General features: G+C 40.1%; 1 protein-coding gene across 1 annotated transcript; it reads left to right on the top strand.

The window, feature by feature from the left end:
• Positions 1-39,007: 39,007 nt before the first annotated feature.
• Positions 39,008-142,718, top strand: galnt9 (polypeptide N-acetylgalactosaminyltransferase 9). The gene is made up of 11 exons (XM_061037597.1): positions 39,008-40,113; positions 54,944-55,124; positions 66,816-66,982; positions 77,006-77,180; positions 93,925-94,122; positions 103,329-103,446; positions 130,454-130,639; positions 132,242-132,379; positions 135,164-135,259; positions 141,330-141,497; positions 141,698-142,718. Exons 1-11 carry the CDS (start codon positions 39,873-39,875, stop codon positions 141,842-141,844), a joined length of 1,815 nt encoding a protein of 604 aa, XP_060893580.1. The 5' UTR covers positions 39,008-39,872; the 3' UTR covers positions 141,845-142,718.
• Positions 142,719-144,179: the final 1,461 nt, after the last annotated feature.

The following is a 144,179-nucleotide window of genomic DNA, read 5'->3' as shown; positions in this document are numbered from 1 at the left end:
ATGTATATGTTTTAAAAGTTATACTAACCAGGGTAATGGAGCTAAAACAGCAGTAATGTGAGGGTCATGTTTTTTTGTTAAAACAAGTCTGGCTATGGAGTTTTGTACAATCTGAATTTGGGCTGTTAATGCAGGTTAGTAGGGCGCTGAAAAAAATCCAGGCTTTGTTTTCTTCTCGCAAATAATTTTTAAAACATTGCAGTTGGACATAAAGCTGAATCAGGAGTTGTCAAATATTCATTGTTTAATCATAGGACTGGAATATCACAACCTTTGTTTTCTATTTAGAATAGAAACGTTAACAGTATTACCCTACCCAAAATAATATGTTCTACTAAGCAGTTACAAAACTGGCCACAAAAAGGTTCCTCTTTCTTCTAGGACTAAATTGTTTTTGTAAAAAAAACTTCATAAAACCTTTTTGAGAACATCTGGAACAAAACGACAAAAGACAGTTTTCCTACACAAAATGACTTCATTTTTGGGGGGTTTTATAAGAACAGGCACCAACTCTTTATTCACTCTGAGGCAGTAAAATACAAGCTCTAAAAAACTGTAAACATGGCTCATATCCATATTAGGGCTCTCAGCATTAACTAGTTAATAATTTTTCATTAGAAAGAATAGAACGTTTAGCTATTCATTAAATGTTTCATTTTTTAAATCATGTTTAATCACATGCTATTCTGTCCCTCTAGGCGCAGTGTCTCCCTGTAGTCACAGTGGTGAAAAAATACGACACTGATTCATCTTTGAATGTCTCATTTCACTTTAAAGAACTGTCACACAGCTCAGTGGATGAGTCCAAAGTAATGTCCAGCTTATGACATCAAACAGTTACTTTTGTTCCTTTGAGCTGTTTTTGTATCCTTAACAAGTTCCTTTTTCTGTGGTTAAGTCTTGACTTTCGATCTACTAGAAGGAACTTTTACCTTTATTTCAAAATAAAAGCAGGGTTGAATTCAAACAGAAAGTAAAGCACTCTCACCTTAAGAAAGTACAAACATTCAAAATAATAGCCCAACAATGTCAATTCTTAAGTGCAAAATGTTGTAATATATACATATAAATGTCCTGGAGATTTGTTTGTCCTCTTATTTCTTAACGCACATATTATACTGTGTAATACTATAGTATCAGAACCAAATAGAAACAGGGACTCAAAAGCAGACTCACACGAGGCTGAGTTCAGAAAAATAGTTTAATATCGGTCCAGGTCGGTACACAGTAAGGCAAACCACGAAGCAAGCAAATCCAAAGGGAGTAGGCAATAGGCAAAAAGCAAAAACGATAAGGCAGGCACGGTCAAAATCAGTATAAAGGCTTACTAGGAAAAAATGCCTCAACTAAGTGACACAAAGGAACACACTACGAATTGGCAACAGAAGGGAGGAAACACGGGGTGCCTTCGAATTGTCCCTGCTATCTCCTTTCACGATTCACTTTACCTTAACCCCGGGGAAAACGTCATGAGGTTAAGGAAAGAAGGACTTAGGGAAAGGCGATTTGCGTTGCTCTGACAATCCGACCACATTTCCACTAGGCGACGTAATGAAATGCGACGGGCCGGCGGAGGTTAATGACGTGGGTCTGCCGTGGTGAAACTACAATGTTCCGAAAATGGACTACAAAAAAACCCCTGTGCCTTCTTACCGGTGAAATAATCCTAATTACCACAGGGTTGGGATTGAAATAAAAGAAATATAGACTACCAGGCTACAAGTAACAAAAGTGAAACCATCACCTTCCTGTCCACTCAGAAATCAACATCAAAATAAGTATGAAATTAATTGTTACATTTATGCAAGACAAGAATGTACAACTGAAGAAATGCACAAACCATTCTGAATTGAATGAAATATATTGAATAATCTGGCTCAAAATGTCTCTGATCCCTTTTTACCTGAAAGACAGGGTGATGTTTTTTATGGTGATTATGATCTGATTAAATGGCTTTGCATAATATCTCAAGAACCTTAATCAAGGCAAGGGTTTCAGCATCTGTGACTGAAGGAAAGTTTAACGTTATTTATGATATTGCTTACGGCTGCCACGTAGCCCTACGGGTTAAAGATTGTTGAAAGTTGTTTAAGGCATATTATTGCAATGGTAACTTACATGATCTCTGTCCCCTTTCTGTCATCGTTAATGTTCGTGAACGGTCGGATGCGCGAGTCGCTTTAAATGTTGCGGCCGCAAGAAATTGTGGGGCGTCATATCTCATCTCCTTTGGTAAAGGATGGTCCAGTGTATCCTAAGCTAAAGGAGGTTATAAAGGAAGCACTGACCCACATTTCCTTAACATTTAGAGAATTCGAACGGCTCTTTTCATGGTAAGATAAAATGCTTCCAGGGTTAAGGTAAAGTGGATAGTGAAAGGAGATAGGAGGGACAATTCGAACGCACCCAGGGATTAAATACACAGACAATCAGGGGAAAAGGAGACACAGGTGAGCACAATCAGGGCAGGGAGAAACAAGACAGGAAATCATGAGGAGCAGATCTAAAGACAGAGAAGAGGGTACAAAATAAAACAGGAAGAGACAATAATACTACATAAATGAGTAGAAACAAAACATGAAAAACAACTTTACGGCTCGTGTCAGTATATAAATAATTCACACTGATTCATTGTCAATGCTATATGTTCACATTTTTCAAACACTTGTGGCGAATGAACACTGTTCATATGATACATGATGTGCACAGAATAAATGAGTCGAACTGTTGCAATGATTTATTGTGTTCAGATGAAAGCTATATGTTTTCAGAAAATTACAATGAAAAACAGTTTCTTTGCAGGGACCAAACACGTTTAAAAGGATGGTGGTGAAATATTGCTTTGTCTGAGCAAATATGTCTTTCAAATGATTTTTAAAAAATGTACCCTATGTGCGGAAAACAGCCAAATGAATTTAAGATTTGTAATTGTCACATCTTTGAAACCCCTGGGCCCTGAGTCATGAAAATGAAGGGTCACAGAGAGTGTAAAATACTCATAAACACCTTAAATATCTCAAATACTAAAATCAACAGATTTTAGTATTTGTCAAATGTGTAGAACTCTAAATCGGTCTTGATTTTTGAAGGTCTCAGTCTCGTTTCGGAATCGAAAGCATTTTTACTCAGTCTGTCTCAGTCTCGGATTTGGCGGACTCCGGGATTTAAATCAAGACCAGTCAGGACCACCACTGGTATTTCTTCTCTTCATTTCTGTAATAAGAAGGAAAACGCCCCTTATTAAAAGAACAAATAACTTCAATTCATTCATAATTAGATTTTTATCCCCCGGTTACGGCTACATACAAGATGATGATTATATATGATATTTATGGTCTTGGTCTTGTTTCGGTCTCGCCCTGCCTTGGTCTTGGTCTTGGTTTTGACTCGGTCTCAATCCCTAAATCTCTGTCTTGTTTTGGTCTTAGTCTTGGTCTTGGTCTTGACTCGGTCTCAATCCCTAAATCTCTTGATCTCGGTCTCGGTCTTGGTCTTGACTCGGTCTCAATCCCTAAATCTCTTGGTCTTGGTCTTGGTTATGACTCGGTCTCAATCTCTAAATCTCTTGGTCTTGTGTTGGTCTTGGAGCACTCTGGTCTCGGGTATGTCTTGGCCTCGGTTAGTTTGTTCTTGACTACAACACTACTTTTTCGCCTGCTTTGAGATTGGAGCCACCAGAGGCATCCACATTGCATCCACCAGCCCACAGCAGTCACATCCTCACAGCGGAGGAGCAGGAGGTGAGGCGCAAACTGAGGGCGGTGAACCAGAGGAAAGAAAGCTGCGGGACCTGATGGCGTCTCTGGACGGTTGCTGAAGGACTGCGCGAACCAACTGGCGGGGGTTTTCACCAGAATCTTCAACCAGTCCTTATCCAAGAGTCCACAATCCCACCCTGTCTAAAGTCCTCAACCATAGTTCCACTGCCAAAAAAGTCCACCATCAGCAGCATGAGCCTGAATGACTACCGTCCAGTGGCACTTACCCCTGTCATTATGAAGTACTTTGAGAAACTGGTCCGTTCCTACATCTTTTCCAGCCTCCGACCCATGCTCGACACACCAGTTTGCTTACAGAGCTTACAGGTCTACAGAGGATGCTAAAGCCACAACTCTCGACTTTGCCCTGACCCACCTGGAGCAGCAGGGGAGCTCCGCTAGGCTACTCTTTGTAGACTTTAGCTCTACATTTAACACCATACTCCCTCACAGACTGGTGATTAAACTGACAGACCTGGGACTGACCCAATTCATCTGTCACACCGCAGCGCTGGTGAAGAAGGCACAGCAGAGACTTTACCTCCTGAGGATCCTCAGAAAGAACCACCTCACCCAAAGACGGCTTATGTCTTTTTATTGCTGCTCCATAGAGAGCATCTTGACATACTGCATGTGTGTGTGGATCACCAACTGCACAGCAGCAGAAAGGAAAGCGTTCCAGAGGGTCGTCACCAAAGATCATCGACTGCCCCCTCCCAAACCATTCAGAAAGATCAATCTAACCCCGGGCACTCTCTGTTTGAACTGCTGCCCTCAGGTGGGCGTTTCAGGACAATTAAAACTCAGACAAAAAGACTGAAAAACAGTTTCTTACCAAGAGCTGTAACTGCACGTTACACTGCAAAATGATTGTGTAATCTGTAAATTGAAATCTGTACCCCAGCAGAATACGAATGTGTGTGAAAGTGTGATGTGATGTGTTTTTTTTTAATCCTCTTATCTTAGCTTATCTTTATTTTATTTTATTATTTTAGAAGCCCTTTCAAAACAGGCACTTTACTGAAACTGGCACTTTTTGAAGGTTTTTGCACTGACCAAATTTGATTGTACAAGTACAATGACAAATAAAGATATTCTGATTCCGATACTTTCTTCACTCTCACTTTCTTGTTGTGTGAAAATATTAGGCAAATACATGAATTGATGATTTAAAATATGCTGTAGTCGGTATTCTGTTTTTGTTGGAGGCCTGTTTACAAAGAACTGGCTTTGCATGACCGACACACAAAGTGATGGGATTAAATGAGGGATGATAAATGTCAAACAGATTTGATCAGCAAGTTGAGACTCCTCTTGTTTACAATCGCACCTTGCAGAAAAGATTTTCACTCAATAAGAGATGTGCAAAAGATAAGCCATGAAGCTGTTATCGACCACAGAGTTGCTGAGCTTATGTAGGACCAACAAAATGTGATGTCCCTTCCTGCGAATCTTCTGTCTTGTGGTCAAAGCTCAATTTGTCATCAATAAGCATGTCCAGGTATTTGTATTTGTCAAGCAGCTTCACGGCTTGGCCCCTCAACAACATTGGCATCTGAAATCGATCAACATGTCCCGGTGCTAAGCTGCAAAAATGAATTCTCACACCACTGAACAAAGTCCACCAGTGGCTCCAAGGCTGCCCATTTATCCTGGGGGGGGGGGGGGGGGGGGGGGGGGGTTATTTGGAGAGAGAAATTGATGGTCAGCTGTCTATCATCTGCATGGCTGCTGTGGAGAGATGCAAAAGTAAACGCATCATAATCACATTTCTTAAAGGCTCATAAAAAAATCTTTAAGATGTAAACATGGGGTATGCTGCAAAAATATAGGCATATAAATGTGGGAATGGGGCGCCGGTAGCCTAGTGGTTATGTTGCACACCCCATGTACAGATTTCATAATTGTTATCGCAGTGGCCATGGGTTCGAATCTAACCTCGGCCCTATGCATGTCATCCCCCTCTTTCGCCTCCCAAAGTTTCCTGTCTTCAGCTGCTAAATTCCCAAGAAATTGTGAAAGAAAGAAAAATAAATTTGGGAATCACAAAAGAACAAGACTTGAAAGGTGCTAAGATAAATTAGAATTTACAATCTAAGTGACTCAAAAAAAAAAAGATTTCATTTAGAGCAGTCAGCCTTTTGCTCATCCTCTGACTCACCAACATCACTGATATTATTACTTTATTTGCTCCATTTGCTTTTGAGGTCATTGCGTTTCTGTGTGTGTGTGTGCGTGTGTGTGTGTGTGTGTGTGTGTGTGTGTGTGTGTGTGTGTGTGTGTGTGTGTGTGTGTGTGTGTGTGTGTGTGTGTGTGTGTGTGTGTGTGTGTGTGTTATTAAGTGTTTTTGTGCCAGGATCACCAAGACAAGGATAGGTGCAAATATAAAAAAATCATTGAAGAGTAAATAAGGATAATGAACATGCTGACTGTTAAATCAAATCAAAGAAATATTTTCTTTTTGGGCTTTGTATGCCTTTATTTCAGAGATAAAGGAGTGGAAAGAAGCCTGGGAGAGAGAGAGAGGGAGAGAGTGGGGAAGCCACAGGTTGGGTGCACAAACCGCTAGACTACCGGCACCCCCAATAAAGGAAATGTTTGAAGCTCAGGATAAGGAGATGTATGAACAAATGAACAATTGGCCTAAATAAAGATGACTGGTCATCCATTCTTCACAGGTCTAATCAAAATAATATGCTTAATGGGAAGGCATAAGTCCTGGAATGTAAGTCGAAAGAAAATCTCACATTTTTTGGGGTACATAAACAAAAATATTTGCATAGCTTAGCATTGAGAGAGGAAACAAAAACAACTATCCAAGTTCAATACAGTTAAAAAAAAAATCAAAATATTGCACCTAAAAAAAGATCACACATGAGTTATGTAAAAAATGACATGTTAAACTGTATACAGGTTTATATGTGTATGTATGTTGCATATTTTTTTAACTTAGTTTGGAAATACTGGGTTTATACTTAAAGAGCCCATATTATGCCCTTTTTGGGGTTCGTATATTTAATCTATGTACCTACTTTTGTACGTTCACAACAGCTAAAGTCTGAAAAAAGTGTCTGTTTTCATGTACTGCTCCTCCTTGCTCCCTCTACGCTCTGAGTCCGTCAGCTACTCTCTGTTGAGCCCACACTGTTAGACCCCACGTGGGCCAAGTCTGCTCTGATTGGTCTGCCGATCCGCTCTGTCATTATTGGTCAGTTGCTCAGCACGCGTCTCGGAAATGTCCCGCCTCTTTTACCATATTGGGAATGCAGCCACTGGCTCCGTCCAAGGGGAGCATAAACATTAGCACCTTAGCACTAATGTGCTACCGCAGGCTACGGCATATAGTGGGCGTGCTACAGAAGTTAACGGGCGTGCAACATGAGCTGCAGGGCTTGCCACAACGAGCCAATGGACTTAGATCAGTGATCTCACGCTGACAATGACGTTGGACTGACAAATTTTTATCGAGGGGGGCTAGAACAGAGCGTTACATGCGGCTAATGCTACAGCTAACAGGAGGAGGTAGGAGAAGCCGCGTTTCCACAGACTTTGAATTTTTGCACATAGATGTGCCTAAACATGCACAGGACACTTGGAAGACACACTAAAGAGCATATAAAACCAGAAAAAGCAGAATATGGGACCTTTAAAACAAGCATTAGTCTGTATCTCTACAGGTAGCTGTTCATTTAATGGATTGTGTTCACAATCATTAAGAAATGTTTTTTTTCCCGTGGCCTTGCTTTGGATTCTGACTATTTAACCTTCACTCAAAGTTAAGAGCTGCACTCAGCCGATGCTTCACTGTGACCTGGCCTTTTTAGCTTCCTGTTAGTCTATTTGTTTTTAGGATATAAGCTCTAGTGCAGCTTAGGGAAGATAAAGTAGTTTACATGATGCATTTTTTTCTGACAACTTTTTAAGACATGCTTCATAATATACACACAAACAATTAAAAACATGAATGATACTTTGAAAATGAAAGTAATATTTGTTACGTTTCTGCTGCTTGAAATATCACATATATCACACTTGTTAGGATTTCTGAATCCTGCTCTCACAGCAAAAATACAATAGAAAACTGGAGTACTTGAAACCTGCAATGTCAAAGCACTGTGCTTATGAAAAGCTGATGTGTTGGATTATATATGCTTTTCACAGGACACCAGATTGAAACATTACTCTTTGACAAAGTTAAAGCTCCTGCTCCTGCGTTTTTCACTGGTTATGAAACAGACTGAAATTATTGTAGATGTGTCTTTATGATTTAAATAAGCAAGCAAGGCTCTCAGTCATAACACTGATCTACTTTCTACTGTTATTATTAATGCCTAAAGCTGCTGAAGCAGGGTCGCAGATATAGTGATAAAGAACAAACTGCAGGAGTTCTGGGAAGAGGTAATATCACAGGTTTGCTGTTGTTCTATTGAATATCGCTAAAGGTTAATCCAGTACAAGGTGATACATAGACTGTATTACTCAAAAACAAAACTGACCTGAAACATTCCATCAGTGTCTTCTCAATGCGACAGGTAGTGCTCTGCTGAACGTTCACTGGCAGATGTTTTCTGGTTTTGTCCTGTCCTATGCAACTTTTGGACATCCTTTTTATAAGTTTTTCCTCAAAAGCCTATTCCAAAGATATTCCACCCAACCTCAACCTGGGCATTTTTGGATGCTCTGCAGATACTTTTAAGCTGATGCACGATATGGAGATTGCAGATCTACATTTTGGAATTTTGTTTGCTAAAAAACATGAAGTCTGCACCCTGCTTCTTACTTTAGCTTAAGGATTTGTTTTCTGTGGAAAGACTGTGTCTGCACAAACCTAACACAGAGAACATTTCAGAGTCTTTGCACGGTCTCATTTTAACTTACATCTAAAGAGACCATATCTTCCTGACTACAGGAGTAAGAGTAGTGTTTAGCTTGAAACTTTTTGCAACCATGTATTCATGTCACCCCGCCTTGCTACTGAGACACTACTACTGTGACAACATTTTGGAAATACTTTTGATGCAACCTGAAGCCTGTTGTTGAAAAGAAGAATGTCAGAGATTTTCAAGTCATGTAATTATTATTAAATACAGGTTCTACAAATGTTTACAAATGTGTAACACAGGCGTTCTTTGTTGTATATGAGGGACATTAAACATCATTTGAATGGTGAGGGATAAGAAGAAGGAGACAGTCATCAATAACATGAAAAACAACCCTTTCCCCATCTTTAAAGCAAATGGTTTCATTTTCAAACAACCGCAGTCATTCTACAAATCAACCGAAGGCAACAACCTTGACTGCTTTTATGTATAAGAGAACACTTACTCGTATTGTTCATGCAGTAAATATTATTTTTTCCTTTTAGTTCTCATGTTTCCAAGGATTTACTTTTACTGTCTTGGAATTGCTGCTGATGGCGTCCATTTCTTCCATCCATGACCGACACTATCAACCCCCCCGGTGTGCTGAGTGGACACCTGCCATCCACAGCTGAATCTGCACTCTGGAGCTTTAACACTTCTTTATCTCTGCCTTTCCCTGTAATATTTAGCACCTTGGAGCTTTTAGTTTACAACCCCTCATCCAGCTAAACCCATAAACAAACCAATCAAAAGCCCTGCACAACACTGGGGCTTAGAGAAATCCTATGGCTTTCTTGGGCTATTGATCTCACCCTCCAGAGCGAAGCCTTTCTATCACTAGGAGGCTTTACGAGAGAGATAGAGACGCGTATATGCTGGTAAAAAAAATGACATTGATTCGAATGGAGCTGCTTACCTCTTTAAGAGGCATAAATTACCTGGTGATTATTAGCCCATGAAGGGTCATGCAGCTCTCTGCAGCCTGTGGCATTCTTGAATTGGGCAGCCTTAGACTTCTTAAATCTATGGGAAATGAAACCTGGCTGGCTGTCAACACACGTCGTTGGCAGAGGTTGGAATTTAGTCAGCCTGCAGAAGAAGCTGCAAGAATCAACTGGCTGTCCATCTTCAGCTTTCTGCCTCCTGGGTATGCAGCGCTGCATGCCAAGTGACATATGGACAGGCAATAAACACGCTCCGGATGTTTCCATGTGATAACAGCAAATTGGAAATCGTAGAAAGCATGTTGTGCTCTTACTCACAGGGGCCTCTGCGGCGAACGCCCATTTGCATGAAATTAATATATGGACGGGGAGGAAAATGGCTGAGCACTGAAGTTAAAGTCATTAGCAAGCCCAGCAGGGGCATTTGTTCCACAGCCATCAAGAGGTACTAGACTGCTTTTCATTATGCATTCTCCCCTAATGCGAACACTCTCTGTTTGGTTGGATGTGGAGTGTTTAACTACAAGGGATGGGGAGGGAAAAAAACACTGCCTTCCAGCTACACGCTTCAAGTGTGGTTCATTTTGAAAATCTCTGCAATATAGCTTTGTGTTCTTAACAGTAGTATTAATTAAAAACTGTATATTGTGAGTATTTGGAATTTATAAGACTTGTTTGGGATATAATATTTCTTTGTTTAAATATGTGCAATTAGCGCTTCATTGTTATCCCAAACATGTGCTTTTAAATTGCTCAGTTGAATTAAGGGCCACCAAATCCCATTTCTATTGTTGTTGTTTGTTCATTCTTTGTCATGTGTCTCTGTGCTTCACTGATTGAAACTCTAGTGTCGGATCAAAAACATTTCAAATCTTAATTATTTTCCACAGTGCTCCTTTAGTGATGCAGGAAATAAAGTCTGCATTCAGACATCTTAATTTCTTCTTCCTGCTTCGAATGATGATTCCTGAATTTTACAGCAACTTGAGCTGCCTCTCTTTTTCATCCTGAGCCCTGCATGGGTTTGTCTGCATCAAAGTGTAAATTGATCTTTGATTCACTTTGACAAATGCCTTGGCAGGCAGCACCCACATGTTCCCTGAACATTCATGTAAGGACAATGTCACAGTGAGAAAAGGCAAAGGCATCAGCCTCTTTGCACACTGTGTGACTGTGGAAATCGATCAAGGGCAACAACATCCAAATTTTATTTAGACAACACTCTGGTCCAAGAATCAATATTTATCTGTTTATGACGCTATGAATAACGTTCCAGCTTAGTGGTTCCTGTAGCCAAGGACACAGTTCATCCCCTTAAACAGTTATATTCACCAATACAAATCAATTACTGATGTACTGTCTCCTTGATGTCCATTCTCTATCTTATTCTATTGTAAGGACAAGGATTGAATTCAGAGTGTCCTTCCAGCTCTTTTCCTCCCCTGAGTTTGAAATGTGTTCATACTCGAAAGGTAAAAAGGGCTGGAATTCATCCTGATGCCTTTATGTATTCACACAGAGATTCTGCTTCCAACAGGCTTGAAGGACCATCAATTCACCTTATAAAACGTCGGTTTATTTCAATGGAATTGCTGTGATCAGTGGATTCCCTCACAGGCACATCCGTCAAGTCGATTTCAACTTTAGCGAACTTTGACATGCAAATTTGCAGAGATGTCAGTGGGTGACGGAGACTCAGGGAGCTGGAAACTTTATCATAGTTCCTTAGCTGTGTTACACCATCCATTTTCATAAGCCATTCTTTTATCAAATAAAAAGGGGCCTGCTTTTCATATAGCTATACAACGTGTATCCAGAAACTAAACTACATGGAATGAAAAGTATACATTGTCTGCGTTTGAAACTGCATTCTATCACACTCAATGTGACATCACATAAAGTATGAAGAGTGAACCAAAATCATAATATGCAATTTTTTGTTTGCAAGAAATACTTGGATGTATACTAGATCGGCCAGAATTTTAAAGTATGAAACGGCAGCATACTGGTCATACTCAACCACCCCACAATGCACTGCAGCTCTCAGACTTTCTGCAGAGCTGGTCAACCAGCCAACAAGTGGCTTAAAATAAAAGTGCCGTGCTTAAATACATTTTACATGTTGCCAAATAATATTTAAAACACTACGTAGTTGTATTAGTAAAAATAAATCTTTAAAAAAAAGAAAAAGAAATGAACGGTTGCATAATAGTTGTTGAATTATATTTACGCCTCGACGGTCGCACTAGATTGATGCTAGCTCAATTAACGAAGCTCGGACGAGAAGTAAGATGTTTGACCCATATTGTACTATGTTTCTAACAGTATACTAACGGTCGGGTTAGTATGCAGTACGGAGAACAACCTTGTATAATTTTGGAGTATGTTGTGGGCAGTATGTAGTATTTGGTTTTGGAAACAGCCAGTGTTATGTCATCATCTTGACTGTTTCTCGTCCTCATTCCAGATGTTTTCCCCTGTCTTTTGAGTATTGCTTCCCTGTTTGTTCCTCTCTGTCTGTTGGTTTGAGTGTGCCTGGGTGAGGCACTCATTTACACTACCGATCCACTTTCCAGCAGAGGACCCATCCGCTCATCAAGCTCATACATTATTAAAGGGATTGGTTCAAGCTGTCACATACACACCCATTCAAAAATGCCCATTTTGACGGCAGAAATAAACTTGGTTGTCTGTTATAAGGCTGAACGAAAGTTAGTCTGAGTCAGCATTTCCAAGATGGCGACCGCCATCGTTGGGCTTCAAAAGTGCGCTTCAGAAACAAATGGCTGATGTCACCGTCATCTATGTTTTACCCTGCCTATGGTTTCAGGTCCAGTCAGTCAGTCTGTTTCACTCATCACAACTCTCAACCCCTGCTGCTGCCAAACTTCTCCATAACTCTTAATAAAACATTTTATTTCCAACAAAAACTCATGAACTAAACTATATTCAACCGATATCTACTGTCGTCTGCATTTGGTTCCTAGAATTACAGTACTCATCTCTGGCTATGTATTGCTCAAGTGGCGCCTCAGCTATGCTAGCTAATCACCTCCATGTACCCCACACTTCCTCGTGACCCTACTATCACTTTTGAGAAAACCTGTGGATACATTTTTTTTGTGTGTGATCGGGTTCTTCCTCTGTGCATAAATTGTGGCTGTTACATTCACTCAACGTGGCTAGTGGAAGAGGGGAGTAACAATAGAATATAACCTCGGGAAAAGAAGGAGCAACTAAGTATAAGCAAATTTAAAAAGAGATTCATTTACAAAGTAAGGAAAAGGGTACAACTGAAAACAAGCTCCTTTTAGAAAACACAACAAAAGAGAAGCTGATCAATCTCAAACAAAGAAAAACGCACACTAAGGCCTCAATGAAAAACACACTTCATTACAGGAGTACTCTAAAGTTACTTGACGTCAAGACACCCAATGACACAGCCGATTGGCCCACTGGCAACTGGCTGCCTCTTCTCTCCTGCTCTTTATACTTCAGCCCTGATTGCTGAATTGACCAGTTGGTGTGGCTGGCTGCGCTGAGGCTGAGAAGCAACACCCGGAGAGCACACATAAGAGAAAGAGAAAACACTAAAACACACACACAACACTAAGGCACGTAACAGTGGCTTACCCCATGGTAATGCTGGGACTGAAAGGTACCTTTTCCAACCTGTAACTATGTCTACACTGAGGTGAGTGAGGCTTATTTTCACGCATTACAAAAATGATGGACAAGACTGAAAATCATCCAATTTGGGAGAGTATGGGTCACAACACAAAAGCATTTCCTCAAACATTAAAGATAGAGGACACTCTGTGTGTCGGTCTTAAACTCAAAACTATTGAACTGTTAGAACCAATGGGAGTTTAGAGGTCTGGCCATACAGAACTAAAAGATGCAGAATGATTACTTTTGGTGGATGAACAACAAAATAAAATAAAAAATCCATCAGGAGGCTGCCATCTTGAAAGTGAAAGAGGGGGCTGAGAGTCGAGAGGGCAGAGAAGAGGAGAACAAAAATGGGTGAGAGCCCACCAGCTGGTCTCTGAATGCACTTCAGTTGTACGCACACGAGGAAGTTCTGGCTTCATCAACATTTTACTCCTTAAGTGTGAGGCCTCGTGCCAAATGTAAAGCAGCTGCTGGGAGTGTCAGCACTTTGAATAAGAGGCATAATAACAATTGAGGAGAACTTTTGGGCACATCAAATTTGGAGGAGACCCCGGGGAAAACCCAGAACACACTGGAGACTTCATATGAAAGAGACATCATAAGAGAGGGATGAAAAGGACACGTGTCAGCACAACTTTAGGAGGGAGGGATGTCACTTTCAGGCACAAAGACACTGCACAAGAGTCTGAATAGTGTTTCACAGAGAATGTAGGACATTAGCAATCACAGTGGTTTTATGTGCCTCTCTATGTAAGCACAAGATAAGTCCTTGATTTCATAGCTTCTGCCTAGTGTGATGTTAGCTTGTATTGTAAAATTATCCCTTTTAAAGGTCACTTTTATTGATGTTATTGTTGTTATTTACTTTATACAGTCAGATCATCAACAGCAGGGACCACATTACACTTTTCATGAGAACGTTAAGTTAATCTGCTTAAAGGAGAAGCGGCGGCATCAAGGTTGTCAGCGATAAAAAAAGGACCCGGGTGAAATTCAATTGGATGAGATGAGTTGAGACAGTTGATATAAAGCGTGTGTGTGTGCTGATGAAATGGATTCTTTTTGACAGCTCAAGATAATGAGCTTTACTCAATCAGCTTGAGAGGGCGTCCAGCTGCTGCCTTAGTGAGTGTCCGGGTTCTGTCAGTGGCAGACATTACAGACGTGCAGAGTGCTGCTGTCCAGCCGGGGGTTCATACGGAGGTCTGTGAGGATTTCTCCCCTAGAAACACAAATCACACAGATTAGCATCTCATGGGGATTTTTTTCGATTCTCCAGTGGAGTCGCTTTTATAGATTAACACTTGTGGGGGTACCATCGGTGAAGTTAAGCTCCACTTATCATTCCATTGACATCTTTGGATGCTGCGAGGCATTCACAACATATGTTCTTACTGCAATTTGTATTTACACATCAGCCATGGGATTTCTATAACTTCACACATTTTGTTGTGCAATTATAAAATGACAACAAAGGCTTTCTATTACTAGAATGGCCATGGTGGTTAATGTCATGATTTGGACTTCTTGTATTTTGTATATTTTCAGAGTTTATAATTCCTTTGTTGTTGTTTTATTTTTCATTCTTCCCTGGTGTTGCTTGTTTCCCTTGTGTGTTTCTTTATTTTACTATTTCCTAGTTTAGTCTTTAGTGTTTCCTGTTTTATTTTCTCTTTTATTATCCTTGTGTTTCTTTTGTACTTTTTTAATTTAACCTTTATTGAACCAGGTTGGTCCCTTTGAGATTAAGAACCTCTTTTCTGGTGAGCCGGTAGCCTAGTAGTGGTTGATGCGCGCCCCATGTGCGGAGGCTGTAATCCTCCAAGCGGGCGGCCAGGTTCAAAGCCAACCTGTGGCTCTTTTCTTGCATGTTGTTCCCTGCTCTCTCTCTCTCTCTCTCTCCCTTATTTCTGACTCTATCCACTGTCCTTTCTCTAAAATAAATGCATTAAAAGCCCAAAAATAAACCTATGAAAAAAAGCACCTCATTTCCAAAGGAGAAGTGGCCAAGACAACCAGCAGCAAAAACACAAAGTTACAGACAAAGTAATTTGCATTAAAAGAGAACCATGTAGGAGTCAAATCTGGGATTCAGTGGTTCAAGCAGTCAAGCTACAAGCATTGACATGCTATAGAATCTGCTTTCTCTATGTCAAGTGTTACTGGTACATTCTTGAGTTCTCTGCGTGTCTTTAGTGTTCCCTGTTTTACTTGTCCCCAATGTTTCTTGTCTGGTCTTACTTCCTCCCTTTGTCTGGTTTCCCTCCATTTTGTTTGCCCTCATTGTCCTCACCTGTGTCTGATTACCCCTGTGTCTTTTTAGTCTCATTGTTCCCTCCCTCTTGAAGTCAGTTAGTCATATGTCATCCCTGAAACTTTTTGTGTTTTCACAGCTGAACTTTTCTTTGTATCGTGAATGATACCTGGACATTTACAGCGTTTGTGAAATGAGTTGTTTAGTTTCTGCATTTGGGTCCTCCTCTATGTTTATGATGAACTGTGACAGTTATTCTGATTGTACACATTATTTTCATTCAACAATCAATGCAGCAGCAGAAAGAGTAACAAACTAAACTTTCAAATTAAATTCAGATTGCAAGTAATGTAGAAAGGAGTAAGTTCAATTAAGACCACATACTGCAGAGATGATGATGAGGAACAACAGGAAATATGAAAAAAAAGTATTCTCTCTTGGATCATGGGATACAATTTTTTTAACAACATCCACAATATGTATGCCAAAAGACTCAAACCTGTTAATCTGACAAAACAGGAGGATAATGAAATCCACTCATCTGCAAACAGCTGATTTAGAGAGCAATATATTTTCTATTTGGGACCCAAAATAATGACAATATTATGCTTAAACGTATAATCACAATACATTTCTTCTCTTCCTAGGTGGAGCTACATTTGCTCATTACCTTTGTGTTTGGGTACACAACCGACTGTGCCATAAAACTAATTGTTCACTTACGTGGCTATGCAAGGTGTTACCCGAGGGTACCTCTAGAGGGCACACCAGAGAGCTCGGGCTGTATGCAACTTCCTGAAATGTGGGCTATAAACTACAAACATGGTGACCCTCAAATAGATAACTATTGTGTGAACTCTGACATCTGTGACTGACAAAATGCTGTAGCCAACTTTCTGTCATTGCTGTCCCTGCTGCCATGTTGACCCCTGTACCTCTGCCCCTACAGTTCATGTACATACCACATCTTTCTACCTTTAGGGTTTCATTTTGAGGACATGCACCAGAGTCCTTCAATGAGTCGGGTGACCCACAAAAAGGTTTTGTTACAAGTAAACATATAAAAAATTCACGGGTAGGAGAACGGTTAAAAATAAAACTTGGGCGGGCAGCAGGTGAGAACGACACACTTAAAAAAAAAAGAAGGAAAATCACAAATGAAAATGTTTTTATATAGAATAAGTGAGACAGTGTGTGTGAGAGAGGAAGCATAGGGTATCTGTGACAGTTTATCCTTGTAAGCGCACTGGAATGTGTGAATGTGCCCGTCTTGTAGAGACAGATTGCACGACAACACAAAAGTTAAGCTTTGTAAAATGAGTGACTGTGTTGCCATTCTGTTCAAACATGGGTCCCGTCTGGATTTGAAGTGGGGATAATTGCGGGTGCTGGGTCAGGTTTTGGTCATTTTTAATATTCATACGATAACAAATAAATACTTAAGTAGGAGAAGTGCTTTCTTTTGTTTTTTCCCCTACATTTACTGTATAACATCACAATGTTAAAATTGGTCAAAATTACCCCATTGAAGTTGATCAATTAAAAATGGATGACTTTTGTGCCAGGAGTTGTTTTTTTCAAATCGAGCCAAACCTTCAGAGAATTATAACCCCACTCTACATTTCCCCTCAGCTGTCTGTGATCTTTAAGCATCTTTCTAATTAATGTTTTAGCAACTTTCCAGTTTTTAATTACTGAAACTGTAGTTAGTTTTGGTAAAAATATGTTAGGGGGAAAAAAAAATCAGTCAATATTTCTGCAAATACATTTGTTCCATAACACATCTATAATCTGGCCAAATAATTCAGTGTCACATAATTCAATGTTTCTTTTTTTAATCATGCATTTTTATTTGAGGTGTAAAAAAAATGTTTCCAGATTTAGCAAATCACATTTGAAGGTCAATCTTGTAAGCCTTGTCTGTTTTGAGCCCATTTGATTCATTGGTTGTAGGATTATTTGTCACAGCCACTGCAAGCTGGAATACTGACCTTTGCACCATGTCTTTTGTGACAACAGAATTATGAGTAATCTCCCTTTGGTAACACTTTAGCAGAAAAAATACAAATCTTCAATCAGCAAACATATACACCCACAGAAATGTACACTACAAAGGATTTTAAAAGCAGTTGGCTCAGCAATAGTCGATTTAGTATGACTTATTCTGATTTTAGAAACACAGTAGCGCTTGAGGGTAATTCGTTTTAGTTCCACATGCACTGCTATTTTTGTCTCAAGTGTGTTCGAGCAGTTTGCTGTGCTAAATACATTCATGAGATACATTTTAAACATTAGGATTGGCTTTCAAGTATTGGAGCAAATCTCAGCTGTGTATAGCTGTGTGGGAACACAGGATTAGCAGATACAAAACCCATCAAAATGTCCCTGCATCCCAGTGTTCAGACAATTTCTTTAAGAGAAGACAGTTCAGAGCAGAATGTGTCACTAAAGCTCCTCAAAAAGAAACCAATGTCCTTGTGTGGGAGGTGCTGCATCACCAAAAGCACATACAGTAAACAACACCTAATCTTAGCTAAGGACGAAATAACACATGGTAACCTTTTTTTATGTGGCCACTGTCCAAAGAGAGAAAAGCTTCAATGATATTTAGTGATGAGCTAACTGGTTGCACTGCACAGGCACAGATTTTGAAGAGCAAGGAAACATTCGCCATCCCTGACATTTATAGACATCCCCATTATTGTACACACTCACATTTACATGTAAATATTAAGCATTCAAAATGTGTTCAGGCTCGGCAGGTCTTCGGCTTGAGGGGCTGATATAAAAGTATATAAATGAAGCAGAAGAAGTGAATAACATCGATCACCTGTCCCCTCAGAGGCCCACCTGTCCCCTCAGATCCTGGCAAACTTTTACCGCAGCACCATCGAGAGCATACTTACTAACTGTGTCACTGTATGATATGGCAACTGCTCCGCCTCTGACCGGAAGGCACTGCAGAAGGTGGTGAAAACTGCCCAACGCATAATCGGTTCCCCACTCCCCTCCATCGAGTCTGTCCATAAAAAGCGGTGCCTGCGCAAGGCACGCTGCTTTGCTAAGGACAATTCCCATCCCAACCGTAGACTGTTCACCTACCTCCCCTCCGGAAAGCGCTACAGGTCTCTTGGCACCTGGACCAGTAGGTTCAGAAGAAGTTTTTTCCCTCAGGCTGTCACCCTACTGAACTCCATACCCAAGTGTACTTTCAACCCACTCAAGTGGTCCGAGGAAAGAAAATGGTGAACTGATGACAGGTCAGGGTCATGGGTGGCCAAGGGTCATCGATGGACATGGAAACAAAGTCTGGCCCGTGTGGTGTGTCTCAACAGAAGGGATACTGGAGCTACAAGGTGCTGAAGGGGTTTAATGCTGGTTCTTGAAGACTTTTTTTTTAGATCACACAGTGCCTCACAGTTTGTTGTGTAATTGGCTGTGTAGCTGCAGTCTGATCAGGTTGATCTTGCTGACCCATCTCCACTGTAGAAAACACTCTACAATGGGCGTGTGAATGTAAGAACTGAACCCCGGAGCGATGGAAGAAGTGGCCTTGAGGAAGTCGACAAAGAGTTCAAGGTGTCGACTTGGCCCTCAAATACCACCAGACCTCAATCAATCAAACCAATCGAGCATCTGTGGGATGTGCCGGATTGATCAATGGACGTCCCACCTTACATCTCACAGGACTTGGAATAACTGCTGCTGTCATCTTGGTGCAAGATACAACAACACATCCTCAAACGTCAAATGTCCTGTCAGTCCCAGCACCACCAATCAGCTCCATTGTGTTTGTTGAGAGATTATGAACATTATGACTCCATGTGATACATTTAACCACCAGCTGCAAGGTTTGTGACCCCAACAGATTGGTTTGTCTGTTAAGAGTGATGAGACATATAGGGAGGAGAGAGTGAGGTTGATATGCCACAAAGAGTCAAGGACTGGAGTTGAACATGCAGCCAATGCTTCAGGGACTGTGGCCTCTGTATACAGGATTCCTGCTGACTGACCTAATCCAGCGCCCTGATAATGGATATGGGGATTATCCATTACTTATACATCCTCTTTGTTTCCATGAAGGTTAGGAAGCTGAAAAAATTACTTACATGAGTCATTAGTTTAAATTTCAAACTCTTTCTTGGAGATAATAAACATACGTAGTTAAACTATTTGATTGCTTGTAAATAGTGCAGAATAATTATTGCAATAATGAGGCGCAGGTAGCCTAGTAGTTAGTCTCTTCATGTACAGAGGCTGAAGAGTCCTCGAAAGTGGGCGACGAGGATTTGAATCCGACCTGTGGCTCCTTTCCCCCACACTCTCTCTCTCTTCCTGATTTCTGACTCTATCCACTGCTGCCCTGTCTCCAAATAAAAGGCATACAATTGAAGCCCAAAAATAAATACAAATATTGCAATGATATCAATGAAAGAGCTACTAATTCCAGTTCCATGGCTCACAGCCAGACAATACACTTCTGCACACAGACATGTAAAAGGCTAACCATTCCTCCTACACCCAGACAGAGAGTGAGAGATGCGGCTGCATTGTTGGTAGTCATTTTGTGTCTCACCTCTGGCCCTGCTTCTGCTTACTCATGTGAGCAATCATTCTGAGAGTACATCCAATTCTTTTCAAACGGCTGTTATCTCCCTATGATACATGAAACTCTTATCCAGAGTGCTACGCGCCAAAACTAATCAAGCTTTAACTCTAGAGATTCATTTAAAGGTAATCTAATTCTTACTTAGCTATTCATGCTGAGATAAATGCTACATTTTCTAAACGGGGAGGAGAAAGTAACACAGATTAAGAGGCATCTCTTTCGGTTTGGGAAGCGTACATTATTTACCGCTCTGCTTTAAAGTATTCTGTTTGCACGCAGCAGCAAACAATTACCCTCTAAACATGCAGCTCTCTTCAACAGAGAGGTAGCAGGCCAGGATCCATCCTTCATTCTATAAGGTCATTTTAGGTTTTTCACAGCTGTGCAGCATGTGCACAGTATAATAAAACATGAAAGAGTGAGCATATGCATAAAATATAGACCACGCTGCTAATAAATCCCCTTGATGCCATGTTGAAAACATGCATCACAGTAATCCATATTACTTTACTATGGGAAAGTGAGCATAATATGCATGTGTTTTTGATGCATTTGTGTCCTGGTGTGCAAACTACAGTATGAGCTTTATTAACACACGCTGCAGCACCATTGAGAGGGTAACAACTCAAGGAAATTGAGTACGTAGCAAGCTGTAAACGCATTTATGTATGTTTTTGCCATATGGTTAATGAACTCTCATAATGTCTGTGGCAACTTGAAAACCTTATTTTATCAGGTTTATTACATGATATATTCTTACACTCTGTATTGAAGCCTTTGTTTTGTCCACTCAAGTGCGGGCAGTGGGCTTAAAGAAAAGACCCAGGAACTACAATGGAGTTTAAAAGGTAATGGCAGTGTAACTAGGTTTTTGGAGACATTTTTGGAGGGTCAAAACCAAAGCTAGTCTGAGGGAAGGAGTAGAAGGAGTACATTTTTGTGATACCAAATTTGGGATAGAAAAAAAATCTGGATAGAATCCAGGTCACATACTCGGATGACCATCCAGCTGGTGCAGCCCTCCACACATAATTCTTCAGGAGGCTCATGAACACACGGATCAACACGCTGCTCAAATCAGTGTTGGCCAGAAGTGTGTTCTTTGCAGTGGAGTGCTGGGGTGGAAACATCAAGGGCAGGGATGCAGACAGGATTAGAAAACTGGTGAAAAAGACATGGCTCAGTAGGAGAGCTGAGCCAGGACACCCTGGAGGATGTGAACTGAGCTGACCTCCATCTTTTACAACAGAAGATTCTCATTTGCACACCAGGCACAGCTCGAAATCCACAGATCAGCTTCTTCAGTTTAAACATCATCAACTCATTAATAGAACATATACAGCATATCTCTTATTTTGGCTTGTGTTAATTGAGTTCATTCTCCTCGTGCAATTTAGCTGTCATGCAGAAAGGGAAATCTCCTAAAAGTCACAAATTCAAGTCGTCAGTTGAAAGACCCTGAGTTGGTTTACATTTTGTATGTCAAATATTTGTACTTTAACTTTTGTCAGTGCACAAAAATCAAAGCAGAATAAACTTTACCCCTCATACATCAGTGTTCACTGTTAACATGTGTGACGACTCCTCCCACTTGCTCCCATTCTGCCTGTGGCCCTATCTCAATGTCCACCCTCACACACTCACTGACTTTGACTGCTAAGTCTGTGAGGGCTCAGGGCTGTCCCACAGTTGAATCGCTAAGTGCATGACGGATCTCTCGCTGACTTTTGGAGCCCTTTATGCACCCTGCCCTTAAGTTAGTATATCTGCAGACTTAGCATGAGGGAATTACCTAAAATTCATAGCATTGTGATGTGAAATATACTGTATGATTCCCAGGGGAAGCTGCCTGAATGGAAAGGTAAATGAACACCAAAAAATGGGGGAAAAAAAGGGAGAGACAGTAAATAACATGATTTCTACCTAAGCCCTATTTCCACACAAGTCTCCTTCCCTCCAATAGAAGAAGATCTGTTGATTAAAATAAGTTTATAGCTAGTAGGCTACAGCTGTTGTTTTTATTTGTTGATTTTTTTTTTCCAGGGGCTGTTCAGTGTTCATTATTCACAAGGTTTTAACCCAGAGCCGAATTTCTGGAGAGGTCTTTACCTCTTTATATTTCTTTTCCTGAATTCTAACATCTCTCATTTCAGTTGCCTGCCCTAATGTGTCTCCCAGCTCCTTAATTACCCACACCTGCCCTCATTACTCACCTGCCTCTGAATATGTCGTTAGCCAGCAACTTAATATACTCCTCTGTTTGCCCTCCTCTGTTTCTAGAATGTCTTTGTTTTCCTTTGTGTTCTCATCGCTTTCCGGCATTTTCTATAGTCCTGTATTTATGGTTTGACTCTGTCTGGTAGTTGGATTATTTAAAATGTGGCCGGTTCCCTGTTTCATTTGTTTGTTTTCTCCGACTGACTTCCTGTGTATGACCTTAGGCTTCAATGTGTCAGTGAAGACCCAGATTGCTTTTTAAAACTCTACCTGTGTGCTACTCGTCTCTACATCTCTGGCTTTAAGTGTCTGGGACTTTTACACTGAACTACATTTGGATTGGTCATAGTTTGTTAGCAGCTCTTCAATCAAAACATGTCTATGGTTTTCCACGCCTATAATACTGCAGTTGTAGGTGCTCATGCTTATTCTAAGTGTCATACCAATGTTTGAATGTTTCCAATCCTCTACTACCTTACGCCACAGTGGTATGTCACTTGTGTTTTAACAACCAAATAGCTTCCAATGCCGCCCATAAGAGGGGGAAAGCTTTGTGAAGCGAGGTTAGCAAAAATATGTTCCATCCTAAATTTCAGAAATCAATTTTATTTTAAGGCTACAGTAACTCATTATTGCTTATTAAAGCAACACGAGAACACATTTCATGTATTGCCTTTATTAAAATTGTAACTCCCTCTTCTTAAAATGGTATGAGCCTTTTTTTCTGTAATGGGCCTGTTAAACTAAGGCCAATAATATTGAACTGTATAGCCATGCAAATACCTTTGGACAGCCTGATAGCTTCTAGCTTAAACTGATTGTTATTAACATGTGTCATTGTTGATTATGGTCTGACCCTGCTTTAGGCAACATTAGCAGTCTGTCACTTGTGTTCCACCTTGATATAACACTGCCTACAGGCAGCTGTGTGTTACTATTGGTCGAAGACTAGTTGTATTTCACTCCTGTTTCAGTGGTACCTGGCGCTTTAAAACTTAATACCACATGTTATGCCACTGTGTATTTATAAAGCACTTTCTATGCACAAGGACAACCCAAAGTGCTTTACAAAAAAAATGGGATCAGACACAAGCAAAGAACATTTAAAAAAAGAAGAAACACACAGAAATCAAGAAAAATAAATAGGTAAAGGTAGGGTAAAGGTAAAAATAATACAACAAAGTATCACAAAAAAATTCTGAGGATTGGAGTTATGTGCTGAGCTCTTTTTGTCCGTGTTAGAGCCCTGGTAACAGACTTCTTTATCTGCTGGGGCTGTCTGATTGCTGTCTTGGACAGACCAGTGAACTACTCATTACAGTAGTCTAGCCTGCTAGAGATAAAAGAGTGTACTATTTTGAGATCATGTTGTTAGATCATGTCTCTTATCCTTGCAATGTTTTTGAGGTGCTAAAAAGCCATTTTTATTGTTTAATGTGACTATTAAAGTTACAGACAGATTGACAGATTGTTTAAGTAAGAGCAGATCATGTCTCTGGCCCCAAAAATGATAAGGTTTTTTCCTCATTCAGCTGTAGAAAGTTTTGGGTCATCCAGCTACCAATCTGTTTAGTGCAATGTCCCATTGTGTCAATTGAACTGCAATCACTCAGTGACATGTAGAATTGTGTGTCATCTGCACACGTGATACAATATATTTAACATTTGTGATAACCTCTGCTTAAGGCAACATGGATAGGCTATATAACAGAGGTCCAAGAATTGGTGAGAAGCCACACATAACTGGGAGACAATCTGACATATGGTTACCAACTGAGTAGAAATAACCTCTGCTTTGAAGGCAGGTTGGTGCCAATTGAGAACAACGCCAGAAAGACCAAACCAGTGTGTTAATCTATGAATTAGTATGCTGTGATCAACTGTATCAAAAGCAGTGGTGAGGTCAAACAAACCAAGGACTGACACTTTACCGGAATCGATTGTAAGATGAATATCATCAAGAACCTTAATAATAGAGGTCTCTGTGCTGTGGTTTGTCCTAAATCCAGGTTGAAAAACATCATCAAAAAGTTTGAGTTGTCTATAGACAGCTTTCTCAATAATTTTGCCAATGAATGGCAAATTTGAAATGGGCCTGTAGTTATTCAAACAAATGCATCCAGATTCCACTTTTTTATTTTAAGTGGCTAAATTACTGCAGTCTTCAAGGATTAAGGAAAGATACCTGAAAAACATGAGCTATTGGCAAAATGTAACACATCTGTTGCCAGGCAACTAAAGCCTTTTTTCAAAACTCAGAAGATATCAAATCAAGGCAAAACGTGGAGGTTTTGAGATTTAAAAAACCATATCTGTGAGAGTTGAGATTTCTACAACATCAATTTTTATTTTTTTTTGCCAAATTAGTTCTTGTTGATGTGTATGATTAAACTTGCCTTCATGTTTTTTATTAAATTCCGACGGCAGTGATAATCATGACTTGGTGAGTTTCTCCACAGTGGTAAACAGAGTTCTAGGGTTGTTGCTTTCCAGATTGATAAATTGGGAAAATAATACTGAATTTTTCAATTCCAAGTGATACATGTGGACATTGTCCTATAATGGATATTTGATGTGAATAAATAAAAGTGTTCATCTTTCGACAAAGGTTTTTTTAAAGGCATAAACCACCAGCAACAATAACAATTAATGCAAAGGTAGAATTGTGAACTGTTTGCAAGTTCTCAGTCTACATGAGATAAAGCCGACATAATGCTGGTTGTATTAGGATATCGTTCCCTTATCCTCCACACAGGCCTATCCCCAGCAGGCCATACTGCCACACAACAAACTGCCAGTAAGCAGTATAGCGAAACTGTTTATTGTCTTTGCCTGGATGTGGAAGAGTCCTCCCGAGCCCGATCATCATTCTAGATTCTCCTGGCCTACATGGGGTATCGGAATGCATTCTTATGAAGGCTGGCCACAACACTTCTTTTCCATGTAGGTGGGCATTTCCCTGCACTTCCTGCCGATGCATCAGTCAAGTTGGTTGGGGTTATGGTGAAGGAGTGTCCATTACATCAAAAATGACTTCCCTCAACAGACACCTCCAGAGAATCTCCTGACACTGTTGGTGACTCAGAGATTGACTTCTGGTCTGAAAGACTGAGGGTCAGGGAAAACTTTTTTACAATATGAATAAACATTCTTTACTAACTTCATGATATGGAAATAGAGTAATGTCTGTATTGAGATACCTTTTCAAACGCAATCCTGCAAGCTTTTATTCTTGGAAGGGTTGAGGTCGTCTTCACCCAGAGGCTCTAGCCCCGATACTGTCCTCTACCCAGCTACACCCTCTACCATGGCCAGGGCTGCGTCTACGGCCATTGGCTCGACCTCGGTCTGTGGCTCTGCCCAGTCCTCTCCTTACCGACAGTTCCAGGACATATTCAGTTTCTGAGTCCGTGGAGCACTGTCAGTGAAATGTAACACAGTTTAAATTTACGCATTTGTCCTTATTTGTAATATTTGTATTTTTTCCTTCTTACGCTGAGAAAATTAGTACTATTTGTATTATCAAAATGAATACTGAAATGTATTGAAAGAGTATTTTGGCCTATACTATAAATAGTTAAAAGGCATATATTTGGCACCACAGTTTAATAAAACAGGAGGGATTCAAAGGAGCTGTAAGTTCCAAACATTAGTTGAATCATATCTTTAAATACAACAGCTACCCCATCTCATCTCCTTCCTGCTCTGATAACATCCAAAAATTTACAATTATTACATGAGGACTCAACAAGAGCTGCAGCCCTGTTTTCATCCAAGCAAGTTTCAGCTTGTGGGCAGAGTTGGGGCATTGTTTCAAGGATGAAGTGTGGAAGCTGTGCAGCTGCAGACTCTTTGACGGTGCCATTATATTGGATTTTTTTTCAGATCCATTTGAATGAGAGGCTCTTTCCACATAAACTGCAAACGGATTTCAAAATTGCATTGTTGAGTGACAGGTCGGAAAACAGCCTTGTGAACTCGGCGCCAATGTTTGACCAGTTTAACTGCACAGAACGCAGTTGAGAGCACAGCATTGAAGACCTTGTTTGTCATTGTTTGGCAACACGAAAATTGCACAAAGTTAACTTCCTGCTTCTGAATCTCCTATAGGCACAGGTTGGCTTGGAAAGTTCTCACTGCATGATACACGTCCCAGATCACACAGTCCATCTCTGATGCTGCAGCTTTAGCCCTGAGGTACTCCGTTAAAGATGGAGTCTGTAGCTTTTCCCTTAAAAAAATTACATTCAGACTGTTAACCCTAACTATCAGATGACTACTTACCCAACATCCTTTCTGAGAACAGATGGAAACAAGGCACCCACAGTCAGTGGAGGGGATCGGTGCAACGAAAACATTTACTTCAGGAGAAAGTGGGGAACTATTACCGGCGTGTGACTTGAAATGGAAGAGTTGAACAGTGCACAGATTGGAGTGCATCCTCCAGCGCCCATTAATCAAACACATTGGAATTAACTTTCAATTGACTCCGTTAGCCCTCTGAATGAAATAGATGCAACTGCAGAAAAATGGAGTAAGCAGGCAATCTGTAGTTCAAACATGCTTTGTCATGCCGGTCGTAAAATGTAACAACAGAGGGACTTTAGATTTCATTTGGATTTCAAAGTAATAAGACTTAATCTGAAGCCCCAGGAGTCTTTTCATTTTATTAGGATTCTCTATAACAAAGGACAGCATATTAAATGACTCAATTCCAGGGAACATGATCTGTGATTTCTCTGCGTACTGAAGATCCATAACCCCCTTTGTCTTTTCCTTGTATTTAAGCCCATGTAGTCCTGTCTCAGAAGAATTCCTTTTAATTATATTTGAAACCAAGGAAGACTGTGAAGAGGCTTCAAACGACAATGGCATTGATTTTAATGGGGCCATCAGTGACAGGAACATTTTTTATTCAGGTGTTCACATGATGATTGTGTTATTGATTCTGTCAGATTACGTGTGTCCTTCTTTGATTGCCTTCAGCGACCATTTTATTCTAATTGTTGCCCAGGGAGGCATTCAAGTGCTGGTTAGACATTTGGGAAAAATAAACTCAATTGCTTTCTTACTCGGGCTTAATAACAAGATCAATAACACTCTTGTGTCTGTTCAGTAAGTATATGGCTGGTTTGGCTCGGTTGATGAAGCGGGCGCTCATTGTACAGACGCTTAGTCCTTGATGTATAGCTTCAACTCCCAGCAGGACCCTTTGATTCATGTCTACCCCACTCTCTTCACCACATTTCCTGTTCATCTATAGCTGTCCTATTACTAAAGGCAAAAACTATATGATTACAGCCCACAGCCAGTTAGCATTAGCTTAGCATTAAAAAGTGGAACAGGGTTAAACCCTATTGACATTGCACTGTCATTCCTAAAATCTTGTTTGAAACTGGTATTAGGCATTGTTTTAGGTTTTGTAACACAAGAAAAGGGCAAAGTGAAAATGTTTTCCTGCACCTGTACAAAAAAATGTTGGGCATGCTAAATTTATTCAGGCACATTGGTTCCCAAAAAAATAATGAGAACTTTATTTGTATAGCACTTTTAAAAACAAGGGAACCCAATCAACAACAAAAAAACAAGACAACAAAGCAACTCATGGATGAACCACCCGACCAACAACAACAAAACCCCAACATTTAAAGAACCGAAACAAAACCCAACCAACATCAGAGCCCAAACCTCATAAGAATCCAAACATCAACTCTGCAGAAGGTAAATTTTGTTTTCTTAATTCATTCCATCACTGGAGGACTGCAGAGGAGAAGAATCTAGCTGAGGGAGTTCAGGGAGGAGCTGTTTTTACTGTTTCTTAAGAGAGCGACAGGGTTTTTAAAATGGATGCAAGTGCAAACTGGGAGCCAGTGATGTGCTGTTTTTGGTTGGTTGAAGACCAGTTGCGCTGATGCATTGTGCACCTGGAGAGGTTTGAATGAACATTCAGGGGGACCAAACACTGAGAAGTCGCAGTCGCGGAGTGAGGAGCAAATCCTCTTATTTGCTGAAATGGATTGATTTTGAAATGTCTCTGTTTATATGGTATGGCTTGGACCTTACTTCAGAGTTTTATGGCTTAAACTAACAAGATAGACATGTTAGTCCGCTTTAGAGGAGGCAGACAGATGTTGCTACCTCTCAACACTGCTGCAGTTGTTTCATCCTGTTTTTTAAGCTAACTGCATGCTAGCTTCTTGCTTCCTTTTATCACACAAACGTGTATGGGTTACTAACCTGCTCATCAAAGTATTTATAGAGAATGAATAAGCATATTTCCAAAAATATTGAATAATTCTTTAACTGTAAGACCCACGTGACATGAAGAGCTGCACATGCAGATTATTTACCGGGAGCACAAATAAACCCTTAAGAGTGTGCAGTCATCTCACCTATATCAAAATATTACATTTAATCTCACACCACAGTACCCAATTCCCTAATGCGTCTGTGAACAACAACAGATTAGTAGCAGAGGTATAGGCGAGAATTTGTTTTGCAATTCCTGTTTTTTTCTGTGTGTTTAAAACGTCTTATTTTCATTTGCAGTATGCAACATGAAATGCACGGGCTCTAATCTCTGTTGATCCTGCCTGGATGATGTCTGTTTGATGGATCACCGTCCTGCTCCGCTGCCTCACTGGTTCCCATCATGGATCAGTTTGTGGCTGCGTTCTCATTATGGATACTGTCATGGACCACTATCTTGTTATGCTGCAAAAACATCAATGACAAATCAAAGCCACAAACACATGAAATTAGCTGCCGCACGGGTTGTGATTCCACAGGATGCCGTTGTAGCGTTGGTGCAATGCCAAATAGATCATTTCCTGCTGTCTGGTATCGCTTTTGGAAAATAAAAATTGAGTCTGATTCACATCTGCAGTAGGCCTATGTGCCATTAAAATACAGCTCCAATTGGTGGGCCATATTTTCATCCCACCTCTTCTTCAAACACTTCACTCTGACTGGCCTCTAGGGGGAGAGTTGTTTAAGAGACACACTCCCAACTCCCAACCCCCAACCTCTTTCTTTATCTCTTTCTCCCTTTCTGCCCTTTAATCAGTCATAAGGGAGTGTGTGTGTGTGCGTGTGTTAAGGGATTTTGAATGGAAAGCTCTGCAAAGACGAGCAATGACCCACACTCTTCTGCACCAGCTTCGACCTCAGCCGCTGCAATCCCCCTGTGGCTTCTTCCCCGGCCTCCGCACAGACACCTCAGCCACTGCATCGGCCTTACATCTATCCACCACCGTCTCATCCAGCCTCCTCTCTACACCCACCCACATGGCCTCTTCACTGGCAGAGCCACATAATTATTTTCTCTGGGAGCCATACCGCTTGCCTTCTCTTCTATCTTTAATTACAATTGAGCAAACGCAGGCTGTAAGAGGAGGGACCAGGAGTGCGGCTTTGATGTCTGTCCCCGGCCCTTCACTCTTATTTTCCCAGTAAAAGGCAGAATGCTAACATGCCCCCCACGCCCCCCCTTCCACCCCCTTCCCTTTTGACCTCACAGCTTCATATTCTCCACGGGAGTGATGGGATGTATGCTGTCTTTGTCCAAAGCAGATTGCAACAAGCTTGCATGCGGGGCTGGTTTTCAGGCGGTGACGTTAGCTTTACAATGGTCAGCGTGCTGTTCTGCACTGAAAGTACAATCCAGTCTGGCCATCTGCACGCTTTGATCTCTGCTGCCAAGCACCACTTTGTTCTTTTGGAGGAAACACTGGCAGCGGGGTTCATTATGTGTGCAACGACAGTGTGGGCATTGTACTTACGTAATGCATGCATGCTGTAGACCTATGTGGAAAAATCACATTATTGTGAGATTGTGGGCTTTTATAATCTGATGCATTTTTTTATAATCAATCTTTAGTATGAAAAAGTCTTCTGGTTTCCATTTGTAGTCCGAGTAGCAAGAACAAATCATGGAGAGCAAAAGTAGGCTGAACATGTTCACACACAATGGTGATGTGACAACGGTTTATCTCCTAATCAGATATCTGCATGCAAATGGACTTAGAATCCGTCATAGATCACATTTTATTTTTATTGAAGCGACAAAATCAGCGTTTAGATTTCCCGACTGCCAATTGAGGCATAAGAAATGTATCGTTCCAAACTGCGTTCAACAACAACTTCTCTTTCTAAAGACGTTCCTGACAAAGCGTGTGATATTACTTTTTACAAATCTGCATCATGATGATTTTATTTCATCAAACCTAAGACCCCTTCATAGCAAGTAAATCACAAGAAATTGGGTTTAATCTTTGGGTTAAGCCGATGTGTAACTTACTATTTACCATTAAACTGAGACTCACCGGAAACAGTTGAATGGAGGCTCATCTGGGGGAAAGAAATTATGGCGTTTATATTGGATACATATCTGGAGGGTTGAAATTTGCTGTGCTTTTGATGTGAACACACAGTCGCTTGTCAAGTTGCTAATTGGATTGTAATCAATGCATGGCACAGAAAGGGAAGTCTTGGTTGGAAGCCACCATTGCTGACCACTGGCTACACCTGAATTAGAAGTCGACCATCATTCCCAGAGGCACGCATTGATGTCAATAGTTAGCAGATGTGTTCCAGGATTGTCTTTTAGGTCTGAGCTTTCATAAAGGAGAAAAATACTTTTATGTGGAAAGCTACTGTGAGGATCTTCATTTTGTGTCTATTTTGGCTGCCCCTGTGGACAAAGCGATATTTTTTTCACCCATTGTGATCTTGTCCTGCTCATGCATCAGTCGTGTTTAGTGACAAAAGATCTACTTTTCCCGATATTAGATGTGGCTGTGGCTGTGTTATACTGTTAATTGTTGTTTCTTCTGACACTGACCCAGAGGCAGCATGGACTGAATATGAAGTTTGATGATATGACAGCTTCACAACCGTAAAGATCCCTTCGACCCCATACATCCCCCTGGTGACTGGCAGCTGAAAAGGTCATAAACCGCACCTCCTGCATGTTAACTGATGGGGCATAGGTCAATCTTTAAATCCAAATACAAGTCAATTTTAATTGGTTATTTAATTCTTTAAAAAGGGGGTGTAACTTCAGGATTGACAGCTGTGTTGACAAATACAGCTCCTGCAGATTTACACACCGTCACAGCAGGACCAAGGATGGACAGTGGTAGAAGAAGTAACTAACCTGATCACCACTGTGATTCTTACTCTCTGAAGTGTCTTCGTCACAACAACGCATGGAGCATTTCTGCTCTAGACTGTGCCAACCTGACAGATCTTTGTCATTTAAGTTAAATGTGTGTTTTGGTTAACAGAAGGGGCAGAAGTCACTAGGTCCACTAGACGCTTCAGATTGTGCAGACTCATGCTTAAAATGGCATTGCTAGCCAGCATGTCAGCAATTTTTGGTTTCACTTTAAAAACTGAGAGGAGACACTTCAGGGATCTGGTCTATAACTTGTCACTGGGTAGCATCTGTAACAATCTGTAGCAATCTGCATTAAATATAATCATATCAAAATAATCCCTATTATTATCCCCTGTTTGTGTTTTGTGGGTCATAAAGAAGCAGTATCAGTATTAAGTGCAGAGTGTTTCATAGCCATTTAAAAGCTCCTGACAGGAGCTTTAAATCTGAGCACTTTCATGCAAAACACTAACAAATATTCAGTGTCTCCCCTTGAATGTTTTCCTGCTAGCATTTGAGACAGCAATTAGACAACATTTCTGAAAAACAGACTGTTAAATGAGTCACCACACATATTCATTCTGTGTGTGTTTGCTGGACTATGAGCGTGCACACTTGTTTGTATGCACACGCATGCACACTTGTTTGTGTGTGCGTGTTTGTGTTGACTGATTAGCGTCTCGGTCTGATTGCTGCTGTGAGTCTGTGATTAGAGCTGAGATGTTGGCTGCAGCTTCTTTTTGGACACAAAAGGACAAGAAACTGAATTGAATCATGCAGCAGCTCTGACTCTGTTACCTTGTGGTGAGGGAGGCTGGCCCGCTGTTTGTACCTGAATCCCTGAGCTCATTCTAGAAAACACTTTGTTGTGTAAATAAATGAGAAAAAGTTAAAGCTGGAACAGTGTTTATTGTCGTCTTTAGCCATTAGGGGAGTCATTCTGTGAAAATGGGACTCTAACGTCCTCACCAGTGCTTTTACAAATGTGTTTCGGGAGAATTGAAAGTACAGTTGTTCTTTTAAATGTATATTTTGAACTATACACACGGCTTTACACGTGTTTTAAAATTCCAAGAATATGTATTTCTGTTCCTGGAGCAGAAGAAATGGAGATGCTAAGACCTAAGCAGACATTTTGTTTGTTATTGTGGCTGATTCCTTTCAAAGGAGTTCAGCATGACAGCATGGATGTGCTAACAGCAGTTCCATCAATGCTTTTTAATGCACCAATGGAATTAGCCAACACATAGAGCAGCACATACTTTTTTAAGCGTGTATATAAGTGCTTCGTGCTGATCTAAATGGATGCCCCAGGTGCATTTGAATACCATTTTTGTGAATCCATCAATAGCTGTTTTTCTCAGCATGAAATAGCCCTACCTATTGTCTCCCGAAATTGAAAACGCAAACTGGAGGACTGCTTACAAGCCATAGAATATCAATCAGTGTGCAAACAAGTCGGAGGTGTCAGCAGAGTAATGGCTTTTGTTTGAGGAAGAGTCTGTAGCTGGGTCACACAGGGATTTAAAACAATAATGTTTCCGGCATAATGACTAGGTAATATGGATAGTCCATTTATCTTTGATTAGATTTTTTGATGCAGGGATTCAGTCCCTGGGCTCCCTGTTTCATTATTCTTTCTAATTACCTTGGCCGATTCGCCCATCAAGCATCGGTACATTGGCAAGATGTAATTGCTTCTGCCATAAATCAGGAAACATTTGGGGGTGTCTCAGGAGCGTCTCATCCATTAATACAAACACATTGAGAGGCCAGACTTATGTTCACAATGATATATCCAATCATTCATTTTGACATTTTGATATTTGATGTGCTCAGTCTGCTGATTAATGTGTCCAAATGTCTAACACAGATAATCACAGTCATTCTGTTGTTTGGAATAATGTGTTCAGAATCAATGCTTGCCTCTTGCTCGAGTTAAAAACGAGATACACGATCGAAAACTTCAGAAAAACTTGTTTGTTTGTTATTTTTATTGGAGTTGATCCAGTCCTGATACTAGTATCAATAATGCCACCTTCTATTTGTGACGTCTGTATTGCAAGTATGTCTGTCTATGCATGATACAATACCAAACTTTTTTTAACTTATTATTTCACTAGAAATGAATTTCCTTCATTGCAATAAAATTGTTGCTGTTCTGGATGCATTTGGGCTGCAACTAGCAACTTCAGTTTATCAAAGCAGCAAAGAAGAACTATTTGTTTTAGAAAGGTTTTCATGTGACACCTGCAAACAACTACATTGTGGTACTAGAAGACAGTGTTACATAAGTCAGAGTTAACGAAACTTTGTACAATTAGAAATATCTGACAAAGGCAGTGACATGTACAGTTAGTTAACTGGTAGCAATAGCTTTGCAACACAGGGTTAAAAGTATCGGCTTAAAGCGTTTAATTGATGTTGTATATATTTTTGTAAAACACTAAAATAAGATAATTACTATTTTTCAGCCCAAAAACAAGTTCAGGTAGGTATCGGAATCTGTATCAGGAAGGAAAAGTGGTATTGTTAAATCTTTAATTTTGATGCCATGAGTGATGCATTATGGGTACACTACAGTTGTGTGCCAAGGTCAATGAGCGCATTGTGTCCTAATGAGGCTACAGTTCTGATAAACACTCAGCTGCTTGCTGTCAGTTTTGTCTCATCAAAGTTGTAAAAAAAAAAAACAAATGTAAAAATTTGCTCGGAGCAGAGCAGTCCATATTCCAGTCCGCAGGGTTATTATTCTAATTGAGTTAAGGCATTAGGCAAATCAACAGCTCCTGCAGCAGCAGCGCAGAAGGGAGAAGTGGCTGGAGGTGGAATGTGAATGAGCTAAGTTGAGGCAGACAGAACTGGGGCTTAGCTGTTAGCCTGAGGGTCAAAGTGATAATGTATGAACTTAGCTGTGGCAGGCGAGCAGACAGCACTACATTAGTGACCAATGAGTGTCTCGGAGTGGGTGCTTTATTCTGAAAGTGACACAGCAAGTCTGCGTGTCAGCTGATCAGGGAAAAACATGGATTATTTGCTCGGTTACATCAGCGTACCCCTGTTCCTGCTGCTTTAGATCTGTCTGTTTCCTTGTTTTTCTCTTCAGAATAGTCACACTGACCTTGATGTACTCGTGCTGAATTAGATCATTTGTGTTTTTGCCAGAATGTTATGCATATTAGTCACTTTGAATACAAATGGAGGACACATTTTTCTCCAAGGGTCAAACAACCTTGCATTTTTTTTAAATGTAAGTTGCCATGTCCAAAGGTTAGCCACGCTTTAATAAGTAATATTTTTTGAATATTGCATACCTTAACTCAATGCAACCTACTCACAGGACACGGTGTTGGCGAGTGTTTGGGAGAAACCTGGATGCAATTTTAAAGAAACACATAACAAACAAAGAAGAAAAAAGCTGATGAGAAGTTATTTTGATCCACCGCTCTGCTGCCAAATCGAGTTCTGCAGTGGAGAAGATGTGTTTGATCTTTCCACTGGCTGTCCTTGCTTCGTGGCATCTTGTCGGAACACATTTACTCCACACGGCCTTGTCAGCCTCTTGTGAACCAGACAGTGAGGAGCAGTTCCTGCTGGAGAGTATAGGCCCAGTGTGAGCAAATAACTGAAGTTTAGAAAAGTAAATGTTCACAAATAAAGCCCTTTATAGCTCAGGTTTTAAAGAAGTAGTCTTTGGTGCCATGTCTCCAGAATTCCACTTACAATTATTAACAGCATGTTCCATGAATGTATAGCTTAAAGATGTCTATATATTCATTTCCTTACCAATAAGCCAATAATTATAACCAATAATATATATGGCTATGTTACTGGACCTACTATCACCTTATTGGTGAGAACACAAGGAATTTTTACCTGAAAGTGCTGTTTCTGAGCAGTATACAAGCCTTTTAGCATCAATTAGCTCTTTGTTTTAATAGCTTTACATTACAATTCCCCCCCATGTCCTCTTTCAGCAGGGTTCTGTAAGGCAGAGACAGCAGCGGACAAGTACTAATAAACACCTGAAGGCAAGATTTTGCGATCAATTTCAGGTCATGATGTGTCACTCAAAGTTGTTTGGTTTGGAAAGTGTGTTGGTTTTCCTTCAGTTGTACTCTTGACACTCTGAGACAGTTTCCCTGAGTGGGCAGGCCGGGGCTGTCTCTCTTCTCCCACTTAGTGTAAGGGCTAACCCTGAACTTCCACGTTTCCACTCCGGTCTGTTACAGCTCCGTGCACCCTCGTCGGTCAACACCCACAGGCTGCGTCCTCCGTGCACAGCAGGACCACAGCCGGACAGCTGCAGTGCAGAGACAAAGGAATTCTCACGGTATTTGAAAGATTCACTTGCGACAGTGCAAGATAATGGCCTATGCTTCGATGTGTGCTATATAAAACCATTTAAAACAGATAAACAAACACACATACGGTCATTGTTCTGAACTGTCAAAAAGGAGTCTTTTATTCTGAAAATAAACCGGATGTTTTAATGTTGTTTCGGTGACTGACTTCCATCTAGCTCAATCTTTTCTGTGGTAAATTGATGCGCCGTGCTCCGGCATCTGGACAAAACAGCAGCATGCAATGGCGGGCTCCGGCAACTCAGACGGAGCTGAGACGCAGCGCATCAGAGCCAGTGGAAGCACACACATTGAATAAAGTGAAAGCCTATCAGCTGTAATGGAGCGGAGACGGACTGACTACACATCTGGTGGAATTTGGCCGTAAAGGTTTGACCCTCTTAGCGAAACATGAACAAGCTGAAGGAAGCGCTGCCCCGACCGCGATTCAAGATTAACTTTATTGTCCCACAAAGTGATACATTTGTCTTGGGCTCTTCACCCATGCTGCAGCAGTAAAAAAGACAACAATCAACATCATCATTCACATCAAACATACAATGACATAAACATTGCATAACATGATAAACATTAATTGAGTATATAAATACATAAATACATCAGGTTCTTCTTAAAATACCAGTGCAAACACGCAAAGACGATACCAGTGATATATCAGTCTTATTTGCCACCATTTAACAGTTTTATGGAAACAGGGATAAATGATTGTTTAAACCTGTTCAGTCTACAAATGGGAACTCTGAACCTCTTACCAGAGGGCAGCAACTCGTACTCTGTATGTAGAACATGGGAAGAGTCAAGACACGTAGGCAGCAGCACGAGGCAGCCCGGGTCGCTACAGAGAAGCGCCATCCATGTGAACACAGAGCCGAGAACAGCAAATCCAGAGGGAGTTTGACTTCATTTACTTTTTAAGAAGTCATTACTACACTATATTTTTTCATAGGGTATATTACATTTGAATTATTCATATTTAGAATGTCACAAAGTATGCCTTTAACCCCCTGCAGACTGACTCCTACACCCACTTTAGTAACATTCACTCTGCAGGGATATTTCTGTGGAAGCTCCAGCTATATACTTCCTGTGAACAAAGATGAACACATGGCTGTATAGATATCTCCGGCTGTGCCCTATTACACGCACCCAGTTCTATACAGCCTGTGTCCTCCCACTGAATATGTTCAAGTGGTTTATGCTGAATACTGAGTAGGATGACTAAGGTGCAGCTGGCAGTGACCCAGGTTAATATGGTTAAAACACTCGAGTGCTAGTGTCTGCAGTCACACAGCAGGCAGAGTGCCGAATACAGAAAGAGAGCAGAAGTCTTCAGAGAGTCCTGCAGAGGAGCGCAGGGGAGCAGTGAGACTTTAGCTGCTGTATAAGCAGCTGTGCTGAGGCCTGCATTGTGGCTGTAACACTGATTTCCCCACAGTCCTTCCATTCCTGCATACCTTGAATTAAATCAGCTCTTTTTGTAATCTGATGCAGGTGCAACTGCAATCGGAGCAACATGACTGGAGAGGAAGAACATGGGCTTCAATCATTACAAAACAATGTAATTAAAATAAAATGCAGTGCATCATCCAAAAATGTCCTTAACCATATTTTCTTACATCAGAAATGACTCGTTTAGTGCCCTTGAGCCTGTCAAATGTGTATTTTACAAGAAATAGGAGGTCTGGATCTTTGATGAAGCACTCAATAACACAAGTCAATAACACATCTCACTCATTATACTGTGATTCCTGAGAGGATTGAATATAAATGCTCTTTATTCTACTCTCAGAACAAACTTAGACATAGGAGAGATACAAGATCAACTTATAACCAGTCGTCCTTTGACAAAGAGCTCTGTGGTCTATAAAGCTTTTCACTGAAGTGAAACTGTAAACAAACTTACGAGCATAAATCTGAGGTCCTCTGCTGGGTGTGAAATGGGATCAAAGTGCTTTGGGAAGTCTGTGCCATGTCTGAGTCTGCCTAATCAACGAAAAGTACAGAGTGAGGCGGAGTTTTCTGAGGGTGATTTACTCGAGCTGTAATTCATTTGGAATAGGATATGAAGAGTTGGCAATGGCAGGATGGCAGTTCAAGTATTTTGAGCTGTGAAGGGGAAGTGATGGTTAAAATCATTTTAAGTTTTTACAATACAAATAGCAGTATGTGGTATTGGTGAGTATGCCCATCAATGCACTGATCTCATAAGAACTTTTTAATAAACATCCTTTATCTTTTAAACTGTACTGAGTTGTTCTGCTTCCACTGTGGCTCTGGGGTAGAGTCGGTCATCTCTCAGCCAGAGGGTTGGGGGTTCAATCCCAAGCTCCTCGGGTCACATGTAGAAGTGTGCTTTGGCAAGAAATTAAACCCTGAATTGCTCACGCTGCATAGCCACTGTGAATGTATGTAATTGCTTGTGACTGTAATAGTAGGCTACTGATGGGCAGCCCCTGCATCAGTCTGAGAATCAGTGGGTGAATGTGAAATTGAGTGTAAAGCGAGTGCTCAGAAGACGATAAAACAGCTATAGGCCTACAAGTCTAAGACCAAGTCCGTTCTATTTTACTAGAAGTGCATTCGTGTGTACCTGCTTTAAAATTTGCAAGTTTTATAAATGTTGGTTTTGTTGAAAATCAAATGGACAACTTTGAAAAGAAAGAAAAGACCCACATAACTGCTTCGTTGTTTTCCAATTATTTGGATTAAAACATGCTGTTTATCCACTGTGCAGGATATGTTAGTTATAATTTAATGCTGTTCAACTTCCACCAGAGCATGTGATTGGTGAAATGATGATTATACTCCTGAGGTTGACCATGCATGTTATGCGGGGGGCAGTTACATAACATGCAAATGAATACATAGGATATACTACAGGGATATGAAGCATCAAGCTTTAGTAGCCGCAGGCGATGGCATCAGATGTGACATGGAAACTGTTAACCTTGACATTAACAAATAGCCACAAAAAAGATGTTAACACATCTTCGCACACATTTTCACAGTTCATTAAGTGACACTTGGAGAAGGCTGCTTTACTGAGTGGAATGATGCAGCTTACATAGCCTACTCGTGCTGTTTTGCTATCCTGCGAGTCCAACACGGCTCGTGCATATTCATGATAGTGCCTGCAAACGTCAGGACGCAGCGGCGGCGGCTCTTCCTCCCTGACAGAGAGAGGAGGAGGAGGAGGAGAGAGAGAGAGACAGCATGCCAGAGTCCGGCTGTGTATCCTCAACCGCATTTGAGGGCAAATCTGCTCTCAACTCACCCGACTCTGTAACACCACCGTCACGGGAAACAACAATGGACTGACAGAGCACATACACAGCGCGAGACACGGAGGGAGTTAGTGAAGAGAGAGCGACAGCGCACGCGGGAGAAAGAGAGAGAGAGAGAGAGAGGGAGAAACGCCGCCTTGTTTTTGAAGCATACACATATTTTTCAAGACAGGCACTGCTCGGGTTTCGGGACGGATTGAGAGACCATAACGTCTTTGAGGGGGGGGAGATGTCACAACAGAGCAGGGGCAGCACGAGGAAGCTTCCACGCGAGCGCTCATTGCAGTGCATCTCCGGTAAGATGGACGAGACGTATTTGGGCTAAGGATTTGTCGGAGAGGGAGATGTTTTGCTTTTGCCGTAGGCTGTTACGGAGATGAATGCCTTCCTTGGCGTCATGTCTCGTTCGTAATATGTAGCAGGAGCGACGGCAGAGCGCGTGCAAGCTGTTTCTCGGCTACTGAAGCCCGGACAAAAAAAGAAGAAGCAAAACCGAACACCGAGCCCCATCAGCATTCTCTCCCACCTTGAGTTTCCATGTGACGGCCGTGGTGCCCGGTTAAGAAGTGAGCGAAGCCTCCGGAGCTGTCCGTGGTGCTGAACGCAGTTGACCTTCTCTCCCCGAGCGGAAAATCAAGCCTCCTGCATCACACAGTTAGGTGGCAAAGCAAAGCGTCACAGGCCACCACCACACATGCGGACAGCTGCCGGGCTTGACTGAGTCAGCCGGACAATCTGCTCTTTCATGGCTGTGGCACGCAAAATCAAAACTTTGCTGACCGTCAACATTTTGGTGTTTGTGGGGATTATCCTCTTCTCGGTCTACTGCAGGATCCAGGACCGGTCCGAGGAGCTGATTCAGATTGGGCGTATTTCTGACCAGAGGCTGCGAGCCAGGAATGGCAAAGTTTCCAACTTGGTGGACAGGCAGTCCATTCTGCAGAGGCTGGAGAGGCTCGAGGATGTGGTCTACAACCAGCTGAACGGTAGGGAACTGAAAAGCGGGCAATACTTCTGAATTCCTTGCAGAGAAATAATCATCAAAATGTTTAAAAAAATACGTCCAACCCCAAACACAATACAAAAAAGTTGCTTTACCCTCTTGTGCAGTGTAGAGCACTTTCTAATTGCATGTTTGCCCAAAAAATGATCATGCACAACTATGACTCATGCATATTTTTGACCTTGTCACCCTGCAGCCTTATCTCTCTGGCTTCGTTTCGCACATGCAACCATGTCAAATGTGTCAATGAGTGAGGGTGTGCGTGTTAGGAAGCTAATGAAGCAGGCTGATGTAGTACAGTGAAATACATGCCATAGTGCATTGATAGACTTTACTGGGCTGTTACTTTAACAACCTATCACACTGTGGCACCCCTCACCCATAATTGACTTGTAGTAAACTTCACATAAACTTATGCTTCAAGTATTGATGTGTGCAGGTCTGTATAGGAACCCACTCAGAGGAAGTCTGTCTCTGTGTCACCGGCAGTTCATTTCACCGGAGGCTCAGCTGGTGAAACAGATCAGATTTAACAAGCTGTCTGAGTTTTGAAGGAGAGTCAAATGTAACAGTTTCACAACAGAATGACATACTTGGATTTCCTTATGTTGGCATTAGTCTGGGTGCAGATTTGAACCAATCAGCAGAGCAGCAGTCTTTAAAATCAGGCTATGTTACATAGACTGTCTTACTGAAGGTGGTGCTCTCCTGAGGGACATCTGCACAATCACAACTAATGTTACAGATGAAATGTAGTCATTATATTGCATGGCATGATGATTGAAAAGACAGTTTCTGCATTAGTCCAATGCAAGTTCATAACTTATCACATGAATATCCATGAGTTACATACAAACTTTAATGAAGCAAAAATATTAACTGTCCTGAGCATAGATTCTAAATCATGTATAAAATTAAATTTAATTAAATTAGTTTTTTTCCCCCTTCACCATAGAAAAATAAATTCTGTCTCAAAATATCTGAAACCTGCTTACTCCACAGGGTTGAGTGAAGTGTTTTAAACCTGTTTTGTTTCATCTACTGAAGCTACAATGTCTTATTCTCAAGTCAAGTAATGAAAATCAGAACCATGGTGGTACGTTCCTCCTTACCAAGATGTTACAGATTGATTTCTAATCCATCAGTAAGGTCCATTCATGTTTACAAGCTGCTCTTCTCTCCTGGGAAATACAGTAGTGGCTTCATCATGTGTACAAATAACAGGATCTTATAGCTCAGGCTGAACGGGGGTGTGAGGTATAGGGAATTGTGCTGGAGGACGCAGATTCTGTATTTGTTTTTGCATTTCATGCAGGTCACCAGTAGAGGTCACATATCTTAATAGCCTTTTATTAAACCACAATTCATCCTCCTGAAAGCTTCTGTTGAAGCCCTGAATTCAAAAGATTGGAGAAAAGAAAAAAAATGCATGGAAAAAATAAGATCTTGTCTATCCTTTTTTTATGGCACTCTGTTAAAACTGATTCTTATGTTATAAAGAAGCAGAAAAATGTCTTGACAGTCCATTTGATGGTTTTTTCAAGTAGTTAAGGATGTTTCACAGCTTCATGGCCCCAAAACAGTGCATCCAAGGTCTTTTTATGCAGGATCTTGTTACTATGCCCGAGCTGTGGCGGCTATTTGCTGGTCACTCTGTCACTTTGAGTTATGCTTGGCATCTGGCAAGCAGCCAGCAGGCAATGGCGTACAAAAAAAAAAAAAAATACAATGCATCCTCTCAGTCACTTTGCTTTATATAGATAGAATGCGATTGAGCCAGTCAATCCCACAGTATCACTGCAATGGGACAGAAAGACTCTGTGTCTGCAAAAGTCTGTAAGGACAAAGAAATGCTATCTTCATACTAAGTGTTTATGTGTGTCAAAACGGGGCTTTCCAAGCTGTAATTTGTCTCGTGACAGCTTTTAGAGGAAATGTGAATTGCAGAGATTTTTATCAAGCAAAGTTTAATTTTAGTTGACTTTTTTGCCCTGAGTGTTGGCTGAAAGGTTTCAATCTCCTTGAAGATAAACAGAAGAGTCAGAAGAATTGCGTGTATGAATTTAATTTAGAGAAATGTATTTATTGGTTAGGAACTTTAATTCAGTGCATAAAAAATGAGCACAAAACTGACCACAAATAGATTCATCTAAAAGTTTGCAGATATCACATCATCTTCACTTATTGACAGTCACTGCTTTCTCTGCACAGTTAAGTCCTGGGACACATTTTGCAGGTGTTTCACAACTGAAAAGAGGAATTGCCGGTTTTTGGCTTTAGAAGCAAGCAAGCATTGTACCATGCTACCATACCATACCTGCACTGTTACCTGACATCCATTCAATCAATTAACAAAGAGCAAAATTTGACATAGTTGCTGGGGAATCAATGAGGAACGAATGAGGAAATATTTGCTAGTTTACTATTGGATGAGGGGAAAAATGTGGCATTCTTACAAGCAAGAAAGTTACCACCAGTTCACCATTAGTTACTGAAACAGAAAACCTTGGCATAGTTGATAGGGACAAATTAGGACTAAAGTAGGGACCTACTGCTAGTTAACCATTAGTTAATGTGGAAAAAATGGCATTGTTACTACAAATAAATTAGGAATGAATGAGGAACTAGCCTTTACTTTACCATTGGACACGGTGTAGATCCAGAGCAACTCCTCATCAAATTGTGTAGATCAGCTAATGATATCTGTACACACATTTTTCTATAGAAGGCAGAAACTGAGGATCAAATGAGGAATGAACTACTATTTAAACATTAGTTGATGGAAATACGTTTTTCAAGAGTTCACTCAAGCGTCAAAGCCCTATAAGAGAAATATATATATATATATATATATTATAGCATCTTAAAGCTAAGAAGGGGTCTAAGTTTAATTAATCAAATAAGGTAAATTCACTCATAATTCCAAATTTAGATTTAAATATATCAAAGTGATTATTCTAGACAATGAAGATATTCAATGTGAGAATGACAAATTCCATCAATAACCCCATAAACAAACTCTTCCGTCACTTTCTCCACAATCAAAGTCTGAAACAGAAAATGCAAAGATTTGGGGTTGTGTATTTTTTCCTTGACAACAGCCATGTTAATTAAAGACTGCACAGAGACTGGAAATGTTGGCTGGCTGTCACAGTCCCTCCATGATTTGTCTGGAGCTCTTTAATGGCACACTTAATCACATTCTCATATCTCATGTCACTGATTTCCTTTTTCTCAATTGTCACAAAGGTCACAAATTGTATACTATGGCCACTGGGAATAACTATGGTGAGAGGGGGACTCAGTGTGCCAATAACTATTACCATGTCCAGCAGCGATATGAAGTAATTGCCCATTCCCTCGGTTGTTTATTGCCTACCAATGGCATGCCGTGGGAGCTGCAGCGAGGTCCAATTAGATTTGAAGGACATAAACAAGTAACAGAATTACTCTTTATGGTCGTCTGATGGATGGTCATCGGACTCCCAACAAGAAAACAGCGGTCAAGCTTTATCAGCCGCCCGTTCAGCGCAGAAATGAGCAACATGAGGGTTATCAGCAGCTCTGCTCTGCTGTGGAGGCCACCGTTGTCGTGTAATCAGATGAGGGGGTTTTAAGCTTGTTAACAGGCTTACGAAGCAGCTATTTGACCTTAAGTACTGCATTAGAAACAACAAATACCTTCATGCGGTACTTACCTGCTGAAGACCAGTCGTCTGACTTAATGAACGCCAGACACAAATAAGATTAGCTGCTATCACGTTGAGAGAGACGGAAAGGAATATTTTTAAGAGTTGAGTTTGACTCTTTAAATTCAAATTAGCTGTGGATGTTTTGAGATAAGCTGTAGGCCTAGCTATCCAACATGCAATAAGGGCAGGGATTATTCATGAATTCAATGCTGCCCTACAATATGTCGTTTTTCTACTCTGATTGTTCCTGCCTTCGATGTAACATGACACAAAATGAAGTTCATATTAACAGTGGCAACTTAACCACTTATATTAATAAGTATTTATTTTAGAAACTAAAGATCTTTGATTTTAGACAGAAGTTGCTGTTGCTACAGATTTCATCAACAGTAGCTAGCTAGCTAGGTAAACAAGCTAATTCAGTAACAACAACATTCTTTTAGTTTCAAGATTTAGATATTTGGAAAGGCTAGAAAGGGGTAGATCCTCCCATACATCCATCTATCCATCCTCCCATCCATCCACCCTCCCATCTATCAATCCATCAATCCTCTCAATGGTTAAATGAAAGGCTATGTAAAAATGATCTAGCACAAAACATTTAAAAGTCTAAATAAAAAGATGCATATTCTACATTTCATTGACATTCAAATAAAATTAATATTTGATTTGACCCAGGTTTTCTCTTCATTACCTCTCTTCTTTTACTATTCTGTCACTCAAGGCAGACGTCCTCTATAGATAAACCTCTTCAGAAACAGATATTGGTTCAGCCTTTATTAAATATGCTACTATTCACTGTTCTCCTCTGACCAGTGCTGCCATTGTCCGCTCTTGGCTGTGGTCCCTCAGCTCATGGTCGTACTGAGCCTCTTGTCATCAGTCATGCATGTCACTCCTGGCCTTCTCCCTGTGCGTAGGTGCTGATGGGATGGCGGCCTCGCAGGCCCAGCTGCAGCACCAGATATGCGTCTTATCTGTAATGCCCAATTATGGCAAAGAAGCCAGCGCTGTTTATATGCTAAGCCTGCTGGGGAAAAGACTAGATGAGAAGCGAGAGATGTCACACTCGTTCTCTTCCATGCTGACACACACTTGATGCTCTGACAGTATCTTCATGATACGCATCGCAGTGTGACTATATGTTGCCATGCAGGGTGTAATGGCGGCTGCAGGGACACCACATCCCAGTGATATGAATCCTGATGATATTAAATATATTCCAATAATGATATGGAGATGTGGCTCTGGTCTGGTCGACAAAACAGTTTCAGAAACAGATAAGAATCAATTCTGCTCAGCCTTGAGGAATCAGGATAATGAATTCTGCAGCTAACCTGACAATCATTGTCAGCCTCAGACAATAATGGATCCTTCAGATGGAGCCAGCCTTCTTCTTATTTACACTGCTGGCCTCGAGTCATGTGTGATTTCATCACTAAAATTTAATGATGATATTTAATAATGGAGGCATATGAAGGCCAGTATTCTAATCTGGATAATAAATGATAAGCAATGAATATTCCTCTGCCCGCTGCACTGTGGATGTTTACAATGGGTTTTTATATTCACGAAAAAAGGTTTTTCTAAATGTGTGCCACCGGTTCTTGTAAATGTAACAAAATATAAAGTCATTCAGAAGTAATTAGATAAAACTATCTAAATCAATGCTAATGGGTTGTGAAGTTGACCTGTAACCTTTACCTTTTGTCATGGAACAAGAAAAACGAGGAGGACCCAGGTGTGGAACTAAAAAATTATTTAATTAAACAAAGAGGCAACGGGTCAAAAACAAAGGCTGTGTCCGAAATCACTCACTCATTCCCTACTCCCTATTCACTATATAGTGAGTTTAATGCACTGGACTATATAGTGCACTCACTCAGCAAAATTAAAAAAACATTTTGGACACTACTCGCTCACTCACCGGCCGCTGACGTCATTGTTGCCGCGCAACTGAAACGCGCAGCTTAACAACGGCCGAGGATCAATAACAACGGTAAATAACAGCATGAATTTCCGTGATAACTCATATTATACGGAGTGCATTTTCACGAAACATTTACAAATAATAAATACTTGTAAAATATAGAATTTTACATAATGAGACATATTTTCGGACCAAAACTAAATTATTTATGCTCACAGACTCTGGTTTCCCATCTGTCATCATCTTCAGGAAAAACTAACATCACTAAAGTTGACGATCGTTTAATCTTTATTAAAACCGATCATAGATTTCAGTAAAACCCTCTGAATATGAACTTTATTGAGTTTCTGTGTTCATGCTGGTCGCTCCTCTCGTCCGTTTGAGAGCAGCCGAGTCAAACGCCACTCTCCGTAAAAATCTTTTGAACCGCAATGCATGATGGTATATATTGCTCGCATAGTGACCATCGCTCATACGCTACTTTTCAAAATGCATTGTGGGACACATTGAGTGGACTATATAGCGTATGACCATGCTCACTCAGAATTCAGACAGCACTACAAAATGGCGTTTGCACTTTGAAAACTATATAGTGCACTATATAGATGATAGGGAGTGATTTTGGACACAGCCAAAGCTTACTTTCAAAACGTCCAACAGAAAATATCACAGGGAGAACTGACAAGTGCCACGAAAGCACAGGACTGAACTTCGACAACTAACCCGGGGAAACTCTGACATACGTCAAACATCTCACCCACAAGGGAAGATACACAGAGACTAAATAGACACAGGGGTAATCAAACACAGGTGAGACTAATGACACAGGTGAAGACAATCAAGGCAATCAACACTGGAGGGAAACACACAGAGGCAGGAAGAAAATACAAGAAACACCGAGGACAACTATAAATTAAATCATGAAACACTGAAGACACAGAGAACTCAAGAATGTAACAAAACACACTAGAACATAAAGAAACACTAGGATACAAAGTTACAAAATAACACACGAAACACTGAAGACTTAACTAGAAAACACACAAGGGAAACAACACCGGAGAAGAATGAGAACTAAAACAATATAAATACATCTAAACTCTGAAAAAAAAAAAAACAGACCAAATCATGACATTATTTGCCTTTGATATCCCACATTATTGTATCCTTTAAAGTGAAATTGCCTCAAAATGCATAGATTCACTCTTACGAGTTACAACAGCATGACTTTATGCGGTGATGATCTGTGGATATGTTAGTTATAGACAATGGGTTTGATATGGTGATTTTTAGCATGGTTTGTCTATATGGATCATTTTTTAATTAAAGTAGTTGTGCATTAATGGAGAACGCTTCCCTGATGCTTCGTAGGTCTAGGTTACAAAATAGGGAGCTCAATTCATGCCTTGCACTTTGAAAAACTGTTTTTGAAACTTGACAGTAGACAGAAATATGATTTAATTTGGCAATTTGGAGAGACAGGACAGTTGATAGAGTCAGAAATTGGGGGGAGAGAGAGAGAGAGAGAGAGAGAGAGAGAGAGTGGGGAATGACATCCGGGAAAAGAGCCACAGGTTGGATTCGAAACCAGGCTGACTGCTTTCGAGGACTTTGGCCTCTGTACATGTGGCACAGCACTAACCACTAGGCTACCTGCCCCACCATGAACTTTGTATAGTGACTGTCCAGTAGTGACTACAACAGACTGAGAAATTGACTCTCGGTTTGATAGTTACTACAGTAGTTATAATTTACACTGCTGTATAATACACTTTGGTGGATTTAATTATGCTCTGTTCTGTGTTCTTTGAGTTGGTGTTGGACTTACTGGTGTAGGACACTATTTTCTGGGTCAGAGGTTGGACACTCTGTTGACTCCTTTGTGGAGTTTTCTAGTGGTAAATTTAAAACTGTATTATTTTGTCTGACTGACCCTATGACTGGCATCCCTGCATTAAGCCAGTGACTGCTTGAAGTCTGCAGAGGAGGTTGTTGGGGCTGATGGATGTGACAAACCAACAGGACTCTGACTTATGTTCAAGGCACGTGCAAGGCCAATAGTCAAAGTTGAAATATTGCAACTAGCACATATAAAGGGAAACACGTAATTTGACTAAACTCGTGAATCCTCTAGTTTCCTTAAAGCACTGTAGGTTGACCAAAAATAAAATATTTCTGTTGAGACTAAGAAAGTATTTAAGGTGCCTGCTGCTAATCAAACTGATTTTTGAAACTGGTAATTTTTAGACTCCAATCTTGTTAGCTCAAGCGTTCTGAGATTGATAAAGTTAATGAGGACTAAAGGGTTATAAATTATCATCCTCGCTAGTCGGCTCCAGAATTACTATAGTTGGTTAAATTCATAAATTATTTTATATGTGGGCCCACAGTGCCAGTCAGATGTTATTCTCAAACTCTAATGATTAAGCCACTGGCCGCTGGCCAAGCCTGTGGCCATAGACTGGCTCTGGATAATGGGCCTTCTGTTCTGGCTCTACTGCCCAGATGTAAACAAGCATATTAAATGCATGGTATCTGGTAGGAGCAGTGCGGTTAGTCAGTGCATGTAGGCTGTGTCAGGTTGAACTGGCATATCGACCATACTAATGCGTGAGACTAACCACAAGAAGCACAGGAATGTGGATGTTAACATTCAAGGAGGACCAAAAGCTGGCAGTGCTGGCACTGCTAATGTTAGCCAGTCTCAGCTAACCAAATTACCATTTTATTTAGACTAGTTGGTTAGCCTGAATTCAAATTTCTGTTTCACGTACCAGGAAACGAGTCCCTTATTGTTAAATAGGCTATGATTCACCGTTCACACTAAAGTTTTTATTCATAACCATTGATGATGTTTTGCAATAAATTCATATATAGAGTTGGAGCATGGAAAAAGGTTAAAGATTTTCTCTTCTGCAAATAGATTTATACATATAAACGCACAATGCATTTAAGCCCCTATAAGCTGTTTATTTCAAGGCTTGTTGTCAGCTTTCTTCATATCCATCTCTGCTGAATTGACCAGTTAAGATTCCTTGAAACTGCAGGATAATATCAGATAATTGCTATGCCAGCCAAGCTTGCAGTGTGGCCTCCACAGAAAAATCGAGCTGCGTCTGTTCCTCATATCAACAGATGGACACACAGACAGTAAGTAAACAGCGCATACCAATGAAGAGCTCAGCTCTCAGCCTCGGCCCTCCAGGAGCTGTGGAGTAATCACCATATTTGGATGGCCTCGAATCCTCGGGTGCTACTGAAGATTTGTAATTGGAGCTGAATGGCTGCAAACTGGCTTCTCCCACAGGAGGGATTTAGCATGCCCTGCACCAGCCAGTGTGGTGGCATTTTGACAAGCATGGGTGGGGTTCACGTCATGGACAAGCCATCTGGCATAGCGGCATAGTGTCACACAGTAACACAGATACCCTCCAGGGCCGGAGGCTCGAGTCTGGAGGGCCTCTGTGTCTCTGTGTGAGTCTTGGAAGCAGGACAATAGCTGCCAGCTTTGTTTTCTGCGTTATTTTTTGCTTCCCTCCACTTTCAATTCCTCTGCCTAATGGAAGAAAACTCCATTACGGGATGAGAGGCCTTAAAATCTGATACATTGCCTTCTGTCTGACTGAAGCACTTCAGCGGAAGTTTAAAGATGCTACAGAAACACTCTCATGATGGTGAGGTTGTTTTGTGATATTTAAACGACTGACACACATTTGAGGCTTTATCTGCAAAATTTTAATCTTTTTCATTTTTTTGTTTTTAAGCAGCTGCTTTGATAAAGCCCAGCAGACTATTGGGTGCACTTAAAGTGCTCTGCTTGGCTTTGATCCATCTTTTATGTACTCTGTTTTGTTTCTTCTTCTATTTAAAAAAAAAAAAAAACAAAGTCATGCAAAAATGTAATATGCATGAATAAATCAATAGCAAAACCCATAAGCGTCTTTTACAGAGCACCATTTTCTTTAATCCACAAATGGGTTGTTTGCTAACAAAAATAGATGCTTTTAATACGTAGTGTATCTTGAAAATAAAGAATCGGACTGTGGGCATGTGTGGGTTGTGCATAACTCAGTGAGGATTAAGAGCTATTCCCCCGGCAAATGCAGGAGTTAAAAATGTATGTGCACATGATCCAGTGAGGCACTTTGTATAAAAGCATCCAACAAGTGGGCTGTTATGTCCTGGTCAAAAAAAGATGACAAAGAATAAAATCCCACACTGGGCTGAAGTACACATTCACTGACACTGTTTTATAAATGGGAACAAATATGGGAGAATTTCTATACACATCTACATGTGTCAACTAGTACTTCATTCAAATTTCCAATAAGATTCACCCTCTAAACAGCCCATTGACTCTTTCATCATCTCACTTCAGTCAGTCAAAGCCCAACTTCTGCTTCTAACTCTCCCATCAGACATGTTAGCTGGATCCCTCAAAAGTCAGGTGCCAATCCCAACCTCATTGTGTCCAAATATACGTCTGTCTCTGAGCTCTTTCCCTAAAAGCCATTTGTCCAAATCCCTCTGACACGCTGCATTAAACCCATAACTGCTATAAATTATACAATAACCTTCAGAAAGTGTCTGATTTGGCCTTTAAAAGATCCAGTCTCACACTCAAAGATGACCCATTTTTTATGAATGATTTATGAGTAAGAGTGGATTTATGCGTGTCGAAAGTGACACAGCAGAGTTCTGAATATTGATGGTGAGAGGAGGATGTGTGGGGGGGTGGGGGGGGGATTCAGTGATGGCTTCAGGAAGCGGGAAATAACTTCTTCTGGTGGGGCTTAAAGCCTTCAAAGGCCAAAACAAATCTATGAAATATTGAGAGCTGAAGGAAGAGCTGCATAAAATGTCGCTCTGCCGATCAAAACAACAGCAGGCACGTCAGGAGATGAAACACTATGATTTGGAAAAATTCTAGCACTAGACCCCGAAATTATCTCTCAACAATTGATTCTTGTTTTTTCTGCTAAATTTAAGCCCTCACACAACACCAGAGTAAACCAAATACACAGCGTCTGCAGAAACAGCACAAACTGCAGAGGCAGGAAATACTCATTTTATCGTATTTGTAGCTTTGGCTCATTTGTTATCCAGCTTTATTCATTACTTCTTCATATAAAAAACCAGGGTTTGCCTTGGTTTATAACTGTGTTCAAGCAGCAACATTTATTTCAACCCATAAAAGACCTGATTCATAATTTAAGTTTAGCTTCCCTTGCCTGTTTGTGTCAGACTCTCATCCATTATCAGAATGCATTTTCAACATTAGCAGGTGTTTTGTGTGTATAGTGTTAGTACTGAGTAGAAAGCATTCTCAGTATAATATTTGTCATTACTCGACCTGCAAAGCAAAGCTCCTTTCTTTATCTTTTAATTTCACACATAATAGGTTCATTCTTATCTATGCACTGGTTCACACCATGCTTAATATTCTATGAGCTAAGCTTTTTAGAGTTATACGCAGTTAAAGAAATATCAACAACAAAATATATTTTAAGGCTTATATGTAGATTGTGTGCTTTTTTTCATTTCTGCAATACAAAAGCCTTTCTGTGTCAGTCAGCACCACAGACTGTACATACAAATGGACAACGTGCCTCAGGTATCAAGAATGTAATTGCATTTATATTTGATCAAGTTACCTCATGTATTGCTATTTCAACTTTTAATGTGTGATTTCAGTCATGTAAAAATGATATTTAAAATGTGATCAAGTTGAGAAAGTGTCCATACCAAACATGAATAGCCCAAAAAAACTTGCTTGAAATAAATAAATATATCTGAAACTTAAGGTTCAGGACTGAATCCCTCCCTCAAACAACCTTCCACACAGTTCTTTAAAGGTTGAATGAGTGAAGAGGTGTTTGTCTTTCCACCAGCCCAGATTTTATTTCTGACTCTGCGCCCCATTTCTCTCCTTCCCTTTTGAAAATGTCACTGTCGGAGCACCAAAGTGACGGTCTGTTAAATCACAGCCATGAGTCATTTTAATGAGAGCAGAGGGGTATTTTAAGTCGGACACATTAAGTCTGGTGCTGAATTAGGTTGTGTTAGACCAGAGGAGCCGAACATGAGGGGGCCAAGAACTGGCTCTTAGTCACCACCGAGCACTCCAAGACACAATCTGGCCTCTTTCCTGAAGATTAAAGGAGCTGCATGGAGCAAACGCTGTGGAAATAAAGGCTTCATGGTTATTTTCTGCTACACGCTGTTACTGTAATGCTTCTAATGAAGGTTTATGGAGCCATTAAGAATCTGTTACCATGTAAAAGCTCCATGTTATACTAAAGGTCACTGTGGAAATCTGTGTATTTAAAACAAAGCTGTGAACGCACAAAACAAAACAAATCAACTACAGTTCAGAAATGCATATAAGCATAAGTCCAAAATACAGATCGAGCAGTCAGGTTGGAAAATGTTAACTCTTACATTTAGAGGTGGGTAGTACGACATAAAATACAAAAACATCTCCAAACAGGTTCAGAAAATCTATTTATCTTTCTACTTAAAGAAGAAATTAAAGTTAGTAAAACTAAGCTTACTTAATTACATTATATATATATATTTCTTTATACATTATTATTTATTTGCGGAGACAAAATTAAATATAAAAAAATAGTGAGTGGACAAAGAGAGAAGAGATGAGCTATTACTTGACCTGCAACACTTAAGAAATATCACAGGTCACATGCATGAGGCTGCAGGCTAGGTGTTAAAGATAAACAGCTGTGCTAGTTATCTATCACAACAAGTATTATGTTGTTTTTATACAACAGCAAACAACAGCAGTGAGACATAAGCAGCATATTTTTTATTTCGGTTGACTTAATCCTTCAGTTGAAACACAACTAGTGACAACTAGACTGGAACTGAATCCTGTACTCAACTGTGTGTGTGTCTACATGTTACACCATTACCACAGAGCAGCTACTTAATATCATGTTTCATCTTTATTCAAATCATCCCAATTTGGAAATCCACTTTTTTCCTATCCAGGATCAGGTATCCATCTTGTTTCCTGGTTTTCACAGATAAACTTGATTGGATCAACCTGATCCAAAAACAATGTCCTTGGCATGCAATACATTTCTCAACATTCATCTTCAATGTCTTTTTAAGGTTACGTTACAAGCCCTAAACTCTGTTTTCCCCGTCTTCACATAAACATCTTAAAAAACTGAGTTTCAGAAAATCTTCACCTTGAAAGGAGCTTTACAAAAGGTGCAACCTATACACAGTTTGCTTGTGTGCGCCAAAACACAGAAAAAACGTACGTTTTCAAAAATACTCGCGTATGTGGACTAGGCCTCTTGTCATTTCAGATCCTTTTCCTCATGTTCCTAGTGTGTCCTTCCTCATGTTCGTAGTGTTTCCCTCTTCCAATCATGTTTTTTAAATAACCTCTGTGTGTTTGATCTCTGCATGTTTTTTGACCCTGCCTGATTTTTGTCTTTTCCTCTGGATTTGTTTGCAGATTGTTTGCCTGACTGTGTATCGAACCTTGGACTGCATTCTTTTTTAAACGCTCCCTCTTAGTCTGTGTGTGTATCCATTGTGTGCTGATCTTTGATTCAGATTTGTAATCCTGTTTTTCTTTTGAACAACCAGTTTTCAAGATTTGATCAAATCAGATGGCTTTAATCGGTTCAAATTACTTTTGAATCACAGTCCCTGCTAAAAGCTGCTTTGTTGGCCCGTAAGAATCAAAGGAAGCAGCTTTATTAATCAAAACAAAGACCTGCAGCTGACATGCTTATGAACTGTTTTCACAAAACCTGGTTGAAGCTGAGTGTCACACATTGTGAAACGTTTCAGTGATGTTGTGCTTTAAATCAGCTGTCAATAAATGATTCTTGTCTAATCACATAACTTACTGTTGTATAACATCATACGTACAGTTGTACCTTAAACTAGAACCTACTTTACTTCCTACAGCTCTGATTACATTTAGTGAGCTAACTTTAGTTTTGAAGGTACTACTTTATGTAGTGGCTTAGCATATGTTATTAACTTCACAAAAAACAGATAGTTAAAAACACAGATACAGCCTATGAAGCTCTTATCTACAATTCTCTAAACAACTGGATTTCAATAGTTTGCAGTAATCTGTGACAGGAATTTTCAAAAACAGTTCCTGACTGAAAGTAAAACTCCCTCACTGATGTCAGAATTCACAGTGACCACGTTTACCAGCCCAGGCGTGCATCGGTTCCATCGAGCAGCGAAGTGGAAACATTTAATCTGGGTAAATTAGAGTTCTCATGGGGACATGTATTATATAATTGTGGTCATTTTTTAAAACAATGGCAAGGTACAATAGTGCTCACTTCAACATACCTCATAATGACAAGATCCTTTATCCAATTACACTGTTTAGTATTTTGTATTGTTCCCAAATTGCTTCCCCCGGCTACACTCCACCTATGAAAGTCGACTGATTTAGAACATGTTCCTTTTCTAGAGTTTAAGCTGAGTACTGGAGGTCATCTCTCTGGACAGTTTTACCCTCCTGCAGCTGCACCGTCACCTTATTCACTGCAGGAACTGCTAAAAAGACCTTCTGAATTTAGTTCTCCCTTAAATAATAAGTAAGATGAGTGCTCCTCGTATCTATATAACATGCACTATTTCATTCTTTTATGTGCCTCACAGTAATGACACTGTAGATTGCACTGAATGCACTAGACTTTCTTAAAACTTGTTTTTAACTACCGCTGTCGATAACTTTAAAAACTTTGATTTGTGTGTGGCTGAATGCTTTGAATGTTATTATTTTCTTATCTTAGAAAAGCACAGCAATATTGTTGTACTATGTGCAATGACAATAAAGACTATTCTATTCTATTCTTTTCTATGTATTCCTTCTAGGCTGTATTGTGTAACTCTGTGGTCCCAGTTTCTGCTCTGTTCTGCTCTGTTGTGACATCTGTGTCCATGTGGGTGTTTGGCAGCTTTTTCCACAGACAGACAGTGTAATGATGCCCTCTGGATGAGCCCTGCTGGGTCTCGATGCTGCCATACACCAATCTCCTCAAACAGCTCGAAAAATGTCAATCATATGCCCCCTCTGCATGGCCTCTCTTCCTGCCTGTCTCTGTCTGTTTCTCTCTCTGTGTTCTACTGATTGCTGCCATGTCCATCTGTATGATTGTCTCTCTCTTGTGTCGTTTCCTCTGCAGGTCTGGCGAAGCCCATGGGGCTGGTTGAGGGCCCCGGAGGCCTTGGCCAGGGGGGAGCCGCTGCCACTCTGGGAGAGGACAGCCGAGATGCCGAGGGGAAGTATGAGGAGTACGGCTACAATGCTCAGCTCAGTGATCGCATCTCCCTGGACAGAAGCATCCCCGACTACAGACCTAAAAAGTAAATCCACCTCCTGTTTCTCCTCATTTTCCGTCATGTACTATCTGCTTCCATCTACAGCTCTACACCTGTTTTACCCCCTGGCAGGGTTGTGTAATGTTAGAGACACTTGTAACAGGAAGGTTTGCCAGTTTAATCCCTGCTGCAGTTGATTGGCTCTATTTTTGTGAAGGCACACAATGTACCACACCACACTTTACCAGAAAATCAAAGAACACAGTGTTTTCTTGCCCCCTTTCTTCTTTTCTTTTATTGATTGTTATTCTGTTGACTCTACAAAATAACTGAATTGCAGGACTGAGGTGAGGCTGAAATGATAAGCCCTGCAGTTTTATCATAGTGTTGAGGATTACTGGGATTCACAAGATTTCCCTGCAAGCTCAGACCAGGTCAAAAGTGCAGGGTGCGTTCATGCTACTTTAATGCTTTTGTTAAGCATTGATGTCTGGAGCTCTTCATCTCAACAGTTCAGCAACTCCATGTGGGTTTAAATCCCTTCATGATGAACATAAAATAATCCGATACATGTCCTTCTTCATCCAGTACATGCAGCAGCGGAGTGAACGGTTGCACTACAACAATGAGGTGAAAGGTCAGGGACAGGCTAACGGATTGATTCCTCAAAATAGCTTTACCCTCAAGCTTAAGTTCATATTGATAGATAAGTTAATATTTAATAAAAGAGTTTCTCTGTGACACACTGGGGCCTCAACCTGTTTTCAAAGTTGTGATGAGATGTAAGAAGTGTCAGGGATCAAAACCAGCGTCACACAGATTTCCATAGTAAGCAGAGAAATGCAAATGTCACTCTTGTAAATTTAACGGCATCCGGCGGGGGACATTTCTGTACACCTGCTGGTTTATAGGAGCTCATTTTGCACTCAGTGCACCCAGCTTCCAGTGGCACATGGCGTGCTGTAAACTTCCACCAACCCAACATGACATGAGTCACAAAGCAGTGGATTTAAGAGGTGTGAATACATGTCTCTCATCTTCTCTTTATGGGCTTTCATGTTGTTAGTGCTAACAGTGGTGAGTGAATTAAGTAAATTCCAGAAATAACATATTTGTTATCGTTCTTCTGGAGCGGCGTTAGGTGGCATTGGGGTAGCAGACCGCTGCTCCAAATTAACTGAACATTATTGCAAGCTACAAGTTCATTTGTGAAGTTTATGAGGCAACATGTTGCTTCACTTGTTCTCTCTCCACCTCTCCTCCTCCTTCTACTCCGTGTGTGTCACAGCTGCTGTCAGAGGGCTGGACCCAGTGCGTGATGAAAGCAGGAAGGAGTTTAGATTTGAAATCAGGAAATGATTAAAGACCCAAATATTAAAAAGTGTTATTATTTGATTGCAATTTTAATTGATGTACATAAAAATACACATCTCACTTAATTTCCTTATTTCACAAAATATTTTACAGAAAGAAAAAAATATTCCAATGTTAGCCCCCCCCATATTCTTCAGTCCTAATTAGCAGTTAGCTTTCTAATAAAGAGGCATAGAGGAGTGACATCTCTCAAATGTGTAGACAAAGTGACAGCTTTTCATATCTTAAGCACAAAGGCTGCTCTACCGAACACCAAGTGGGGTCGCAGTATGGTGCTAATGTTTTCCTGTGCAGTAGGATTTTCTGTCAACCTGTTAACAGTGACCAGTGTAACAAAATCTTCTCGGATATCTTTTTTGGCTTTAGCTATTCTTGGAAATATGCTGTCGTCTCCAGAGGTTATAGTGTCTTTTGAGATTTGTTTTCTCATAACTTCCAGTTTTAATTAGATTTTTTTTGCATGTGTTTAAATCCAAGTGATAATCCATTTGGTGTTAAAAGCTTGAATAACATTTCAGTTTAGTTTTGTTAAATCTTACAGAACAAGCACACAAGCTAGCAGGGCTACCAAAAAGCAGCCTGCAGCACTGACACCATCAGCTGTCTCCTTCTGTCACAAGACTCTCGGCTGTGTGATGAATGGTTCCCCCAGAGTCTCCCTCTTCACACGCCACCATCCTGTTTAATACTTGTCATCTTTGTCTTCTGTCTTCTTCCCTAACTCAGCCTAATCTTTCCTCCACACTTCTGTCAATGCATTACAGTCATTCTAGTCACAGAGCATCTCAGGGCTTCTGCCTTGGTGATTCATACAAAAGAAAATGGCTTTAGACACGCCTAATCCCGACATGAAAGACCGAGAATAAGACCATGGTGACATCTGAAGAGCTCTGTAATAATGTTACAATAAAAGAAATCTTGAATTGCTTTATTTTCAATGAAAGAGACCCAGTGGACACGCAGCAAGCGGCCTTAATGGTCCTTTTCAAATAACTTTTAGATTTATAAAGTGAACCACGGCTGTGATGGATGATGGGTGGGTGGTGGGTGGTGGGGGTGATTGGGGTGGTAATCAGCGCCGCCAGTGGCGTTCGTATCACATAGTGTCAAAGAACAATGGTGACGGGCGGAGACACTGGGAGCAAATCTGACGGCCAAGAGAAGTTTCTGAGGGCTTTAGTGGGATAACAATTCATTTCATCTGCGCCGCTTTGTTCTGAGCTCTTTTTCACACCCCCCAAAAATTAGACAAGAGTGGAATATGAGGGGAAGAGGAGGTGGCGGGGGAGAAAAAAGGAACTTGCTAATTAATAAAGTCAGCGGAGAGCGCCTCTGGAATGGAAGGACTTAAGGAAATTCCTCCCTTTTTAATAAACTGGTTCAACAAAAAATTGGACGGAAGACAAAAAAGAGAAGTGAGTGCCGGGGTGTTTGGAAAGTGTTGACTTGACTTTCATGTGCATATGTGGATGTACTTTCCTGGGTTGGGATTGCAGATTTGTCTTCATTCTTCTTTATTTTGACATACATAAAGCAGTATGATTAAGACTTTGTACATTGTGTTGTGTAGCTCCATGGAAGTCAATACACTGCCAAGTTCAAACAGTTTCTGTTGCTTTCTGTGTGTTACGTCACCGGAGCAGCTCTTTGAAGAACAAGACAAACATCAAAAGACCAGCAGTGTTCCCAGAAAGAAACTGATTTCACCATGCTTTTACTGCAAGCACTGTTATGGCACTATAGAGGACTTTTAGGGTTCTTTTTTGTCTAATGAACTCTGTTGTTTTTTGATCTGGAGGTTTAGTTCATTAAAGCTGTCGGTCTTACTCTGGCCGGCACTAAACACCCAGAAAAGGTGGGTTGATTTCCAGGGGAACTCTGATGGAGTTTTTCTGTGGAAAGAATGTCATGAGGTAAGACTAGAGACTAACAGAGAGACACCTGTATGAAAGAAACCTATAAATCCATGAAAATCCCTTTTGTTACCATGGCAACATGTATGTTGTTCAGTAGTGGTGGCAATCCTTGATCCATCAGAATATAAAAAGCTGTTAAAAACAGGAAGGTTGTGCTTGCTTGGCTACTTATTGGGTTTTGGCCATTCCTCATTTAAGTGATGAAATTACAAAATAGAAATTATCCTCTTGTACTATAATTGAAAAAATATATTTTTTCCCGTTTCTACTGTTCAGTATTCATTCAGGGTGATTCCTAGGCTAATAGTGCTCATAATCAGTCATAGCTTGTTATATATACTGTTGATATAAACTGTATCTAAGAAGTGATAGTTGCCATGTTTTAGACTGGATTCCTATTAGGACATAGCTTAAACGTGCATTACTTCCAAAAGCCAGCAGGGGGCGACTGCATTCATTCCGAAACAGAACTCAGATTGTATGAAAGCAGATTGGAAAGACAAACAACTTTTCACTCACTCAATTAACTTTGTAAACATTTTCCTAATTGGTTTATGGGCTTAATGACTAGTTTCAAATATGATTTCACACAACATGATGTTAGTGTTATCATTATGGTCATCTATATAGTAAACTTTGGGTTTTCAAAATAATCCAAGACAGTGATGTCCAAAATGTTGAACTTGAGGTTGCAAAAGAGTGATTAACAAACTAATGAGTGATGTCAGGGTGGCTTCCTCCACTTTTTGTTTACAGTCTGTGCTTGAGGACTAGACAAGACAAATCTACATTAAAGGTTAGGTGAAGTGACCATGACCAGTTTGGGTTTCATTGCATCCCTGGTTGCCAGAAATGTCCAATAGATGAGACAGCCTGTAAAACCAGTTTGAACATAAAATCAAAGACATATATTTTCCTTTTGTCTTGACTAAACAAACTGTTGAAGCCATCTCAGTCTTCCTGCTGCCTTCTGCACTAGGTCTCTGTCTCGCACACTATTTAAGACTGTTACATATTTCTGATTTCTAATTCTCATTCTGTAATGATGTCCTGCAGGCGAAAGGTGACTGCAGCACTGCAGAAGTAAGGTTAAATGCTGGAACTGGGCACCTCTTCTCTAATGGGCTTTTAATTGAACAGGAGTCATTGAGCCAAGGACTTTGATGACTACGGGCAAGCTGAGTGTGTCCGCCATGACTGAACGATCTGCACATTCTCAAGACTTCTTCCTTCAAATCTGCCTGTGTGCTGCAAAACTGCTTTATAATAATTACAGCCTCGATTGTCTCTCGCACAAAAACCTGTAATCCCTTTTTACAGCTCACCGGCTTGTATCTCTCTCTATTGCCCTTCACTTCTGCCAGTGACATTCCCAACTCAGGTACCTGGGGACGTTAGCAGGCTCTTCATTATGGTCCCTGCCATTCACTGTCCTTGGGAAGATTGGGTACAACAACAGCTAATCTGGCTGTGGAGAGAACAGCAATACAAACAGACAAGCTGCTAAGGTTACTGATATCTGCAAAACAAACAAAACTGTGTGAGTTATTACTCATAAAAAGAAAATGCATTTTGAGACACAAACCAGCTTTTTACCCTCAGTTCCCTTACTACTGGGTCCCTAACAACTGCTTTTTAAGAATCTACATTTTATTTTATCCCTTTTTTTACAATGTGAATAATAATTCTGCAATATACTGTATAACAATGTACCCTTTTAACACTAATAGTGGTGCACTTGTAGTTTCCAAACTTTATCCAGAGCTTTTACTTTATCTTCTTGAACCCCAAGATATTGCCACAACTTTTTATTGAAGGTTGCTTGAATATTAGACTGCCTGTAAAACTGCCTGAGAAGCACACTTTATTTCTTACATGACACCTTACCTATTATTGGCATTGATTTCTGTACAGGAGTGACAACCCGCTCCATTTAGTCCCACTGTCTAAGTAGGCAAGTACTTGCTGTTCGGCACTGCGAAAGCTTAATTCCATGCACTGTTATCAATCACATCCATTACCGCGGCCCGCATGCATGTGACAGCAGAGGTAATAAAAGGAAAACTGAAGCACAGAGAGTGTTTATGATGAAGCACGGTGCGTTTGTCTACCTATACTTTAAGCCCTGCTCTTGCGCTCTTCTCATAAGAAAAAAGGCACAAGTGTTTTGATTGATAACCTCTCTACTGTATCATTCCAGTCCTTCCCCATGCATTTATGCGCTCCCTCAGTAACTCCTTTGTTCCCTCTCACAGCTCTCTCTATTGCCTCTCTCAATCAGCCCTGCCAGGTCTATAAATACAATGACAAATCTGGCACCGAGTTTGAAGGGGGGACTTTTTGCAGCGCTGTGCTCCATAGGCACGACATGGAAACTGTGCAAAACAAAGTAAATGTATATTTCACTCCTGTTCTGTTATACAGTCAGTGGAAAGGCTGAGCTTAATGAATGTAACCAGAGTAATATGTTGGAAATGTCAGAGGGGGTAAGGCAGCAGAGTTGAGATGTGGTGTGAGGCTGGATTTCAGTGTCCAGATCCTAAAGTGATATTGTAGTTCCATTGCCCTACTTACTGGATCCAATTTAGGGCATCGCTCAGCCTTAAATTTGTACCTGTCTGCAGCAGCGGGGAAGCCTAGTAAAGCCGTAACGAGATGAGCGATCGACTCATCTGTTTGTAATGGGCCCGAGCTCGCAGGACAGCGCTCATAATTTGACCCGGAACCAGCTTTGACAGAAACAGAGCGCCAGATTAAGATGTATTCCCATCACACCTCCCCGTTTTCCTCCTCCTCCTCCTCCTCCTCCTCCTCCTCCACCTCCTCCTGCAGCCTGAAGACCAGGCCTGCTCCCACTGACTTTTTCCCAACAAGCCGCTCTTATTTGCTGTGAAATTTTGCATTAACCTCGAGTAACCTGCACACCAAAAGCAACTTTCCAATCCGCGAGCACTCCTCTCAAACAGATAATCGTTTTCCTTGTCATTTCTCTGTCCGGCCCCCTTCCATCCAAGAGATAAACTCTAGCACTGGAAAGAGCAACAATTTGCAGCAGGAGCTCCTGCACCGCGGAGACCTTATGATCCCATTCTGCAGTATCAGACATTTAGGAGATGAGGTAACCTGTTTCTTTAGACTCTCTCTCTGGCTATTACCCTCCCACAGTCACACACACACACAGGGCGAACGCTTCTTGGGAAAAGGGTATCAACTCTGCTTCCATACAGTGTTGAATCTTACAAATATTTTGAGAAAAAATGAATCACATCATCAGCAAAGTGACGATACGGAAGGAGGTGTGATTGGGAATAAATGAATATAAAACCTCTTACAGTAAGGGATGAGACAACCTATTTTCTTTACAGTAAAGGTTTTTATGTTACCAATAAACATTAAATACTGCACAAACCTAAATTAGACCAACTAGGCCGATAAAAAAGGTCAACTCCATATAACTGTACATTACAAGACAAAAGACAAGGTGTAATCTAAAGAAACAGATCAAGCATAAGGGACAGAAGAGAACACATAGGGTGGTTTGGACAAAACAACAAGTGAAGCTAAATACAGAGCAAATCCCCCCTATTTCATATGAGGAGTTGGTCCCCTCCATGGGATTGCATCAGCATATAAGTGTTCACAGCACTTGGCCACACCTTTTGTTCAAACCAGGAAGTTCCATCCCCCCAACAGCCATGTAATTCAAAAGCAAAGATGTAATGATTAATTTAACACAAATGTGTTTAATCTTACACTGTAAAAATGTGTGCGCTTCATTTAAACTCATTCTGATTCAAACTAAGTGTGTCATTTGTTTGAGTGGTTGACTGCACGTTAAATGAGAAGGCGTTGGTGGGAGACTATAAGCTGAGAGTTTTGGTGGAGGTGATATTTCCCATGAGCAGCTGTGGCCATCACAGCAGAGCAAACTTTGGTCAATACTCAGGAAGTAGATTTGATGCCATGACAATCATATACAGAGTGCCTGAACAAAAAGGTAGATTTACAAATGCAATGACTAGCTGGTGATCGTCTGTAGAGCATTCAAAGCTAACTAGCTGACTGATGTAGAGACAACTAATTATGGTCCAATTACATATTGTTTATGGATCAATTGTCTTTTCCAGTCTCTCTTAATTTGTCCAGAAGATTCCAGAACAAGTACGTACCCTTTAAAAAAACAGCTGCATTTCCCTTGGGCATCAGTATGCAATGGTAGACAAGTTTGAGTTTGGATTTAATTATTATTAAAAAGCAACCAGCTATATTTTCAAGGTATTAATTTAAGTTTGGACATTGATGTGACAGGTGAACCTTGGTGTTATTAGACAGATGTGCAAAAAATTGCGAGTAGTTTTATAGAACTCTCTTTTACTGACATTTTGTGTCATGATATGCAAAGCATTTACCATATAATTTCCCAAGCAAATGAGATACCATCTGTTCTGTCATCCTACATAATTAGTAGTTTCTCTCTTGCCAGTTCCTATTGTTGAAAGGTGAGAATCTGTAAACACATGCCTGTCACACACACGTATACTCACACACACGATGGCTGTGAGGACGAGGAGGCTTCCATTGGGTGTAGAGAGGGGGATGTAACTTCAGCGGCATGCTGGGAACCATCTGCTGTGTGGCCGTCTCCCTGTGGCCTGACCCCGTGAACGCTGCTGACTCAAGCTGACACCCAGGTTCACCGGGGCATCAGGCGCCAGGAGAGTTCAGATGGTACACAGCATGATGGAAGAGGTGCAAACCTGCTGCCTTTGAACAAAACATTGGAGCATTTTCACACCCAATTTTTGTCTGTAGAACCAAAACCAAAAAGTTTTATATCTGAAAATAAAACTTCAATTTGGGGTTTGGGGAGGTACTGTCAAAACCAGTGTTACACTTAGGCTGAGGAATATGAGGGCTCATTTCTTTCCCCCTTATTTCTCATTCAGTATCATGAGGCAGTTCTTTATTATAACATCCTTGCCCTGTGTAAGAAACAATTTCAGCCTCACTAGCTGCCTCTGTCACATGGAATAATCGCTGATACCAGCTGACACTGATACAATCTGACAAATCTATATAGAGTCTCAAGAATACTTGAAGCACTAAGGGCATTTCACCTGACAAATGCAATAAGTATCCTCACTGTCTTTATCACCGATTTGCCTTGATGTTCAGTGAAAGACTTTGGGGGATTAACAGCTCTTTCTGAAGCACATAGATTTGTTTACACTCCCACTGATTCATGTCAATTTGATATTCCCGTACAGAACAACACTACAAGTGTTTCATAACAGCCCAAATGTGTTGTAAATAATTCAGCCACAACAATTACAATAGCCACCTCATTATCCCTACATAATGAGTCAGCACTGCTGAATAAGAAATGTGAAAACACGGAGAAACAAAGGCAGAGGAGAGTGAAATGTGTTTGTCAGCTCTTGCGTTCGGAGCATAATTGGAGCAGAGAGGAGATGCACTAGATTTTGTCAGTGTGTGTGTGTGTGTGTGTGTGTGTGTGTGTGTGTTTTCACAGTTGCCATAGGAATCAGCAAAGTGCTTCTGTCCAGTCTACTCTGTTACTGCTCACTTCAAAGCCACAATATGTCTGAGATCAAATTCAGCATTTTTCTGGAAATGACGGGAAGTTTGACTGACATGAGATTTTATCAATCGATCGATCATTCAATCAATCTATCAATCAATCTTTATTTGTATAGCGCCAATTCATAACAAATGTTATCTCGAGACACTTTACAAAAAGAGCAGGTAAAAGGCCTTACTCTTTTTTTTATTATTTACTAAGACCCGACATGAATCCATCATGAGCACTAAACAACATTTAGCAAAGTGACAGTGGCAAGGACAAACGTCCTTTAACAGAAACCTCGAGCAAAACCAGACTCATGATGAGCAGACATCTTCTGAGACTATGCTGGGTTTGGAAAGTGGGATGGATAATCAGAGCATCATCAATGAATGAGACAGATTTATACCTACAATGTCAGTAATAACGGTAAAATGATGTGTCGTATTAGCAGCAACAGTAAGTAGGATAATAGACAGGTCAGTCTAATATTAACATTAGAAACTGTAAAGGTGATGAAACAGGGAGGACTGATTGTTATTATTTAAAAAGGGCGAAGTTGAGCAGCTTTAAGATACACTTTAATATTTATAATAATGATACTCATATTAATAGTTGTTGCGCTAACATTGACTTCATTCATCGTTGAGACTGAGTGTGTGAGGGAACATAGATCAAGTAAATGTTGTCCTTATTTTTTTGCATGGCTTATTGTACAGTTTTAATCAATTGAAATAAGACTTTATTATTCAGCCAGTGTAACGGGACATTCATCCAGCACTTTAAACCTTTAACTGTAAAAAGAAGGGGGGATTATTTATAAGATCAAGATGATGCTGTATTAAAGAGAACTCAGAACTACAGATTAAGATCATAAACTCAGAGTTAAATGTTATGGTAAATGTTAAATCCACTGAGAATGCAGGCTATAGGCACCATTGGTTTGATGATGGTGGGGCTCATTTTTAAAAGGAATGTGGTCACTCTTAGACTTGAAGAGGGGATTCTTACATGTTTTTGATTTTTTTATTGTCTGTCAGGAGAGTCAGCAGAGGTTTAGCCTTTTCTTTACCAGCCACATCATTTCTGTGTAAATGGTTTCCCATATCGGTTGAGGATGAACTCAGTGTGGCTTTTGGCTGGCTGGAAGCTAATCCATTCAGCACTCTAACAGGATTTGGCATCTCTGTTTGACCATTAGTAACAGATAAATAATGTGGCTGTGGCTGACATAAAAGTTTTCCAGATTTTTGGTCAAAATTTCACATACTATGGTTTATGATCAAATACCTTAAAAGCTTCAGCCCTGGCTGTATACTGCTTTAACACTAATTCGCAATTATTAGAATGCTTACACGTTAAACTTAGATTGTAAACATTTTTTAACTTGAACTTTTTTTTAAAAAGTTTTACCTGGTACCATTAGTGTTAGCAGCAATCTTCAAACACATGACTGTGCTTAATGCTAATACTAATGGCTATATACTTCTGGTCTTATTATTTGGTGCTTCATATCTCTGGTTGACAACACTGGAAATATATCCAGATTACTTGAAACCAGGATATGAGAAAACATACAAACAAATAACTGGATTAGAAAGTCATGAACATTGAAAAGACACAAGGTTATTTTTTATAACCAGAAGTATGCAGTGTGCTATCAAATGTTACCTGGTAATCTGTCAGACTGTGGAAAAAATGCTTACTTTTCTGTGGCACCCTGGAGAAAACTATCCAACTTTTTCCCCCCAGCATACAGTTTCTGTATGGAAGCTGTACCTGCAGAAGTATTCTCTGTACAATACAGAACATCTATCCTTTGAGCTGCAGCTTTACCATCAAATGGACGAGGGCCTTTATATGATTTCTTAGAAGAGAGATATTTTTTGTCTTGTTGGTTTTGTGAACTGAAGAAAAAGTTTTCCAGGATACATCCATTTGTTTTGGGAGAGGAGGAAAGACAGCTTGCACTCAGAGAATACGCTGGGAATGTGACACTTAATGTTTCACAAGAGTTTTACTACGTACAAAACTACAAGAAACTTTGAGACTGACTCTATCGACTTGAACTTTTAAGGTGAACTTTTCAACTTTCAAAGCAGGTTTAACTAATCAAGTGAATTATGTCTGCATCCCGTTAACCACAGGTGTGCTTTCAGGGCCTTGCTAATGCACTTGCTCACTGTCACACTAAAGTGGAACGGAGACATCGTCAAGCTTTGTAGTTACACCTGTGTTTGTTTTACTAGTTCAAAGCCCTATACACTCAGACGAGGTGAAATTGATTAGACCGTAAAGACACACAATTAAAAAGCAAAATGACCAAAGTTATTCGTAAAATCTTATAAAGAGGCACCCATACTCACAATAACAACACATATTTAGGCTTTATTCTTGTCCAGCCAACTGACCGTGGTCCATTTTCAACATAACCACGAGCAATGAAAAGCACAAAAGGTAAACATTAAAATAATCTACTCACTCCCCGAGTCCCTGTCGCTCCTCTCCTTGTTGATTCTAATAAAGCTGAAGCTGGTCAGGAGCTAAACCGGTATATGCAGCATCCTTCCTTGAGTATAATGTTTTGGGACAGAACACTTTTTCAATTAGAAAGTAATGAATGTGATAGCTGAGCAGGCGAATAGGGAGACACCATTGTCAATATATTTTTTATTCATCACTAAATGCATAGGAGCCTCTAATGAGAGCTGCCTTAATTTGTCAAAACATACAGAACCACCAGGCTAGTAAAAGGGATTGGGCCTTAAATTGGGATGGGCTTCTATTAGAAGTTTTACGGTATATGCAAATGCTTTCAGGTAGTTGTAACACTGGCTAATGTTCTTGATTTTCTCTTTACAGGTGTAAGGCGCTGACGTACCCAGAAGACCTTCCTCAGATCTCCGTGGTCTTCATCTTTGTGAACGAGGCTCTGTCAGTGATCCTGCGCTCCGTCCACAGTGTGGTCAACCACACACCAGGACACATGCTCAAGGAGATCATCCTGGTGGATGACAACAGTGACAGTGGTGAGACTTTTTACAGCTTCTAAATTAGGATGAAAGCTTTATTTTCATAACTTGATGGCTGGCAAGAAGATCGCTGTGGAGGTTTGATCAAATATCGCTCTGAATGTTCCCTTTTTCGCAACACGTTTGCTTGTTTCTTGCTTATCTGCTGCACATACATTAAATCACGGAACCTGTAGAAGGTGCAGTAAATCATTGTCTGATGCTGTGGGTTTGCTTATTCAGCCCAGACAGTCGCCCTATTTATCATGCTTTGTCTCCGGTGGTGGAATGTAAACTAAGGCGTCATCCACAAATGAGTGCGTGGGATGTTTTTGGACTCCTGCCAGAGAAGTCAGTCTTTGTGTGCTTTTGATGCTATCGATACATTGCTGCTGGCCTGTGTTGGTTTGCATGTTTTTTTGACACAGTTTTCAGATGTTTCTGTGCGTGTTTGGTTTCGTGAGTAAGAGCTGAAAGGATAGGGAACCCCTGAGGGTGGACTCTTCAACACTAGGTTTAAAAATAGCTCCAAAACTGAGGAAAGAGGAGGGATGGGATTTGCCTCGTCTTTTTCTGAACAACGGTCTCCATTGCAAAATGGGGAAATGCTTTGGTTTCCTCCACGCCATGACGATCACAGCAGCTAATGACGCTCGGTTCCAGGCTCCAACAGCTTTCTTGTTTGGAGGCGGAGGGACAATGAACTAGATTTCAGTCGACACTTGGCCCTCCTTCACTTGGCACAGAGTATCAGGCCTCCCTCCTGCAGGCTGGCAGTGGAGAAAGGAGCATGAATAACATACTGAGAGAAGGCCAAGCAGGAGTCACCACTGGCACATACTGACTCTGTAACTGCTCCCTATTAAACATAGAGCGTAAAGAGCCAGTGACCAGACAGAGGCTGACCCCTCCTCTCATTGCATCAGTGTGCAGCACACATCTGACTGAAGTGTAATCCTTAAATAGATATTTGAAGGACAAGCCTTTTTCACTGCCATTTTTCTGAAATTATTAAATTTAATTTGATTGAACCTCTCCTTGATCTCATTAGGTTTTATTACTCTTAGGCCCTGTGTCCACCTAGCGTTTTTTTTCTGAGCACCAGTGTCTTTTTAAAATAGTTTTCAATGAGGAGAGAGCGCTCAAGGTTACAATCTTTCAACCTTTCAGAAAGGCACTATTGACTACACCGGCGCTCTTTTCCAAATGTATGATATTCACCGTACTTTTGCAGAATACGGATTGTATCTTGTACCCACATCCTCTTTGCTCCATGTCTGCTGGGGTAAAATCTCCTCAGAAACCTAGAGAAGAGAGAGACAAATTAAACTACTAGCTGGAGAAAACAGTGTAGCATTCAGCTGCGAGAGCCTGATATCTATTTCCCTCAAGAATTCACTGAACTGCCTGTACAATAACTCCAAATGAATGCTAATGTTGAACAGTTGTAAGGATAATATGTGTGCTGCATCTGTACTGTAGATATGCAGCTCTTTGCTGAAATGTTTAGAAAATAAAGGTGGTAGTGAGACAATGCTGTATTAACAACGGCCAAAAATAATAGTCAATGGAAGAGTTTTTAAATTGACAAGAAGAAAAGCACTAAATGTTAATGAACTAATAAACAATATAACAAAATGAATTTGACTTGAAGGATCAAAATGTAAGATACCTACTGAATTAAATCATAAAATGACCTTACTATATCATCAGACATTTAGGAAACATGCTGTGTGGAAGTGTTGGCTTCTCTGACATCAACCAATCATATTTTGTATGTCTGTATTTGTTTTAACCAGAGAAGGTAGGCCCACACGGCCGTTTTAGATGCCCCTTGTTTTGCCAGATATGAGACCAGTTATCACTTCAAACCAAAAGGTGTTTCAGCGATGGAAGCGGACAAGCAAATTGATTCTACCTAACTTAAAAAGCCTCTGCATTTTCTAATAAGCTCCAAACCTAGATACGTGGTAAACCTAGAATAAATATTGGAGAGGCTTTTGAAAAATCGCGAGGTTAGAACGCAGAAAGGTTTCAAGACCGATGCAGAGGTGGCTAAACACTGAAGCTTCAGTGTCCGCGACATACCTACATGAGTAGCTCTAACTAGTTTTCAATTTGGACTGCACCCATACTCACAATAACAACACATATTTAGGCTTTATTCTTGTCCAGCCAACTGACCGTGGTCCATTTTCAACATAACCACGAGCAATGAAAAGCACAAAAGGTAAACATAAAAATAATCTACTCACTCCCCGAGTCCCTGTCGCTCCTCTCCTTGTTGATTCTAATAAAGCTGAAGCTGGTCAGGAGCTAAACCGGTATATGTAGCATCCTTCCTTGAGTATAATGTTTTGGGACAGAACACTTTTTCAATTAGAAAGTAATGAATGTGATAGCTGAGCAGGCGAATAGATACATAACTGCTTTAAACACATAACTGCTTTAAACTGTTTCAGATGCTTCTGTTGTGTTTTGAATTGAGTAACCACATGGCATCACACGGCTGTCTGATTTTCTGATGTTAAAATAACAAATCTGCATACCATTGCTAACTAATTGGACCCTTGAGATTTTAACAGCTTTCCAATGTGACACTTCAGTAAAGGAATCTAATCAGTACTGTTTCAATAAAGTTGTCTCCAGCCAGAGATGTAACAATATGAACTGATGATCAGCATTTGTCTCTATGTCTTTAAAAGCAGTGCTAACTAATTAAAGAGCTGATCTGTCATTGATCTGTAAACTGAGCTGTAAAGCATCACAGTCTGATGTACCAGGCAACATAGCATATTTTAGATTTTTTTTTAATAAAACAAAACACCCAATTAATGTCTAATACTACCTAAGTAGAGGGGAACTTATATACTAACCAATGATGATGCAAAAAAACTGTTCACATAACACACAAGGCTCAATATTGATTACTTTTTAGAACGTGTACATGTCACACAACCCCATATTTATTCTTTTCACTAATTTTCATCCAGATAATCACCTCCAAAAAAATTGAAGTCACCTTCATGCTAATGAAAGAAGTAGTTTCAAAAACTTTACGTTGCCCTGAGAGAACATTGTCATGGAAATATTTTAAAGCTTTTGCCATGAATAATATTTTATCATGCACAAATAAGAATATCTGATTCACATACTTTATCTGCACATATGATGATTTTCTATGGCACTTTCAAAAAGGCATAAATCATAGGTGGCCCTGCGAGCAGATAGGGTGTCATATAATGATGACGAGGTGAGTGACGATGCAAACACCCAGGTTGTTCTGGCATTTTAAACGTGTAGTGCTCAAAATGTGCTACCTACCTTTGTTTTTCTGTTGGGAGTTGCTTCCCCAAATTTCAGAAGCAGAGAGTCGCATTAGTGAGGAAGGAAATTGTTTGTATGAAGTATAAGGATAAGGTCTGATATTTAATGTTTTCCATTGAAACAGTGTTGATTGTAATGACTTGATATGATCATTTGATGATATGATCATTTGACTTTTTTTGTGTCCCACAATGGTACAATGTTGCCTGAGAGCAACAGCTGGATATGAAACGTGTCATACATAAAAAAAAAAAACTAGATAAATAAGCTTGTTAAAGTGTTTGGTAAAATAAATTAATGTTTTAAAAAATCAAACATCTTTTTTTCAGCATGAAAATATCAAATATTCAATTTGTCCGTTAAGGCACCATGTTGCCTCCAGGCAACAAACTATTAAGAAATAAATTAATTTAAAGATAACAGAAATCTTTATTGATATTGTTATAATGCCCAATATTAAGTAGGAAAAACACCACCATTTTTTCCCCTCATTGATTTCATAATGCATACCATAGAGGGTTAACATTAGCATGCTGTGTGCACTCCACTGACATCTAGTCCCGGCTATAGATGCTTCAGTGTCTACCTGCCTTGCCGTATTCAGGTCATTGCACACTTGCATATTCTTCTGTATGTTAAGGTAAAGATTATTTGTGCAGATGTGTGAGCTGATTCTTTGGAGCCGCTGTGCACGGACATTGGAAAAATTTAAATGCAGACTGACTATTTGACCTTTTCGGGATGGCTCTGTTTGGTCCCTCCCATTGAAACAAGGCTCAGTGAGATGAGTGGAGGGACGGGCACACTCACTCCTGGTGTGATAATAAATTACACACAGGAAGCATGTTTGCCTACTAGCGGCGACACATTTCCATTGCTGGAACAGCCAGTGACTTTACTGGTGGCTGAGAGGTTCATTCACAACACTGGCTCCAGCATTAAATCTACATTTCCATTGATGATCTTTTGCTGTGCGCATAGCGGGCTCGACGACTCAAATTCATTGTTGTTCCCCATATTAGCAGCAAGGAAAGGCTTAATGAGCCCTACAGGATTCAATCGCAGTAAATACCACCACCAAATTGACAACATAATGATCCATATAATGAAACCAGGAGACTGAGGACCAGCTGAGTACAGCTTGTAATATTAATTTAAAGTGGGGCTGAAATAATTTAAACATTGCATATATTCACACAGAGTCACGCTTGTGAGCTGAGAGTTTCTCATTTTAATGTAGGAAATTTGTTATCTACATTGTGACTATTGAAGTGAAAGCTTATACAATATTTACAATATTTATACAATGATCTTCATTTTGATCTTCAGTTTGTTCAGTTAAGGCTCATTGCTCAAAGAATGAAAATAATCCTGTTCAATCAGCCCTACGTTTTGATGTAAAGCTTCTGTGAGACACTTTCCATGTGCTTTGATTTTGGCAATCTCGAAGGACAAATTAGTGCCTCCATTTACTGATTTCAGTACATGTGTAAGTAGTGATTTAAAGCCTTGTGTGTAATGTGAGCTATATGTTGTAGCATGTACAAATGATTTGTGATGAATTTTCAAAGTTTTAAAATGATTACGGCTGCTGTAGCACTTACATTAGTATTAGCTCACAAAGTCAGAGGGCAATGGACCAGATCTGGATGCAAAGTTTGCTTATATTTTTGCGTAGGAAGGTAGATTTTCTGCTTGAATAAAACCAAGAAGTGCCTGAAGCTTCTCTGCTCATCTCCTAGTTAATGAGTAATAGTGTGTCTTAGTTGCACTCTAATTGAAACACTTAATCGCCTCTCACTCTGTTAAACTTCTCATTCAGATTTCAGGATCTAATTGCAGTCACAAAGCAGTGTATCTTGTGTTTACCTCTCAGTACAATTAACAAGCAATATAATCAATGTATTGACAGCAAAAAGGAGAGGGGCAGGAAAAGCTTAGTTAGTATATCTCCCGTACAGTGGCAGCAGGAGGATTAAAGTTCATAGCATGCATAAGAACCATTCAAGCCCATTTAGTGCGCCTTTATCTTCTTTTTTACCACGCTCACATACGCAATCACACACTAGCAAAAAATGACCACCAGCTCAATATAGATGTTGGGAGCAGCAATGTGCTGCAGTAATATATATACTGTGAAAGCTATTCAAGGGGAACATGGTGTTAATGCCAGTATTGAGCTTGAAACTAGCCTGCAACATGTTTAGTTTGACAGAGTCGGACGCCCTCCTAGCTCATCAGGCGTAATAAAGCTGATATCACCTGGAGAAGCTGAGGTAGCCCATATGGTGGATGTTTGCTGCTGTGTGTTGAAAATATTGGACTCTTCTGGGCTTTGAAAACGGTATATGAAGAGGATATCTGCGATTTTTGATTGCTCCTGGACTTCATCATGGACTAGGTGGCTGCTGTATTCTGTCGTATTACAAATGCTATAATGATAGAGAAAACAACTCGCTCAACTCCCTTTCAACGTAAAACAACTGGGTGCTGAATCCCATAAAATGTTCAAACAAGAAATACAATCAGAACAGCACTCCAAAATTGTATTTTAATTGCCACACGAATGCTTCTTCAGCCTGCAACAGGCAATTTTTAAATAGCCTGTTAAACTGTCAAAATGGCCATAAACCTTTTTCCAAGGAAATTAAACAAAGTGTAAGGAAGAGCTGAAAAACCAGAGGCAAAACAATCTATGAAAACAATTCTTCATTTATCTGTCATCAATCAATTTTGTCAGAGCTGAAATGACGTAGATGTAACAATGTTAAGATCAAGTTAAGGGTGGAGGAGTGCTCATACTGAAGCAAAGTGTTTGGATGTGATTCCTGAGAAGCTGGTGTGCCCAGACAAGGAGTATCATTTTACTTTTCCCTTGGATTTTTCTGAATACTTAATTAACACATTACTCGTGATGAGGCAGTTTACTGGGTAACTTCACTAGTCTGTTTCAGATCGATCAAAGGGATCAATTTCAGACCTGTTTCTGTATCAGTGTCTCAGACAAGTCCATAAATCCCCGTTCAGAAAAATGTGGACTGAGGTTTGTGCTGCAGAAGTAAATCTCTGTTATCCGAGGGAGATCATTTTACTCCACCAGACAACAAAACAACACTGACAGGTGTTCTTAAGCCGATCTGACTGGATGGGGAACAAAGAAAATCCTGCATCTTATTTTTAATAACAGGTATGCTGCTAGATAGTGAGCACATGGGAGGCAGCAGGTGGGAATATAAGATTCAAGCTTTGCAGCATGTAAGTTAATTCTGAGTCTTTCCACGGTTTGAATAACCAAAAGCATTTTTAATACCTCTTCACCATCCATTCTTAACGCAGCCGAATCAATAATCTCTCATGTCTGCAGAGAAACTCATGGTTCTATCAGAGTCTACTCTGCATTCATTTTAAATTCATAGCATGATGGAGAGTTGTTTATCCTCTGCTATGTTGCTCTGCTAGTCCTTTAAAATGTATTCCCTGCTCCATAACTCTGCTCTCGTGGAAGCAGTCCAATGTTTTATTTGCCAGGTTCAGAGGGAAGCCCATAACTTTTCTCCTTCCTTGCGAAGCCCAGTAATTATTACACTCTAATAGCTTTTATCATATTGTAGCTGCAGTGTGGGAGGATGATGAAGGAGACTAGAAGCACAAGTTCAGAACCTTGAAGAGACAGAACCAAACTGAAAAAAGTATTAGGACCCTGAGCAACACAAGGCACATCCCAACAGAGCCTGATCTGAAGAAATCACAGTGAAGATGAATGTTTGATTCACTGATGACTTTACATGACATCTCTACTCATTTTTTTCTTTTTTTTGGGGGGGGGGGGGGGGGGGGGGGGGGGGCTTTTTTGTGCCTTTAATTGAGAGATAGGACATTGGATAGAGTCAGAAATCAGGGAGAGAGTAGGGTATTACCGGGAAAGGAGCCACAAGTGGGATTTGAACCTGGGTCACCCGCTTGGAGGAGCAAAGCCTCCATACATAGGGCACACGCACTAACCACTGAGCCACCAGCGCCCCATCTGTATTCAATTTTGTCTGTGTGTTTTATAGTCATTCTCTATATGTTTGACTTGCTGTATTTTTGATTTTTTTTAGCAGACAAAAGAAGAGCACATTAGTCCATTTGTTAGGGAGCCCCCTTTCCAGGCCTCAAGATTGACATTTTTGCCACAACCGTTTGACTTTTCTTTTAAGCTGAAGTGACCATATTTGGACGACAGAGTGGATACACATTCTTATCTCTCAGTCCTGGTTGACAGGGAACCAAAGCCACTCTTCATTTGCAGATAGCCACCCCCTTAGGTCGGGAAAACACTTTACGATTGTAAAAAGGTTGTGGTGAAATGTCATCTCAATCTTATTGAGTGAATCGTTTGTGAAGCGTCTGCTAAATGAATTGTAACTTTGAAGCAAGAGCAGTAGATCAATCCATGGTGGCCACTTTTGCCCTCCTGTACATTTCACGGCACACACCACTTGATTTGGCTGAAATCTGGCCAGACTTCAAATTCACAATCTGCCTAAAATTAAAGTCCTTTTCACACAACACCTGCCAAAGAGCCAATAAACACAGAACATGGTATTGAACAGTGATTAGCCAATCAAAAATATTGTTTTTAATTTTGACTGTTTTCTGAGTTTTTTCTCACCTTGAGACCCAGACTGGAGTTTCTTTAGATGAAGTATACCTATATCATCTCAGTGCATACATATCTGCTTATTAATTCAGAACCTGTGAGTTGCAAAAATGTTTCCCCCAAAAGTGTAATGGTTTCCCTTTGTTGTCTAAGTAGTTGTTCTGTTCTGTGTGTGTGTACAGGTTTTGATTGTATGCAAGTCAACATCCCATTTGGAGAGCAGAGTGTAACGGTTGTGATGCAATTATTGAACCAACCAGCCATCATTTGACAGGGATTTATTTATTTTATACAGAAAAGCCTGCATGCAGGGGCAGCCAACAACAGCCACTGGGTTTCTGACAGTGAGAAATCACCTCATAATAGACAGTAGAGGATCATGTTCAACAGAGAGCACCATTAAAATGGACCACACATCTACAGACAGACGTTCCCATGACTCAGCAGTTGCTTTAATTTAGTGTCAAGTACTAAGGCCTGTTTACTTCAAGGGTCACTGCGTCTGAATTCACCCTCTCTCCCCTCAGCAGCCACAGCTTTATGTCAAGACCCTTAGCTAAAAAATATTCCAGACAACCCTCCTCTCTCTGCGTCTCCTCCGTCACACAGACAGAGGATTAGACCGGCTTTCTTTAACTTTCACCGTCTGATTTATGTTGTGAGGCAAAGGCAGGAGCTAGGTGTGGATGCTGTTCAGAGCCGGTGTGCCACAAGCATCCTTATTAATCTCTCCCTCAGAAAGTGGAATGCACAGCAGTAACCCAGAGGAGAAGCTCAAACAGCCATCCATCCTAAGACGAAAACACTGACAGCAATTTGTGCAAGTGGCTGTTTATCCCCGGCGAACTTTGTTTCTGTTGATGACAGTCAGCATCATCTGTGAGAGTAGGAGCAGGTGGAGAGATGTTATAATCCAGCTGGTATAAAGATGTCAGCACATGAATGCATTAGACAGTTTCTACACAGCAGCACTTACAGTAAACCTTGGAGACTGACTTAGAAAGACTGAATTACTGTTGGATTTAGTTTGGTTTATATTTAATCACTCAAAAGTCACCTTAGGAGCCAAAGAACAAAATATATTCTTACATATTATTAAAATCAAGAGCCCTCTGGTGATCTCTTACCTTTCCCATCATATTTGTATCCTTTTCATAACTTGTCTCACATTATCTTTTTCCTCTCACTATTTGGCGTTGACACCATGCACCAGGTTTTTGAGATTGACATTTGCTCAGGATATACTGTGGCAAAATATAAAAGACAGAATATTCAAGGTTGGAAAATCGATATTTTTGAAGTAGTTATCCATACTTAGGTGTGCTTAGTTGTTTAGTGTGGCTCCACAGTTTGGCAAAAGCTGTTCGCTAACCATCTGGCTAATCCCTGTTAGCCAGACTCATGGTGGTGTTGGAAGTTGGCTAGCCCAGTGAAAACAAATGACATGTAACTCCTGCTTACTCCACAACTGCCTTGGTTACATGTTATGTAGATTAATATTCAGTTTACATTACGCAACGGGTTCAACTGGAGATGTGTAAACATATTGCTTCTGCAAAAACAACTACAGGAGTGTTGTGTGCTATCTAGCTAACGTTAGGCTAGGTGTTGATGGTCAATACCTCCAAACCATAGACTAGCTGCAGGTTAAACATTTATATCTTGATTTTGTTTTTATACAAATGTCAAACACCCAATTTTTTTGTGTTGGTATCCAGGTGTTCAAGTAATTTATAGGCACCTGTAAAGGAGTTTACAGTAACTGTGTATGAAAAGCAGGATTACAAGCAATTTGACAAATTATTTTTGTTGTCGAAAAAGTCATGACCTAATCTGAAGGGACTATCAATGAAAAAAATGATTATATTTAAAAGCAAAACTAGTTCCCAACTTTTTTAACTTGGCTCAACTTCCCCTGCGGTCCTGGACTAAAGACTTAAAGTCAAGAATTCAACATTTAGATTGGTTAATCTTGGAAGCTCATTATCATTTGCAACAGCTGCCTGGTTAATGTCCTCACACTAATTTGGATGTCATTAAAAAAAGCTTCTCTCTGATCTACTCTCTTTCAGTGGAGTTGAAATTCAACCTGGACCAGTATGTGAACAAACGATACCCCGGTCTGGTGAAGATCGTGAGGAACAGCAAGCGGGAGGGCCTAATCCGAGCCAGGATACATGGCTGGAACGCCGCCACGGCTCCTGTCGTCGGCTTCTTTGATGCCCATGTTGAGTTCAACTCTGGCTGGTAAGAAAAGGTCATGTTCAACACGAGAGGGCCTGAGCTGTTTCTCTGTCCTTTCTCACCTTTGTGGTTTGCACTTTATGTTTTCACTAAAGAAGGATGTCATGTAGTATCATTATCGTCGAATTATGCAGCGTAGTTTGCCTTAAGCTTTTTGACATACTGCCAGCTATTTTCTGACTAAGGCAGCATTTTTCAGCAGTCTGACCCTCATTATAAGAGAGGGTTTGTCATTAATAAGCATTTCTCTCTTGCATCTCCCTTTGAAATCATGAGTAATGTGTTTTGGTTTGAACAGAATAAAAATACAACCGTATCCCAACCACACTGACCGACCAGCTAATACACACTTGTGATGAAAGGGAGTGAGCCAAACTCTGTGAAAGACGAGTGTAATTATAGCGGGACCTCAAATGTTGAGCATATGCACATTATTTTACCAGCGGGCTCTGGGCTTATTTTGTGATATGAAATTACTTCTGGGGGTCTCAGTCCAATGTCTGCTTGCAGCTTAAGTTTACCAGAAAACAAGTCACTCAAATGGATGTAATTGGCACCTAATTTGAACCTGTCATGCTGTCAGTGTTTGAAAAAGTAATGTTCCCCTGGTGGCAGGAAGGGGACAAGGAGGAATGAAGGGAGAAAGGAAGGATGAAGGAGGTTAAGCAGAGAGTACCCATCATTTCTTTGAAATGTCCCTGGATTCAGTGCTACAGTATCTTTCAGGCTAACTAGATGTTGTAAACACACACTACTACATTTTTTATATACAGACAGATACAAAGAGCACAAGCAAAGGGTTTTCCCCTAATTGGATATCTGAATTGATATGCCACAAACATATTGTTTCATCTGAGTCACAATTCAGTCGAGTCAAAACAAACACACAGAAACAAACTGGCCACCAGACCTTCATAACAGGCTAATAACAATCAGATTTGAAATCCTTTTAAAATGTCCAAGGGTCCAGCTACAGTTTGACTATGTTCACGCTAAAACAGGTTGGATCTTTTACACAGTGACCTCAGTCTGAAAAGCCAGGTTGAAATGTATACTACTTTGACGTCACTCTGGCGCAATATTCGTCACAGTTCTGCGCAAGTGGGATGAGACGGGAGCGAGAGTCACTCAAAAAACAAACAAGGAAGACAGCTGCAATGGAGGTAGTCAGTTGAGGAACAGTGAAGTAGACCATTATAAGATTAGACCTTAAGCATTTAGGGTGACACTTCTGTACAGACAGAACTTGAGGGGTCCTATTGGACAGTGGCCGCCTTGTTTACTTCCAAAACATAATGCTTTGTGTGACGTCTTTGTTGTTGTTCTTTGCACATGCAATAGCTGGGTCAATAACGCTGCAGTTTGGGAAGTGAAGGTAAAGAAAGCACAAGTGCGTACCAACATTAGCTAGCTAATGTTAGTTAACAATATAATCAGGATCACTGTCAGCCATCACTTTCACTCAGTGTTCTGGGGCAGTTAACAGTCAGAAGTATTTTAATGAAGTTAACACAATATTTCATGGCAGGATTAGGAGAAGTCTGTTCTATTGTTCCCTCAAGGGACAGCAGAGCGTCAAACAGCATTAATCCACAACCTCCTCTCCTCTGGGTTTCATTTTCTCTGATGGATTTCTGTAGAAGCACAACTTGTTCCCTCATCAGTTTGTGCATCACGTTGAACAACTGTCTTTTGTTTCAAAAATAAAAACAGGTTAAAATAAGGAGGTGGCAACTGAGAACAGCAACTTCTCCATAACGTGCAGCAGTAGGAAGCCTTTCTTGCCCCCCAGGTGGGCGATTCCTCAAGCGTGTGACGTCAAGTGAAAACTATGGATACCACCTCAATAATATTCAGGTCTGCAGTCTTTGTAGGCCCTGTTTTTCTCTCCAGATAGAATTTCACTGCATCAGCAGTGTGTTTGGGATCATTAGGATCATGCTGCAAAATGAAACCATTCCTAATCAGGCGCTTTCCAGAAAGGAAGGCATGGTGACAGCAAAGCTAATGGTGCCCTAAAGATGTTGCACAGTACTGTAAATACAGACATTTTAGTTAAATGAACTGAAACTAAAAATATACTGGATAAAAGATACCGCCATGCCTACATGTAATTCTAGTTACAAACAAGAAAACAGGGAACTAACATCTAAGATTAAGGAATATTTCATTCTCATTTTATTAACTGCTGTCTTTTTTAACGTCACTGTCTTTCTTTCTTTTCTTATGAAGACATGAACGCACCAAAGGTCAGGGTGAGCATTACCCAGCTACTTTTGAAAGAAAGATCGTCTACTCTGTATAAGTCAGCCATGTAACAGCACACACTGACCTCGTAACCCCTCAAAGCTGTGATACAATCTACCTTGATCATTGCGCCTTGGCACGTGTTTTTTGCAGCCTGTATCTAAACGTCAGGCCTGCAGGCTGTGCAAGGCGAGCTGCTCAGCCAACAAACAGCGCTCAGTGAGAAAGCTGCTCCATTGCCTGGGTGCAGTATTGACGATAACTGATACCCTGGTGGTTCCCTCATTTGTTTCCCCCCCCCATCTGTTCTCGCTCAAAAATAGACTTTGATGTCCTCGTATTTCCCATTCAACTCCTCGTCAGATCCATCCCATCACCCCCACCTCTCTTACATGCAGAGGCTGTGTCGTCACATTTTCCTTTGATTAGTTCACCTGCTGCTATCGTGTGAATTTTACACCTTTGTCTTGTTTGTCTCCGTCTTACACACAAACCCTCACCCACATACCCGCCAACATCTCCCTTTGATAACCAGCTGTTTTATTTATTTATATATATTTTTTGCTGCTTGAGATTTTCTTTTTGTGTAAGGTTTTATTTACAGGAGTCAATGGAAAGTAGAGCAGAATCCTTTCCTGTGATTTATTTCCAAGTACACGGTGGATAAAGAGATATAGCAATGGAGGAGATGAGAGGCGTCTTCTAGAAGCTTGTTTGTGTTGCTTAGATATCGTTTTTTTTGTGTGTCTGTAAATGTGTGCGTGCGTGCATTTTTGTATCTGCTGTATGTGTGCAAACATTCAGTGCTGCCGCTTTATTCAGATAAATTCACTCGTGGTATCTGCACTATCTGTTTGTTCCAATGGAAGAGGCCCTTCTATTTATCATAATATGATTATTCACCGTGGCACATATAGTGATAAGTGAGATGGATGGCTCCTCTAGATACCGTGGTGAGTCTCCCTCAATGACCTTGCACGCACACACACACACACACACACACACTTGCACACGCACACACACACTCTGCCTCTGCATGCATACTGAGCTGGAGACAATGCTGCCAGCTCTCAGCTGCACTGCTGTGATTCATTGGTGTGGCGTTTCCCGCGGGTGCTGTACATTTGCAGCTAAAATCTATTGCTGGTTCGCATTACTGTTAAAGAAAACATAATTGTATCATATTGCATGGCACAGTTGACATCTGTTTCCCATTACCTCATACTGTGTTGCTTTATGAGGAGTTCAGAAGGAGGAGACATGTTGGAAGCAGATTTCCATGGCTTTGCTCTGCCATTATATGAGGACATGAAACTGTTGCATGTCATGATTGTGGTATTGCATCAGCTAAATGTTCACAATTTGTCTCCACTAACAGCTTTATCCTTCTCAGCGACAATAGTTGTCCGTTTCCTCCAAACAGGAGTAGTTTCCCTCTGCTTCCGCTGAAAATAACCAGAATTAATGGCAGGAAAAGAGAGCATGTTGTAATTAGGAGCAACTGTATGTCGTGCCTGAATCCAGCAGCTGCAGAGGGGTGGCACAGGAAAATTGATATTTATTTGGTTTTTGAAGCCCCTTCACAGTAGCAATCTCAGGTTATTAACGATTAATGATTAGAAGTGCGAGGAGCTTCTCTCCCCGCTGAGTGTGTGCTGGAGATAAGATTGTCATTGCCAGGCAGTCGTAATGAAACACAAGCCTCGGAAAAGCAACACTTTGATGAATTTTGAATGCTCTGCTGCTGCTGCTGTGCGACCTCATAAGTTTGTCTAAGAATCAGACAAACTGCTGGAACTTAGAAATGTAGGAAACGGATAAAAACACCCCGCCTCCTGTAATTATGAAATATGTAATATTTGTCACATCCATATTTGATACGGGCTGCTTTGTTAATATCATTGCACTCAGGCTGCGTATTATGCCGTGCAGGTGTAACAGAGTTATAGTAAATGCAAAAGTAGAAACATTTCTGAGCTCTTGCAGACTAAGGAAATATTGTTTTAGTAAAAGTAAATAGTTTTTTTTTTTTTACACTTTCTGGCACTTGCTCAGAGGTCATATCTGTCTAGAGTCGCCAAAGACGGCTGCAGCCACGAGTGCTTCACGGAGCACAGGCCAGGCAGAACTCCAAAAGCTCAGAAAAGACAGATATTTATGCCCCCTTTACATTTGTATTTTATCAGTCCTGGTCTGAGCAAATGCATTAAGAAAGCGTGTGCAAACTAACCTCATAAGAACTTCTCCCCCCCCCCCGCTCATGCTCCTGCATACTGCTATCTACTTCAAAAAGCCCTGACGCCATGATGAATTAAAATTCTGCGCTGATACCTTTACTTTCTTTAGATCCTGCATTTTTAATGGCAGGAAGGAGACTGGCCACAATTAATATGAGCTCTACATACACACGTCTGAGCTTCTCTGTGAAGCTGCCAGGCAGGAGGACTGTGGACGGTCTCACATTTACAGATTTAATGCGCTTAAAAAATGGCTGGAGGCAGTGCAGGCTTAGATTCTTCTCAGAGACACATCACACACACACACACACACACACACACACACACACACACACACACTGTCTTACTCACATGATTCATACATAGCACACAGAGATGAGCACATTCAGAGTTTATATAAATATACATATGCAGGTCCTCAAAACAGTGCTAATTTGAGTCATTTAAATAACTGGTGATCAAAAACAGTTCACATGAAGGTGTTAAAACACTTTACACTTATTCAGAGTTGGCTGTTCTCAGCACTAGTTCACTTTTAGGAAATGCATTTCTCCAAGTAGCACTTTAAGCGTTATTGTTGTTGTCCAATTTAAGGGAGTTAGAAACAAATCTCTATAAAAATCTCTCAATTCAATACAATGAACAACGAGCTAACGATGCTTCTATAGGAGGAAAGTTATGGTTATTATCTCAAACCATGGCAATGCTTTCCCACAATACATATACATTATTATATCATGCCTATAATGTGAGTTGTTGTCGTTTTGCAGGTTACCACATCAAATGCTGATCGTTTGCACTTACTGACGTTGTTTTCTTTTTCCTAGATCCTTGCTTGTGTTGTACTTACTCTCTGATGTACGTCGCTTTGGATAAAAGCGTCTGCTAAGTAAATTGTCGACTTGTAATTGAAGCACCTGAGAAATAAATACGCCTTAAATTAGAATAGGAAAATATACGTCCAAAATGATCATCAACAGTGAAATATAAGACTTGAATTTAACCAAGATGTCAACATACTTTGCAGAGGGAGGTGGAGGTGTGAATGTGCAAGAAAGTCATCACAGTTGTAAATGTGTAATTACACTGTAGAGAGCTGTGCAAAATAATGCTGCTATCAGAGGCCTTTATGTGCAATACAGTGTACAGAGTTATGCACCGATGCATCCATTTAACATCAGTATCGGCAGATATTGTCCATGTTGACAGACATCGGTCCATCAGCAAATAATGTGGTATGAACCGATGTCAGAAGCCGCTGTTTATTTGTTGTGTAAAATCAAAAAATGCAGGAATCTAGTCTTTTTTCATTGGCTCTTTTCACTGACTTGTTTTCATAGTTAAACATGAGAGAAACATAAGGAGCCATTGTGGGAGTTTTCCACTCAAAGAAGTGATGAAACAAATATCGGTATCGGCAGCTATCGGCTAAATTGTTATTTCAAACATCGGTACCGTCATCAGTGCAAATCTATTAATCATGGGCTTCTTCTGTGATGTGCTCTCAATATAGCATTTGATTCTAAATAAGCATGAATACATCATTGCAGAATTGTAATAATACAACCTATAGGTTACATCCCTCACCTCCATGGTTTCTTTTAGCCCATCTCAAATGAACGTTGCCTTTGATTCAATAATATCTTAGTATATGTTCATAATCTTAGACATGATTGTTTTACTGAAGTATAAAACCATGATGTACTGTGTCGATTTGAATGATCTTTACTAACCTTAAACTTAACTTCAGCCAGCCCACTATGTGTAATTCATAGTTACCTAGCTCTCAGACAGTTTAATTGCGAGTCAGTTCAAATTTAAAATAGGAACATGGATTAAATATTGCAAAGACGAAAAAGATACATTTGTGATGCCAAATCCGAAGTAAAAAGAACAACCTCTAAAATAAAGCTGGAACATTTCTAAGAGCAGATTGCTGTAGATAAAGCTCTTGGCAGAGAGTTGACGAAATAGTTCCAACTTTATAGCTCACCTTTTTGACTCTCATGCAAGACAAGATGAGATTCAAAGCATGTTAATGTTGCTGGGAGGTGTGACTGCCAGGTTTGGAGCTAACAAAATAGCACTGCCATGTTTTATTGAGTAAAAACAGCATTCACACCTAGTTTTAACACCGCTGCTGTGTTGACAGAATGTGAAATTAAACAGATATCACTCAAAACTTTCCTGGGAGCTCTTGAGCTCTCCTAGGCTCCTCAAGATCGTCGGTTGACGGCCTGCCAGAACAATGATGGATAGGCCGGATCTTTGTAACATAGCAATAAGTAAGGTCTTTTACCTGCTTTTTGTAACATAACAATGAGTAAGGTCTTTTTACCTGCTCTTTTGTAATGTTAACAGACAAAGAGTAAGGTATTTTACCTGCTTCTTGTAAAGTGTCTCGAGATAACACTTGTTATGAGTTGACGCTATACAAATAAAAATTGATTGATTGATTGATTGAAACGAGAGTAGAACTGTTTTTTTGTAATTCTTCACATGCACTGTTCTTCATGTAAACACAGCACGGCAAAGTTAAACGTCCTCCTGCTTGGGTGGCTCACATTTTCCACTGCATTAAGTCAAATGCAGAATTAAAGGAGATCTTTATTTTAAGCACCGAGGGCCCTGCTGCTCCGGGGGCAAAAATCAGACTCTTTTTATCTGATAAGTCATCGCTTCTGAATCATTAACAGTCTGAGATCGTTTAATGGGCATTTTAAATAAAACATTTGGCTCAAAGGTGAGAGCTGCTGGGCTTTGACGTCAGCACTGGACAGAGGAAGGACAGATCTGTGAAGTTGAGTCATACAGATATATCAATGTATATAGTACAGAGGTTGTTCCACACAGTTCAGTTTGATTAGTTCGCGCAAATGTTTGCACAGCCTGCGTTAGCTCCACAGAGGTACCGGCTACTTTCAGAGACACAGTCTGACATGGAAAGTTCATAAATCCCAAAAGCTCCTGGTTCAGCTTTAAACTGCTACAAACAAAAAAAAAGCCTGGTGGAGCAAGTCAGAGTAAAGGTTGTCAACACATATAAGCTATATATAATGAGGCATCAAAGGAAGGGAAAGACTCTTACTGTAAAATGAAACTGAGTATAATTCAGGGCGATGTGGATGAATAACCCTCTCGGTGTTATGCAGATAAAACGTAAGATACAGGAAGAGGAATGACGCGGGCTCAGCTGTCAAAACCAGATGTGTCCTCGTTTCCAGAGCGTCTCTATCTACAGGAACTGCCGGCTTGCTGAAGGGGGGCAGGGGTTCTCAAGGACGCAGGGAGATGAATGAAAGAGGCAAGGCTGTTGATAGGAGGAGCTCTTCAAGGTTAGATGGGATAGAAAGAGAAGAAAACTTTCAGTAACGACAAATTAACAGTGGCAGGAGCACAACCGCATTAAAGTGCCTCAAGGTTTAAACAAAGCCTTTATTTCATCACATAGTCACACAGAGCACATGATATGTTGGCCTTCAGTCAGCATATTGTCCGTTTGAAATAAGAGATGGATGAACTCACTGAGCAACATAAACTTCTTCTCACACAGCCTTCTGAAATCAAAAGGTTTCAAAAAGAGTTCACCATATTTCTACCTGAAGCAGTAAAATCAGAAGAATGATTCAGTCCATTTATCTTCAGGAATGAAGTCTTAAGTTGAACTGTTAGATCTATTTCATTGGTTTTGTTTTTTAAGAAAGAGAATAATGTGGCAGACATCATCATGCGTACACATTGTGTACTTTCTCCAGCGGGCGGACTTTGTGTCGTGCTCTCAGGGAAACTATACAAACATGGAAGAAGAAATGCACGCAATGACAAAGTGAAGGTATGAAAGGTTTGATTAATCGCAGTCACAGGAACTCGGTGTGTATGTGGAAACTATTACACTTTTAAACATCAGTGTGAAATGAGTATGACACTTGCTTTGAGGAATAATGAACAATGACAGTGCTGTGTAACCATGACTATATTAATCGAGCTGGAAATGTGCCGCCTTTCAGCCTGGTTTTGTCCATGAGGCCACTTGAGGACTGCTATCAAAGAAGTCCCTGTTACCCAAAGAGCCTCACATTTTACATGAACACCTTCTAAGATGATTCTGTTCTTATTCTTTTTCAGGTCACATATTATTCTCCTTTTCAACCAGTTTAAATGAGTCTCAGAGCTCCCCAAAACATGTCTGTGAAGTTTTTGCTAATAATCCACTCAATCCTGTCTTTTATCATGCCTTAAAACCCCTCTATTTCAGCCCTGCTCAGAACAGACTGTTTCTGTGTCTGTCGCTTTAAATGCAAATGAGCTGTGTCTGAACACGCCCCTCTCTGAAAGGGGACTGTGCTGTTTTTTTTCGCACCATGCTCGTAACATCACGCAAGGAAGTGGAAAGGCCAAATGTCCAGGATAAAGTCATGTCAACATCACAAATCTGAGCAACTGTTTTCTTTACAAATCGTCCCGATTAACGAGAAAGTACACAGATAATGGGTACTGAAAATCCAGAAACACAAGGGCCATATTAAGATTTTAAAAAAAATTTAATAACCTGTGAGATACAGCTAATGTTAGTATTCAGCCCCTTCTAACATTTACATTTGAGAAACACTGATACGTTTTAAAAGGCGTTTATTTTTGGAAATCAATGTTCATTTTGAGCAAAATTATTTGAGCCAGAGGTATAATTTGCTGGATCTATTTCCATAATAATTGGGGGTTTGTAGACAGTCTAGGGACACATGAATGTTAGAAAACCATGATAAAGTGCATTTTGCATAATATGTGACTTTCAAGTATTTAAGAATGTTGGTTCTCCTTTAGTTGTATTTTTGTGATGACATTTTGCAATAATGCCTCTGGATTTAAGGTCTCTGAATGGACGGGGCCCTCTCTCTTCCCCCACATGGTGGCAGGGCTATCTATTGGAGAGGGAGGGGTTCACATGACTAAAATCATCCTCTTGTATGCAGGGGGTACACAAAATAGCCAATCATTGGTGTTCTGTCTTGAATAAAAATCTGGAGTCCACTCTGTCTGTGATCGAACAAGACACTTTGGATTCCGAGACGAGACTGAGACCTTCAAAAAGTGGTCTCAAGAACCGGTCTTGAGACGAAGAACGATCTGAAGTAAACACTAGTCTCTGAGAAACACATACACAATGTAAAGGAAGCACCATCACGTCAGTGTGAACAAAGAGCTGAGAGCAACAAACCTTGAGGGAGTTTGACTTGACTTTTTTTTTTAGAAAGTCATTACTTAAGGATTTATTTAGTTTGGAAGTATTTGACATGTGTTATATTTATGTGCCTGTTATACCTTTTACATTTTCTTAATTGTAAGAAAAAAAAAGTGAAAACCCTTTTGTTCATAAAATACAATGTTATTCCATAAACACAAAGAAATAGTTTGACGTTTTTGAAGAAATGGAGTTAGATTAATCTAGAGTTATTAACAGTCATAGAGCTAAAAACGCAAGGCAGCTAGCTTAAAAAAATAAGGAAACATTAAAGGCTTCATATGCGATTTTTCACACTTAAATGTAATAGAAATCGAAATAGAATAGAAAGTATATCCTCTGAAAATAACTCTGTGAGTCATGACTGTCTACAATGGGTGTAACACCCGAGTCCCACTGTCTGTGATGTTTTCAGAGTTTTCCGAGTCATATTTTCACTTTGTTTACATCGCCCGGACGGCCGGCTGACTCCTCCCCTCGCAAATAAAAGTTGTTTAATTGAGGGACTAGAGAAAAGAAGAATAACATACTGTACTCACTGCTTTACTGCGCTCATTTCGGGTAAATTTACATGCAGTGTGAAGATACGAGCATAATAAAGATTGCAAGTTGTTTTGGTTTCATGCTGGTGCTCAAGGGCGACATCTGCTGGATCAAAAAATCGCATATAAAGCCTGTAAGCGTGGCTCCTCATGGAAGAAATTAAAAAAAAATAACTACCTTTATTTTCTCAAATGACTGTAGTTTATAGTTACCCACCTTTTTCTAATCCCACATATATGAACATAAACACAGATATATTAAAGGAGAAAACTCTCAAACATGTTTCTCCATGAGCTTTGGAGTGAAGACAAAAAGAGCCATCTGCTGCGTCTCTAAAAAGGCAGCTGTGGTACTCTTACCAAGCACTCTTACATTATTAAATACAGGCTTTTTTCGGTCTTCTAATACTGACAAGGTACACTGTACACTACAATTTAAACCCATACCCTCTATACTTTCTGCCCCCGTCTTCAGGTGATAAGTAGTCATTTTGCGAATGGAAGATAAATGGGGTTCAGTTTTGGAGGAGAAGCAGATGGAGGGGGAGAGGGGCAGGCAGAGGGCAAAGATAGAGAGAGAAAGAAAGTCAGTGGGCGGGAGAAAGAGAAAAATGTGTAGTGTGGGAGTATTCTTGAGAGATCCATTTATTATTGTAAAATTGTACAGTTTTTTTTATCTAGAAGTATAGTAAGTCAAATTTAGCACATGTGGCGTTGCTTTGAAGATTTGGAGACCATCTCTCAGTGTGAGAAGATTATACAAATGCAGCCGTGCCAGCAGCACTTCAGCGTCTGTCTGCAGCGTATGGATCTCAAGAGCATGTCCTTGGCCAATGAGGCTTCATATAACAGAGGGACCTTACTGTATAGCATTGACATAAAATAGAGAAATCAGGGTTAGTTCATACTCCAGGAGAAGTCCTTTTAACAGGCACTAAAGATCATACAGTAGCCAAGAATGCCCTTTAAGACTTACACCTTTTCTTGTAGTAATAATAGTTAAAAAAAAAATGTAACAGATATAAATGGCGAAAAAAGGGAATGAAAAAAAAAAGACATGAATGTAGATGCAACGTTAGAGAACACACTGCAGCCTTGCAGATACACGAGTTCGGCGCAGGTTTCTATATTTTGTCCCAGCCCTAGTGTTGTAAGCCTATTTCCTTATTGTGTTTTTTTTTTATCACTGTATAGAGTGTTTTCTGTACAATGTTAATCACAGACACATTAAAGGTATAGTATGTAGAATTTTATAACAACGTTTACATTACAAATATCTAAAATAATTAAGAATTGACTAAGCCTATGTTATATATAAGTATTTGTCGAGTACTTACATTACCTCAAATATTTCCAACAGTTATCGAAGCCAAACAAATCCGTAATTTTATAGTTGTAACGGGACGTGTGTTGTCATGGCAGCCGGCATGATGAGCCACCATGACAGACACGTAATGTTTATCGTTGCCAAGGACTCTGTTGCAGCACGTGTTCTCAGAGCATGTCACGTCCGGTTGAGTGAACGCTGGTGCGTCTAGCTGCCACTGCTCTCCGGTTCCTCCGACTATTTTTTACTGTTTTTACTGATCTACAGACTTTTTGAATTTGTTGCATTCTTCCCTGGACATACTTCCAAAAGATCAGATTACCCAGTGAGTTAATTTGGACTAATAGCCTATTAGCTTACCTGTTGCGTGTAGGGCTCCCACTCCTCACCTGGGCTGCTTCTGCTGCCGGAGCCCTTATCTAGTCCACCATCGCCAACAATGTGGATTAATAAAATGTTTGTATGGTCCGTGCTCGCCTGGACTGCCCTGTCCTTGATCTTCAACCCAACGTCAGCGGTACTCCGTTACACAGCCGCTGAGCTCCTGCAACTACGCTTCCACCTGTCCGATCCTCCGCCGGCTTTGCATCTCTACCTGGACTTCGCTCGTCATGCCTGTCGGAAATATATCCACCGTGGTTCCCGACGGGGCTTTCAAATTGACGACTCCACACCAATACAACCCATCTGGTCTTCAACTCGTCAACCCCGAAGAAACTCCAGCCAGAAAGTTGACCGCACTGTCCTAGCCAGCCTAGCCAGGTCGGCTAACGTCAGCGTCAAACATGACCACAACGATTTCAACTTTGGATTATTCAACACCCGCTCTCTTACCAGCAAAGGTCCTGGTTGACCGTAAGATTGAATTTTTGTGTTTAACTGAAACGTGGCAACAACCTTCACAGCTGAATGAATGTACCCCTCCTGGGTTTGTTTACAGATGTCAACCCAGTACCTCTGGCAGAGGGGGAGGTGTCGCCTGTTTCTGTCCCTGTTCAGTTGTCATTTGAATCTATTGCCTTACAAATGAATGGGCCTACACCCACCATAGTGGCCACTGTCTATCGTCCACCGAAGCCCAATACTGATTTCTTGAATGAATTTGCTTCCTTTTTAACTCATCTGTGCTCACTCTCCCCTAACATAATATTGCTGGGAGATTTTATATTAATATTAACAATGCCTTGACTAAGGACTTCCATTTTGCCTTGACAGCTTTGGATTGCAGCAACATATTGATTTTTCTACTCACTCCAAAGGACATATCTTGGACTTAATTTGCTGCTCTGGCGTCACTCCGCTTGACTGCACTGCAGATGTCCTTCCCATTTCTGATCACATGTTAATATCTTTCAATGTCAAACTTACATTATCCAAAACAAATCTGCCACGTGTCATTTCATATCGCAACAGCAAGGACATTAACTTAACTGCTCTCTCCAGTGGCATTGACAGCCTCCCCAGCATAAACTGTTTATCCACCCCCGATGAACTGGTTTCTCATCACAGTGATGGTCTACATAGCCTCTTAAATACCCTGGCTCCTTTAAAACCTGGACTGTTTCCTTCACCCACTCTGCTCCATGGTTTATGCCTGAACTTTGCCAATTCAAAACAAAAGGGCGTCGCCTGGGACGTCTCTACAAGAAAACTGGACTTCTTATTCACAGAGAAATGCACAATAACATTCTCCACTACAAGGACATTCTCTCTACAGCAAAATCAACTCACTACTCAGGTATCATCAGCTCAGGTGAAGGGAATACAAGGACACTGTTCTCCATCGTCAACAACATACTACGACCACCGGACTCTCTTGCTTCTCGTCTGTATTCCACCGCCTATTGTAACTCTTTAATGTCATTTTTCACTGCCAAAGTAGACAAGATTCACCAGCAACTGACTCCTAACATCTCATCTCTCCCAGTCTTCTTACCCCCTCTCTCTCGCTCACTTTCAAGTTTCAAACTTCCTTCTGTTGCTGAAATATCTGACCTCATTCAGAAATCAAAACCATCTACCTGTCCATTAGACCCTCTTCCTACTGTCCTGGTAAAAGCTTGCCTACCCCCTCTGTCTTCCCTAATAATGGTCATCATACATTCCTCCCTCACCTCTGGTCTTGTTCCCATTTCTTTCAAGTCAGTTTCAATAACCCCTATACTTAAGAAACCTGGTGCAGACCCCAATGACTTCCATAACTTTTGTCCTATTTCTAATCTACCCTTCCTATCCAAAATTCTTGAAAAAACAGTTGCATCTCAGGTTCACACTCATTTGTCTGACAATAACCTCTATGAACAGTTCCAGTCTGGTTTCCGCCCCCTCCATAGCACAGAGATAACACTGGTAAAAATCACTAATGACCTACTCATGGCAGCTGACTCTGGACTTCTAACCATCCTCATCCTCCTTGATCTAAGTGCAGCATTCGACACCATCTCCCATCACACACTCCTTGACAGACTTGCCTCCATTGGAATCACTGACACACACTTGCACTGGTTTTCATCCTATCTCTCTAGTCGCACTCAGTTCACTTAACTCGGAACCTTCAAATCCTAGCCATTTCCAGACACTACCGGTGTTCCTCAGGGTTCTGTCCTGGGCCCCCTTCTGTTCATCATCTATCTCCTTCCTCTTGGCCATATCTTCCGTAAGTATAACATCCACTTCCATTGCTATGCGGATGACACCCAGCTCTACCAATCCACCCAGAGTCTGGGTGTCATCCTAGACAGCACACTATCATTCCAAGCTCACATCAATAATGTCACCCAGTCTGCTTATTTCCATCTACGTAACATTAATCGCCTCCACCCGTCCCTCACTCCCAGCAGTACTGCCATCCTCGTCAACACCCTGGTTACATCCTGCATTGACTACTGCAACTCCCTTCTCTTTGGTCTCCCTCTCAAGTCCATCCACAAACTTCAACTGGTCCATAACTCTGCCGCTTGCATCATCACCAGAACGCCCTCTGTTAATCACATCACCCCTGTCCTACAGCACCTTCACTGGCTCCCGGTTAAACATCGCATCACCTTCAAAATTCTGCTCCTCACCTTCAAGGCCATCCACAACCTTGCTCCGCTTTACCTCTCTGAACTCCTGCACATCAACACACCTATCCGCACTCTCAGGTCTTCTTCTTCAATTCAACTCACTGCACCACCTGCCCGCCTGTCCACCATGGGATCCAGGGCCTTCAGCCGCTCTGCCCCCCACCTCTGGAACTCCCTCCCACCACAAATCCGTAATATAGACTCTCTCTCCATTTTCAAATCTCATCTCAAAACACATCTTTCTAAACTGGCATATTCAATCTGATCATTCTCCATCCGGTCTCATAACTCCTTTACATCCTGTACATTTATGTTTTTTATGTTAATTTTATCGTTGTGTTGTTACTTTGTTGTTTTTATCTCTGCTCTGTAAGGTGACCTTGAGAGTTTTGAAAGGCGCCTTTAAATAAAATGTATTATTATTATTATTATTATTATTATTCTTATAAAAATGTCTTGTAAATTGTACTTGGATACATTGTTGGTAAACATATGGTCTTTCTCAGGTCGGTTTCGCCTGTTTGTATTGACTACGGTCAAAACAAACTCTGTGTCTCTACATTAGATAACTCATTTAACTGTTACTACTGATATTTTATTTTATTTTTTTAATCTTTAATCTTAATACATTTTGAGAAGTATGAGCTCTGTGAGTTATTCATTGATCATTAATATGACTATCGATGATTACTTAGATGATTGAGATACTTCTGCTTGATTGATTGATTGCAGCAAGACGGCTTTTATGTTGATAGACAAGATCACTGAATATATAATATAATATCACTTTATATAAAGCCAAACTTCATAGTGAACTCAGATAAACCCTTCTGGCTCAAGCTCGCTACTTAAACTGCTAACTTAAGACTTGTACAGATTCTAAACTAACTCCAAGTAAGAGATTAGGTAAACACAGTTCTTCTGAAGGGCTACACTTCTCTTTCTATTTCAACTTTCATTAACATGCTTACAAACCCTTCCATCTCTCCTTTCAATTTTAAAATGTCATTGTCTTTATCTCTTTTAAAGCTAAATTAAAATACTGACAGACAAGAGGCAATCAGTTGTGGGACTCTAAATTGTTGGTTGTGACTTACGAGTCCTCTTCACGACCCGTCCTCAGGCTCAGAAGCTGGTGCTAAAATACTCCATTAACTACGACAAGAACCCTTAATTAACGTGCTGAAGTTTCAACTGACAGTCCCATCTTTTTTTAGACGTTTTACCCTTATAGGCCTCTTAATAGCTACCCGTAGCCTGAGGACTCTAAAAGAGATAGCCCCTGTTCTCCTTTTGATGTGCTCCTAAAGAATTTGTGAGATTTCTTAAAGCAATAGCCACATAATGAAGATCGAGGTGCAGGGCTCGGAGCTAGACTTTTTCAGATCTAACTTGCAACATTCACATAGAGAAAAAGAAAGAGTTGATAGTTTTCCCAGCAGCAGACTAAGCCTTTTTTTCCTCTTAATGCATTTTTCTTTATCAAGTCTTTCCTCTTATCAGGTCTCTCGCTGGCTGAGTGTCACATTTTGACACTTCGTTTTCATGAGAAGGAGATAGAAAATAGGATATGATATTATTTGTCGTTCGAGGAAAATTCATTTTGCAAGACCTTGCAACGTAAACCAAGGGGGGAAGCGGATCCTGGCAATCCTTTTTGAATGTTGAATAAATGCTTATTGGACAGACTGAGAAACCTTGTAAATGTAGAAATGGAGTCAAAGTTGGAACGACGTGTGCAGTCATCCAGAGCTGCTCCTGGCTCCATTTTTATGAAATCAGGAAAAACAGTCAATACTTTTCTTTTTAATATATTTAAAAATACATTTGGTTTGACTTGGTGCAAAATAGTTTCACAGTTTTCCCACTTTTGCATTCAGTTACTTGCTGACCAGATTTAGTCTTTCTAACATTGTTTCAATATTAATACTTTAAAGCTCAACAGGGGCAGAATGAAAATGTGCAGCACTTTATTATTTGCCCTGTAGCCGACTGTTCTCCTCTTACACTCTTTTTCCGCCCTTTGCATCTCCTGCAAACTTGATTCAGACAGTTCCTCTCTGAGCTTTTGTTTGTCTCTTATCCAAAAGGGCTGAACCCATTCTGACCCGGATGAAGGAGGATCACACCCGCATCATCCTGCCTGCCATCGACAACATCAAGTACAACACGTTTGAGGTGCAGCAGTATGCCAACGCCGCCCATGGCTACAACTGGGGGCTGTGGTGTATGTACATCATCCCCCCGCAGGAGTGGCTGGACAAGGGCGATGAGACAGCACCCATCAGGTGAGGCTTGGGCTGGTGAACAGCTTCCATTATAGATGAGGATGTTTGATGAAATATGGATAGCTTCTGTTTATGACTTATTCATGTGTGGGGCCATCAAGCTAAGGTGCTCTGAACTCCACTGTGCAGCCCAAACACAAAAATAAAGCCCCTCCCCTCCACCTTCCATAGAAAGCTGTCTAATTAGCATGATAAATACATTCATTTTGATGCAGGATCACAAGGCCAACGCAGTGCAGTGTCATTAGTGTAATTGTGTGTTGAATACGAGCAGGTCATCCCATTATGCTGCTGCTGATTGGAGAGCAGTGCTGGCTGGTATCATGTTTCTGTATAATCCCAGAATTGATTACGTGCTTCTGAGGTCAAATCATATTGAATTTGAATACACTGAGAACGAGCACAGAAGTATTGTGTTGCATTGAAATGATCTTTAATCTAAACATCTGTTTGGACAGAGCAAGCTACAGTAACATGGTAACACAGTCAAATGTTGTATGTGTGGAAATGAGCTTACTGTAGTGCTCATTAACTTCTCCCCTCAACGAATATCCATCTGAGTGTGACAAAAAAATAATTAATGTCAGACACTGACTGACACTAATGTGTTATACCCTCTGGTTTCTGTAGTTATATGTGTGCAGGATCGGGACAAATATCAAATGTGGTTACATTATAAGTTTGCTTCTCTCAAATCAATATTTTTAAAGTGTATAATATGTATGGATACATTTTTTTCCTCAGATACTTTATTTTATTTTGGAACAAAATCAGTTCTTTTTGCTACTTCTTTGTTTCTTTAAGCACATTTTAGTGACACTCAACACCTAGAGATGTTCCATTTCAGAAATGTACCAGAAAGAAAGAGTGAGATTTTTCTCCTCAAGGAGGCAGCAGAACATGAAGTCTTATAGAAAGTGTTTCATTTACTTAAAGGTAACATGATAAAAAAAAAACCTGTAAAGTAAAACTCGCTTGAAGTGATGAAAAATGGATACTGTAAAACTTAAAATAAAAGCCCATCCTAATTTAAGGACCAGTCCTTTTAACCAGCCTTGTCTTGCTGCAAGTTTGGACAAATAAAGGTCTCAGTTAGAGCAGAGGGCCCTTTGCGTTTAGTGTTGAAGAAGTTTGCAGATCAAAAATAAGAAGAAAAAGAGACTTGAGTTATTTAAAGATCTAACTGGGCATTTTAATCTAGACTGTCATATTTTGCAGCCTGGGGCTTTAGACCAAACTTCATGCTGTATTTTACAAACAGGTAGAGAACCTTTGCCATTGACAATGTTAGAAATGAAATAACATTGTGGCAATCAGAGAAACATTACAACTTAACAGTCTTTAAAGACTTTCGATGTACACGTTGAACACTGTCCTGCTTTATTTGGAATTACATCTAAAGTTTGCAGAGGCTGAGAATGAAAGGTCATGTCAGGCAGAGCTTGAAGGAGGTCAGCCTCTATTGTTCATCTTTTCCATATTCATGGCCCTGCTGGGTTACAGATTATTCTGTGAGCTTGGTTCATTTTCACCAAAGTTTGAGCAAAAACACATTTTGACTTCAGATCAGAAGTCAAAACCTGCAGATGTGAGTGAAAAAGAATTACTAAAATACAAACATAACATTTTCTAATTAAAGATATATAGAATTAACAACACTTTATCTGTCCCTCTTTACTGGACATTTTCCTGTTGTAAATCCAATATTTAATCTCATGAAGTGCTATTTTTACTCTAAAGGAAAGACTGTCTAGTCAGGGTATTTTTTCAAATGACAAACTGTAGAAAGAACCGGTAAATGTGAAAGACAATGTTTGAAATTTCAGTCCAAAAAGATGTTAACCTGCAACAGGAGGGCCGCTCAGTATCAGCAGGAGATCCCTGACACACCAGGAGTTCAGTACATTCATTAGTGCAAAAAGGTACCCTGAGATCAAGGGCTCTCTTCGAGATCATAAACAGACGTAGTGAAAGGAAGCCATAAGCTTCTCTGCCAGGTTTTTATGAAGCCAAAAGCCTGATCAACTGGAGTTTGAAGAATAGATGTTTTAAGGATTTAAAGGAGCATGTTGAGGATCTGAGGCTGCACACATGCTAGCTCCACTATATATTATTTAAGCATCGCTGGCCACTGTAATACAGTGCAGTTGAAAAGTCACATTGTGGGAGGTGGAATGTTAAGCGGATAAACTGAGACACCTCACTCTGGTACTTTTTTCAGGCTTCATGCAAAAGGAGAGTTCACCAGTTTCAGGTCTTCAGTGACTCTTCTGAAAGAAAAAGTCTGTGTATCACACTAGTGCACCTCCTCACAGACGCACAGAGTGAACTGACCGCTCTGCATACAGAGTCTGTGTGTCAACTGTCTGTTAAACAAGCAAGCAAAGGAGCTGCTGTCACAGGTAATGTCGGCCGTACGATGCAGACAGATTTTCAGTGAGGTAACTTTTTAATTGGTTCTCCTTGTCAACCGCAGCACATCTTCCACATGTTAGTTAATGGAGTGTGTACATAAGGTGTACCTACATCAGCAGTACATGTACAGTGTAGTGTTGTGTGTTCTGTGAGAGTTACTGTCATAGGGCTGGTTACACAGATTAAACAGACAGTTTATAATTGTATAATTATAAAATTATTATAATAATCATAAAATTGTAATATTGTAACATTGTTAGATACGTTTGTTGACATATGAAAAACACAACTTCGACACAGAAAGCGGCTGTCAGATGGATGAATCAAGTGTGGTAGAACAGTAGAGGGGGTGTTTGTATTTTAAGCAGGAAATAGACTTGAACTCCTAAACAATACAAAGTATGATTGAATATTAACATAAAGCACACAAAGTTAAGCTTCTGTTATTTTCTGTGTCTTGCAATATAAATAACACAAAAATACAAATCAATCAATCAATCAATCAAATACTGTGCAGCCCTTACCAAACTAAGAACACTGACAAGCTACTCCGATAGCTGATAATTAAACAATATGCAAACTGAATGGTTGCTGAAAACAAATATACTTAACATTGTTTTTAATAGTATCGTTTAAATCCTTGGTTTCTTCATCATATCCAAACTGCAGACATGAAACATACCAATGCTTTCTGCTGTGATATTTTATTAATTTTATCAAAGCAATAAAATGAGGGTCCGACTGATATGGATTTTTTGGTGACGATATCGTTATTAGGTAGAGAAAAAATATGATACTGATATATCGACAATATCTTTCTTAGATCTACATATGTTTGATCTGTAGAGATACATAGATATAAAAATACACATGTATTGCATTGATCCCTCAAATGCAGTTATCAAACAAGATATCCAGTATAACAAAGACAAGACGGTCACTCAACTAGAAATAAACTGCACATACGTGCATCACTGCTTGACACTCTCGGGACTGATAATGATTGTTGTAATCTATATCACACTCTGCTAGTGCCATCCAGAAAGAGGAATGCTATTGTAATACAACAATACTTGAATTAAATGATATAAGACTGATTAATAAATAGTGTAATATCGTCGCAATTCTGCGATAAAATTAGCCGATACGATAGTCACTGCATATGCTTATATCGGCCGATATAATTGGCTGGCTGATTAATCAGTCGGGCTCTAATTTAATAATTCTACATTTTTTGTACTTTCTTTTTCCTGGTACAAAGGGCAGATTTATAAGCTTTACTTCTACCTGCACCTTTTCATTATTTTATTTAATTACAAACTGAAAAGGAAAATTCCTCTACATCGTACTGCCAAAAAAGAACGAAATAAAACAAATGATGAAAAATCTAAGTGAACAAAAACTGAATCTAAAAGCAGAAATTCCTTTCATCTCCCAGTCCAGCTCTCTGTAGGTAAAGCACTTTCACTTGATACAGTTGGTCTCAAATAAACAAACATTGTGATGATACTTGATAGTGTGGACTGTTATAGGTGTTTTATCACAGCTCCATGAAAATCAAACATGGAGCATAAAGTGCTTGAGTGGAGATAGCAGAGACATAGAAGAAAAGCCTCCGACTCTACAGAGCTGGTTCGTGTTTCTCTATCGACACTTTGCTGCAAATGCACGGATCGCCTCAAGGCGCAGCTGAAGTGTGTCAGCTGTTAGGATTTCTATTGGAAATCATTCTCCCACTTGTTTCCTGAAGGTTTCTGCCCATCAACAACAGACACTCTGTGTCCATTCAGGGCTCAGGCTCAAAGCTTTCTGTTCTGGCAGTTCGGACACATTCGACAACAGAAGGTAGAGTAAAAGGGAACGAGAAGGCAGAAAACTGCCACATTCTGAGAGCACAGAGGAGTGCAACCATTTTAGAAATCTGAAATCAAAGTGAAAATCAGGTTTTCTTTGGCAACTTCAGGGGTCATTGACAGGAAACAGAGAAAGGAGAGTTGTTGAAATGGTTGCAGAGTGGTTTCGATGTGGACAGGAACCTATCACTTTCAACCAAATATTACACGGAGAGACTTTTTCCCTCGTTTAAAGAGTTTGAGGAAATAAATTCCCGAAATCTGCTGCTGGCTCAAGGTGTTAAAAGCAGTTAAAGGCAGGGTAAGGTAAATAAGAGCCTCAGACATGAAAAGGCTACAGATACACTTTCAATACTTCCTGCAATTACTGTCAAAGGCATACTTAAACAGAGTACTTCAGTTAAAACCTTGCTCAAGCAGATACTTAGAAATCTGACAGCTCTTAATGCATGTCACCTTTCCAGATGAACAGAAGTTTAAAAATGTCACAAGATGATCGACACCACTGCAATTTAAACAGGTGTAACTCTTAATGATGCACAGAGAATGAAATGAGCTCAGACTTGTAATCAACAACTGATTCCATCATGCATCAAACCAACATGTGTCATCAAAACGGCAACATATGCCTTTAAATGATCTCAATAATCTCAATTCAATCAAATGAAGCATTTCCATTATAAACAGTATCACACATGGTGATGCATTTAAGTAGTGCTTCAATGGCTTAATCCTTGAATAACTGCTAATGGGAAAGTCATTCAACGGGAGGTATAATCATATCAATTATTCTGTCCTCACGATTGCGTTTCTGAGCAAGGCTAGACAGATAGCGAGCAAAAACTCCAATAAAACCGTTTTCTTGAACAAAGTGGCTTTAGTGATGGTCGTTTCTGTAAAACTGAAAATACAGTACAAATATTGTGTCAGTATACTGCACATGTAAAGCATACACACATTAAATGAAACTGTAAATAGTTAAATGTATGAAGTACATTAATAGCTTGAGATGAAAATATGAATTAAACTACGAAAAAATGCCAGTAAGGCTGGTTATACAGGAATCAGAATATCAATCAAATGACATAATTCCTGATAATGTCTTTAATGTGTCTGCATTTTCCTCTTGTACTTTACTTCAAGCATCAGGGTTATATGAATTCAAAGAGAAGCTGTCAGGTTAAAAAGAAGCAGTTTCAACAACACTCTCTTCATTTGAGAGCAGGCAGGAAATCTTCTATGATCATCTTTATTTAACCAGATTGCACACACAGTGTTCATGTATCATCAGATGTTCATTTTGCAAGTAAATGATTTTCCAAACCAAAGTAAAGGGGTGTGAAGGGCGGAGGAGCCCTGCAGGCTGACCATCTGCACACTAAAAATAACTACACCTAATGACATTCAAAGAAGAAATCTGTGTTACGTAATGCAGTCCAGAACTTAATTTGTGACAAACTCTTTTAATTCCGCCTTGTTTTTCATGAACCAACTTTCTATCAAGAAGCTATGCAACAAAATTCAGAGAGTTCTGCTCTGCTGTGAACATGTGGGTACAAAGAGCCAGAACAACAGGGCAGGTGTAGAAAGCAGTGACAGGGAGAACAAAGGCTCTGTGTGGCGTTCCCACTTAGAAAACATAACAAATAACACACAGGGGATTTTGTTCAACTTCACACACAACTGGTGTCAGGGTCACACAGAGCTGCATCAGTTGTCTATTGAATGTCTTTTTTTTTTTTTTTACCTCTGCCTCTTTTGTGATTGACTTCTATTCTTTTGAGTGTTCAATACCGCCTCGAAACCAAAAGCAAAGAAGAAACTGTTGCTTGTTTGATGCTTTAAAGCAAAGACTGTGTAAAAAGATAGATGACAGGACAGCTCCAAAGCAGTGTAGCCAAAACATTGTGAGCTCCCCCTGCTGACTGCCTGCAGTATGTGTCATATATCCCTCCTCCACGTAACAGATACGACATGGGTCAAAATTTAAAATGCACGCCAACTTTTTCTCAAATGCGGTTTCTGATTTTATAGTTAGTTCTCACTGTGCTGATTTCATACCAAGTGTTGGTTTTACTGTTTTGAGTTATTTGATGCCATAAAATTTGTAAAATTATTTGATTGACAGCTCTGTTGGTTAACCTGTGGTGCTGTGTGCACTGAATTAGCGGAGAAGTATGGGAAATAAAGAGGAGATGTAAAAAGAACACCAACATTAGAGTCACTGAGTCATCCACAACCGGGGGGTCTGCTTTGCAGTATTTACCCTCCTAATATTCTCATTTATGAGGGAAAATGGCTGACTCTAATTTGTGTTTTGTTTTTTTAATCCGTGTTTAATTACTGTGTACTCTAGACAAATAAAGTTGTGATTATTCTTGATTTAAAGATATTTTCTTTCATGATTATACAATACCTGTTTCTGAAAGCATCACAAACAGAACAAAGACAGTCGCACAGGTTTTCACTTTATCATCCCGAGCATCTGTCTGAAGGTGCTGAGTCAGTACTTTACACACAGAAGCAGTGTTTGCATTGCCGGGAAGCTTATTTTAAAGAGAGCTCTCAAAGAGAGCCGCACAGTTTGCATTGTGCAGACAGGAGAGCTAGGTCACTTGTCAAGAGAGGAGGAAGGATGAGGTGAAGGGGGGCTGAGTGTGTGCAGTGTCTGTCTTTTTATCTGCACACCGAGAGCAAATAATGGAACTTGAAAGCCTCGCTGTCACCACCTTACAATTCAAACAAAGTCTATGTCAGGCAAGACGAGAAGAACTATATACATTGGAAAGAAAGTCTAATATTAAAAAGAAAGAATTAAAAGACAGACTTTATTATGAATGAATAGATTTTAGTACATGCAGATAAGATATATGACAAATCTTTGGCAATAATATTCAGAATATAAGGATACTGGAATCTGGACACTGGTGGAGGTGGTGAAGGAAAGATGCATGATGGGAGGAGGGGTGGCCTTCTGAAGAGCTCGGCCCATGGTTGCTGGATGAGATGATTTGGAGGTGAAAAAGTTGGAGGAGGGTCACAATGCATTTACTATGTCCTGACAAATGACATGTAGAAAGTTTGACAGCAGGAAATAGATGGGAAGATGATGGTCATGGATATTTTAAACAACTGGCATCAATTTGACATGACCTATTTTATGTCAAGTCATAAAATAGTGCAAGCAAAAGTCAAAGGAAACTTTGTCTTGAGAATATAAAGATCCAGGTGAGTATTAACCTTTCCCTGAATTACAGATTTATGTCTCTTTAAATTGTTTTTAAAATAGAGCTCTGGTGATGAACCAGACTGTGTTTTATGCGCACTCTCAACCTAAAAGCACCATTCTTTTTGCTCACTCACTGTTAGCTTAGCTTTTTACAGGGTCAATGAATCATAATGCAGCTTTTCCCTTTAAGCCTTTCCTTCTGCCATGCCTCTCAAACTGAATTGGCGGACACACATTCTCTCTCTATCTGTGTGTGTGTGTGTGTGTGTGTGTGTGTGTGTAATAATATATGGTGAACTTACCCCAGGCACCTTTCCAGAAAGAAGAATAAAGCCACTCATTGGTCACTTTAGAGAAAAACATAAGGCAGCTTCAAACTGTGTATGAATGTAATGCTTTTTGTGGAGCTTTTGTCCCAGAGCTCTTTAGAGCTGACAGATAATAGCGGAGTGAAGCAGCCTCGGGGGGCCGTAGCTGAAGTGGGAGCGTTTCTTGTATTAAAGGTGGAAAGAAACAAGGTCCTTGTGAATAAAATGCTTTCTGTGTCTTTTTCTACCAGATACATTTGGGAAGTTTTTAAGTTTCACCAGATTTAAAACATTTTTTTTTAAGTATTTAATTTATTTACATGTTTATATTTCTACTAAAACATGAATTAGTATTTATTTATGTATTAGTACAGTTACAATTACAGTCAGCAAGCCATTTTAGACACATGCACTGGGTCGGGGAGTAAGAGGTTTTATGTTTTATTTACTTTTCTCCTCATTTTCATTAAATCTAATTAATAAAACTGCACTACTCAATACTTTTACATTTTAGAATTAATCAAATGATTTACACAAAGGATGTAGTACACAGTGATAAACACGCAGAGATTAATCTCCAACTTGTTCTGTTCTTCTCAGTGAATCATCACATTTTAGCATCTTAAAGGTCATTCTTTTGTTTTTCCATTTAATTGTTTTGTCAGGCTCCCCTCTTTTATTGACCTCATTTCAAAAAGCAAGAAGCAGTAGATTTAAGCGAAAAGGTCTGGTTAACTGGTCTGGTAGGCTAAATGTACAGCGCCATCACAAAAAACAGACCAAGTTATCGATCAGCTGATTAATAAAGTGGAGCATTTACGATACAATACAATATGATACGATATGATACCAAAAGACAAGATACGACACGACGACAAGAAATCGACTGACTTGGTAAACAGAAATAAATCAGCCGTCCTAATATAAAGAGAATTGATTAAACACGTCTCTCACTTCATCATAGTTGTTGTCTTTTAATTCTCAATCAGGCTGAACCAGGCTGAAAAATATTCAATACGTTTTTCTTGTCTTCTTCTTTCATTAAATGAGCCTTTCAGTCAGGTTCATAGTGGTTAAAAAAACCTTTAAATGTGTCAATATTATCCAACAAGATTTTAAATCGGAGATGAAACCAAAACTGGATGATGTGGACATTGAATTTCAGTTGATTTAATCAATGCTTAGTCTGTATGAACTTTATTTAAAAAATGCTTTTTATAGTAAACAGGATGTATTTTTCCAAGCTCATTAACAAAAAAAAAACAAAAAAAACTTTTAAAACCCTAGATGCCTTCTGTCTTGATTGCATTTCATATTTTAGCGCTCTCTGTGGGTGTTAAGTGTTCAGTGGTTGGATGATTATAAATTATAAAAAGCTTCCTACTCTTTTTGCTCATGCAGAACTCCAGCTATGATCGGCTGCTCCTTTGTGGTTGATCGGGAATACTTTGGTGACATCGGTCTGCTGGATCCTGGCATGGAGGTCTACGGGGGTGAGAACATCGAGCTCGGCATGCGGGTAAGCACCACAGATTATTATTCAGGCTGCTGTCGAGATGCATTCCAGTTGGAAGCAGAATTTGATCAATAATGTGAAATGTAGATGTTTATTTCTTTTACACTGAATCAAAAGGCTCTTTGTGAAGATGGAATTGCTCCGAGAAATGCTGAAGGGAAAGCTGTTTTTTAACGAGGCGTTGCTTCAAAGCTGGAGGGTTTCTTGAGTGCAGCTGAACATGAGGAAGGCCACACAAAGAGACATAATTATAAATCCAATATTTGAGGGCGTAATATTTAGATGTAAAGTCGTGGTTGGAATGATTTGAGAAATCTATATTCAGACTTTGGAACAGATTATGATGAAGTTTTTCAATGTTTCTCAGCTGCCGGGGGAACAGCTAAAGATACAAAACCCAGGGGCGTCAACAGAAGCCATGATTAAACTTCGCAAAGTTTCTTCAATGGGAGTGGAGGAGAGAGAGAGAGAGAGAGAAAAAAAATCCCCTTAATGCAAATCTTCAGCCAAGCCAAACGCTCTAAAGCCTGTATATGGAAAATGTAGATCTCTTTTGCAGCTGCTTTGAGTTGAATTTAACGCTTCATGTGAGCGGAGGGCTTTCTGAAGAATTGGTGAGCGTTTAAATTCTGAAAATGTTTCTCTCCAGCCGAGTGGAACCATTGTGAATCTAAACGCACTCCTAAAGCTTATTGGAATGAGATATGCTTGAAAGGTTCCTCTCCTCCATCTAGCGTCCTGCCCACATCCATCTTCAAAATCTTGAGATTTCTTCAAGACCCCTCTGAAGAGCCTTTAAAAAGCACTTGAACAAAAGCGGTAGGATGGATCTCAGAATACAGAACTCACTGCTGTGATTTTATTAAAGCAAAATATATTTAGAGTTTCAAGAGATCATTTCAAAACCTCTTATTATTCCACACTGAGCCACTTCTCCCCGGCAACAATAGCATGTTGTGTTTGCCATCTACAGTAAGGACTCAATCATCAGGCTTCTTATATCTAATAGTTGTTTTTCCATCATCATAGAGTGATAACTCAGAAATATGTATTATGTGCCGACAGCTAACAGCCTCCCCCAAGGTTACACTGTGTTTTCTCACCCAGTAGGGCTGCTTATGTGCAGCTAACAAACCATGCAACTGGGTTAGATGAGGTTCGCGGGGGAGATCAATTCAGCTAAAGCAGCTGAGTGAAGTAGCGACATCTCTGTTGGTCTGTGTCATAAAGTGAAACAGTCAACTCTGTGTTTTTTTTTACTGTAGATTTTAGATTCATGACAAGCAGAGAATATGCCCCTCTGTCTCTGAACACAATGCTCTCACAAATGCAATTACCGAACCCTTCTGTTTGGCCTGACTGTGTGGAAATGAAACACATAGAACAGGAAAAAAAGGGACCATTCAGCACATGCACAAGCTTGAATAGGTCTGCTATCACCAAGCGAGCTTCAACCATTCATATCGTACAGCCGCTAATGGAATGGAGATGGGCTTCTGGCGAATGGACGGCAATTACTCCTCTAAGACTACGGCAGCTCAGGCAGCTCATTGTTGTGCCGGCTGAGGAGTTGCCATTTGGGATTGTCGTGATTGACAAGAACATGTTTAACAATTAGCCGGGGCAGCTCACAATAGCAGAGCCTGCACAGGACCGTTGGACTGCAGGGGGCTGATGAAAGGCAGGGTTCACATGGAAAGGTTATTTTGTATTTATAATTTGCTGTGAGTTCTGGCTTCTGTAGCTCACTCTGGGTTAAAAAACGGCTTCCAGGATACAAAAGGCTAGTCTCTTTGTAAGCAGAAGGGAGGATGATTATACAGCTCATATCACTGCATGTGGTGCTGTTTCTGTGGGGAAGAGAATAACATAAAAGTACAGGGAAGGAAAGGGGGGAATAAATCATGGATTCTACTGAAGATTTCTGTTTGTTTGGTTGTGAAATAATTTACAGGGTTGTCAGAGCTGTAAATAAAAGAAATCGACAGAGAGAGAATAAAACTGCAGAGACAGAGAAAATGGATATATAAATGATGCTCGGAGCATGATGAATTGAAGGAAAGATGCATCATCTTCAGCTACAAACCGAATGTATTCATACTCAGTTTGAGAAATTCAAAGCTAAATTACCTCGAACCAGCTTAATGTATTTCTGCTGTTATTAAATCTGCAATAAATTATGCTTAACCTCATATTTAATTTTAATTTTGCCACCAGCAATATAAGAATTTAATATCCTCCCTTTTAAAATAATTGTTAATGGCAATTCTGAGGCAAAACATCCTGCCTGCCACCAGGCTGCTTTTGAAAACACAGAAAAATGTTCGGGGGACAGAAATGATGAATTCTGCCAGAAGTGTCAATATGAGTTTATCTTGTAACACGTCTCCCATCCCCTCCTGCATTGCTGAGTCTTTGCTGATATAGCATCTCAGGAGACCAGGACATTGCCTTTCATTTCAAGGTTCCTGTGGGCACAAGTATTATACCGTGGTTACTCTGTCAGCAAATATAATACTACATCAAATCCATCAGGGGTCACCTGCAGCTGCTGCTCCTGCTGCTTCCACTGAAAACCTGATGTGAAGTGAAAGCGTTCTACTTCATCTTGAATCACAACTTTAGATCACAGCTCATAAGAATAATGACAGGGGAGGAAATCGAATCAGCCTATTGGAGAGTTAACAAGACCTATTGGAAATAAGTGTTGAATGAATTTACATTTTATAAACGTATTATTCTGCTGTATGTGATATCGTTTTGTTTTTATTATAAAGTAAAAGAATGGTGGTTTTCAATGCACATAATGTAGGTGCAGGGTAATTAAAAAACAGCTGCAAGGAAAGAAGCAAAGCTTGCACACTTAAGTCAATGCCATGAAAGGTTTAAAAATTCTATCGTTCTGACACAATGTTCTTAATCCTGTAAGGTTTCATTTTTAATTAACCTGACCAATACAGCATGCATCAAATTTTGTCTATTTTAGATTTCACAGTATTAAGATGAATCATGATTTTGAGCTTCGGAAAACAGCATTAAGAATATTTTAAAAAAGGACACACACAAGCACACACACACACACACACACACACACACACACACACACACACACACAACATTAATCAATAGGGATTTTTTTTTTAAAAGGAAAAAGGTCTGCAACACTGTTCAGCTCCTAATGTGGAATTGTATTTAACCAGGACAACGTTTTAATCTACATGATCTTCCTTACCTTTCTCGTCCTGCACGTGCATGCATTGTTTTCTCTTTTCTCCTAAATAGAAACATCATTACAGGTTTCTGACACAGCTTTCTGAAACTCTCATAATTTCTCTATCATATGATGTAACAAAGTGCCAGAAAGTTCACGTTATGTTGTGTCTTTATGAACACGGCCAGAGCCTTTTTAAATTATTCTGCTTCAACTCTTCCATATTTGAGATGAAGCTCACATCATTTTTAAAATCAAGTTTTTTTTTTTTTTTTCAGAGTATGATAAATATATTTACTCTTAATGTGTGCTCAGTAGTAGAACAATACATTAAAAAGACTCAAAGTATTTCAGTCAATGTGGAAAAGAACAGTTATTAAAATTAAGGCACACAGGGAATGTGTTAGAAAGTGTTTCAGTCATCTGACTCATATCTCAGAGAATATTTTATAGTAGTAGTATACATATCTTATGAATACAGCTTACTACAGTTTGCATTAGAACATTTGTACTCTTAAGGTTATAGCTTTCTATCTTAAAATAAGTCCCGATCTGAAGTGATTGAGTTCTCGGCCTTGAGTGTTGCCAAAGTGCAGGTGACCTTCACTCAAAACTCCTCAATACTGACATACGTTTGAAAGAAAAGTTTCAAGAAAGAAAGTATAAAAAGAACTTCATCATCAACCTTTGAGTTCAAAAGATGTATTTCCTTCACTTTTGCATTGAACTCTGTTTTTGAAAAGGTTACCAAAAAATACACATTTACAAAAAATTGAACTAGATTAAAGGAGACGACAGTCGTAAGGACAGAGTCATAGTCTAATAAATAGATGCAGTATAAATAATGTATGCAGGCTGGCTTCAGGGCTGTGTGTTATGATTTTAATCACTTTCAATAAAAGCTGAGTCTAAAAAAAAGAAAAAATATCACAAAGAGTCAAGTCTGCTTATTTGTAAAGTGCCTTATAATAACTTTTGTCATGAATTGGCACTATACAAATCAAGATTGATTGATTGATTGACTGATAAAAATAATGCCTTAAAGGTCACACATTATGCAAAATACACTTGACCATGTTTTTCGAACACTAGTATGTCTCCCTAGTCTGTATACAAACCCCCCAATTATGAGTCCATCCTCTCTGTCCTTTGCCTGCTCCACTTTCAGAAGATGTGTGTTCAAACAGGCTGTTTGAAGTTTTCCCTTCATGACATCACAAAGGGCAGTAACCCCTCCCCCAAGTGAGTGACACTCACACAGCTAGGTGTTTGTTCTGCCTTCTCACGTAACATTAGAGCATGCAGCAAGAAAGCCCAAGCTGCATCCCCTTCCAGAGGGGCGTGGTCAGACACAGCTCATTTTCATTTAAAGCAACAGACACAGAAACAGACCACGGCTGAAATAGAGGGGTTTTTATAGGCATGCTAATATACAAGAGGAGTGGATTAATAACAAGAAACTACACAGACATGTTTTGGGGAGGTCTTAGACTTGTTTAAACTTGTTGAAGATGAGGAAAATGTGTGACCTTTAATGCTAAAAACACAAATGACAAACTTAGAGTCGATCATCACCTAAAATAAAATCACAGTTGGACCCATGTCCTTCTTTGATGTGTGCTACTTTGGCTTGTGAATATTTCAATCAGGAGAGACAAGTAAATGATTGAAAGATGAAAGATTTATTTTACACATGTGACATAGAATGATTGTCAGAGAATCTGACAATCATTGCTTGAACTCTACAAGGAGACAGGGTGGTTGAAGATGTCTGCCCTGAGCAGCAACAAGATCTATCCCCCCCCTAGAGTCCAGACACTGGTGGTGGAGGTGTTAGCGGATGATGTCGTCTGGGTTGATGCGATGAAGAAGTTGATTGAACTGTGAAGACTAGAGTTGATGAGGAGATGGTGAATGATGTCATCTGAGGCAAACTGCGAAGGTTGGGGTTGACCGGATGATGGCTGATGATGTCATCTGAGGCTGATGGGATGAAGGATGTGATGAAACTGCGAAGGCTTGGTGGCGATGGGGAGGTGGAGGGTCGCTCGTAACGATGGCATGAATGAACTAGTGGAAGAGGAAGCCATTTTTAAAAGACACAGCAGCAATGTGATAGGCTAACATTGAGGGAGTGGAGCAGTGCTATTGGATAGATGTAACCAGGTGATGATTACGAGACATAATGAGTGAGCATGCATGGAGGAGTGATTTGACATGGTATGAGAATAAACAATAAGAGGAGTGTGCAAAATATTGTCTTCCTGTCTGAACTTTTGCTAGAGCTACATTTCATGCAGCCATCATGATGATAACCTCTTTCCTGCCAACAAAAAAGGGCCAGTCTTGGTCTGGCTGGGTTTACCCCACACAATATTCCAACAGGCTCATGCTGCCACCAGGAAACCGTCCAAGCTGCTTTATGAATTCTGTCTCATTTTCACAACAGAGTAATCAATCAGTCACTTCCAAATCCAGGAAAGTGAAGCGTGATCTCACAGAGGTGGCCGGCTTGTTTCAGTGACATTTATTAAGCTCACCGGGAACTCCTTCCAGAAGTAATGAACCACAAAATTATTGTATTTTTTCCTTCTTTGAAGTCTCCTCTCCATAACCACCTGGGCTGGGCCTGAGGCATCTGGTCATAATCTCTCAGTAGTGAGGAGAATGGAGCTAATTAAAGTCTTGCAGTACGAGCAGCTAGACAGGAGTGGGACATAATTACACTTTACTTTGTCCCCTCTGCATCTCAAACAGGCTTCTTACAATGTAAAGAAAGTTTATGGTACAGTCAATGAAATTCATTATAACTGGTTTAGAGGGTTTTTTTGTCCGTTTAAAGGGATACTTCACTCATTTGCATTAAGCTTTGTATCATTAGAAACCTGTTCGTATTTTTGAATGGTCGTGCATCCTGCCCTCATTTTCCCCTGAGATGGGAAATCTTTGTATTTGTAAGTCTGAAAAGGAGCTTCCAGTGATGCAAAATTACGATTTTTGCGTCACTGGAAGCGGTTTCGGTTAGCGGGGTAACTTCAACGCTAGTTCCTCATATTTTCGACCACTGAAGCTACAGACCAATCACAGGTCAGTGGGTGGGAACTCACTCCCAGAATCGAAACGTATAGTCTGCCATATTGCTTGGAAGCTACGCTAACAGGCTCTATGGAGAAAGCTGATAATGGCGAAAAAATATAAATATAGCGGCGAGACGGCTGCCGGTCTTGTGTTTTGGCTGCTAGCCGGCGGGGCCACCGGCCGCCGCTAGCCACTGGGGCCGCGACAGCAACCGTCTCACGACTATATTGCTATATTGCTGGCCAGAGGAAATGGCCTCATGTGTTGAAGTAAACATGTCTGTAAATGTTTTTATTACTATATTTCTACTGCAATATTGTATAGTTTGGAGAAACTGTAACGATCGAATTTCCCTCTGGCATTGATAAAGTATTTCTGATTCTGATTCTGTGGGAGTGGCCTGCAGTGCTATGCATTCTGGGATTTGGTGTCTTTCATCCACAAGAGCCAAAAAGACACTTTCTACCTTTTCTCGGCCAAGAAGGCACCAACTTCAAAATTTATTTCACAATTCTACTACATATATGACCCAATGTCAATACAGATTCATGTTTCAACGGGTGAAGTATCCCTTTAAGGTTTTGTATAATAATATAAGACTAAAAAATAACCACATTACATTGTTCTATTGATTTTAGAGTCATGTAGCTGGCGTGGTGGTTAAGCTCAATTATATGAGCGTGCTCTCCATTTACAGAAGTCCTTGCTAAAATGGTCCCAGGTCTGACTCAGACCCCAAGCCCCATGGTGTGTGCCACTTTATTCTCCCTCCTGTACACTTCCTGTTTCTATCCACTTTCCAAAAGTCAAAAATAAATGTAGATATTCAGCACAAGCTGTGGTAGTCTTGTATTTAACTGGTGCTGTTGTGCAGACATTTGGCATAAAAGTGAATTAAAAGGAAAGTTAGCTAACTATCTTTCCTCATAAAAATGATGCTGCCCATTTACATCCCTTAAGGCACACAGGTCTGTGGAAATATCTAAAAATTGTTTGTGTTCAACAAAACTTTCCAAGTCTAAGGCAGCACAGAGAAAGTAGTCCCGCTTTGTTTTTATAGATAAAAGATGTACTGCAGATCTGTGGTGCCTAACCGTAAAGCATCAGCTGTTGCTGATCTAGAATAGTCTTGTAATGGTCAGAATTGGCTCATTACACCAGTGTGGAAATTTTCAGGCTGTTTTCTTTCAACTGCTGTAGAAGTAACTGCTTCTTTGTTGTTGGCTTTAATTTATTCCAAATACACTTGAAATGAAAAACCCTTCGGAACCATTTTTGTGATACAGTCAGTATGTTTATAACAAAAACAATACATTTTTAGTTAACGTGAATGATTGTTTAATGATTACATTACATGATTGTTGCAACAACCATAAAGGATGAATTATGTGTTGAGTGGGATGCATCAATTATCCGTCAACCAGACAATAAACCCAGAAGCACATCTGACAGTATGCTGCATCTTATGCCACCCACGACTCATATCACCGTCCATCTATTTTCCAGATGGTAACTTCACTTGAAAAAAAAAAGAAAAAAAGAACAAACTGTGAACTCAAGAAGTGCTAGTAAGCATTATTCACGGTGGAACAATAACAGGTGCTGCTTCAAAGCAGTTGGTTGGTGCAGTCAGATGTTGCTTTTAGTTTATTCTGAGAACATCTGCCCTGCTGATACCAATATGAAACCTGGGCATTTTAACATGCTTAATTAACCTCACAAGCCATCTGGATTTGTAGATACAAATACATTCACAGGGAATTGGTGCACTCCAGATGTGTAGCGTTCAATATGATGATAACACAGTGCATTGTATTAACTCTTATATTTATGTCTTTATAACCCAACCGTTTAAATATTGTATAACAGAAACTAAGATCAGGTTTAAATTTTGCTCTTACCTGAATAGGTCTGCCTGTTTATTGGAGATCTCATATTTTATGTTGTGCTAGCTCTAATGAAGAGGTTAGATTTGAGCAGGCAATGAGGTGACGAGCAATGACATTAGTTGGCCTCCTATACCATACCAATGGAGGCATAGCCTATAGCCTATAGCCTACATATGTGTGAGACAATATTATTAGGGCTAGAGCAGTTATGGAGATTGCAGGTTGGGACTGCAAGAACTTTGATTGACTGCTGTTTTCCCCTTCAAATTATAGATGCTTGTATAAAATGATCAACGTGAATTGTTGAAAAAGAGCTTCAATATCTTGTTGCTCAAAAAACTGTAATTTTTATATTGATTTAGTTTATATTGCATATATCACATATTGCATATTGTTTATATCACAACCAAATAAACATTGCCTTGCCTTAAAAAAAATCCATAAACTAATAAAATCACTATAGACCCACCTTTAATTGATGATATGTTCTTCATGATGGCCAGGTGAGTGTTTTTGAAGTTTGCTGTCAAATTTCCTACAGAATAAAGTTACATTATCCTTTCCCAGGACTAAGACAGTAAATATATAAGTTATATGCAGAGTACAACGAGTTATCAGAGGCGGCTACAATACACTTAGGTAGAGTATGTCTTGATAAACTGGGTTCCTTTTGCCTTTCTACGCCCATACATATCACACCACAGGTATATTCAATGTACATTGAAGTTGTCGTATGTCAAGTAAAAGATAAAACAGATCCAAACTTGAGATGTCTGACATACACCCTATAAGAACGCCACACAAAACCTCGATAGGTCTTGCCTTGGACCTTTGTAGCCTGCAGCATGTCAAAGACAGCCACCTTGAAAAGGGCAGGGACGTCATTATGAGGCAGCATTAAACTCGCCCATCTGTGGACACCAGCCATTCTGGCAGCTTCAATATCACCAGCGTGCTCATGTCCATCAAGCAGCAAATGTCAGTGGCGCTGAACATATGTGAGCCTCTTCAGTAACACTTTACAATAAGGTACACACATTTTGCATAGTTAGTGGGAAACAAATGGGGAACTAACCATTAATTAACCACTAAGTAATGATTAGATAACCACTAATGGAAGATAGTCTTCGTGGTTACCTAGTGGTTACTTAGTGGTTACCTAGTGGTTACTTAGTGGTTACCTAGTGGTTACTTGGTGGTTACCTAGTGGTTACTTAGTGGTTACCTAGTGGTTACTTAGTGGTTGCTTAGTGGTTACTTAGTGGTTACCTAGTGGTTACTTAGTGGTTACCTAGTGGTTACTGAGTGGTTGCTTAGTGGTTACTTAGTGGTTACCTAGTGGTTACTTGGTGGTTACCTAGTGGTTACTTAGTGGTTGCTTAGTGGTTACTTAGTGGTTACCTAGTGGTTACTTAGTGGTTACCTAGTGGTTACTGAGTGGTTGCTTAGTGGTTACTTAGTGGTTACCTAGTGGTTAGTTTCCCATTTGTTTCCCACTTACTATGCAAGCTTTTTGTACCTTATTGTAAAGTGTTACCGCCTTTTCCAACAAACTGAGTCTTTGGAAAGATTAGACTTATCTGAGGCATCGGGAGGAAACTATAATTCATTAAATGGAAAAGACAAATGCACAGATTTATCAGATGAATGCCACAATGAGTAATGTTGTAGGAGTCTGTGGATAAGGCTCCATAAACTAAACAATCTGGTTGTCCCATACGGTGCAGTACAGCATCATTTACTGATTTCAGCTTATATAACTCCTTTGAGACTGTATGTTACAGAAATGCGGTGCTTGACTCTAGTCTCATTCAGTCATTTCAAGACAAACTTTCTCTCTGTATAAATAAACTAAATTTAACAGCTATGGTTGCTTGTTAAGTGCAAGATTTGTCTTAGGAGAGGACTCAATGGTCTTGGTCTTGAATTGCTCCAGAGCTTGCTTTTAGTCGTGTTTCATTTCTATCCCATCTTTGCATTGTCTTAACGACAACCCGGCTCAGTCGGCCCATCCCATCCCTGGTGGATTCAATGTTCTATAACAACATTGAAGAGCTACAACATGGGAGGAACCATCCACTCCCATCAATACACCCCCTGTAACGGTAACAATAGCATTGGATATCGATTGAGCATTTGTCTTTTTCAATGCCTGCATTATTTAGAGGCTGAATCAATTCTTTAGGGCTTAATGGACTCAGCTTTACTTACTCCATGGTTCATTACTGTATGTTGAAGTCTGCAGAGAGGACAGAGAGGTGAGAAAAGATGCAGCCGTAAAAGTTCTGTACACAAGACTTGATCGGGTATTCTTTTTGAGGAAATTCTGCAATTGTGAAGGACTTACCGCCGACATATGGTGCAGCCTTTTGTTGTTGGGAAATTTACTGTTGAGTTTGCATAACGTTAGTCGACATCATCAAACATGTCTTTGGTTTAAATTCATGTGTCTGTCCGTGCAGAGATAATTCAAGATCTTTATTTTCTTTCTTTCCCAGATCCTGTCGATCCAGGCTAAATTCATGAATTGCGCCTCAAAGAGATTGTGTGTCTGAAAAGCACACCTTGTGTTTACTGTTTAACAATGACATATGTGGCATGCTGCTCATCCTGAAATGGATTTGGAAACATGACATGGCTTCCTGAGCATGAGAATACCTCAAAGAGTTGCTGCTTTTTGTCTTCAGGGCCAGAGGGAAAAGTAATTAGACAGACCTTGTGAGCTGTTATTCATGTGGATCATAAACTTCATTAAAGCCTTTTTTAAAGTGACTGCAGATAATCCCACATCAATCTGAGCTAATTTTGACAAGATAATTAAGATAAATCTTTTTTTATATATATAAAATTGTTTTATTGAGTGAGTAAGGGTCTGAGTACATCAGAACCTTCAGTGTTTCAACATAATTAATAATCATAGTTTCATTTTAAAATGAAAGAACATCTGAATCATAAGAAGCAGTGCTCATTAAGAGCCTGTCATTGGACTGTATCGTTGCCAGGAAGTACAGTAACACTTTACATCACTGACTGGATCACCTCCTTATCTGAACATTAGATAATCTGTCCACGTAATTGTCTCTGTTAGATGTCTCAGACATCTAAGGCTGAAGACTCAAAATGATCTAACAAGGCAGAAGTATTTGAAGACAACAAACACACATTGATTTGGCTGCATCAGCAAATCAGCCAGCATATCAAAAACGAACGGCAGTAACTGGATGGAATTAGGTTTCAGTTAAAAGGGGCACTGTATCTTTCTATCTCTCCATCAACAACAAAGGCTTTTGAGGAGGAAAAGAAAGCATGAAATGAAGAGATGGGCCATGGTTGGGCTCACATCCAGACTCTTAATGAGGGGGGGCCTGGGGTTTCCCACACATAAAAACATCACTTCATATTACACAAGACTTGAGAGGAATGGAGGAGAAACCTTAGACAGCCTGGGTTTGTCCTGTATGAGATGCTTACTGGCATTAATGTCCTTAAGAAAGTCATCAACAGGTTTTTAGCTTTCTGGCATGGGTAACGAAACTTAAAAACGTTTTCTGACATACTCTTCATAGCTCCTCAGTAGACAATTAGCTTGGCATAAAGAGTGGAAACGACAGACTGTCTATACATCCACAATATCTCAGAGAGTCACCTATTTGTAACCGAAGCAGGCTTTTGAAACCCATTAATGGCAGTTACCACATTGAAATTCATGACTCAAACTGACTTTCAACCCAGTAACAGGCAAGCGGCTAGAGCTGAGGCAAGCCGCAAGCCTCCTGACAAACAGCTACAACACGCTTTCCGCCTGCAGATCTGACAACCCCCTTATTTCTTTCATAAAAACAAAACAGGTGAGTTATAGAAAAATCCACCCCTGTACAGTGAGTGCTGATAACGAAAAGAACTATGCGGACCAAAGTTGTTTTTTATAATAAGCTGTAAACATGGACATCATTTTATACGGTAGTGAACAGGTTGTGTTTTGGACCACATCCAACAAAGCTTTCCAATTCTTTTTTTTTAAGAGTTAAAAGCTGAAGCAGAGTGTAGACGACTGATCGCTCATCCAAACTGCGACCCATCAGTCAAATGCCAAGTGGGTTAAATAAGATTTGAGGATCAAGCCTCATGTTACCTTACACACAATGACTCAGTGACGCAGACATTATTTCAGATTATACCGGGCTCTGTGCTCAGGTTTCAGCCTTTTAAAAATCATTTTCTATCCTCCTTCAGCATTACTGGTAGAAGAGGAACACGTTTCACTACTGACTGCTATTTTGTGTAGAGCTTAACATGTTATGTTGTTGGAGCTACAACCTAATTAGTGACTTGTTTGTGCTTTTTGTAAAAATGTGAATTTCTTATTCATGGTTATTAAAGGGCACTCTAAGCCAGGCCAGGGACATGTCAATGCTGCATTTCCTGCTTCGCTGATGGAGGTCTATGAGTCATGAAATAATTAATGCACATGTAACTCTTCAAATGCCACAGTCCAATGAAAGCATCTTCCTTGAGCGTTATTATTCATAAGATGGAAAAAGGAAAGACAATATGTCTCTCTTGGAGGAGAAGTGCGTGTGTTATACTGACTGATCCGAGAGGTTCACTTATTGAATCAGGTTATTTGTAGTTCTTCACAATATAATGTTGCTTCTGTATTCTCCTGTTGATATTCTTGTCGCTCACACCAGCTTTGAGAAATGACTTGCTGCCATGTGACATTCACAGATTTCTCATCTGTAAATTAGTATAAGTGTGAATAAACATTGCATAGATGTAGCACAGGAGCTGTTTTATAATAAGAAGTGTTTAATGGGGCTTTCTCTGTGTTGAATTAGAGCAGATAACAGTTTGACACATCATAGAAAACTCAGCCTGCTACATAAAATAACTAGTTTTTTTATTTGTGTTTGCTTATTTTTTTAACAATACATTTAAAAAATATATATGATTAGAGCAGATATAGACATTATGTTTGGTTCCTTTAATAAGAATCTCATGGCATTTCATTAAAAAGGGGAACATCTTTTGGTATATTTTCATCCCTTGGGTTTAGAGATTGCAGATTGGCGAGCATTTCAATTAAAAAGGGGGCATGTAAAATTCACCAGACGACAAGACCCGGCACACACAACTCATTATCTCAAGTGGATAAAGAAGGTCTCTGGATGACTGTCTAACAAATTAATTGTGAACATTTCCATGCCAACTTGAAGGAAGCCCTGTGACAAAGGTCTGCTTTTGAATCCACCCAACATTACTAAAAATAGACAGTCTAGTCGTAATGCAGCCTGGTGCAACTCGGGCTGTCACTTTTCATTTCAAATTCCAATCACAGTTCAAATAGGGGGGGAAAAGTTCATATTTGAGTGGTTGTATGAAAGCTGCAGACTGTTTGAAGAAGTTTGCCTGTGATCCAGCAAGTGGGGATGTCAAAACTCAACATAAGCTTGACCTCTTTTATGTATGCCCTTTTGACCCATGAGTAAACTCTTTGTTATGTTGTTTTGTGAAAGCAGAAGACATTTGGGAATAAGACTAAAGCTTATGATGTCAGTGTGTGACATCTGTTTTTTGTCCCTACCTCAGATAGCAAACTAAACAACAACATAATGATGCTTGTGGACTTTGTACAAGGCAGAAGTCTTACTCTTCGATAACAAATCTGCACATTGACGTACTGGCTCACCATCGTAGTCAAACAAAGGAGGCACAACAGAAAAGCAGAGCAATGTTAAGTGTACAACCTCCATTGCTTACTATTGAACACTCATTTTCAGCAAGCAGCTTGCCAATAGCTCCAAAAATTGCCTTTACCAATCACTTGGAAAAGTTTGAATCCACTTTGTAAGAGTGAATAGTGCAGCTCAGCCCTGGCCCCAGTGTGGCTGCAGTGAAGCATTATTTACAGAATGGGCTTCTCAGCAAACACAAATTTTGAAAACAATCATTGGATAGTCATACTGTCATCATAATTGCATATCACACCCATAACAACAGTTTGGATATCTAGAAAACTGTTTAGAATAAGTCAAACACAAATAGGTATTTTTATCTGTATCTTTTTTATGTTTCTGTCTAATCTGCAAAAGCAATTTAAAATAAAATGAAATGAAAGGTGATTATTGCTGTCAACAAAGCAAACTCCAGGGAAACAAAGCATGTAGGAGCAGCTCTGCAGCAAAAACTACACTTGTACTACAAGTGTTGCTCTGTAAACAGCCCAGGCACTTGAGCTGAAGCAGTTCAGTGAGGCAACCGTCAGCTCACGAAGTAAGCTATGTGCCCCAGGCAGCAGAACTTGTAAATCTGTTTTTGAAGATATTTTTTGCCTAGCACTGAAAGCCATACTCAAATCAATATGTTCATACTTTAACATAACATACGTTATACAGTGCGCCCCAGAGGCCTATAGTTCTTGAAGTTGGACAGCCCGGGTTTGACTCTGACCCCGGGGCTTTGCCGCATGTCATTCCCTATACTCTATCATCCTTGTTTCCATCTCTATTAATAAAATCTGCCAGCCTCAGCTTCTTTGAGCATTTTAGCCTCCTTCAGCACCTTGTTTTGGATTACCAACACACAACTCCTGTCACAGCAGACAGGCAGCTGTTCTAGCCACTGTCTTGGTTATTTTACAAAATATTCCTACAAATGAGCAGATAAAAAAATTCAATTCAATAGTGCTGTTTTTATGTGTCAGAACTGGTGATGTCATCCATGAGTATTGCACCCCTTCTTGATGTCTTATACCGTCTAAGGTATTAGTAACTCCTGGGATTTAAAATGAATGTAATCATCAGGAGCTGAAAGGATAGTAAACTAAATGCAGCGGTCACAATGCAGGATGATGATCTGCAGGAGTTTTAAAATGTCACTCGCCTGCAAACTGAGCTGAAGTTAAAAGGAATAGATATTTAGATCGATTCCAAATTATTCATAATGTGTTCTAATTAGACAGGAACAAAGAGCACACAGAGCTGCCAAAAGTTCTCATAATCACAGTCAGCACACTGAGAGAGCGGAGAGAATTACTGAATAAATGAAGCAGTTTGAAAGTAAAGAGATGAGTTATATAAAGTTATTCCCAGTGTTCTGCCAACAGGGCAGTAATGACTCTGTTGTAATTATCGTCTGCTCCATATGGAGAGGAACAAATGACAAGAGGAATAATGCATTTTTATGATGGTTTATGGAGAAACTTCAGGCACACAGGTAGATTGGCAGCCAATTATTGCTCTCAAGAGAGCCAGAGAGGCTGCGGAAATTCACTTGTGTTATACAACATGAACTTTCTTCTTTTGTTTAGCTGCTAATAGCTTCCAAAGTTTTGGACCAGAATGACATAAAGTACGGTTTTATGGTAATGTAAAAGAAGCAAGCATCTTTGGCTACTCTATAACTCAAGGGATACACTGTCATTAACTATTTAATTTAGGCTTGGACTAATTAAAGAGGACATATTGTAGCCCTTTTCCTAAATGAAACACCTGTGCTGTGGTCAAAATATAACATGAATCAAGCACCAGAGGAGGTTTGTGACCCTGCATAAACCAGCTCTAACAGAACGTGCCGTTTTGGTGTGTGTGTCTCTTTAAATGCAATGAGCCCCTCCCCCTGAGTTTTCCCGGTAGAGATCACTTCTCTGTAGCGAGAATAAAAATGGCAGACCCGTGCAAAAGTTTTGCTCTAGACTGGGGGTCCATGGGTGGAGATATCAGGAAGGGGATGGGATTTTTTTTTACCAGAATCCAACTTGTGACATCACAAGTTGAGCAAATTTGTAACGGAGCACTTTTCTCGGTGTTGTAAGACTGATGCAGTCTACAAACAAAGGACTGGATGGATTTATTTCACATTTTGTGGGTCGGTAGACACTCAGGTTACCCAAATATCTGTTCAAAAACACTGTCAAAGTGGATTTTTCATAATATGTCCCCTTTAACATTCAGAACTGTCATTGTTGTCGTGTGTCAAGTAAATTAAGTCACGCTGAGATATACTTCCATAGATTTCACAGGAAAGATAATTGGATTGATTCCTTTTTGTGTCTGAGGCAGCATGCCTCCAAATGTCAATAATCTCACACATGTGATTGTCCATAAGAAGGAACCATTAGTGCACAATTGATTTTTAAAGAAGCATGGCAGATGTCCCAGATATACCAGTGTACAAATTCTGAAACATGCTGTGAGAACAGTGTGTCCGGGTGAAAAGTGGCACTCTTACTATAAACGGGTACATAATTCACCATTTTCACATGACATCATGCTGTGGGAAGCTCAGATGCATTCACAATGCCATGCTGCTGGTTGAATGCATGAAATCTGACAAATCATAATTACGACATTGCTACAGTATTGATTTTCCCCTAAAAGAAAATGAGCAGAGACAACCTGGAGGTACATCAGTCCTTATGAAAGTTAAACAACACATTTTACAACCTGTTGCTACTTTCTGTCAACACCTTCTAGTAACACCAATATGACTCCACACACGGATAGATTGTCTGCTAGCTGAGGAGTGAGCAACAACAAATCCGAACAAGTCAGACAGAAAACATTAGACTGTCCTGGCAACATATGAAACAAAGAGTAGTGTCAAATTTGAATATCTTTGGCATTCAGTTATGATGAATCTGGGGCAGCACAGGCAGAGAGTTAAGAGTCCTGATGGCTCGAGGGGGAAAAACTGTTGCTCAGTCTGGCAGACCTTGCACAGATGCTCTGGAGCCTTTAGCCAGATGGCAACAGCGCAAAAAAATGATGGGAGTGGTGGGAGAGGTCTGTCATTATGTTGGAGGCGTTTCTGATTCACTAGTCTATGTATATTTTGTCCATGGAAAGGAGAGAGACTCTGCTGCTCTCACTTTCCTCTGCAGGGATTTCCGTTCTGCGGTTTTCTTCTTTTTGTACCAGACAGTCATGCAGTGCGTTAAGATGCTCTCCATGGTTCCTCTAATTTTGTCATGATGGGTGGTGGAGTGTTCACTGCCCTGAGTCTCCACAGAAAGTACAGGTGTTGCTGGGCTGTGGAGATGATTGACCAGCTTAAATCATCTGCAATGTGCACCCACAGGAACTTTATGCTGCTGGCTCTCTCAATAGCCGTACCATTGATTGTGAAGCGGGGTTGAGTATCATCACCTTTTGAGAAATCAGCAACCAGCTCCTTTATTTTCTCCACATTCAAGGAGAGGTTGTTTATGCACCACGTGACCAATTTGTCCGCCTCCACTCTGTAATTTGTTTTTCTATCGCTCATCATGAGGCCCACCACTGTTGTGTCATCCGCAAACTTAATGGTGTGAATGGAGCTGGGTTTGGCTGTGCAGTGGTGTGTCAGCTAGGTGGATTAGAGCGGACTGAGCATACAGCCCTGAAGGGAGCCAGTGTTCAATGTGATGGTGCAAAAGGTGAGGCGTCCTATTCTGACTGACCTGTCGGTGAGAAAGTCCAGAATCCAGTCACAGATAGGTGTGTGGAAGCCAATTGTCTAGTCTATGAACAGCATTCTGACATGTATGTTGTTTTCCAGGTTTGTTACGGGCAGATGAAGGGCAATGTGTGCCAGCCAATTGTGCAGTTTGGACTTGTTAAGGTTCATCTCTGAGAAAGCTTGCTCGCATAAATATATTGTCCCAAACCTACAGAGTATCTTTGATGCGAACACTGTCTTCTTTAGGTATTTCTGTGTCAAGTATTGATGATTCCAAAGACACAGACAAGAGTGTAGCGGTGCACTACACTGCACTTCGATCAGCTCCATTTGTAGTTTTCCTCTGGCACATCTGACTCTGTTTGTGTCTAACGGACGGCAAAAGACTTCAAAAGTCCTTCTCAAGCTGAGTGAACACAATAAATTGTCTTTGAAACTTGTGTATGAGTCCTGACAGTATGTTCTTGTACGTGTTCATACTCCACAAGTAGACATTTTAGACAGAGGAAGTGGACTGGGTTGCGCTGACATAGCTGCATCTCTCACAGAGCCATTTTCATTTGGAAAGCACAAACAGTCATAGTACTCTTTCACAAGATTATTGCAGCCCTGCATGGTAACATTCATCCAACCAGACTGCACAGCTCCAGTCCACCTCCAGTCTATCCAGGGCTCTGACAAGGCTGGCAAAGACCTTTCCCGTGGTATTGTTGGTCATCGACACAGGCTCCACAAACTCCTCGTGTAATGAAAGTTACAGATGCATCCACACCGCAGATAAATATATCTTTTTTTGCGACATAAATTACATCAGCATTTTCAACAACAGCATTAGAGAAGGCAATAAATGACTTAATTTCCTCCTTTTGCTGACTGTTTGAACCTTCATCCATCTCTCTTGAAATGCCTTGCAACCAGCGTCAACCTTTCTCATTGTGGACATCATGTTTGCTGAGCTAAGGCAATGCAGAAGCAAGTGTGTGCAGCAACTTTATTTTATTTTTTACAAGTTACTTCTTGCCTCTTTTGATACATGTATCATATCATAGGAACCCCTTACTTTGCTAATTACACACAAAACATAACTACTAGGTGAAAATATGTGTAAAATATATAGAAATTTACAGATTCTGTGGTATATGTTCATAACTCTATACACAAACTGTCGTCAGAGGAAAATTTGGTCCCTGGAACACGCACTGTTTGAAGATAAAATGCTACGCGAGAAGTAATGGTGGTGGGTCCGCAAAGAATGAAACCGTCACTCTCCTGGTAGCTTTTTAGCTCCAAACAGTGTTCAAGGGACCCATTTTTTCCTTTGAATAACATTTTTGTATTTGGTTCAGAAAATATAGCATAGCCTTTATTCACTACCCCGGCTTACAAATTTCCCTACCAAATCTACATAGTGCACCTTTAAGCTCTCCATTTTCAGTCAAGTTGATAACTAATCAGACTCTTACTAAAATGATCGGCTACTGATTTATAGATTCCATGTAGGCTATGACTAAGGCCAAAGTAGTTCTATTTTAAATAAAACCACATCATTAAAGTGTAATGTAATTCACATGTAAAACTATATCAAATGTAAGTTTGCACATGACAGCAACAATGTAGGTGTCTGCTGCTCTTTAAAGATGCACACACCTGTGTGTCTGTCTGGTATGTTCAAACATGTGTATCAAATATGTGTTAAAGTCTATACATAGACATAACTTGTATTCTGCTTCTAGCCGTAATTATAACAAATTACTGTATACTGTAAAATAATTGGGGTTTTGGCTGTTGTATTCTTTTATGTTGTTCTTTTGTGTTGTCAGTGTTTGAATAGGCCTTTAAGTGTTAGTGCGTGGCAGTGCGCTATGTTATACGCCTTAAACACTACCAGGGACAGTGGGGATCCCCAGTCTCTGGCACCATTACTTTGGGGGTCACACGAGTTTGGGAATCACTGACTAACCCCCAATTCACACATACTCCGTGCACGTCGCGGTCCGTCAGTGCCACGCACTACACCGTACATAGCTGCCACTCTAGTCAATCATTGTGTTCACACAGGGCGCGCTGCGGTCTGTCTCCGGAGCGTGCCGCAAATACGCAGCGAGTTTATTTTCGCCGGAGTGCGCTGCAGGCACGCGTCAAGCTGTACAGAATATGACAGCCCGGACAGGAAGTCAGACATGGAAGCGCACAGAGCATTCGGTCAATTTCAAAATAAAACACAATATACAGACTCGCGATCATATTTTTAATCACTTTATCAACATTACGTCAAAACAGGGACCGAATTAACAACAATGCATCCTCAGAAAGACAAAGCAACATGTTGTTTGCATGTTTGTCTTGTAGTTCTCCTGTGATGTGTCATGGGTGCGCTCCGCTGACGTCCCAGAAACGGATCCAGTGTGAATGGGCGCGAGCCGTCCGACGGAGCAAAACCGTGGCGCTGACGGACTGCGGCGCGCACGGAATATGTGTGAATTGGGGGTTAGGCTATAACATAAAGATCAGCATACTGACATTATAGCAGAAATTAAGCATCCCACCCTGGACATAAAGTCAGTGGAAAAAGGCAGATGTGAGAATACTTTAAATAATTCTCTTACTTTTAAGAGCTCAACAAAACATTTTGTAACATAAAGAAAATGGGGAACCCTCAGAGAACACATAAAGACGTATCTGTTAAGGTGAAAGTGTCACAGTCGACAAATAAAGAGAAACATCAGGACACAGTTTTGTATCTTTTTGTTGCAGAACGCTGCAGACTGCTGTGTCTTCAGCTTTTAAAAAAGATCAATGCACCCTGTGAATAAGTTGTTCCTTCAGCGCACATTAAAAAGCTCTTATTTTCAGAATTTTACCCCAGCACATCTTCACATCTATTGCTATGTATTTCTTGCAGCAGTGTTTCACTCATGTACAAAGAAAAGCTGAGGAAAACTGGGGAAGAACTCTGTTTGACCTCGCTACTGCTGCTCTGATCTGTGCAAATACGTCAGCTATCTGGCAAGCTGACACATGATGTGAAATCTGCATTACCTCAACACTGCCTCACATATTCTCTATCTAGGGTCCTTAGCTGCTTGCTGTTTTCTTCTCTGCACATTTTCACTTCTGAGTAAGAAGCCTGATTTATACTATCATCCGCACACTGTGAGTTAAGGGTGCACCTGTGGTGATGAAATCAGGGGCTATGGGCTCTATAGTAAACTCCCAAGAGAAGTTTGTTTGCTGGTGGGAACCTCAAACAGCACCTGATTTCTTCTCCCTTCATACCTGTCATAAATATTATTCATCCTGAACTTCTATGTGATGGTGGCTGATGTCTCAGTTTGTCTCCCTGTTTGGGGGCGCGTCCAGGGGGTGGTCTCCTGGGGTTGCATTGCCACTCCTGAAATTTCATTGGCCAACTGCAGGTGCCAGCCACCTTAATTCTAAACTATGATTGCCCTTCTTCCTGGTCAGAGGCGGGACAACATTTCAGACCAATTTATTATGCTGTGTTTTAACACGCTGCTTAAAGCTTTTGTGTTAAAGTATCTCACTTTAGCCCATTTTTGTTGTCACTTTCTAAAGGGACCTTGTGTGTTTTACAACATTGGAAAGTAAAATCAGTTATATAACTTAAAGGCGGTAGTTACAGGTGATATATGTTTAGACTGAAATGGTATATAAATTCCATTTAGATGTGTTTGTGCACGCATACTTCAAACCACCCCTGTATAAATCTATGGGCCATTGGGCCACCTAAGTAAACTCTATGCTCTATTATTGACTTTCTGTTTTTGTCATGAAAATGTCTGAGTCCAGTCCCTCCAACGCCTGTCTGAACGCGTGGCAGTCACCAGCATCTGCATGCTACATTTTCCCAGTTTATTGATTGTAATGTGTAATGGCGCTGATGGAAATCTGATTACTGCTGTTAATAGCTTCTATCCTTTCTTTTTATGGCTGATGTTTTCTGTAGGCCTGCGGAGCTTATCACGCAAATGGTCCAGCTACAATTAACTAACTGCGTGTACAGAGACAATTAAATTAAATTAGCAATTACATTACCACTACATCAAAGTGTGCTGTGCTAAGTGCTTACTCTTAATAATGCAGACTGCAATTTTCTGAAGGGTCAGGGACAAATGGACTTCACAGAAATGCAGTCCTGAGGGCCTGTGTGTGTGTGTGTGTGTGTGTGTGTGTGTGTGTGTGTGTGTGTGTGTGTGTGTACACATTCCATAACTGCAGAAAGCCCCCAGCAGCTTTATTTAACCTAAAAAATATTATCTTGTTTAATATCGCAAACATTTATTGTCTGTTCATATTTATTTCATGTTTCATGTTCATGATTTGAAATACAACAGTAATACAACAGTATATGTTCACAGCTGCATGTAACTCATCAAATACATGTTTTTCACATGTATTTGATGAGTTACATGCAGCTGTGTTTTGTCATGTGGATTTATTAATTAATAGTATTGTTGTATTATTTATATGTTGGGCTGATCTGAACTCATGACGTAAAGTGCTTGTCAGTCCCTCCTTAATTGTCCTAGATCAAACTGCAGAGTTTATAAAGCCCCATAAGGCACATTTGGATTTTTGATTTTGTACTGTGTACATGTTACTTAACTTGAACTGATTGATTGAACCAGTGTTCTGTCCAACCCCCTCACCCCATTTCATCAGATCAGCTAACTTCTCATGCATCTAAGAAGTTCACATCAGCACTGATGATCGTCAAAGGCAGATTTGATTTCTTGCAGATATCTTATACCAAGTTGTTTGAAATATATATATTTTTGCCAGCCTCTCCTTCCTCTACCCTTATTATATAACTTGTTGTTTTTGATAAGCTTTTCATTTTACCAGATAGTCTCTTAAGTCACAGAATAAAGGTTGTATTGGAACAAGATGTTCTCAATTTGCTTTAAAATGTCTCTCTTTGCTACACTCCCCACATGTACGGAGAAACTAAAAAATACACTGCGGAGAATTTGATGCAGTCACATAAGTTGTGTGAGAGTGGTGTCTAAAGGAATGAACTATAAACAAATATTTGCATTTCATTCCACTGTAGGGTCCTGCTAGATTTGCATGCTCGTAGAGGTGCAGGTCATCTAGAATTCAGAACAGAAAAATGCCTGAGGACTGAGGTCGAGTCGAGTTTAGACTGAGAAGTACTGCTGCATTACAAAACTCATGTCAAGACCCCTGTATTGGCTCAGTGAGGTCCTGATGCAAATTTCCTGGCAAAGAACACACAGCATCATTTCAACAATCTTTTTTTTTTACTCATGGAAAAACTTTAAGATCAAGTAGTTGTCTGAATGTCCTGATCGTCACATCTTCAATGCAGACTGCTTTGGTTGTTGTTGCAATGCCCGACTTTAAAAATGTGATTTATATATCCACTTTGTATAATGTAATCTTCAATTATTTATTTACTGTATATTTTGGGTCAAATTGTAATCAAAGTTAAATCCGTTTGACTAGTTTTTTTTAACTTCAACTGAATCGTCTTTGCTCGTTGAAAACTTCACATTAGTTGGGATGAAATAAACACAAAATATTGAGTCATCACAAATGTTTTGATAACTTCTACTGAATTTTAATCTACTATGACCTATTGTTTTTACGGTGAACGTGAACACATAGCTGCAACATTACGTCTGCAACTGTTGATGCTTTATCCAGTAAGTTACTGTATACATGTGAGATTTCTAAAGACACCTTTCTGTTCATCTACTTCTTCTGAAATGATGCGAGTTCAGAATGAAAATTGTTTGGTCAAAGTCACGCATGCTTGCACATTGTACCAACACACACAATCACCCAGAGTAATTATAGTGAGGGATATTGACAAAGGAAGTAAAGCACATAAGATAAAACATATACAGTTGGCTTATAGACTGACTCTGAGACGCTGCACTGATCCCACACGTAAACAACAGAGCTTAGCATGTATGTAAGATGCCACTGCAGCTAAATGTAATCAGTCATGCTGCCAGTTCTTCCAGCACTTATCACCCACAGATACCACAACTGCCATGATATAATAACATTTTGCGTTGCTGATATTGCATCGAGTGGTTTCTTGCAGTTTACTTACCGTTAGATTTATGTAACACGATGCTGTAAACTAGAATTAAGAGAAATGATGCATCTTGGGATGATTGCAGCCTCACAGTGATATTTTCAGCTCTCTGGCAGTAAAGTGGTAACGATGTGCAGTTAACTTCTGCCACATAAAAGAATTTTAAAAAACAACATTAAATTCAACACTTGTTCCTCCCGCTGTTAAGCCTTAGTTTGTGTTTTTAACATCCCATGAATAGACATGAGGAAATAATCGTTACTTATTACAAACAAATCTTTTGTTTCCTCAAACAAAAGACGCACGAATCCTGATGGGGTGCGGAAAAACAAGAAGCAGTTTCAACAAGCCTAGTTAGCTCGGAGGTGTCTGACCTTTTGCAAGTGGTGGCTGAGAAAATATTGATCTTCAATTTGCTTTTAGTGCAGGGCAAACTGCTAACTGCAATTACATATAAACACATTTTCAATTATCCATGAGTGCTCCACAAGCACTTAACACATACATTCTTTCACACTCATACATACACACACACATGCGATTGATTGAAAACAGGAAACCAGGGTAAAGAAGTTAAAGAAAGGCAGCTTTACACAGAGCTTACTGCGGTACAAAAGGTGATGGGTGGAATCTGCAAGGACTAAAGACGTACACTTAAATTGGTTGTGCTCTTCAACCCACATAAACGCAGCGCCCATGAAGGCTACTGTGGAAAAGCAGCACTTGTCATGGGCAGCAGCAAAGCAGGCAAAGCCTACTCCAAAGCAGTAATGGATTTTTTAGGCCCGGGTCAGTGTGGCTCATCAGCAGTGAGGATGAAGGGTCAGCCAGTCAATAGAGGTGTTTAAACCCGGGTCAGCGCCGGAGAACTACTCCACCACCGATACAACCAGGGCAATTAAGTTTCCACAGAAGAGAGAATCAAAAAGGAAGCTTTATTAACATTTAATTAAACACAGGCTTAAGTATGACAGAAACGTGCAAGTTATTTCTATGAACGCTGCTGACTTTGGACATACATGGATCAAGAGTTTCTGATTCAAACATCCTGCCTACCCACAGGAGTGCAGGTCGATGCAACCAACAGTGATTTTAATAAGCTGTTGTTGTTGTTGTTGTTGTTGTTGTTGTTGTTGTTGTTGTAAAGCAATGCTGAGTCTGTTTTAATAAATACAGAAAGATGGTGGTGTTGAATTAACTATTTCTTCATTTCGTTCTAGTAGTTTGATAAAAATTTAAATGTAGAGTCAGTAGCCTTTTTCGTTGCAGCTTGCAATGACAACATTCAAACTCAGCCCCTCCTCCTGGGCTCATCCACCAGAAGCGTACACTTACTGAAGGACACAAGTATGTACAATTACTGCTCGTTCCTTTACTGCAAGCTACCGCATGCTAGCACAAGCTAACCACGATTTTAATTGTGTACAAAGCATCTTAGAGGATGTGTTTGTCTGGTTGTCAATCTACAAAGGAGGATGACACGGCTCAAATGAGGTTATTATTTGTTCTATATTCAGAGACACTGCTCCAACATGGCAAAGAAAACAAACTAACCAGACGTGATTATAGTGAAGGTGCTCGATACAGAGGAAGCTGTATTTACTTCACTGGCTCTAAATAAACATTGTCAACGTTGCTCCGGACTTAATTGAGAAAAAAAAAAGAAGAGTTTTGCAGCCGTTTTTCTCCTTTCACACCATGCAGGGGGTGTTGTTCTGGGTTCAGAGAGAAGTTAATGGATCAGAGCATCTGTTACGCATTGTGGCGATCATCATTAAGAGACTGTGGGTGGTGGTGGAGGCTCAGCAGTTTTGTATGGCTGAAAGGACATTACCATATGCTGTGGCTTTGTGATGACGTTGTAACTCCTGGGCCACTTTCCCACAGCATGTTATAGATTCCACATCTTCATACAGTATATAAAAGAAAGATGTAATTTCACAAAGACTTCCAGATTCAATTTTTTTTTTTTTTTACCTAGAGAATATCCCAACATCTCTGAGTCTACAATCAATCAATGCTTTCTGCTTTGATTGATGCTTTCAAGAGGACATGTATTCACTGCCTGGCTTTATATCATACTTTGTACACCACACAGCACTAATGGTATAAAGGATTTCTGGTTGTCATAGGCAACTCTCTGAGGTCATGGACAATTCACTCACAGAGCCCTTTTTTTTGGCCCCTTCAACAGAAAATATCAGGAGCATCTCATTGAAATAATTGTTTTGTAATTGTTTTTTTCCCTGTGTAGGGTGCTTCTTCATGCTGCACTGCTTTGTAAACTGGATTCATTTGTCTTGTGTGTTTTGTGCTCTTTTATGAGCATGAATATTGTGTTGCATAATTCCAGCTGTTTTTCCTTAAAGCAGAAAGCAGGTGGCAGTTGTGAAAATGTAGCCCCTCTATGCATGTCATAGAAACTAATGGAGAATGAAGCAATGAAAACTGTCTTCTTTATCAAACTATATTTTGAACAAATCGTACAAACAGACAGAGGCAAGTATTCGGCTATGGGGGGGGGGGGGGGGGGTTTGAAACATTTTTGCCTGGACTCTTTTTCCATTCTTTTAAAAGAAGTCAGATGTTGCAAGAAACACGAGCAGCGAAGCAATCAGAGTCCCAGGACGCATTAACCATTAAAGCATCCTTCACAGTTCACAGAGCAGCTTCGGAGTAAACACTGACCTTCAGGGCTCTACGTGTTTGTGCTTGCACAATTCCCCTTTGCAAGGAACACACTGACTTAGTTTACATCAACTTATAGTTTCAAAGTGTGTTCAGACCGCTTGCTTGTTTCCAACTTAAATTGTCTAACAGCCATGTGTTCTCAGCACTTACTTTGTCAGTTTCCATGTTATCATCACTTTGCTTTAATGCTCAAAAGTCAAAAAAGCAAAAACCATAATTAACCAGAAGTATCATCAATCTTTATACTTCCTGATATTCAGGACTCAGGACCGTGACACGTTGTCGAGGAAACATCCTTAAATGTTCACACATACTTCTTCAACCAGCAGCAAAATCCACTTGAAAACGTTCTTTATCAGAGTAAAATAAAACTATATATTCCAAACAACATATTGTGAAGATGTTGCTTTTGTTTCTCGCTAATGGGCCAACCAGGATGAAGCCTTATGAGTAATACAGAAGGGGTCTTTGAAGTGCTTTAAATGTTTTGTGTTAAGCACAAGATATCAGAAAAAAACATGGTATTTCTCCTATTATTTAAACCTGTGAAGACTTCCCTGTGTAAATCCATGTTTGATTGAAACTTGGACTCTCTTTCCTTCTGCTGTCTAGGTGTGGCAGTGTGGAGGGAGTATGGAAGTCCTGCCGTGTGCCAGAGTGGCCCACATCGAGCGAACCAAGAAGCCCTACAACAATGACATAGATTACTACGCTAAGCGCAATGCCCTGCGGGCGGCTGAGGTGTGGATGGATGAATACAAATCCCACGTCTACATGGCCTGGAACATTCCCATGAATGTAAGTTTTTGACTGTCTTGGAGCCCTTTCCCTCCCTGAATCCCTCAGCTCCCCGAACCTCCCTCTCTTCCCCATCTCACTTGTTCATTCAGACATGCAGCTCGGGTCTCCAGAGACACGAGTCAATAGAAATTCAAAATTCAGATTTCATCCCAGTTGACCTTCACACTGGCAGCAGAGCAAAGGCAGAGCGAGGAAGCAGAGGAGTCTGGCTGCAAACAGACGAGAGAGGAGCTCCATATCTAATCAGTCTGTTTTCATACACATCACTTTAGCTTAATTGCTTTCAGAGGGTCTTTCAAGATGGGCTGCAAAATAATAAACAGCTCCTTTCATTAATAAAGAGTTTAATATTCAATCCTAATTGCCTCTTCAGCCATGCAGAATGGGATGATTGTCAGTGAAGGACGTCAGCGAAGGCCTTTTAACACTGCCCAGCACAACACACACACACACATGTACGCACACACACATTCCGGTCTGATTTGCCAGCATGGCTTCTATGAATCTGGCACAAACAGCATTACATGAAAACTCAGTAAGAATAGGTAGGAAGTGCCAACTGGGGAAATGTAACCGTTGTGTGTGTGTGCGCAGCATGGAGGGGATGATGGGGAGGTGGGGGGAAGAGGGGGGAAACTTTGACAAACTAGCCAATCAGGCCACATCACCTCTCCAGTGTAATTACAAACACAGCGGTATGGCACATTATTACCCCAGCTGTACTGTGGCGCAGAGTTATTTGTGTACAGTACAAACACCTAACACTGTCATTACCCCCCCCAAAAAAAATCCAAACCACCCATCTAAATCACAGATTCTCTTCCTGAGGTACCCGCTGAGAGCACAATTACTTTAGTGGGGGAGCTTTGGGCCTCACAACATGGCAAACCCAAGTCCAAATGCTAAACAGCATCGCACTGTTATTAAATGCATTTGTTTTTGTCACTTTATGGTACAAAGAAATTAACATTTACGAGTAGAATTTGTTATTAACAGATGTTTGAATTCAGATCAGCAGCTGGCTTTTGACTTCAACAGTGAGGGGGAACTAATAAGGAAATGTGCCATGAAATATTGTCTGCTTATATAATAACTTTGTGTCTGTGTGGTTGTACTCTTTGCATGATTTTTTTTTAATATGCATGTGGTTAAATCTTCAATTCTTATACCGGATCTATGTTTATTTGCATTTTTGTGCACATTTAAGCAGTGCCCTCCATATCCACATACTGATTTGGTGTGTGTGTGTGTGTTTGTGTGTCAGGATCAGGCCTCAGTGCCAGACAGTGCAGCTATTAGTTATCCTCTAATCAATCTGGGAAGCCACCTCCATACTGCAGACAGGGCCGTGAGGGCTCATAATTAAGCAGCTGATTAGAATTTGCTCAGCACAGATCATGTCTAATGAAAGAACAATGAAGGTCCCACATGACAGGAGCATCTATCCATCTCTTCACTAAATGCTTGATGTGCCCTTACAGCACTTCAACACTGTTGTGTCTCTGATTTCAGCGCTCATATTCTCACATGGTTGTTAAGTTAAGTGCCCGCTGGCTAAGAGTTTTTTTTTATTCTTTGTTTTGTACTAAATGTTGCCAGAACCCAGGGGTAGATTTCGGGGATGTCTCAGAGCGTTTGGCCTTAAGGAAGAGGCTGCAGTGTCGGAGCTTTCGCTGGTACCTTGAACATGTCTACCCAGAGATGCGGATCTACAACAACACCATCACATACGGCGAGGTGAGGAATGCTAACCGGGTGAATGTATGATTTCAACACCTGATTTCTATTCCAGAGCTGCGGTGAAGAGAATGCCTACACGGAGACAGCTAATTTTTATTCCACAGGTGATGAGTACAGAAAGTGATGAGAATGAATGGATTTCTTAGTAGTAAATTATTTCATACATATGTCTATAACTAGTATCTGCAGTAGTTTGTTCTAAATTAAAGTAATTTAGTAACACAAACTGACGTGTGGAGATAAAACTTATAAAACTTAAAATCTGATTATGGCTTTTCTGCATTCATCTAAGGTAAAGGTACATTTTCCCTACAGCAAAGCAGCATCACCACACAGGATTAGATGTAATTTCCGCAGAATGAGTTGTAATTAAACACTTATTAGTTTTCCATTTTGACTTGATTGTTTTGGGCTTGGCAGAGAGCTGAGCACAGTGGGGGGAAGAAAACAGGATTATGACAGGTTGAAGAATTGAACAAACTCCAGACTCAGGCACTATTTGGAGGTCTGCAGAAACACACCATTTTTTTGTCATATCAATTTCAACAATGGAAAACAGAAGAAAATCAATATGTTCTTTAAATGCAATGCCGGAATACATCAAAATTAAACTCTGGATTCATCAGAGCTGTGTGAATTTACTCCGTCCTTTGTCTCCCCGTCTGCCTGTTTTGGCTCTGGCAGCCAGCTAATGGATTCCTTGGAGCGGCAGCCGCTTAAGTGGCACTATTTCAGATCTGTCGACAAGCCTAGTGTTGCCACAGAGCTGCCGCAGGAAAAGTGAGCCTCATCTGTCACTGAGCATCAGCGCCGTGCTAGGCCAGGCTGACCAGACCAGCCGAGTGGAACCTTCCCTGACAACAGTACATGATAGATATGTCACAACCTGGAAATGAAGCTGTACGCATTCAAATCACACAGAACTGAAGCTCATGGTCAATGCACACCACTGTCTGGAGGCCTGGAGGCAGAGGAGAGAAAGAACAGGGACCAGCCCTAGCATGATGAAATAATACTGCTGTGTGAACAAGCTCCTGGACAGAAAATCAGAATCATTCTGAAATACTTTATTAATCCCAGAGAGAAATTTGGTAGTTACAGTTGCTCTAAAACAGAATAAATCTGTAGAAATATAATTATATAGAACCAAAATATTTATCAAATAGGAATGTAAGTAAGATATTAAGAAATAAGTACAAGAAATAGTTAAAAGAGTGAAAATAAGAATGCAGCTTAGTACCAAGCACATCTTATTAATAATATGCTATATTATTATTATATATTATACAATTTTATGCTGTACAAAAGTGCAGAGAGTGATGACAATATGGAATATATACACAGATAACAATGAAGCATGCAGACAGGAATTCCTTCAGATGCAGGGTTTGACTGATAAAAGCTTTACAAGGTATATGTTTTGGGTTGATGCTTACCGTTTTCAGTGTTTTCTACAATTCATGATGTTTAAATCTTAAGATTTTTTTTAAACAATGTCCTGTAAGGGAGCAGCAACTCAACAAAGATTAGACAAGTTTTTAACCAACTGGCAGCTTATCAGACAAAAGGGATTGAAACTGACGTCATTTTCATGACTGTAGTCTATTATGTATGACATTTTGGGATAGAAGCTTACATGCTTTCTTTCCGAGTAATAGATGAGATGTTAACACCATAATGACGTTTGTGTGCTAAATCTAAAGCTACAGTCAAGAGAAAGTAAGCATTTTTTTTTTAAATAGGAAGAAAAGGCTAACCTTGCCATGTCCAAAAATGATTTTCCCTTGCAGCATATCAAATACTTACTTGAAAAGATATTCTTTCTTCTTTTTAAAGATTATTTTGGGGCTTTTTGTGCCTTTATTGCAGTGATAGGACAGTGGATAGAGTCGGAAATCAAGGAGAGAAAGAGTGGGGAATGACATGCAGGAAAGGTGCCACAGGTGAAATTCGAACCATGGCCGCCCGCTTGGAGGACTAAGACCTCCGTGCATTGTCTGCGCACTAACTGCTAGGCTATCGGCGCCGCCAATAAGATGTTCTTTCTAATAGAAAAAAAAACTACTACCACTACTGTCAGTAACGTAACCACTGTGTTTGGCTAGAGCTGCTAGTCAGTCTTCAGTTCTATTGATGCATTGTCAGCTGTTTCTGACACAGTGAACCACCAAATCCTCCTCTGCACACTATCTGAGCTTGGTTTCTCAGGATCTGCACTCTACTGGTTTATGTCCTACCTCTCCGGGCGATCTTTTAGAGTATCTTGGAAGGGAGAAGTGTCCTAATTGCACAGCCTATCCACAGGAGTGCCTCAAGGGTCATTGCTTGGCCCCCTTCTCTTCTCAATGTTCACCACCTCACTTGGTGCAATCATCCACTCCCATGGCCTCTCATACCATTAATAAGCTGATGATACCCTGCTCTTTCTGTCATTGCTGAAACATGTCATTACCCCACCAGGAACCTGTTCGACTTTGTGCTGATGATATGACCTCTCCAGTAAAGAGTTTGGCTGAAGCCTCTTTTGTAGAACCATGGAATACATTCTCTCTGGAAGGCTGAGTAGTGTCATGCTCTGATAGTTGGAGCACACCCTTCTGGTTCCCTTTCACAAAAGAGATCTGCAACATCACACATACTTTCCAAACCCTCAAGTGACACTAACAACGTGTGTCAACAAATAGCCCAAAAGAGTAGCAGGTTGATCTCATTTGACCATGCCAAGGAACATTCAGTCCAATATCGACCATATTCTCATTTACCTTATGTGTTTGTTTTCAGGTGAGGAACAGCAAAGCCAGCGGGTACTGCCTGGATCAGGGCTCTGAGGACGATGACAAAGCCATCCTGTACCCCTGCCATGGCATGTCCTCCCAGGTCAGGCTAAACTTATGAACTATTTTTGTGTCAACGTTCACAGCTTTGGTCATTATGTAGCCACTGTTATCTGGCTGTCATCTGACAGACGGTTCATTGCCATTTTGGAAATGCTGTGTCAAAACAACTTTTGGTCAACCTATAGTAACAGGAGCTGAACTGGAGCTGACTGAAGCCCACCCGTCAGTCAGACCAGGCTGATAACATTTTTATTTCTGCTTGCCTTTTTGAGTAGATGTCTATGTGACTTCCTGGGCTTTTGCAGCCAGCCCTTAAGTGGCCAATCGAGGAACTGCAGGTGTTTCCAATTCCACATTGGCTTAATTTTTCAACACTGGAGGTTTACTATGAATCCTCAAAGTAAAAATCTATTCATCCTGAATACTTGAGGAAAATATGGTGTCGGGGAATTGTCCTCTTTAACAGCCACTAAGAAGTTGAATCAAGTACGTTTTGATAAGCAGTGGCATGGAGTTAAATGTGTTTGTCTAATTACTTATTGTTTTGCACAGTTATAGTCATACATTTCTCATCTGAAGATAAAAGGAAGAATGTGTGACTTTTTGATCCAGTTGATGTCGCCTCTGAGTACCAGCATTAAACCAAAACAATCTGCTGTTTGGCGACATCTATTCTGAAGCCTCCGCTCTCCTCCAGCGGCACACCTCCAACCCCTCTCCACTTGCGTTCATATGAATGAGTTATAAATTAGAATGCACCATCAAGCGACATCGGTGGACAAAATTGTCCTTGCTCGAGCTGCAATTGACTGTGTTCTGCATTGTTGTGTTAGCAGGCTAATGTTAGCACACTTTGGTTAACTCATAGCTTCATATTGCACATAAATTGACACAGAATGAGTGTGATCTAAAGACACTTATGTGACATCTAAATAAGCAGTGAGTAGGCTATGTTATTCTTGCATCATGCACGTTTTTTTTTCGATTGCAAAGTTGCATCTTTGAACGACATCCTGCAATACATTAAGTGCAGTTATTTGCAAACTGCGAATTCAACTGATTTAAATCCAAATAACCTGCAGAGTGTAGAATATTAGGATGACCTTGTAATGTGGTCCAGGTTTCAAAAGAATACATTTTACTACCCTCCGTCCAATTTATCTGAATATATTTATACATAATATTTAATGTCCGACTAAAAAAAGAGTTTTTATTACCAGTAGCTCAGAGGTCCCACCTTTTGTAATGTTAAGGTCACTGTAAATGTTAAAAAAACCTATATACCTTTAACAAGGACGAATACTCCTATTTCAGCCGAGGAGATGGTTTTCCTTTCTTTTTTAAATCACTGAGTGCAATTACAAGGCTGCCTTCCTGCTGCTAATGAGTATATTTCCGACAAGGTCTCATACAATTTTGCTAGTCAGGAAACAATTTTACATCCCACTTGAGTCTTTGTGTTCCAGCTTCTTAGATTATAAAAAAATCAACTTCCTATAATTGACAGTATTTAGATACAAATCTGTGCTTTTGTATTTGAAAAAAATCACTTAATGATGGAAATCTCCTGATCAGAAGACAACTAATCTTTTTAAATTTTCTAATACCAAAAATCATATCCGTAGAATTCAAAGCATATACAAGAAGTCCTATAAGTCCTATTTTAAAAAACAGAATACAGACTTCTCCAACTGCTCAGTTTGAGCTGCTTAGATGGAAAGTCTGGAAAACCAGGACACTATCAGGTGAGAGTGCATTTAGTTTTATGTGGTCAGGTTCCTTGGAAAAAAACTGGAAAATTATAATAATAACAGATGTGCTCGATTAACAATTTATTTGATTTACTCCAGAACAAATGGCTCTGTGGGTGGAAGGGATGCTGTCCTGTTTTGTGTGCCTATTTCCTTTTCATACTGTGAAACAAAGCATGCAAATGCTATTCATGCATCACTCCCCTTATATCCCACCTCTCAGTCATAATGGCTTCTCTTGCTGGTGAGTGGCATGTTCATTATTTGTCACATGAGAAAGGCCAGCAGCTCGACATACTCTCCCTTTTTTCTTCTCCACTGTGAGCGTTCGGTGGGGTCCAGAAATGTAAAGCTTCGCTGACTCTTTAATCCTGATCCTGGGGGAAACAAACAAATGGAGATGCATTTCTGTCTTTGTATCATTTCAGCTGCAGAACAAAACTGTGCTTTTTGCATTCCACATTTACATTCCTTATTTTACTCATGAACAAATGTAATTGGCCAGAATAAATCTGTATTGTTCTTCTGAAAAATTAATCTTTCTCTGCCGGCTCTCCCCAGGGAAATCTAGATCATGGATAATGTCTCACCTTCGTCCGATAGTGTAATGAAGTGAAAGCACAGTGGAGGATCTATAAAGCCTGCATCATTGCTCATACTACACACAGGAGTCTGTTGGAGTAAATGTTGCATCTGTTCCTTGAATTTTACATTGATGAGCAAAAGATCCATAAACCCTTTAATGCAGACATTGCGGTGATGGGGTGAATGTGCCTCTTTATTTCACCCACAAAAACAGTTATAACAGTGAATAAATGCAAGATTTAATTTCTTGTATTTGTCAAAGATATAGATAATATCGGATACATTTCACGAACCAGATCTTTGATGGACTCTATTACAGGATATCTCAATTCATAAAAAGACAAGAGTAAGCTATAAAAAAATTCATAAACAAGATACCAACCTGGGAAATGTGCAAATAATGTTCTAAAATCTGATCGAAGGTTGATCTTTTTCTGATCTTTACATATTTTAACAGCAGCTTTACTGATGTTTTGGGGAGGGTTTAGGTTGATCATGGAATCTTGAATTTTGCAACAGATGAAATAATATAATGGTAGGGGAAACACTGCAGTGTATCATTGTACACTCTGGTGGGATAATAAAATCATGCCTATTAATTTACAGATTAATGCACAATGTTAACAGTGTGGGCCTGTGTCCACTGTCAGCTTTTTTTGACTTGGCAGCTCCTATTTTCTTTTTTTTAAACAAACCAGTGCAGAATACAGAGTTTTCAGCGCTCTGCATCGTGATTGCAAAAATGCTCTTGGTATCTGTGTTTTTTTCCTGCTGTGCTTACAGTGCTTTCAGTTTAATTTCTTTAACTTGAACAAACTCTCTCTCTCGTCAAGGACACTTCTCCCTCACCGACCAATCAAAATCAAGAAGAGACGGGACTTCTGCTATAAAGCAAGTTAAAGCAAATATTAAGCATACAGAGCAATTTCAAACAGTAAAGAATGGCTACCAAGGAGAGCAGAAGTACTGCTAGACAACCAACTTTAGTAACCTAGCAACAGCAAGTACTGGTTAAAATCTCTCTGATCTTCAGGTTTTGTGTGATACAAACGCAAAAACATGAGCTATGCCCGAATTCCAGCTTTAGACATTTATATAGAGTTCAATAGAAATGGTTTTTTTTTTAAAAGTATTATGTAAAATTATTTTTTTACATCAATACCAATAACAGTCTGATTACTGCTTTCTCAAATGAACTAGAATAAGATAAGAAAGGATGCACTTTATTTTCTCAAAAGACAATTTGTCTTGGATTGCAGTTACAAGATAATTAATTAAAAATAGAGAAATAGAGATCATACAAAACAAATAGCAAACTTCCTTGGTTTCCTCTCAGAGGAATGCCAACAATGTGTTACACACCAATGGACCTTCTCTGCACTCCATATGCCTCTAAGAGGCCTCTTAAGTCTCCTCTTAAGTCTCCTTTTTGGTGCTTACAATCTCTTGTTAGATTATAGTCCCATAAGGAGATGGTGCTGATGGTGCTATACTCCCAGAGCTCAGGCATTACGGTCTTAAAAGGTTTCCCATAATCTGCAGCATAAATTTACTCCACTTCCTGGTGGAGAAAGGTACAGAGAGGGAGAAATGTGGAGATTACAACTCCACACAATGTAAAAACACTCAATCTCACAATGACATTGTCACTACATTGCACCATTATTGAGCCAATTATGAAACTTGTGATTAGCTTGACCTCCAAACCGTGGCTGCAAAACTTTCACGACGCCAGGAAAGCAATGGAGCGTCTCATGTTGCTTCATGAGGCACAGGTTAATTGGCTTGGCAGAATCATTTCCTTGCGTTAATTATTTGTTATGGTCCCATTTTAAATGTATTAGTGTATAAAGGGCTGCCAGACTGAGCTGTAAACAGGTATTAGAGGAGATTATGTAGAGGCTTTCTTGTGCCCAGTCATAGTTTACCCCATGGATAAATCTGCTTAGTGCATTATAACCCTGAAAAGACCCAAAATAACACAAGAATTCAATTCGTACTCAAGCTGCTTGTACCAACAACCTTTAGGATGCCACCTTGAGAAAATAGCACAATTTAGGAGCATTATGTGTCTTAAGTAGAGTTTGAAATACTCTTAGGTAGCGTCTGACAATCTTAGTACAAAAAAATATTGTTATCATCGTCCTTCTGAACTTCCCAACGAGCCCCGGTGAACCTTACCTGACCCGGCAGGTGGTGCCTCATTATTTTTCCATTTGTTCTGAGTGTCTCTTCAGAGCGGAACATTGCATTAAAAATCACCTGCTTTCCCTCTTAACAAGGAGAAATACTCACACAACCCTCCTGCTTTCTCAATCCATGCCTCCACATCAGCTTGGAGAGATTTGTCCATGCTTACATATTAGACACTGCTGTCCATAAGTTTCATGTGTTTCAAGTCATCAAGTGTTCTGAGTCAACCCCTAAGAAAATCTGTGGTTTTCTGACCATTTAAAAAGAAAATGATACTTCCTCAGAGAATCTATTAGATTTTCTTAAAGATCAGACAACATAGGACATAGCACATTTTCGCATCAATAGATTTATCTCCAACTTTCTGTGACATTAATTCTTCCAGGTCTGACACAAGACACAAGGCCGGGTTCTCTGTGCTTTTAACAGGAGTGTGCGTGCATGAGTGCGACTCAGGACAGTCATGAAAGCAATGTGCCCCCCCCCCCCCCCCCAAGCAAGGCTGTCATACTGAACACCCCCCTATCTTTGGCATCTCATTTTTCAGAGAGGATCTGTCCCATAAATAATAAAAGCTATCTCTACTGTATCCTTGCGTAATAGATACTTATCTGACAGAGCCTTTCATGTGTGGGATTAAACAGTGAGGGATCAAGTTTTGATCTGGGGGGGAATGTTGTAGCATTAATGAGCGTTTCTCTGTGCGTTCTGTGCAGAGCTGCTAGTGAAAATATTCTACAAAATGACAATGATATGAAAAAACAGTCTTGTATTTTAAATTGAGAGTGTTTACGACACACAGTGACTACGGTCAAAAAGTAGTCCTACATTTTATATGTTTTTTTTATTTTTGATTTAAAAATGCGCAGAGAAACACTCAGTTTAAGCTAGCTGGTGAAATAGCCATAGCTAACTTTAGCTAAAGCTAACAAATCTTACTGCTCTTTCATTTAAAAAATACAGATGTTGATGAAATTCATTTTTTTTAAATCAATATAATAATTGATACAAATCCAAGTAACTGTGGTTTTACTCATTTGTATTAGTTTTTTTTAAACTGAGCTAAACATGAAAACAGAAACTAGCTAATCAGACACATATAAAGTGGCTGCTGTCTTGGTTTTGACTCTTATATGGGTCATTGTTCTACCATTAAATCTGTTTTAGTAACACATTTGGAAGTATGATATCTTAAAAAACCTATGGCATTGCTTTTACTGTGTACACATATAGATAGACAAACATGAAAAACAACAGGCCGTCATTTTTACAATATTAACCAAAAATAGGTATTTTCTTAAACAAACTGAAGAAATGACCAAGGAAGCTTTAAGAACACATTGAGATTTATTTTATTTCCCACTTGCATTCATTAAGGTGATGTCTTTTTTTGTAGGGCAGCAAAACAGCATCACTGAAAACAACTTTCAGTTTTCCCATTAAAGCACATTTACAACTTGTTCTCTCCACTGGTGTTAAAGTGATCCTCTGTATGATTATTTTATAGTTTTATTGCTGCCAGTTACTTACAGTATATCAGTCAGTATAACACATTTTGCATTTTGTTTCTCTGTGTTGCAGCTTGCCCGCTATTCTACTGAGGGGCTCCTACAGCTTGGACCTCTGGGGTCCACCACTTTCCTGCCGGACACTAAATGCCTGGTTGATGATGGCAGAGGAAGAACTCCCAGACTGAAAAAATGTGAATCTGTCTCAAGAAATTCACAGAGGCTTTGGGACTTTACACAGGTAAAACGAAATCAAGATCTGATCTGTTTCTGGTCCATATTCAATGAAAGACAAAACAAGATGGTAACTGTTACTTGAAACAGACATTAAAATATGTTAGTAATTGTAGAAATAAGCTTCTACTGTTGCACCCATTTGTGTTCTTGTCGGGTTATTGTGCACATTCGCTCATAATTTTACTGTACGTGTTTTTGTTTCAGAATGGTCCAATCATCAGCAGGGACACGGGTCGATGCTTGGAAGTAGAAATGTCCAAAGATGCCAACTTTGGCCTTCGCCTGGTGGTCCAGAGATGCTCGGGTCAGAAGTGGATGATACGAAACTGGATTAAGCACACGAGGCACTGAAGCCAGGGAACAACCCCTGAGACATTTTGGGCAGAGATTCAAGTCTCAGTTGATTCTCAAACTGTGGACCGTTCAGAGAGGAGCATGGAGCGGTGGTGCGAGTGTGTGGTATTTCACAGCACAGACTGCGGCGCACACTGAGCTCCCCCTCAGGCCACAGAGCTTTCTAACTCTGAGTCTTAAAGAGGAATATGATCAATTCATGCGTTCAACTGAGCTGTGTGTTCACAGAGACTTTTAAGGCAAGCTGCTCTGTATGAAATGGCCAACATTTCTGACGTTCAGCTACATGTATAAAACAGAGAACGAAGAAAACTGAGTGCAGCCCCTGAAGGCGGTTCCAGATCCTTGTAATTCTTTTGTTTCTACTGTAAAACTCTCCTATCTTTAAAGATGACGGAGAGTGTGCGAGAGAGAGACTGTTTGCTTCATTTTTCCAAGTGATCCTGAGCAAATGAAAAGTTATCATAGCTGTCAATTGCAACATCAGAGTGATTCTTTTGGGCTGTGACTTGGTGAATTGCTTTGGACATACAGTGCAGCCCAGGTTAGGCTTGTAATAAGCTTCAGAGAGGGCTGCCCTCCTTGTGACCGGGAGGCACTTCACCTGCACTCACACAAACCTACAGTTCTTTGTTTCTTTGGACTGTATTGCTCACTGTGGACACAAGCAATCATGTGCCTTTTTAATCACATTTTTCTGCTTAATCTGACCAGGGAATGTCAGTCCCAGAAGCATGTACAAAATTATTTGAGAATTATTAATATATAAAACAATGTATAAATCAGTCTAATAGTAATATATTGTAAAAAGTGAAAAATTGATATCCGTCCACTGATAACCATTAGGATAATAAAATCATTTTTATGATGAGCCACCTTTTCGCCTTTCTCTTTCCAAGGGTTGAGCATCTCTCCTGTGATTATAAAGAATTCATTATCAATTTTTGCTTCCTGAGTGTACTTGGCTGTGAGTTGCATAAAAGCTCCTTTTGTACTGTTGTACTCTCATTTGATAACAGCAGCAGTACAATAGCCTGCCTTTTGTTTAGCCTGCACATACAACCAGCTCATGCCTCCTTCAGGTTCCTGCCCCCGGGTGCAGTGACTGTTACAACCCGCCCACTAACAGGTCTGCAGAATGAACCTGCAATCTCGCCACCTCTTCCAACTAGAAACACACTTCTTTACTTGCTCAGTTATTCTTATGCCAAGCCAAAAATATGTCAGTTAAGGAAGAAAGACTTCAAGTTTCTTTTGACACCTCCTTTTCTTTAAACTTAAATATCAAAGACGTTTGAAAGACGCCCACAGTCTTCTCTTTTTATGTAACACTTTACTTTTACTGACAGCCATTATATTAAGTTTAATGACAACTTTTGCAATTTCTGCACAGGTCTCCCTGCCTCACAATCTTTGAATAGCATAGTGTGTTTTAAGCAAGCAGGTAACATGTAAAATAATACAACATGTTTTCTTAATGTTGAGCCTACAAGCTTATTGACCTCAGTAATAACCAAATGGTATCTCTAAAGACAGTAGTTACTTCTGACTTTGATTTCCCTTCAAAACAGATATCATCCAGCAGAATATAAGCTAAAAAGTGCTGTCTAACCTGAGAGCACTGAACACATTTGTCGCTTTCACACGTGGCGTCCTTGTGTGTCCAATCTATTTTACTCCACTATCCTGAAACTCAGACATACAGAGCATTTTAGGATGCAATAGGAAATGAAAAAAAGTCAATTTTCCTGTCGTAATTCGTGCTTTCCAACCTGCATGTTCCAAAGGCTCCTTTTAATTTGGCTTCCAGCTGGTTTACTCTGAGAGATTGCCTCTTCTTGCCACCATGTCATGCTTCTTTGCCTCTAATCATTTCACGTATGCAATGAATCATCTGTGTGTCCTCTAAAGCCAGAACACTTCAGCCCCCACAAGGTTATATCTTATTGGAGCCTCTGACTAGGTTTACAAACACACACCTCCAGGGCAATGTGTCATGACCCCAATGTCAGGAAAAAACCCGAACCAGGAAATGATTATGCTACCAATACAGGCTGAGGAGCGCAGATGGCTGAGCCTATATTGTACAAGTCAAAGCTTCTGTTGATCATGATTAGAAAATTGAGTTTAAAAATTGCTCTTTCTGCCGTGAAGATGCTTTTCTAGACTTTCATGTTGTGGCAGAACTCCTTTTGATGGACAATAACAAGAACTGGACAGAGTAAAATAAAATTGGCTCTCTAGCAGTTTTGGCTCAAATTGACTTCTTACAACCAGTTTCACATAAAACTGACTCCATAGATGTGAGTATGGAGCAACAATATCCTTATGT

This window comes from Labrus mixtus, chromosome 5, assembly GCF_963584025.1.
Source record: "Labrus mixtus chromosome 5, fLabMix1.1, whole genome shotgun sequence".
Lineage (NCBI taxonomy): Eukaryota > Metazoa > Chordata > Actinopteri > Labriformes > Labridae > Labrus > Labrus mixtus.
This window is presented reverse-complemented; position numbering and strand designations above follow the sequence as displayed.

Excerpts from the sequence above, each read along its gene's own strand:
- galnt9 (XM_061037597.1), top strand. The coding sequence starts at position 39,873 with ATGGCTGTGGCACGCAAAATCAAAACTTTGCTGACCGTCAACATTTTG. Across the intron at positions 66,983-77,005 it reads GGATGACAACAGTGACAGTG|TGGAGTTGAAATTCAACCTG; the intron begins GTGAGACTTTTT and ends ACTCTCTTTCAG. Across the intron at positions 77,181-93,924 it reads GTTGAGTTCAACTCTGGCTG|GGCTGAACCCATTCTGACCC; the intron begins GTAAGAAAAGGT and ends CTTATCCAAAAG.